The sequence below is a fragment of the Oncorhynchus mykiss genome, chromosome 9, assembly GCF_057628025.1.
Source record: "Oncorhynchus mykiss isolate SJ-2025 chromosome 9, ASM5762802v1, whole genome shotgun sequence".
Taxonomy (NCBI): Eukaryota; Metazoa; Chordata; class Actinopteri; order Salmoniformes; family Salmonidae; genus Oncorhynchus; species Oncorhynchus mykiss.
The window spans coordinates 53,490,608-53,605,900 of record NC_143030.1 but is presented as its reverse complement, the minus strand read 5'-3'; the positions used below and the strand labels follow the sequence as shown (position 1 = coordinate 53,605,900).

Below are 115,293 nucleotides of genomic sequence, written 5' to 3'. Positions count from 1 at the left end.
TATCAGGACTTTAAGGAGGAGATGATACGGGTTTTTGATCGATCTGTTTTTGGGGAGGAGGCTTCCAGGGCCCTGTCTTCCCTATGTCAAGGCAATCGATCCATAACAGACTACTCTATTGAGTTTCGCACTCTTGCTGCCTCCAGTGGCTGGAACGAGCCGGCTTTGCTCGCTCGTCTTCTGGAGGGTCTCCGCGCAGAGGTAAAGGATGAGATTCTCTCCCGGGAGGTTCCTTCCAGCGTGGATTCCTTGATTGAACTCGCTATTCGCATTGAGCGACGGGTTGATCTTCGTCACCGAGCTCGTGGAAAGGAGCTCGCGCTCTCCGTTGCCCCCCTCTCCGCATCACTACCATCTTCCTCTGCCGGCTCGGGAGCTGAGCCTATGCAGCTGGGAGGTATCCGCATCTCGACTAAGGAGAGGGAACGGAGAATCACCAACCGCCTCTGTCTCTATTGCGGTTCTGCTGGTCATTTTGTCACTTCATGTCCAGTAAAAGCCAGAGCTCATCAGTAAGCGGAGGGCTACTGGTGAGCGCTACTACTCCTGTCTCTCCTTCAAGATCCTGCACTACCTTGTCGGTCCATCTACGCTGGACCGGTTCGTCAGCTTCCTGCAGTGCCTTAATAGACTCTGGGGCGGAGGGCTGTTTTATGGACGAGACCTGGGCTCGGGAACATGACATTCCTCTCAGACAGTTAAGGGAGTCCACGGCCTTGTTCGCCCTGGATGGTAGTCCTCTCCCCAGGATTCAGCGTGAGACGCTACCTTTAACCCTCACTGTTTCTGGTAATCATAGCGAAACCATTTCTTTTTTAATTTTTCGTTCACCTTTTACTCCTGTTGTTTTGGGCCATCCCTGGCTAGTTTGTCATAATCCTTCCATTAATTGGTCTAGTAATTCTATCCTCTCCTGGAACGTCTCTTGTCATGTGAAATGTTTAATGTCTGCTATCCCTCCTGTTTCCTCTGTCTCTTCTTCACAGGAGGAGCCTGGTGATTTGACAGGGGTGCCGGAGGAATATCACGATCTGCGCACGGTGTTCAGTCGGTCCAGGGCCACCTCTCTTCCTCCACACCGGTCGTATGATTGTAGTATTGATCTCCTTCCGGGAACCACTCCCCCCCGGGGTAGACTATACTCTCTGTCGGCTCCCGAACGTAAGGCTCTCGAGGATTATTTGTCTGTAGCTCTTGACGCCGGTACCATAGTCCCCTCCTCCTCTCCCGCCGGAGCGGGGTTTTTTTTTGTCAAGAAGAAGGACGGGTCTCTGCGCCCCTGCATAGATTATCGAGGGCTGAATGACATAACAGTGAAGAATCGTTATCCGCTTCCTCTTATGTCTTCAGCCTTCGAGATCCTGCAGGGAGCCAGGTTTTTCACTAAGTTGGACCTTCGTAACGCTTACCATCTCGTGCGCATCAGGGAGGGGGACGAGTGGAAGACGGCGTTTAACACTCTGTTAGGGCACTTTGAATACCGGGTTCTTCCTTTCGGCCTCGCTAACGCTCCAGCTGTCTTTCAGGCATTAGTCAATGATGTCCTGAGAGACATGCTGAACATCTTTGTTTTCGTTTACCTTGACGATATCCTGATTTTTTTCACCGTCACTCCAGACTCATGTTCAGCACGTTCGACGTGTCCTCCAGCGCCTTTTAGAGAATTGTCTTTTTGTGAAGGCTGAGAAGTGCACTTTTCATGCCTCCTCCGTCACATTTCTCGGTTCTGTTATTTCCGCTGAAGGCATTAAGATGGATCCCGCTAAGGTCCAAGCTGTCATTGATTGGCCCGCCCCTAAGTCACGCATCGAGCTGCAGCGCTTTCTCGGCTTCGCGAACTTCTATCGTCGTTTCATCCGTAATTTCGGTCAGGTGGCAGCTCCTCTCACAGCCCTTACTTCTGTCAAGACGTGCTTTAAGTGGTCCGTTTCCGCCCAGGGAGCTTTTGATCTCCTCAAGAATCGTTTTACATCCGCTCCTATCCTTGTTACACCTGACGTCTCTAGACAGTTCGTTGTCGAGGTTGACGCGTCAGAGGTGGGTGTGGGTGCAATTCTTTCTCAGCGCTCCCTCTCTGACGACAAGGTCCACCCATGCGCGTATTTTTCTCATCGCCTGTCGCCGTCGGAACGTAACTATGATGTGGGAAACCGCGAACTGCTCGCCATCCGGTTAGCCCTAGGCGAATGGCGACAGTGGTTGGAGGGGGCGACCGTTCCTTTTGTCGTTTGGACTGACCATAGGAACCTTGAGTACATCCGTTCTGCCAAACGACTTAATGCGCGTCAGGCGCGTTGGGCGCTGTTTTTCGCTCGTTTCGAGTTCGTGATTTCTTATCGTCCGGGCTCTAAGAACACCAAGCCTGATGCTTTATCTCGTCTCTTCAGTTCTTCAGTAGCCTCCACTGACCCCGAGGGGATTCTCCCTGAGGGGCGTGTTGTCGGGTTGACTGTCTGGGGAATTGAGAGGCAGGTAAAGCAAGCGCTCACTCACACTCCGTCGCCGCGCGCTTGTCCTAGGAACCCTCTTTTCGTTCCCGTTCCTACTCGTCTGGCCGTTCTTCAGTGGGCTCACTCTGCCAAGTTAGCCGGCCACCCTGGCGTTCGGGGTACGCTTGCTTCCATTCGCCAGCGTTTTTGGTGGCCCACCCGGGAGCATGACACGCGTCGTTTCGTGGCTGCTTGTTCGGTCTGCGCGCAGACTAAGTCCGGTAACTCTCCTCCTGCCGGCCGTCTCAGGCCGCTTCCCATTCCCTCTCGACCGTGGTCTCACATCGCCTTAGATTTTGTCACCGGACTGCCTTCGTCAGCGGGGAAGACTGTTATTCTTACGGTTGTCGATAGGTTCTCTAAGGCGGCTCATTTCATTCCCCTTGCTAAGCTTCCTTCTGCTAAAGAGACGGCACAAATCATCATCGAGAATGTTTTCAGAATTCATGGCCTTCCGTCAGACGTCGTTTCGGACAGAGGTCCGCAATTCACGTCTCAATTTTGGAGGGAGTTTTGCCGTTTGATTGGGGCTTCCGTCAGTCTCTCTTCCGGCTTTCACCCCCAGTCTAACGGTCAAGCAGAACGGGCCAATCAGACTATTGGTCGCATCTTACGCAGTCTTTCTTTTCGCAACCCTGCGTCTTGGTCAGAACAGCTCCCCTGGGCAGAATACGCCCACAACTCGCTTCCTTCGTCTGCGACCGGGCTATCTCCTTTTCAGAGTAGCCTCGGGTACCAGCCTCCGCTGTTCTCATCTCAGTTCGCCGAGTCCAGCGTCCCCTCCGCTCAGGCTTTTGTCCAACGTTGCGAGCGCACCTGGAAGAGGGTCAGGTCTGCACTTTGCCGTTATAGGACGCAGACTGTGAGGGCTGCTAATAAGCGTAGAACTAAGAGTCCTAGATATTGTCGCGGTCAGAGAGTTTGGCTCTCCACTCAGAACCTTCCCCTTAAGACGGCTTCTCGCAAGTTGACCCCGCGGTTCATTGGTCCGTTCCGTATTTCTCGGGTCATTAATCCTGTCGCAGTTCGACTTCTTCTTCCGCGATACCTTCGTCGCGTCCACCCGGTCTTCCATGTCTCCTGTATCAAGCCCGTTCTTCGCGCCCCCGCTCGTCTTCCCCCCCCCCCCCCATCCTTGTCGAGGGCGCACCCATCTACAGGGTCCGCAGGATTTTGGACATGCGTCCTCGGGGCCGTGGTCACCAGTACCTCGTAGATTGGGAGGGGTACGGTCCTGAGGAGAGGAGTTGGGTTCCCTCTCGGGACGTGCTGGACCGTGCGCTGATCGAGGATTTCCTCCGTTGCCGCCAGGTTTCCTCCTCGAGTGCGCCAGGAGGCGCTCGGTGAGTGGGGGGGTACTGTCATGTATTGTCATGTTGTGTCTTTCTGTCCTTTCCTTTCACCCTGTCTCCCTCTGCTGGTCGTTGTTAGGTTACCTTTTCTCCCCCTCTTTTCCCCAGCTGTGCCTTGTCTCCTCCTAACTACCTCGTTCACCCCTTTTCCCACCTGTTCCCTTTTTCCCTCTGATTAGGTCCCTATATCTCTCTCTGTTTCTGCTCCTGTCTTTGTCGGATTCTTGTTTGTTGTGTTTCATGCCTGAACCAGACTATCGTCATGTTTGCTGTAACCTTGTCCTGTCCTGTCGGAATCTGCCGGTCTATCTGAGCCTACCTATGTTTGGTTATTAAAGAAGCTCTGTTTAAGTTAATTCGCTTTTGGGTCCTCATTCACTCACCGTAACAACATGAGTCACGCCGCATGAGGCAAATGGTGGTTACACCAAATACTGACTGGTGTTTTGATCCACGCCACTACATTAAAAAAAAGTTATCTGTATTCCCAGTCATTGGAAATCCATAGATTAGGACCTAATGAATTAATTTAAATTGATTAATTTCTTTATATGTACTGTACCTCACTAAAATATTTTAAATTGTTGCATGCCGCATTTATATTTTTGTAGAGTGTAGTTTTCCTTCCAAAAAATTGTTAAAATCCATGTTTTCATGTTGTATATCTTTTAGTTGTCATATTAAATGCTTTCTATATTTGTATATGCATTTCTGCAATTTAAAATTGGTTTGAGGTTTTTAAGTCATTGACATGTGGAACTATTGACATTTGTTCATATTGGCCCATACATATTGTGTAATTTAGGCTACTGATGGTCCCTAACTATATCAAATGTCAAACCAAATGACCAAGGGAATTACGATCTGGGTCGTGTGCAGCTGCGCTCAGAATTGCTGATTACTTGGGTGCTGCCTGCCAGCTGTGGGCAGAATTGAAATAATGCCACAACCGGGAACTCGGAAATCTCTGACTCCTTGAGTTCAGGACAACTGGGAACTCAAAAAAAAAAAAATAACTAGCTGCGACTGGGAAAAATATTTTTGAATGTCATCTACTCAGAATTCCAATTTGGGAAATCTGGCCTCTTTCTCGAGCTTGGACTTTCCGACATGAAGATCACTGACGTCATGACTTGTTTTTTCTAAATTCGCAACCCATTGCATGACATACCATTTTTTTCCTATCATCTGGCAAATCTCAGTTTTTGACGAGACTTACTTTATGACCAAAATGTTCCTATTTACACATTGTAGTACATTTTGACACTAAAATACATGTTTCTGACTCATATAATCAATGTTACAGGCTGTTTTCAAATGAAAAGGTTGCTTTTTAGGAGCAGTCACTCTTTAATGCTGTCATGGTTTTCCCATTTCTAACAAAGTTTAACATCTTCATAGGGGGTTCATATTGATGGCTCGATTGTCTCATCATGACAGTTGTCCAATTTCTTGTGAATCTTGGGACAGGGGCAGTGGAGCACACCATATTTGAAAGAGAATCCAATGAAATACTGTAACAGGGGTAAATGGAAACATATTGCAGTAAGTGGGTTGAATGGAACAATAAATACATTATGTTAGTTAGATGTGATATTATATGTCAAATCACAGTATTTGAAGACATCAAATAGATAAACCATACATATTATGTGATGCTTCATACTTTACGTAAATTTGAAATTGCTGAATTTAATATTTTGATGACAATTGTCTGCGCTAACACCAGATGACCACAAGATATCGCAATTTCATAAGACACAAACAGTTAGGAGTTTGGGAAAGGAGTGGAGCAAACTCACCTTGGCCAAGGTGAATTTGTGAATGTTTATCTTTGATTTACTTTATAGAAAGAAATATATCACCTGTAGTTCTTAGAGCTACTCTGTTTGTACTAAAAACACTTTACCATTATAAAATACACTGGAGGCATTTATTCACAATATAGGACATGCAGACAAACAGAAAAACAGTTAGACAAGATGATTTTATTATGTGGACAAGAGACAAACAGTGATTGACTTTTTGGTTACGTCATATAAGCTAATTCATTTTTTACAGGTAAAAAGTGATCAAGATATGTAGTACTTGATTCTTACTAGCGGGAACGCGCCTGTTGGGAACGAGTGCAGTTTCCTGGGTGCGTGAAAGCGTCACACAGGACAGACAATGAAGTGGTTAGCTGGCGGTGTGGCGAGTATGAGAAGATAAATTACAGCAGGTTGGTTGGCTGGCGTTGTCGCAAACGAGGGAATTAAAGTGTCTTATGAGGACACACAGATAACTGGAATACCTGTGTTGATATCATTTGGGATATAGGAGAGTGCGAAGGAGACGAGGGCAGCCCCGCGAGGGCAAGTGTGTGCTGCTGTGGCGGTCCTGCTAGCGAAAGATGAACAAGCACCACCGAGTGCCGAGCAACCGAACTCTGAGCTCCGTGGAGGTGAAGAGCAAGGTGCGTTGCTTGCAATATTAGCTAGCTAATTGCCAGTATAAAACAGCTACTATGTAACTATTGTATGAGTTATTGAAGGCTCATAGCTTGCTCCTTACAAATGATGGCAAAATTAGCCTGCTAAGTGGCTTGTCAGCAAGTTATGTTGTAATTCAATTGTCTCGTCTGCGCCAGCTAACGTTAGCTGTACCAGTTTGCTTGCTAGCTAACGCGTTAGTTGGCCAGCCAGTGATCTGTCCAGCGAACGAACAAGTGTCAAATGTGGATTGGTGTGAGGAAGATATGTGTTGTTATCTAATGCATGGATGGATGCTTTAACACATTGTCTTATTTGTACGAATTAAATTATTACGCCGTGGTCGGAACCCTGTCAAAAGCTTTGGAGATTAGGCAATGTTGTGACTATCCAGCCACCAACGTAATGAGCGAATACTTGTCAACGAACCACATATTGCTGTGGAGTGAGTTTGGACAATGTTACACACTTTTATATGATCTGATTGGGTGAATGTTTGTTTACAATGAACTAACTAAAATAAGCATATTGAACAAGCTTCAAAAGCATCTGAGACACATCTGTGATTGCACCGCCTACTGTCTGGTTGTTAATTAGGTTTGCTAATCGTTTATGAAGGTTGTTGGCCTAGAACGCTGACAAGTCATTCAGCTGTTTATAGTGCCGTGCGCAGGTGCCAAAGGCATAAGGGATCTTGGTTCCTTCCGCATAGGATTGATAATAGTAAACAAAGTAATTGCGCAGTTCAGGTATATATTTCATACTTCTAAATAGATACATTTTCCATTATTGGGATCATCCCAAAATGTAATATCCAGTGTCACTATTGGAATGTCAAATAGTAGTAGTAGTGGTAATAATAATGCAGGGGTCCCTTCAACCATTCAAAACACGAACTTTTTCATCAGCACATGTTAAGAGATGTTGTCAAGACTACAGACATTAGTCTCATGAAAAGGATCACGGTGATACCAATCCCCAGTATCCCAATGTGTTTGTAGTCTTCAGCCTGATTAGACAATGGGGTGCTAATCAACCGTACAAACTCAGTCCCCCGCACTGTGCAGCAGTAACCACAACACTGCTAGTCGCTGGGGGCACCTTCGTAATGCAAAAAAGGGACGGGAGGGTCCAACCCTTGTCTTTCAACTCCAATGTTACACTTAGGCAACAGGCATTGCTCCAACCATGTCGAACAAAACATGTTTTGTGGTAAACTGCTCTCACTAATAGAGTACCACCAACAAGAGTTACTGTGACCAGTGTAATTGATTTGGTAGATTTCAGATCAGTATTTTTCCTATTGATGTGACAGAGATGGGTGTGTGAGTCCCTATTTCTATAATTATAGACTGCTATGACGTACACAGGCACAATCACACCCACATCTGCATTTTGAACATTTTAATTGATGCACAGATTGTACTCATTTTCACACACACAAGCCAAAGACACATAATCAGAATTTGTACTAAATGAGTGATGCTCTGGTCTTCAAGACTCTACCTATCACATAGTGGTCATGAGTCAATTGGTTGAGATTTATTTGTTAAAAGGTTGAATTTTGTCTTTACTCTTATAAACCATAGAAACACGTTGAATAACACATTCATAAATGGCAAACAATAATACATCGTAAGGTCTTGAAGTGTCTGTCCTATATCAATGAGGTATAAGAGCTCAGGAAATATTGTAGTTTTTTTGGACACATATATTTAACCCCTTTGTTTGTTTGCACAAAACTACCTGTATACGGTGCATTCGGAAAGTATTCAGAGCCCTTGACTTTTTCCACGTTGTTACGTAACAGCTTTATTCTAAAATTGATTTAAAAAAATTCCCTCAATGTACACACAATACCCCATAATGACAAAGCTAAAACAGGTTTTTAGAAATGTATGCATAATTATTCAGACCCTTTACTCAGTACTTAGTTGAAGCACCTTAGGTAGCGATTACAACCTCGAGTCTTCTTGGGTATGACGCTACAATCTTGGCACACCTGTACTTGGGGAGTTAATCCCATTTCTTTCTACAGATTCTCTCAAGCTCTGTCAGGTTTGATGGGGAGCGTCTACACAGCTATTTTCAGGTCTCTCCAGAGATGTTTTGAACGGGTTCAAGTCTGGAAAATTCAGGAAATTTAGAGACTTGTCCCGAAGCCACTCCTGCAATGTCGTGGCTGTATACTTAGGGTCGTTGTCCTGATGAAGGTGAACCTTCACCCCAGTCTGAGGTCCTGAGCACTCTGGAGCAGGTTCATCTTTCCCTCGATCCTGACTGGTCTTCCAGTCCCTGCCGCTGAAAAACATCCCCACAGCATGATGCTGCAACCACCGTGATTCACTGTAGGATGGGTGCCAGGTTTTGTCCAGACGTGATGCTTGGCATTCAGACCAAAACGTTCAATCTTGGTATCATCAGACCAGAGAATCTGGTTTCTCATGGTGATGGTCTTTAGGTGACGTTTGGCCAACTCCAAGCGGGCTGGCATGTGCATTTTTACTGAGGAGTGGCTTCCGTCTGGTCACTACCATAGAGGAACTCTGGAGCTCTGTCAGTGACCATTGGGTTCTTGGTCACCTCCCTGACCAAGGCCCTTGTCCCCCGATTGCTCAGTTTGGCCGGGCAGCCAGCTCTAGGAAGAGCCTTGGTGGTTCCAAACTTATTCCATTTTAAGAATAATGGAGGCCACTTAGGGACCTTCAATGCTGCAGAAATGTTTTGGTACCCTTTCCCACATCTATGCCTCGACATAATCCTGTCTCGGAGCTCTACGGACAATTCCTTCGACCTCATGGCTTGGTTTTTGCTCTGACATGCACGGTCAACTGTGAGACCTTCTATAGACAGGTGTGTGCCTTTCCAAATCATGGACAATCAATTTAATTTATCACAGGTGGACTCCAATCAAGTTGAATAAACATCTCAAGGATGATCAATGGAAACAGGATGCATCTGAGCTCTATTTCGAGTCTCATAGCAAAGGGTCTGAATAGTTATGTAAGTAAAGTAATTCTGTGTTATTTTTATTACATTTGCTAAAATGTCTAAACCTGTTTTCGCTTTGTAATTCTCGGGTGTTGTGTGTAGTTTGACGAGGGAATAAAGAATATTAGAATAAGGCTGTAATGTGGAAGAACTGAAGTGGTCTGAATACTTTCTGAAGCACTGTACTACCATTTGTTTGTATAACTTACCTTTAGACGAGTCCTGTGACACTTGTAGTGGTCGTGGAGAGAACACCACCATTTTTTAGGGATGTCTCATGGTCTGACGAACACCTCTGTAGCTCGGCCACCTTCCACCGCAGATGCGAAAGGTCGATATAAGCGGATGCGGTGGATTGAGATGCAGCCGTGCTTATTAAACTGACCGATTTTGCTGGGGATTTTTTTATGTTACTGAAACAGAACAAAAATTGGAACTCAACATGTAAAGTGTTGGTCCCATGTTTCATGAGCTGAAATAAGATATTCCAGAAATGTTCCGTCCTCACAAATAGCTTATTTCTCAAATTCTGTGCACAAATTTGTGTACACCCCTAGTAGTGAGCGTTTCTCCTTTACCAAGATAATCCATCTACCTGACGGGTGTGGCATATGAAGAAGCCAATTTAAACTGCATAATCATTACACAGGTACATGTTGTGCGGGGACGAAAGGCCACTCTAAAATGTCCAGTTTTGTCACAACACAATGCCACAGATGTCTCAAGTTTTGAGGGAGAGTGTAATTGGCATGCTGACTGCAAGAATGTCCACCAGAGCTGTTGCCAGAATTTAATGTTAATTTCTCTACCATAAGCCGCCTCATGTCGTTTTAGATTTTTTTTAAATATATAATGCGTCCAACCGGCCTCACAACAGCAGACCACATGTAACCACGCCAGCCCAGGACCTCATATTTTTGTAAAGGGTAGATTTTACTTATTCCAACCACTGTGTAATGTTTTTCTGCTTTGTCAAAACTGTTTGCTGCAAAATTCTTTCTGCAAACACCAAGGTCATTATCCTAACTCCTATCCAATATTTTAACTGTGGTCTGTCTCTGTCTGTCTGTTCACATTCCTATATGTCCCAGTTTGGGGCCGAATTCCGTCGGTTCTCCCTGGACCGGTCGAAGCCGGGCAGATTTGATGAGTTCTATGGACTCCTGCAGCACGTGCACCGGATACCCAATGTGGACCTGCTGGTGGGTTACGCCGACGTCCACGGCGACCTGTTGCCAATAAACAACAATGACAACTACCACAAGGCCATCTCTGTGGCTAGCCCGCTGCTACGGCTCTTCCTGCAGAGGAAAGGTAAGAAAGGATCAATCAAATTTATTTTACATCCAAAAGCAAGCAATGCTGGGGCAGGAGCACAGTGTCTACGAAACACTGCCTTGAAGGTAGGAACATAGGAAGAAACCTAGAAAGGAACCAGGCTCCGAGGGGTGGCCATTCCTCTTCTGGCTATACCGTGTAGAGAAGGATCGCACAGAGCCAGGGGCAGGTCATCATGGGGCAGAGGGAAGGATTATTTTTCAATGTTTTTTTTTGTAACTTTTTACTGCTACTTGAACTTCTTCTATGGTGATTGTAGTGAATTGTTTACTTGATATAAAAAAAACAAGCTCTGTCATGTGAGATTCAAATCTAATTTTATTAGTCACATGTGCTGAATACAAGAGGTTACAGTGGAATGCTTACTTACGAGCCCCTAACCAACAATGCTGTTTAAAAAAATACGGATAAGAAATAAAAGTAATAAGTTATTAAAGAGCAGCAGTAAAGTAACATTAGCGAGACTATATACAGGGGGGTACAGTGTCAATGTGCGGGGGTATTGGTTAGTTGAGGTAATATGTATATATAGGTTGAGTTATTAAACTGACTATGCATAGCTGATAACCGAGAGTAGCAGCGGGCCGGGGGGGGGGCAGGCAATGCAAATATTCTGGGTAGCCATTTGATTACCTGTTCAGGAGTCTTGTGGCTTGGGGGTAGAGGCTGTTTAGAAGACTCTTGGACCAAGCAACTTGGATGGCAGGAAGCTTGGCCCCAGTGATGTACTGGGCCGTTCGCACTACCCTCTGTATAGTGCTTTGTGGTCGGAGGCCGAGCAGTTGCCATACCAGGCAGTGACGCAACCAGTGATGCAACCAGGATGCTCTCGATGGTGCAGCTATAGAACCTTTTGAGGATCTGAGGACCCATGCCAATCTTTTTAGTTTTCTGAGGGGGAATAGGCTTTGTTGTGCCCTCTTCACGACTGTCTTGGTGTGTTTGGACCATTCTAGTTTGTTGATGATGTGGACACCAAGGAACTTGAAGCTCTCAATCTGCTCCACTGCAGCCCCGTCGATGAGAATGGGGGTGTGCTCTGTCCTCTTTTTCCTATAGTCCACAAACATCTCCTTTGTCTTGATCACATTGAGGGAGAGGTTGTTGTCCTGGCACCACACTGCCAGGTCTCTGACCTCATCCCTATAGGCTGCCTTGTTGTTGTCGGTGATCAGGTCTACCACTATTGTCATTGGAGTGGGTCTAGGGGTTTCTGGGATAATGGTGCTGATGTGAGCCATGACCAGCCTTTCAAAGCACTTCATTGCTACAGTTGTGAGTGCTACGGGTTGGCAGTTATTTATGCAGGTTACCTTAGTGTTCTTGGGCACAGGCTGCTTAAAATTTGTTGGTATTACAGACAGGGAGAGGTTGAAAATGTCAGTGAAGACACTTTCCAGTTGGTCAGCGCATGCTCACAGTACACGTCCTGGTAATCTGTCTGGCCCTGAGGCCTTGTGAATGTTGACCTGTTCAAAGGTTTTACTCACATCTGCTGCGGAGAGCGGGATCACACAGTCTTCTGGAACAGCTGGTGCTCTCATGCATTTTTCAGTGTTATTTGCCTCACAGCGAGCATAGAAGTAGTTTAGGTTATCTGGTAGGCTCGTGTCACTAGGCAGCTCTCGGCTGTGCTTCCCTTTGTAGTCTGTAATAGTTTGCAACTACAAAGTAGTTTGTAGTACGATTCGATCTTAGTCCTGTATTGACGCTGTGCCTGTTTGATGGTTCGTTGGAGGGCATAGCGGGATTTCTTATAAGTGTCTGGTTTAGAGTCCCGAAAACGGAAGCTCTAGCCCTTAGCTCAGTGCGGATGTTGCCTGTAATCCATGGCTTCTGGTTGGGATATGTACATACGGTCACTGTGGGGACGACGTCATTGATGCACTTATTGATGAAGCCAATGACTGATGTGGTGTACTCCTCAGTGCCATCAGAGGAATCCCGGAACATATTCCGTCTGTGCTAGCGAAACAGTCCTGTAGCTTAGCATCTGCTTCATCTGACCACTTTTTTTTATTGATATAGTCACTGGTGCTTCCTACTTTAATTTTTGCTTGGAAGCAGGAATCAGGAGGATATAATAATGGTCAGATTTGCCAAATGGAGGGCAAGGGGGAGCTTTGTATGCATCTGTTTGTGGAGTAAAGGTGGTCCAGAGTATTTCCCCCCCCCCCCTTTGGTTGCACTTTTAACATGCTGATAGATATTTGGTATTAAGGATTTAAGTTTCCCTGCATTAAAGTCCCCGGCTACTAGGAGTGGCGCCTCTGGGTGAGCCTTTTCTTGTTTGCTTATGGCGGAATACAGCTCATTCAATGCTGTCTTAATGCCAGCCTCCGTCTGTGGTGGTATGTGAACAGCTATGAAAAATACAGATACTTTCTAGGTAGATAGTGTGCTCCACAGCTTATCTTGAGATACTCTACCTCAGGTGAGCAATAGCTCAATACTTCCTTAGATATCGTGCACCAGCTGTTAATTAACAAATACCAATTCCGCTGCCCCTTGTCTTACCAGCTGCCACTGTTCTATCCTGCCGGTTTAGCATAAAACCTGCCAGCTGTATGTTGATAGTGTCGTCGTTCAGCCACTACTCAGTGAAGCATAAGAGATATATATATATATATATATATATTACAGTTTTGAATGTCCCGTTGGTAGTTTAATCTTGCACGTAGGTCGATTTTATTCTCCAAAGATTGCTCGTTTGCTAGCAGAATGGAAGGAAGTGAGGGTTTAGTCGATCGCCTACGAATTTTCAGAAGGCTGCCCGCCCTCTGGCCCCTTTTTTCTCCGCCGACTCTTCATGCAAATCACGGGGATCTGGGCCTGTTCCCGAGAAAGCAGTATATAATTCGCGTTGAGCTCGTCAGACTCATTAAAGGGAAAACAAGGATTCTGACAGTCCGTGGTGAGTAGTTGCAGTCCTGTTGTCCAGAAGTTATTTTCGGTCATAAGAGACGGTAGAGGAAACATTATGTAAAAAATTTAATAAATAAGTTAAAAACAAACAAAAAAACACAATCGGTCAGCCTCCTTCTCCGACTCCATTGTTAGATTCCATGTGTGAAATGCCACAGTCTTACGTCCATCTCCTAAATCTCTGTGCTTTTTTTGTTGCATTTTAGCTAACCCTTTTTCTAACCTTAACTTAATTATCCTAACCTTCCATGTTAATTATCATAACCTGCTTAACTTTTCCTCAACCTGCTACAAAAAGTCAATTTTGACAAGCTGTACCCTTCTAGACAAAACAAATGTTTTCTCTTACTTCATGTAGCTAACACATTCATGCTTCGCTTATTCTTATTCCTCTCTGATACTGTTGCCCAAACAACATGCTGATTTAGACCTACACCAGCACTGGTATCAGGATGAATTAGCTAGCTACATTTGCTCGGACTCAGTACATTTATTAGCTAGCTGACTGGCTAGCAAGCTAACTACCGGTTAGCATTAGCCGTTGATATGATTTATTTTAGCCACAACTTGCTAAGAATATACAAACTAGCTGTTTGCAGACTGTAAGATACAAAAACTAATAGTGTAAATATAGAATGTGTGTGGATTTATATTAAGAAACGAAGTGGAAAGCAGCATCGTTGTCATCAAATCGAGCTTTATTTATACAGCACATATCAGACATGGAATGCAACGTAATGTGCTTCCCATGAAGAAACTGAAAATAAAAGCTGAAATATTTACTACACAACAAACATAAGATAAAAAAAATCTAAATGACACAAACTGAACAATTGAAAAATCACCGTAAGGAAAAGCAAAGCTAAAGATGTTTGAAGTTCTCTCTTTAATAATAAAAAAAAAAAGGTCAACAGTTTCAGCCCCCAAGTTCTCTGGCAGGCTTTTCCAGAGGCTGGGTGCATAGTAACTCAAAGGCTGCCTCTCCATGCTTCTTGGGCCTAGGCTTTGGGATGGTTAAAAGTCCAATGCCAGAGGAGCTGAGGGACTTACTTGAAAGCATGTCTGACATGTATAGGGGTGCACAATCCTGGATTGATTTAACAACCAATAGAAGAATCTTAAAATTAATTCTACAACTCCGTCAGCCAGTGCAGAGAACTTAAAACCGGTGTGATGTGATCTCCTGGTCTTGGTCAGTACCCTTGGTCCAGCATTCTGTATGGTTTGCAGTTGATCAATGGCTTTCTTGGGTAGACCAGACAGGAGAGCCTTACAGTAGTCAAGCCTGCTTGTAATAAAAGCATGGATGAGTCTCTCTGTATCAGCCTGAGAGAGAAACGGCCAAACCGTGGCAATGTTCCTCAGTTGGTAAGAAGTTATTTTGGTCACATTCCTAATGTGTGATCCCAAATTTTGTTCAGAATCTAAAATTACACCTAGGTTTTTTTTTTACCTCGTGTCTTGTTTTTATTGCCTGTGAATTCAGATGTGCGTCTAGATTCTCTCTCGGCTTTGGCTCCAACAATAAGTACCTTGGTCTCGTCTTGATTTAGCTGACGGAAGTTGTGAGCCATCCATGTATTTAAATCACTAGTATAAGAATTTATCTGTGGAGCTAAAATCCTCTGGTGACATAGAAATGTAAAGTTGTGTATCGTCTGCGTATCAGGGAAAGTCAATGCTGTGCTTTCCAATAATGCTGCCAAAGGGGTAACATATGTAAACTGAACTGTACCGGACCTGAAGTCGAACCTTGTGGAACACCTTATGTGATATGTATTTTCTGTGAATTATGTTCACCAAGGTTGACAAACTCTCACCCTGTTAAATAGGTCCTAAACCAATTTAGAACTCGACCGGAGAGGCCAACCCACCTCTCCAGTCTGTCCAGAAGAACATCATGGTCAACCGTGTCAAATGCAGCACTTAAATCTAAGAGTACGAGGACAAAGAGCTGTATGGCATCTGTGTTGGCTATAAGGTAATTTACCACTTTAACTAAGGCTGTCTCTGTGCTGTGGTGGGCACGAAAACCATATATATATATTTTTTTTAAATACACTTGGCACTTAAATATTTTAGCTATTTGAACATCAATTTTGCTTAAGAATGGAAGGTTGGAGATTGTCAAATTGCTAAGAGCTGAAGAATCTAAATTACTTTTCTTCAGAAGGGGTTTCACCATTTTTAGTGCAGTGGGGAAAGTGCCTGAGAACAGAGAGCGATTTAACAGTGGCTTGCACTTTTTCAGATATGCAATTAAAAACTTTTGAAGTAGGTGGAGGGGATAGGATCAATAAGGCAGGTAGAAAGAAGGCTTAAGTTGTGATATCTCTTTCCTGAGCATGTCTGTGTCAATCAGCGAAAATAAATCCATAGTGCCTTTGTGTGGTAGGCTCGGGCACATATCATCAAACTTCTCATCAGGTCTTGCTTGACTGATACCCAGCCTAATGTTGGTTATCTTATCTCTGAAATATGCCGCAAACTCATCACATTTAGATGTGGAGGAAAGTTCACACAGGTTTGCAGGGGTAGGATTTGATCAGGACATCAATGGTCGAGAAGAGCACTCAAATTATTAATAGTGATCAAGTTATAAAAAGGAGCCCGTCTGGCATTTTTAATTGCCTTCTTAATATGTGACAAGTTGCTCTCTCAGTATATCATAATAGACCTGCAACTTTGACTTTCTCCACTTCATCAACATATTGTTGCATCTGCTGCATTTATCATGCAGACTGAAAAGGGAACGATCAGCAAATGATCTCGTGGTCCAGCCACTGAGGTATAATAAGAACTGGAGACTGCGTCCAAAATATCTGACTGTTTAAGGTCATCTACTGATGTTCGCAAATACCGATTCATGGGCCGTCTACATCCGGGTTGCATCTGGTTTATACGGACCAACATTGCATGCTCACTAGCACTCGTTGCGCACAGGGAGCAGTGAGAGCAGCAACAACATCACGTCATCCAAAAACATGGCCGACATTAGATGAATATAACATTTTCATATCTTTGGCTGTGAAGGCTGGATTTGATAAGATCCTGGCCCCTTGGGGTCGAGCAAGAACAACAACTGTGCTCCTTGAATGATGGGGCAGGCTTGGTGAGAGCGAGACGACTCAAGTAGTGTTTAACAAGCCTAACATTTGAAATGGTTTATAGAAGATAAAGTAAAAACCCAAACTGGTATGTGCATCAACACCATTTATATAGTAAAATACGGAATACTGCCCAGCCCTAATTTAGCCTACTGTCTCACTATGGTACTATAGCATTTTGTACATTTTGATAGTCGTTGAACAATGAATTAGGCCTAGTTGTGTGTGTGTCCATTCAGTAAGTTTTTCAATGAGGTGATAATTGCTGTTTTTAGTATGGGTGTTGAACTCCGTCTTTAGTCCTTTTTGTCATAATTGAGTGTTCAGTGCAATCTGGTCAATCCAGAGAGACTGGGGCTGTGGGGGGTGAGTCTAAGCTGTCTCGATGTGCCATATGACCTATAGATGCTAAGCGTCTTTGTCAGGAGGGGATTACAGGGGTCGCTGTGTCACGCTGTGTGGGCCCTGTGTTTCAATTACATGCTAGACACTAACGTCTTTGGCTGCAGCAACTCACCCCTCAAACACACGCACACACACTCTTGAAATCTTTGCCCACCGCCTTTACCCAAGAGTGTAGGAAGCAGTTCATTCTGACTGCCTAGTAGTGCTGAGCGGTTAGTGCTTTTTATTATTTGAATGTTTTTACATTTAACGTGGGTTAAATGCTGTAACACAGAATAAAACAATTAATACAATTCCCAGCTTATCACTTATTAACCATTATTTATTCCTTTAATAAAATATTTTAGTCGTATTTGTTTTATTTGACCTGGAGTCATTATCTCATCTCTATAGATCTGCTGCCTATGCTGTCTGACAAAATCACTATTTTACTAGTTCTTCAAAGTAAATAAGGCATGACTGCTGAATACCTACTATGAATCGCTTAGATCGTGTATTTACAGGTAGAGATGCCTCGCGAAGCAACTGTTCTTCATCCCTGTCGATCACACATTCTTTTGTCTCTTCTCTCCCTTTCCATGTCTGCCCCACACTAACCTAACATAGCAGGAGTGAAAGAAACACAGACTGGATAAGTAGGCACACAATGGATTATGGCCGTTGTCGTTAATTATCAAATTTTCTGCCCTTAAACTACGTAGAATTTTGGCCTGTTGGCACGGTTACATCGCACAGTTTGGAATTGATCTGATGAATCTTTAGAGAAATTTGTCATTGAGCTGAACGAAATGGAATTCAAATAATTTAACTATATTGGTCAATTTGTTGTTTTAAAAATGTCACTTAATACTCAACACTACTGCATGGCCATCGGAAGTTGTATGGACGTGGGTCTATGTATTGTCTTCTTTTACTAATGGTTTCTGGACTGCTAGGCTAAATGATGGTAGGGTTCTTAATATCAAATGACGATGGCTGTATCAGCGTTGTCTCTTTCTCTGGGCTCAGTCTGTGTTAGGATGTAAAGAGCAGGTTGTGCTCTTTGGCTGCCTGTTGCTGTCTTTACTCCCCCTCTGCAGTTTGGGACTTCTTTCTAGGCTGTAAGTTTGTTTGAGAAGAACTCATGGGGGTTATACAAGAGCTGTATGTGTTTAGCCAGAATGTTTTCCCTCCAGCCATGGCTGACCTTGTCATTGTGGAAGTAAACTAGACTTTTTTAAGCAAGTGGCAGACTTTTTTTCTTTAAATCCAGATTAAGAATAAAGTTGTCGTTGTATTGATGTTTTGATGAGCTATGTGGAATATTGTACATGTTGATGGGGATTCTGTGGAATATGTGTGGAGTTAATGTATTGGCAACACACATTTTAAATTTGCAGGGTATTCAAATAATCTGAATGAAAGATGTTCTTTGTATGTCCACGTGCCGTTTGTGGGCTTCAGATGTGGGGGTTGTTAACTTTTTGGACATGATATATTCTTGGGCAGTGGTGGCTTGCCTTCTTTAGGCCTATTTGAGTTTGTGTCCAAATGATTGATTTCAGTATGTAAAGCTATTAATGATTAATTACCTAGTGATTCTCTCTCTCTCTTTCACTCACATGTTTTCCAATCAAAATCCTATTATTCCTAAACCTAAGTGTAACCCTTAACCTAAGTCTTTGTCCTTGTGGGAAACCTGGGAAATGTCCCCATGAAGGTGAACTTCTTGTTTTGCTGTCCTTTTGTGGATTTCTGGTACATAATGAGGATCCTAATATAAACACACGGAAGAAGAAAAAAACACTTACTAGAAACGGTGGAAAAAATGATCTATCGGGATTTAATTTCTGACAATGTATTGTTTTGACAATATAGCAATCATTTTTGTGCCTTTTGGTTGTACTTGCACCAAAACTACAGTTTTTCATTCATACTGTAGCTTGTTCTCCATCTTTTTATATGGTGAGCCAACATGTTTTTTTTTTCTTGTCCTTCTGCAGCAGACATATGGTGAGCAATATGTTGGAACATCAAATCACAGTATCAAATCGCAATACACATAGAATAGTGATAATCGCAATACATATCGTATCGGTACCTAAGTATCGTAATAATATTGTATCGTGAAGTCCCTGGCAAATCCCAGCCCTGAATCTTACACAATGTCTGGACGGCTGTAGTCATACAGGTACACTGTTTTTGCTAAGGTCAGTGTAACAGTGTTTTTATGGTGGTCAGCCAGAGAAAGAGAGCTGTACTCCTCTGTTCATCACTTAAACACTATTTAGATAATATGCTCTTTTTGGCTGGCGCTGGAGCGGCGCAAGTGTCAAACGTACGCCAGTTGCCGATTTCAGTCATGCAGAAACTAGCACTCTGGTATTTTCCACCCCTTTCGTAAGATTCTGCAATTTACCTGTCTAACATCAATTCACTTGTGCTGAGGTGGGAGGGGTGGCAATATTTGAGGTGTGTCCTTAAAAACGAGCACAAAAGTGACAACTTCATTCAGTGCGAATGGGGAAATTTAGCGGCAACGCTCTTGGTTATGGCATGGATTTTGACAGCGGAAGTGGTGCCTATCCAGTAGGAATGTGACAAATGAACAGTGTTGCATAACATTTAAAAGCATTGGTTTTCTGTTAAACAGACCTTCTCTGGAGATAGTTTTGAAGCGCCATTGAACAGGCATTTTACTTGTCTGTAAAGGAATGCCGCTTTTGAAGTGGTACTGATGACCAGAACAGTCAATCAAATAATCTCGAGCTGCCTGTGCACAGACCACTCTATCCTAAAAAAATAGTTTTTTAAAGTTTGTTGAATACTGACATACCAAGACATTTTAGTAGAAAGAAAACACATCTTCCACTATGAATCAATTCCTAAGAGTCAGTATTTTTTTTGAACGGAGGAGACTGATTAGTTGCCGTACTTCAGAGAACACAAACACTTGTATCTTTCATAGCGAGCGAGAGAGGGGAAGGGCACAGTTTAGGCATGTCTGCCACCAGGCAGATGGAGTCAGATCCATGCACTAGTCCTATGTGTTGCCAATCAAAAGCTGTATTTCGTAATGGAATGCTGCAGTTCACAATTCCTTGATTAAAAAAAAAACATGTATGTAATTTAATCCTTATTTTACCAGGTAAGTTGACTGAGAACACATTCATATTGATAGCTATGACCTGGGGAAAGGTTAGGGGGAGAGGAGGGGGGGGATGAATGATCCAATTGGAACCTGGGGATGATTATGTGGGGATGATGTTATGAAGGCCAGATTTGAGAATTATTCAGGACACTGGGGTTAACTTGTGACTCTCAAACCCGGATCCGGGAGCGTAATCATAGCCTCAAACGAATTAGCATAACGCAGCGGACATAAATACCCCTAGTAACTTTTCCTATTCATGAAAATCGCAAATGAAATGAAATAAATATATTTAAACACAAGCTTAGCCTTTTGTTAACAACACTGTCATCTCAGATTTTCAAAATATGCATTACAGCCAACGCTAGACAAGCATTTGTGTAAGTTTATCATGGCATAATGCTATGCTAGCTCTGCTGGCAGCAGGCAACATTTTCACGAAAATAAGAAAAGCAACCAAATTAAATAATTTACCTTTGAAGAACTTTGGATGCTTTCACTCAGGAGACTCCCAGTTAGATAGCAAATGTTCCTTTTTTCCAAAAATATTATTTTTGTAGGCGAAATAGCTCCCGTTTGTTCATCATGCTTGGCTGAGAATTCGACCGGAAAATGCTACCATTACAACGCCAAACTCTTTTCAAAATTAACTCCATAATATCGACAGAAACACGGCAAACGTTGTTTAGGATTTATCCTCAAGGTGTTTTTAACATATATATTCGATAATATATCCGTCGAGGCAATTGGTTTCTCATAAGAAGCGATTGGAAAAATGGCTACCTCAGTATTTTACGCAAGATCTTCTGCGGGAGACATCATGTGACCACTTGCTAAATGTGGTCCCTTACAGCTATTCTTCAACATAAATGCGTAAAAAGATGTCACAATGCTGTAGACACCTTGGGGAATACGTAGAAAACGTAAGCTCATTCGTAGCTCATTCACAGCCATATAAGGAGTCATTGGCATGAGGCGGTTTCAAAAAATGCGGCACTTCCTGATTGGATTTTTATCTGGGTTTCGCCTGTAACATCGGTTCTGTTGCACTCAGACAATATCTTTGCAGTTTTGGAAACGTCAGTGTTTTCTATCCAAAGCTGTCAATTATATGCATAGTCGAGCATCTTTTCGTGACAAAATATCTTGTTTAAAACGGGAACGTTTTTTATCAAAAAATGTAAATACTGCCCCCTAGTCGTAAAAGGTTTTAACACACCTACTCTTATAGTAAGTGCCACGTGATCTTTAGTGACCACAGACTCGGGATGCCCGTTTAACGTCCCGTCCGAAAGACGGCTTGCAAAGTCTCAACTTCAGTAAAGCAGTAACTTAACGTTAACGATCCCAATTGTGTTTAAACCTTCACAACTCTACCAACCAGCTGTGATGCATAGTGCCTGTGTACTCATGGAGCAACATTTTATTTTTTTTGCTTTTTGTTGTTGATTTAAAAACAAAGCATTGCGTTCCCTCCCCTCAAAGAAGGCTTTTTGTTTTTTTTGGTCTTGCCCGCAGGTTAGCGTTTTTCATCATTAATCTTGTTCTGGAGGAGGCTCTGCAGAGTGGTCACTAGCTTGCACAACTACTGTCATAAAATCTGATATCAAATCTACCCGTAACCATATTGCTAACCCTAATGCCTAACCCTAACTTTTTAAACCTTAAAATTAAGACCAAAAAAACCCCACTTGTTTTCATACATTTTTACAATATAGAGAATTTTGACTTTGCAGCTAAGCCCAGCTAGTAGAAGTCCTTGATGCAAAACATAGCGATAAGACTCATCCCAACAACTTGCAATGCATTTGCCATGTACCCAAGATTGTCAAGAAAAGGGTTGGCTCGTGAGACCGCTTTGAAATATATCTTAATCACCAAAGCTTTATGAAAAGATCAAGTTTGGGAGCAGCAAAACAGTGAGCAGACATCCCCTTTTTATCTATGTACATTATCTTAGCCAGTTCCTGTTATTTTGGATGTGTGTAAAACCCCCTTCATGCAGGCTACATGCACATCATGGAATGAGAGATGAGATGATGCAGGTGACCCTGGTATTTAGAAACATTGAAGTTATTTTCCTGTAGCAATTGCTTGTTTTCCGTTTCATTAGATTAAAAACCAAGCCCTTAGTAGGCTACCCTTACCCTACTATAACGGAAGCTGGTTCAACAGCAATGCGTCGGGTGTCTTGCTTATCCAGGCCATGTATTAGCCAAGTAGCCTATCCATAAAAGGTTTCTCAAATGTCTTCTTCTGAGGCTTATGCATTATTCACAATTCATAGGCCCTACCTGCATACTCTATTTTGCTTGTAGCTTATCCATACCAATTTCCAAAGCGCCTCTTGTCCAGTTAACAAAGGTCCTACAAACATATTCAAATGATTCAGTCCTATAATGCCATAGCCCATCCACCTTTGATATCTTGCTTACTGCGAACGTGCCTCGCACACCGCCTACAATACATATTAACATATACATACATATTAAGGGGAACCTAGTAGTATTTATTTATTTATTTCTGTAGAAATGCAATGCATAAAGCCATGTGAATGGTCAAGCCCTCATCCCACCTACAACTTATTTATTAGTCGAAACACATCACTATCACACCACCGCCAGCTATTGCACCCATAATTCCCACTGTAAAAAATTGCTAAAATATTGTAGTGTGACCTTTCGCGCTATTACCAGCACTAAAATGTACCATTGAGTTAAGTTTGTTAATATAGAGCCCAATGTGTGTCCACCAGTGACCACAACTGTTTGAACCTCCTGGCCTCAGTGTGGTTACCTCCACCATCATTATCATTAATAAATGCAGACCTCTGTAGGGGACACCACTCTCAAATACAGTAGGTAAGCTTTGGTATGACTTGTCACTGGAATGGGTTTGTCAGACAAGTGGAACACGGTTGTTGTGATAGAATTCATTGTTTATCTGTGTCTGTCATACAGAGCAGAACACTCCACCCTCGCTTCACCTTCTGTCCTGTCCTCACAGCATGAGACTGTCCAGGTTTCCATACTGATGGAACCCAGTTACTCAGGGAAGATGGGTGTGTTTTGTTCAACTGATGTCATCATCGCTATAGTTTCGATTATAAAAAGCACAAGGGTTTTTATGAGGGCGAGTGGAATTACTGTGCTGCTCGAGCAATGACTGGCAAAGTAATTAACTATGACTCAGAACAACACTACATAGTGTTTGCGTACATGATAGTCTACCCACACAGTAAAGCAATCAATGAAGCATGATAACTGAGTTTAAGGGTGACAGAGTAGGCAGAGCATGGAGACAGAGAAAAGTAATGAGAGATCAAAAAGAAGAGCAGTGAACAAGTGAGTGAAGAATGCAGTGTGGATGGAGGCAGAGTGAGGCCTTAGATGGGGGATGGGGAGCTGGAAGAGGAGGGGGCTTCATTGAGTGGAATGTGGCTAGCCTCTGATCACCACTGCTGGGCAGATTGAACAGGACAGCATACCGTACACAAGAGTGGAGCCATGGGACAAGAGTTAGCTGGACCACCCCGCTAGGGAGGGAGGGAACAAGTACTAACTACTGCGGGACAGTGGAGAGGGAGATGACGGGGGGAGAGAAAGATAAACAAAATGACGCAAGAGATGAGGGACTGAATTGGCGGGAAAGTACAGGTGGTATTGTTTGCCATGTTGGTCAAAGGACAGTGCTTTTATGTATTGTAGTACTGTACTAGCATTTAGAGAAGGTAGATTTCCTCCAAACGGACACTATCTGTTTGTAGGGCTGGGTGTTATCCTGATCACAATAGGCATATCTCCAACATTCATATCTTTGGATTTCATAATTCCTTGATATTTACACGGCTTCTCCACATACTACAGCCTCCCAGGGTAACACTCATTTGCCTGCTAATATCTCAAATGGAGCCTGTTGTTGTGCCACCCGAACATGTCCAATATAATTAAGGCTTATTCATATGCATAAATTCTAATTTACACGGTCCTATTGTTATCCATGATGTGACAGGGGAATTTGTCTCTATTGCCCAGCTCTAGTTACAGACAATGCCCTATACAATGTATATCTGACTATACACTAACATTTCCTCTTCAGAGCCTAGATTAAAGTGACAGCCGAGCTCCCTGTCTTTGATAAACCCAAGGAGGATCAGACCGAGAGATGTGGTGTGAGAGAGAGAAATGTGTTCTGAGCCACACTAGCCCATGTGCCTGCTCCTCCTTCCCCTCTGTCCTCACCCCTCTCGCCATGGAGGCTGCGTGTAGCAGGCTGCAGCAGGAAACTGAAATACAGCACAGGCATGGTCCAGCATCACCAGCAGAAGTCAGTCAGACAACCGAGAGAGGCAGGATAGAGAGAACCAAGCCAGTGTGGATGTAAGGGACGGAGGGAGAAGGAGAGACTGTGAGAGGCAGGGAGAGACTGGGAGAGGCTGAGTCAGAAGTATGCCCCAAGAAGAACTCTGCCACCACTACTGGAGAAATTCCTAGTGTAAACAGTTGATGAGTGATAAATTGCTTGAACTTTTGGCCAATATGCTGGGTGTGTTCTTGTTAGAGGTGTGCCGACTAGTCGGACAAAACTAGTATTGTAACGGATATGGGCAATATTCTGGATACGATTATGATCCTACTTTTTTTTTTCAAATCCGTGATCGAAATGCATATTTCTTGACTTGACAAGTTTATATAAAATAAAATTCACACGTCAGTCAAGTGAGGTGCTACGTGGTCTAAACTCAACTGGCTAGTTTGCCTGTCTGTAAAGAGATGGGCGGGCTGTATCTTGCTTCTCTGATTGGAAAGTGAAGCTGTATTTCTCTGTCCACTTATTTCATAAATTCACCCAATCACTTTCACTTCTCTTATTCGGTCTGATCAGTGACTGCTGCTGTCTCCTGTTAGCCTGCTACTAAGATGCAATCAAATGTCCAGGACGTTTGCTATCAAGCAATCAATGGGTCTTAATATCTAACAAACAGAGTGAGGGTAGGGAAAAAAATATAAAATGCGGACGTGCATTCTGACTCATAGCAACCACTGCAAGTTGAGGACACATAGACACAGGTCAGACCCCCCCCCCCCGCGGCTCCTAATCTGCAGCCTGTTTGGTCTGGAGACTTGCAGGGAGGTAGAGATTTTGGCAAAATCTACTTGGACATATTAAAACATTTCATTTTTTTCCCGATCACGAGTATCAACTGTCAATTTACAGATACGATTACGAATGGGGTTGCACATTTTGGGGAATATTCAGAGGTGGGAATATATGTGAATGAATATGAATTCCTTTTAAAATGTAGATGTTTTTTTGCGTTGGATATATTTACCATATCATATGGAGACAAACACAAACCTTTTACCTTATCATAAGTAGACAATTGCAAATGATTAAATCATTCCAATAGAAAAAAAAACGATTTAGTTACGAATTAAAATGTAATTAAATTAGTTGACTCTTCACGTGGGATGATTTCACTGAACAACAAAATAAAGGGAATATTGAATGATCCCCACTGATCCATCGCATCTCCCAACAACGTTTTCAACATACATGTGTAAAATGATAGTCTGGAAACTAAAGCTTTGGTTGTCTTCCTCTCAGACTTCCATGTCTTCTCCCTGGACCTCTTCAATGTCCACCACTTGAACATCAGACTGAGGCCTCATCTCCACTGTCACTTTCCAACCTTGTTGAGGATGGCTCGTTGTCAGGCTTAAAAACCTCAAATTTGCCCGGATGGCCACCAATTTTTCAACCCTTGTCTTGGTCAGCCTGTTGCATGCTTTGGTGTGTGTGTTCCCAAACAAGGACCAGTTGCGCTGAGGTGGCTGATGTTGGTGGGATTTGGAGGATGATGGAGGCAACAGGGGAATGAGCCTCAGCTCTACAAAGTTCCTTCCACCAGGTGGCTGATGAGATATGTTGGCACGACTGCCATATTGCATCTCCATCCCAAAGCCCTTGCTTGGAAGTGTACGTCGCCAGACTGCTAAGAACCTTGCCCTCATCCAGACCAAGGTGGCAAGACACGGTAGTGATGACACCATAGGCCTTGTTGATCTCTGCACTAGACAGGATGCTCTTGCCAGCATACTTTGGGTCCAACGTACGCTGCAGTATGTATGGGTCTTCACGCTTTTTGATGCATTTCAGAACTGCAGTTTCCTCTGCTTGGAGCAACAGTGAAGTGGGCAGGGCAGTACAGATTTCTTCTCTTACATCTGCAAGCAGAGTCTGAACATCAGACAGGATGGCATTGTCTCCCTCAATCCGTGCAATGGCTACTGCTAATAGGTTTCAGGAGTTTCCGGCTGCTTACCACACTCTCCCAAAATACATCATCCAGGAGGATCCTCTTGATGGGGCTGTCCATATCCAGAGACCGTGATATGGCCATTTCTTGGAAAGACTCCTTCCCCTCCAGGAGACGGTCAAACATGATGACAACACCACCCCGACAGGTGTTTCTGGGCAGCTTCAATGTGGTGCTCTTATTCTTCTCACTGCTTTGTGAGGTAGATTGCTGCTATAGCTTGATGACCCTTCACATACCTAACCATTTCCTTGGCTCTCTTATATTGTAACCATTATTTTCATTGCCAAGATGTCCTTGAGGAGCAGATTCAATACATGAGCGGCATAGCCAATAGACCAAGCAGCCTTCATGTTCGCAGTGTTGTCTGTCATCAGTGCAAATACCTTCTGTGGTCCAAGGTCATTGATGACTGCCTTCAGCTCATCTTCAGAGACTGGTGTGTCTGTTGTCCCTTGTGTCTGTGCTCTTGTCGAATACTGGTAGAAAGGTGGAGATGATTCCCACAAACATTCGACCACCCATCAGAGATGATTGCAATACAGTCTGCTTTCTCTATGATTTGCTTGTCCTTCACTTGAACTCTGCATCCAGCAAATGAGTAGATCAAGCATGTCTGGTTGGAGGGGTGTATGCTGTGCGAAGAACATTCAGAAATCTCTTCTAATAAACATTGCCTGTGAGCATCAGCATCATCAGCATCAGTTGCATACACAGCTTGAGCAAGACATTCATCAGCATTTATGACTACGTTCCTCCATTGAGTCAAAAATAATTTCTGATTCCAAGAGGACCATGAGCTGTTACCATCGATAAGGTGTCTGATAAATCATTTTCATCTCGAATAAAAGTAGAGGGACTTTTGTCACAGGTTGCTTGTTGTGAGCGCTGAGGGAACTTTATGCACTTGGCCAGATGATTCTGCATCTTTGTTGCATTCTTCACATATGATTTGTCACAGTATTTTCAAATGTACACAGCTTTTCCTTCTACATTAGCTGCAGTGAAATGTCTCCACACATCAGATAGTGCCTGTGACATTTTCCTGTAAAGATGGGGGAAAAAATGAGGAAAAAACAGCACAATTCCGTGTACAGATACAGTTGAAGTCAGAAGTTTACATACACTTAGGTTGGAGTCATTAACTTGTTTTCAACCACTCCACACATTTCTTGTTAAAAAACTATAGTTTTGGCAAGTCGGTTAGGACAACAGTTGTTGATAGACAGATTATTTCACTTATAATTCACTGTATCACAATTCCAGTGGGTCAGAAGTTTATATACACGAAGTTGATTGTGCCTTTAAACAGCTTGGAAAATTCCAGAAAATGTCATGGCTTTAGAAGCTTCTGATAGGCTAATTGACATCATTTGAGTCAATTGGAGGTGGACCTGTGGATTTATTTCAAGGCCTACCTTCAAACTCGGTGCCTCTTTGCTTGACATAGGAAAATCACAAGAAATCAGCCAAGACCTCAGAAAAAAATTATGTAGACCTTCACAAGTCTGGTTCATCCTTGGGAGCAATTTCTAAACGCCTGACGGTACCACGTTCATCTGTACAAACACCATGGGACCACGCAGCCGCCATACAGCCCAGGAAGGAGACCCGTTCTGTCTCCTAGAGATGAATGTACTTTGGTGCAAAAAGTGCATATCAATCCCAGAACAACAGCAAAGGACCTTGTGAAGATGCTAGAAGAAACAGTCACAAAAGTCTCTATCCACAGTAAAGTGAGTCATATATCGACATAACCTGAAAGGCCGCTCAGCAAGGAAGAAGCCACTGCTCCAAAACCGCCTTTTAAAAAAGCCAGACTACGGTTTTCAACTGCACATGGGGACAAAGATCGTACTTTTTGGAGAAATGTCCTCTGTTCTAATGAAACAGAAATAGAACTGTTTGGCCATAATGACCATTGTTATGTTTGGAGGAAAAAGCGGGAGGCTTGCAAGCCAAAGAACACCATCCCAACCGTGAAGCACTGGGGTGGCAGCAGCATGTTGTGGGGGTGCTTTGCTGCAGGAGGGACTGGTGCACTTCACAAAATAGATGGCATCTTGAGTAATGTAAATTATGTAGATGTATTGAAGCAATATTTCAATACAGCAGTCAGGAAGTTAAAGCTTGGTTGCAAATAAGTCTTCCAAATGGGCAATGACTCCAAGCATACTTCCAAAGTTGCGGCAAAATGGCTTACGGACAACAAAGTGGCCATCACAAAGCCCTGACCTCAATCCTATAGAAAATTTGTGGGCAGAACTGAAAAAGCGTGTGCGAGCAAGGAGGCCTACAAACCTGACTCAGTTACACCAGTTCTGTCAGGAGGAATGGGACAAAATTCACCCAACTTATTGTGGGAAGCTTGTGGAAGGCTACCTGAAACGTTTGACCCAAGTTAAACAATTTACAGGCAATGCTACCAAATACTAATTGAGTGTATGTAAACTTTTGAACCACAGGGAATGTGACGAAAGGAATAAAAGTTGAAATGAATCATTCTCGCTACTATTATTCTGACATTTCACATTCTTAAAATAAAGCGGTGATCCAAACTTACCTAAAACAGGGAATTTGTACTAGGATTAAATGTCAGGAATTGTGAAACTGAGTGCAAATGTATTTGGCCAAGGTGCATGCAAACTTCCGACTTCAACTGTAAATAGTTAAGCAGGTAGATGAATCAACTCCTTTGTAAGATAAATGTTTTAAATTGAAACATGTATGGAAACAGGTGAATTAACACTCAGTTAGCAGGCTCAGGCAAGCTAAAACCAACATGGTAGCAAAAACAAACTAGCAGAAATTAAGTTAAATTATTTATACACACTTTGCTGTATTTACTAGTTAACAAAAAATCATGTATTTACTAGTTAACAAAAAATCATGTATGTCATATTCACCCCACCCAGTATTGTAATCAATACTTACCAAAAAGCATGTAGTCCTTGGCTCAGACAGTATAGTGGTGTGGGCTCAATAGCTTCTCATTAGTGTGCAAGATCTTGAGTCAGCTGTTCATGTGATGGAAGAATGCACCGTGCATGCAGAGGGTTGCAATTCCATTCAATTGGGGATAGTGTAATAAAACTATGCCACAAGACCTAAAATTGCCTTGTGTACTCATTATGTATATACTGTATTCTATTCTCCATTAATTTTTTATTTTTTTTGTACAGTTTCAAGCAAACTTTTTTTGATGAATTTAAGCAAAATTCCCCAAATTCCCTGGCTTAACTTTTCATGGAAAATTCCTGAAATTTACAGGAAAGTTTTCGACCCTTTGTAACCCTAATTATGAATAGGAGTATGGCCATGTCGGCACAACCCCTAGTTATTGTATGACCATGATATAATGATAGCAATGCAGCTTAGTCAGGGTTTTATTTCGTCAAGCCTCCCTTCTACATCTCAAGTCTCTTTTCCCATCTACAGCTAAAAAAAGTTACACCTACACACTAGTCTCTGCTCCCCACTTCCCTTTACAAAAGGCCTGGCTTTACCCCTCTTGCTCTCTCCCCTTATTCTTCCCATTGCTTTTCTCCTTATCCTCCCCCCTCTCTGTCATGGTCTCCACTGCTGTTCTCTCCTATTCCTTCTCTCCAGTCTCTTATCAGCACACGGCTCTTTTTATCTCGGCTGTGCCAGGGAGGTATGTTAACTGTTAGCCTGAGGACTCGCACCAAATTATTTTGCTGCTCTGTCGTTTGCTACATACTTTAGTCTGAGACTGCCATCATTGAAATCGTCTGTGGTGACGAGGGCTGTTCAAAACAAAGTCATCAGCGATTTGGATCGTCTGTAACCAATCAGAGTATCAAAGCCAATAACACATTTTCAAACCTCCGCTTTACCCTTCACCCACGTGTGTTCTGGCCCTGGACCAACCCATCTGTTTCTGGACCAATCAGACGGACCCCGAATGTGTTCGCATTAGGTCAAGGGTCGGATGTTTTCGGATCCAGGCTCATTGCGGAGAAGAAACTAACTTTTGTGGGCGTAGCGTTTGGAGTCTGGGTAGCCAGGCAAGTTCACTGAACCCAGAATAGAAACACCACAGGATTGTTTTTTTCCGCCCCTCACCCCCCCCCCCCCAATTCTTTAATGATCATTCATTATCCCCTCCTGCACTCACCCCCTCAGTCACCCCCTCACGCACTCCCTCCCCGTTTTATCGCTCTGTGACTGGAACACCATGGTACTCACCATGTTGGGGATATCAGGGCCTGTCGTCAACATATGGCTGTTTCTTGAACAGTTCTTGTTGAGAAACATTCAGAACAGATGCAAAACAGTGTTCCCTAGAGTTCAACACCTAGTCATGTAATTTTGTAAATGTTCAGGTCACATGTACAGTTAAACTCAATTCAATATCTGTATTTAGATGACTGATGATTGTGTTTTCATCTTTAACTCACAGTACTCTCACGGTCATGGGTGATTGACAGTCCTGTTGCTCTGTGAAGGAAATTGTCACCTTGAGCATGGTGTCACATTACACTGACATGGCCCTCTGCTCTGTCTGTGACTAACAACAGACAGGATGTCCGGAGGCTCCGCCAGGGATCATGTCACCAGATATAGATATTGTGGCAGTAGCTTTTTGGAAATTTAAGTCATATTTTATTGGTCACATACACATATTTAGCAGATGTTATTGCGGGTCTACCAAAATTGTGTTCTTAGCTCCAACATTGCAGTAATATCTAACAATACATACAAGTCTAAAGTAAAATAATGGAGTTAAGAAATATATAAATATTAGGATGAGGAATGTCGGAGTGGCATTGACTAAAATACAGTAGAATAGAATACAGTATATACATAATGAGTGAGTAAAAAATTATTAAAGTGACTAGTGTTCTGTTCTTAAAGTGACCAGTGATTTCAAGTCTATGTATATAGGGCAGCAGCCTCTAAGGTGCAGGATTGAGTAACCGGGTGGAAGCCGGCTAGTGATGGCTATTAAACATTCTGGTGGCCTTGATAGAAGCTGTTTTTCAGTGTCTTGGTCCCAGCTTTGATGCACCTGTACTGACTTCGCCTTCTGGATGATAGTGGGGCGAACAGCCAGTGGCTCGGGTGGTCTATGTCCTTGATATTTTTGGCCTTCCTGTGACATCGGGTGCTGTAGGTGTCCACGATGACATCGGGGGCAGGCAGTGTGTCCCCAGTGATGCGTTGGGTAGACCGCACCACCTTCTGGAGAGCCTTATTGCGGGCAGTGCAGTTGCCGTACCAGGCGGTGAAGCAGCCTGACAGGATGCTCTCAATTGTGCATTTGTAAAGGTTTGTGAGGGTCTTAGGGGCCAAGCTGAATTTCTTCAGCCTCCTGAGGATGAAGTGAGAACTTGAAGCTTTTCACCTTCTCCACTACTGTCCCGTCGATGTGGATGGGGGCGTGCTCCCTCTGCTGTTTCCTGAAGTCCACGATCAGGTCCTTTGTTTTGTTGAGGGAGAGGTTATTTTCCTGTCACCACTCCGCCAGGGCCCTGACCTCTCTGTAGGCTGTCTTGTAATGGTTGGTAATCAGGCCTACAACTGTTGTCGTCTGCAACTGTTGTGTCGTCTGGGTGAACATTGAGTACAGGAGGGGACCCCTGTGTTGAGGATCAGTGAAGTGGAGGTGTTGTTTCCTACCTCCTACAACAGGGGGTGGCCCTTCAGGAAGTCAAGGACCCAGTTGCACAGGGCGGGGTTCAGACCCAGGGCCTCGAGCTTAATGATGAGCTTAGGGGGTATTATGGTGTTGAATGCTGAGCTATAGTCCATGAACAGCATTCTTACATAGGTATTCCTCTTGTCCAGATGGGATAGGGCGGTGTGATGGCGATTGCATCGTCTGTGGATATATTGGGGTGGTATGCAAATTGAAGTGAATCTAGGGTGTCTGGTAAGGTAGAGATGATATGGTCCGTAACTAGCCTCTCAAAGCACTTCATGATGAAAGAAGTGACTGCTACGGGGCGGGGCGATAATAATTTAGTTCAGTTACCTTTGCTTTCTTGGGTACATGAACAATGGTGGACATTGTGAAGCAAGTGGGGACATCAGACTGGGATAGGGAGAGATTGAATATGTCCGTAAACACACCGGCCAGCTGGTCTGCGCATGCTCTGAGGACGCGCCTAGGGATGCCGTCTGGGCCGGCAGCCTTGCGAGGGTTAACCCGTTTTGAATGTCTTATTCACGTCGGCCACTGAGAAGGAGAGACCACAGAACTTGGGAGCAGGTTGCGTCGGTGGCACTGTGTGGGCGAAGAAGGTGTTTATCTTGTCCGGGAGAAAGACATTTGTTTTCCCGTGGCTGGTTTTCCCTTTGTAATCCATGATTGTCTGTAGACCCTGCCACATACGTCTTGTTTGAGCCGTTCAATTGCCTCACTTTGTCTCTGTACTGAGGTTTTTCCTGTTTGATTGCCTTACGGAGGGAATCACTACACTGTTTGTATTTTACCATATTCCCAGTCACCTTGCCATGGTTTAATGTGGTGGTTCGCACTTTCAGTTTTGCGCAAATGCTGACATCTATCCACAGTTTCTGATTTGGGTAGGTTTTAATAGTCACAGTGGGAACAACATTCGCTATACAGTTCGTGATGAATTCAGTCACCGTGTCAATGTTATTCTCAGAGGCTACCCGGAACATATCCCAGTCCGCGAGATCAAAACCAGCTGCAAGCATGGATTCCAATTGGTCAGACCAGTGTTGAATAGACCTGAGCACGGGTACTTCCTGTTTGATTTTCTGCCTAATAGGAAGGGAAGAGCAAAATGGAGTCATGATCTGATTTGCCGAAGGGAGTGTGGGGGAGGGCCTTGTAGGCATCCTGGAAGTTGGAGTAGCACTGGTAGAGTGTTTTAGCAGTGCGTGTACTACAGTCAATGTGTTAATATAACTTCGGTATGATGTAGACAAAATATCTCAGACTATCCATGATGAGCCATCAGCCAGGAGCTGATGATGATACCTTTTTATAAGGATTAAACACTGTATTTATCAAGCGCCTCAGAGTGGGAGTGCTGGTCTATGACAAGGTCCCACCTGTCCATATAATGTTGTTTATTATGATCTAAAAGGCTAAACTGATTCTAGATCAGCACTTCTATCCTAAGACGGGCCTTGACCCCAAAGATCGATCGAGTGAGTTTATGTGACTATCGTTTAGGTATATTAGTGACTCGAGGTGGAACTCCTTAACTGAGAGGAGAGTCCCTACTTTAAACAGACCCTGTGGGGGTTGGAGATGCATTAGCACATTCCATTCACAGTACACACTTGTGTGCAAGAGAGAGAGTTTAAATATCATGTCTCCCTCTACTGCTCTGTTACTCTTTAATCTTGGCTTGTGTTTGCCATTCTCTCTCCAATGGCTCTATTTAAACGGTGTGTGGGAAATCATAATAATCATTGCATATTTTGAATAGCTTAGCGGTATAGACCCATGAAAAAGGTCTAGCTATTGGATTTTATCCAGTATGCCAGGGTTGGTTGCAGTCATTTCAAGTTTTTAAAAATGGGTGCCATTTTTTTTCAATTATCCATTTTTTCCCCCCGTTTTATTTCCAGAATTGATGACTGAAATTTAATTGACCCCGACTATGTCTCCTACACAGGTCTGGTGTTTAACAACTCTATTGATTCCACTAAATGACTCGCATTCAGACTTCAAAAACAAACAAATAAAACCAAATAGCTTTGTACCGAACCCTCACCTAACTCCTGAGTGTTTGTATTTACTTCCTACACAGTTACCACTGATGGGTTTGATTTAATTATTAACTCACACATATACAGTACCTTTTGACTGGTACTGTACGTTGATGCTACGAAGAAATTCACTTTCTATGGATGCTAAAAGAGGTCTTCGTTTTCTCCTGAAATGTTGTTAAATATTCATTTCACATTCAAACTACCAACATACAGCCTTCATTAAGTATTCACACACATTGACTTTCTCCACATTTTTTTGTGTTACAGCCTGAATTTAAAATGGATTAAATGTAGATTTTGTGTCACTGATTAACACTCAAAACCCAATAATGTCAAAGTGGAATTATGTTTTTTAATTGTTTACTAATTAATTTAAAATGAAAAGCTGTAATGTCTCGACTCAATAAGTATTCAACCCCTTTGTTATGGCAAGTCTAAATAGGTACAGGAGTTAAAATGTGCTTAACAAGTCACATCAATTCCATGGAATCACTTTGTGTGTAATACTAGTGTTTAATTATTTTTTGAATGACTACCTCATCTCTGTATCCCATACATAGTTATCACATGCAAAGGTCTCTGTCGAGCAATGAATTGTAAACACAGATTCAACCACAAAGACCCAGGACGTTTTCCGATGCCCCGCAAAAAAGGGCACCCATTGGTAGATGGGTAAAAAAAAAAAAGACATTGAATATCCCTTTGTGCATGGTGAAGTTTTTAATTGCACTTTGGATGGTGTATCAATTCACCCAGTCACTACAAAGATACAGCTGTCCTTTCTAACTCTGTTGCCAAAGAGGAAGGAAACTGCTCAGCGATTTCACCATGAGGCCAATGGTGACTTTAAAACCTTAAAGAATTTAATGGCTGTGATAGGAGAAAACTGAGGATGGATCAACATTGTAGTTACTCCACAATTGACAGAGCGAAAAGGAAGCCCATAGAGAATATAAAATATTCCTAAACATGCATCCTGTATGCAACAAGGTACTAAAGTAATAATGCAAATAATGTGGAAAAGCAATTCACTGTTTGTCCTGAAATATGAGATATTACGGTGTCTTCAGAAAGTATTCTGACCCCTTGTTACAACCTTATTCTAAAATGGATTACTTAAAAAAAAAAAAAAATCCTCAGCAGTCTACACACAATACCCCATAATGACATACAGTAACAAAAACAAGTTTTTAGAAATGTATGCAAATGTATTAGAAATAAAAAAAACGCATACCTTATTTACTTAAGTATTCAGACCCTTTGCTATGAAACACCAACATTGAGCTCCGGTGCATCCTGTTTCCATTGATCATCCTTGATGTGAATGTGTGAATTCAAATGTTAGGACATGATTTGGAAAGGCACAGGCCTGTCTATGTAAGGTCCTACAGTTGACAGTGCAGGTCAGAGCAAAAAAACAAGCCATGAGGTTGAAGGAATTGTCCGTAGAGCTCCGAGACAGGATTGTGTCGCGGCACAGATGGGGAAGGGTACCAAAACATTCCTGCAGTATTGACTGTCTGCAAGAACACCGTGGCCTCCATTATTCTTAAATGGAAGAAGTTTGGAACCACCACCAAGACTCTTCCTAGTGTTGGCCGCCTGGCCAAACTGAGCAATCAGGGGAGAAGGGCCTTGGTCAGGGAGGTGACCAAGAACCCGATGGTCACTCTGACAGAGCTACAGAGTTCCTCTGTGGCGATGGGAGAACCTTCTGGAAGGACAACCATCTCTGCAGCACTCCACCAAGCAGGCCTTTATGGTAGAGAAGCCAGACGGAAGCCACTCCTCAGTAAAAGGAACATGACAGCCCGCTTGGAGTTTGCCAAAAAGGTACCAAAAGACTCAGACCATGAGAAACAAGATTCTCTGGTCGATGAAACCAAGATTGAACTCTTTGGCCTGAATGCCAAGATAACCTGATACCATCCCTATGGTGATGAACAGAGAACAGTACAGAGATCCTTGATGAAAACCTGCTTCAGAGCGCAGGGTGGCTACTTTCAAAAATATAAAATCTAACACTTTTTGGTTACTACATGATTCCACATGTGTTATTTCATAGTTGTGATGTCTTCACTATTATTCTACAATGTATAAAATAGTAAAAATAAAGAAAAACCCTTGAATGAGTAGGTGTGTCCTAACTTTTGACTGGTATTGTATGTAAATTAGATTTTTCTCATTTTCAGTAAATTTGCCAACATTTATAAACATGTTTTCACTTTGTCATTATGGGATATTGTGTGTAGATGGGTGAAAAAAATCAATTGAGTCCATTTTGTATTCAGTCTGTAACACAACAAAATGTGGAATAAGTCATGGTATGAATTCTTCCTGAAGGAACTATGCTCACTACATTGCATTCCTGAAGTTTGAGTCACGTGTTTAAGGAGCATAAAGGTGAACTCATATCTACACTGCTGGTGTTATTTTTATTGTTTACGTAATTATTAGTCTGCTGACTTCCAACCATTGTACATAATGAGGATAACTCATAAACTGACTCAAGCCACTGAGTGTGACGGTGACCCCGGCAGCCCGGCCCTAGGGAAATGTGCTGGGACATATGACAGTGGGGGACCCCCAAAGGGACTCTCACCAAGCGCGTCACAGATGATTAGTGTGGGTCCATGTGGCTTTAGCGCCATAGTATTGACTATTTACACCCGCTTACTTTATCGACCATAGGAAAACAGAGGTGGCGGGTCGGAGAGAGAATTTAGGAGGGGTCAACTCTTGGATTAGGGTTGTGTGTGTGTAAAAGTCATGTTTGTTTGTCTAATTAGACTGAAAGCCGTGCTTGCTGCTTTAATGAGATACGAGAAGGGATTGGTTTTCACTGTCATCAGTTGAGTCAGAGAAACACTCAAGGGATGGAGCAATCAAATCTAACTTTATTTGCCACATACGCCGAATACAACGAGTGTGTACCTTACCTTGAAATGCTAACTTACAAGCCCTTAACCAACAGTACCAAATAAACTAAAGTAAGGATGAAGTGACTATGTATAGATGATAAACAGGGAGTAGCAGCAGTGTACAAAACAAATGGGGAGGGGTGTCAGTGTTTGTGTGTAAGCTCTGGTTTGTTGTGTGGCCTGTTATGCGGCAGTTGGTCTGCGTGGCTGTTTATGTGACTTATAGAACAGCTTGTCTTTGAGGCTGTATGAGTGGCCCTCATGGGCCTCCTATTCTACACTATATCCTTGACTATAACCTCATTGTTAGACTTTCCCTTTGATATTTGTGGGGGACTGTGTGAAAGAGGAGAAAAATGTAGACATTCACTGGTATGGCTGACTGCACTGTAGGGACCAGTCTGCCAGACCTGTGCGTGCCTGTCCTTTAGAAATGCCCTACTGTGTGTAGATGTAAACATACCTCTGTGTGAACATCACACACACACTATATATACAGAAGTATGTGGACACCCCTTCAAATTAGTTGATTTGGCTATTTCGGCCACACCCGTTGCTGACAGGTGTAAGCATAATAACTGTTCGTCGGAAGCTTCATGAAATGGTTTTCCATGGCAGAGCAGCCAAACACAAGCCTAAGATCACAATGCGTAATGCCAAGTTATTGCTGGAGTGGTGTGAAGCTCGCTACAGCGTAGCTAAAGCGTACAATTACATTCTATACGATTATGTGCTTCCAACTTTGCGGCAACAGTTTGTGGATGGCCCTTTCCTGTTTCAACATGACAATGACCCCGTCCACAAAGCGGCGTCCATACAGAAATGGTTTGTCGAGATCAGTGTGGAAGAACATGACTGGCCTGCACAGAGCCCTGACCTCAACCGTTGGAATGAATTGGAATGGCGACTGCGAGCCAGGCCTAATCGCCCAACAACAGTGCCCGACCTCACTAACGCTCTTGTGGCTGAATGGAAGCAAGTCCCCGCAGATATGTTCCAACATTTAGTGGAAAGCCTTCCCAGAAGAGTGCTCCACTCTTGAACATTGGAACATATCTGCTCTTATACAGTAGCAGCGAAGGGGGGACCCAAAAATAATACGTATGATTTTGGAATGAGATGTTCAACAAGCAGGTGTCCACATACTTCTGGTCATGTAGCGTATTAGCTGGATGCTTCAAAAACATTGAGTCTGGATTATTGTGTGTCTTCATGTATTTTAACTCAACATACCCAGTGTGTTTTTGTGAATATTTAAACCTATAATTTGTTTTGCAGTTATTCGTCCTGGTAATAAATATGTCTCATGGGAATTGAAATGGGATACCGTTTCTCTGTACAATTGATCCTTTGTTTTTCTTGTTGATATGGGGAGGGGAGGAAGGAGTACCTGTCAGAATCTGAGTTCTGGAATCCTTATCTACAACCTGCCTAGACCCTATCCCAGATCCACACAGTCTATAGTGACAACGCAACTATCCCTGGACCATTATAGATGATGCTTACAGTATATCCACATCACCTGAGCTAACTTCAGTGTACACTACGTTACAACACCATGGGGTACTGAAACAGGTCTTTCATTCTAGGATATACAGTACCAGTCAAACGTTTGGATACACCTACTTTTTTCTACATTGAGCTGGTCCTCGGAGTGAAGTAAAAGCAGCCAACAAGTGGTCAGCAAATGTGGGAACTCCTTCAAGACTGTTGGAAAAGCATTCCAGGTGATGCTGGTTGAGAGAATGCCAAGTGTGCAAAGCTGTCATCAAGGCAAACGGTGGCTATTTTGAAAAATCTCAAATATAAAATACATGTTGATTTGTTTAACACTTTTTTTTGGGGGGGGGGGGGGTTACTTCGTGATTCCATATGTTATTTCATAGTGGTGATTATTATTATTATTATTCTACAATGTAGAAAATAGTTACAATAAAGAAAAACCCTTGCATGAGTAGGTGTGTCCAAACTTTTGACTGGTACTGTGTGTGTATATATAGCCAGCAGGAGAGAGAAAAGACAGAGCGATGATAAAGAGTGACTGGGGCACACAACACAGGAGGGAGTTAATGTTTATGATAATGTTCAGCATCTGTGTGCTGGTAGTTAACCATTAGAGCCATTGCCTGATTCTCTCTGTCCTCCCAGACCTTTGATCTAGTATAGAGTCCTGTCCCTGCTCTGAGCCATGCTCAGGTATGTCCCACAGCAGCACGGTCGCCATGAGTAAGCCTTTGAGGAATTCAGAAAGCCCTTTCATGAAATAGAGACAGGAGTCTATGCTTCCGTTTACTCCACATGAGGAATAATACCAGGGAAGGGAGGGCAGAGGGAAGCACTGAAACAAGTCTAGTGAAAGGAGGGAGTGGCTCTAAGATAAGGGAAGCATTGGGCTTAGAAACACAATCGCTTTTCCATAACTACAGTAAAGTCTGCAGTAGAATGTCAGTAATGAATTATACTTCCACCATGATAATGATTGTCAGTAAGCATTTATGGGATGATATTGGATCCTGTCTGCACTGATGTGATATTGATATGGTTGGTTCTATTACATATTATGTTTTCCCCCTCTCTTTTTGCAGAGGAAGCAGACTACTCTGCGTTTGGTACGGACTCTCTGACCCGTCCTAAGAAGACTGTCCTAGCTGCCGTGTTACTGCGGCCTGATGCCAACCGGAAGAAGCCCCCTGTGATCATTAGCCTGCCCAGGGACTTCAGGCCTGTCTCCTCCATCATCGACGTGGACATCCTCCCTGAGACACACCGCCGGGTGCGCCTCTACAAGCATGGCCAGGAGAAACCATTGGGTTTCTACATCCGCGACGGCTCCAGCGTCCGGGTCACACCCCAGGGTCTGGAGAAGGTTCCTGGGATCTTCATCTCCCGCATGGTGCCTGGGGGCCTAGCTGAGAGCACTGGCCTGCTGGCCGTCAACGACGAGGTGCTCGAGGTCAACGGCATCGAGGTTCAAGGCAAGTCTCTGGACCAGGTGACTGACATGATGATCGCCAACAGCCACAACCTCATTGTGACGGTGAAGCCAGCCAACCAGCGCAACAACATCATACGGAGCAGTGGCGGAGGGGGTGGGGGTGGGGCGGCTTCCGGAAGTTCGGGTCGCTCTTCCGACAGCGGCGCAAGTTTCTACGGCTATTTCACCCCTGGTGCTGCCATAGCGACGACCCCGGCACACATCATCCAGAACTTCCACCCAGAGGAGCTAGAAAGTGATGAGGATGATGAGGACCTGGTGATCGAGGCAGACGGGGAGGCCTTGCCCATCCCACGGGCAGCCTCGGCCAGCTGCAGCATGCCCTCCCTGCCCCGCTACGAGCCCCACCTGAACCTCCGCTCCACAGCCAACGGAGCCCTGGCCTCCAGCACCGGTTCACTGAGCACGGTCAGCACGCCCGACAGGGGCCTAGAAGGAAGGAGCCTTGAGGAGGACGGCACACTCATCACACTGTAGACACATACACTCTTCATACTTGCACAATAATTACAGCACGCACACATTCATACTTAAATAGTTTTACTCTCGCTCTTATATGCAAAAACATAGTCTTGCACATACATTCAGATACCTTCATGCATACACAAAGAACACAAACGCCAAGACCTACGCATGCGTGCCATAGTATCGCCACAGCCCTCCCTACACTGTGACCGACAGACACATTGATTACACATGGTGTTTGTGTGGAAGGGGAAACTCCTGATTCAAAACCACAAAAAGCACTTGTTTCTATTTTGGGAGGGGGAGACCGTTTCTATATTCTTCCTCTTGATGGCAGGAATGAGATGGTATTCTCGGTTGTTTTTTTTTTCAATTTTGTGAACTGTATGAAAGGACTGATTTTAATGAAAGAAGTGGGCAAATGAATGCACACATGTATGCTCTGACCTCTCCCTAGCTATTCTACCCTGGCTTGTTAGATAGAGGAGACTGTCTTGAGCTCATTTGACAATCTGCTTTTGCCTGGTCACTTTGCAAATGACAACAACCCTCTCCTAGGTGATTACAGCATGTGGGAACTGAAGTAATGGCTTCCATCCTACCTGTTACCATAGTAACCAACAAAGAGCAGAGGTCTGCAATAATACTCTAATTTTAGTCTGATGGGGAAAAAACAAATATGGGCTTCTTTGTTTGGATCCGAACAGGTTTAACCACTATTCCTATGTTTTTCCCCACAAGCTTTTAATGTTGATAATCATTAAAAACCAACTAGAAGCAATTATGTGAAGCAACTGGACTTTCGAAAATCTCTAAGTTTTAATGCTGTTTTTTTTCTCTTTTATTTCAATCAAATAATTTACTGTATGATTTTTATTTAGTGGAAAATAAGTGTACCGCAACATACAATATTGGAATTCTAAGGACCCATGGGTAAGGACCATATCTCTACATTACTGTCGTCGGTAATAATCCAGGATGTCGTTGTGTGGGGTGAGGAAGATCCATCTTTCTTGTTTTTATTTTTTATTTAACTTTTCTTTCCTCATGACAAGGGCTATTTCCCCACTTTGTCTATAAAGCGTGACAGTATGTGATTGTATATGTGATTCTCTGATTTCTCTGACCATGACTCTTCACTCATCTCAGTATGTTCCTCATGTTCTCTCTTTTTTTCATCTGTCCATGTTTTGTATGGGTGGAAGTACATGTAACCGATAGGGTGGACTTTCTTACAGTTTTCCATCTCTAAGTTCACTTCGATGTGGCCTGAATCATTCGTGTTTGAACAGTGCCCTCACTTCATATACAGTATTTGTCCCTATTTCAAAGAATGTAATACTGGTATAGATTGCACATGAATAACTGGACTGTGACTGATGTTACATAACTTAGAGCTAGGACACTAATGCCCCAAGAGAGGAGGGATGGGACTGTTGAAGAACCAAGTCGGCAGGAAGAAGTTACTATTTTGATACTCTCTCACACATCCCGACCCAGTCTCTGTGTTTGCACCTTGTGTTTGAGTAAGGTGGAGTTTGTCTAGCGCTACGCATTGAATAACTTGGATCAGGTGAGGGGAGTGCGTATTCTCACCTGTTCCTGGTCACATGTCTGTCACCTGATGTCTGTACCTGTGGTTGTTCAGGAAGGTCAACACCAGCAAGGTGATTTTAGAATGCCGGTAGCATCGATCCAACAGATTTGCCCAAAACACGAGACAGTTTCTCACCGAACCATAGCTGTGGGAAGTTGGGGTGCTGAAGGTGCTGCAGCACCCCTGCCCACAAGCTACTTCCCGCGGCTATGCACCAAACTACAAATGCTTAACGTGAAACTGATCAGGCGAGTACTGCAGAACGTCTTCATTCCGATAGATTGTAGTTCTATTCTCTGTGTGATTAGTTGCCATTGAGCTGTTGTGAAGTATATTTGGGAATTAACACTAAGGCTGTACTCAACATGTAAACAGTAATAGAAGCTAACATACTCCTTTGAGAGCAGATGGGGCACTGATGTGCATCATTTCTCATTGATTTTGGCTTTTGCTAGGGGAAACTAAATGTACTGGGAACAGTTGCCTTACTCCCCTCTAACCCCCTCTATTGAGCTGGACTGCAGTCTTGTCTTACTTGTAGAAATACCTAATGAGAATCATAAACACTGGATCTGTGATCAAACATCTGCTCAGAGCAGGTTATGTGAACTGAACTTCCACTCCCTATCATACTGACTCATTGACACTGTGAGGTACTACTCCATTCTCTGTTATGGTACACACGGTGTTGACGAGTTGATTTGCTTTGTCTCTCATTCCAAACAGTTCTGTAACATTCAAAGCATGACGAGTGACATTTTGAATGGCCGAATTTTAGAAATCTGTTTAATTTATTTTTGTTTTAACTACACAGGGCATTGGGATTGTAACCACAGCTATTTATTTTGTAATCATGTTTCAGCATAGCAATGAAGTCATATGTTTTCATTTGTGTAACTGATCCACTATGTTAATTCATGTTTGAAGTTCATGATCTCATCTATTCCTGGTAGGTACTTCTTCTTGTCCTATTAAAAGTAGTTTGATTCAAATGTTTTTCTGTACACGCAGTGTATAGGGGGGTAGATTATAACTCACTATGACAGTCCCCCCCCCCCCAATACTGCGACTTCTTTTATTCCTGGAGAAACCCTCTATTTCAGAGAATACACAACAGGCTTCGGAATTATTGTTTTGTCAGTTACTTTTTTTTAAAGATAATGAGCAAGGATCTTTTCTTGCTAGATAAATCCTAAGGTATAGATTTGTACTGAATATTTTCAGTATTTTCTTATCAATGCTATATGATGTACATTTTTATCACATTTAATGAAAATGTTTTAAAGTAGTAAAGAAATGTATGAATAGATGCACATGTATAATTATTGATTCCATGAGCTGGAAAAATAAACTAATATGTAGCAATCATTGACTATATGTTTTGTTTATTTTCTTAATTTAAAATGCTGTTTTTTGTAATAATAAAAATGTAAATATTTAATGAGCCAAAAGTAACAAAATGCTGAGAATCATATCATGTGCAAGTGCTCCCATCATATCTTGTCATGTTCCAGACTTGGGACCATTGGCTTGGGCACAGTTGAAACATAGTAGCAAAGATGCTGGTAACGCATTCAGTTGTACCAAGGACGAGGTATCAGCCTTTCCCTTTCCATCATGTTTCTATAAAACAATACTTTTTTTTTTTTTTACCTAACTAGAAAACCCCAGATATTTTTGGGCCACACTGCTGCTTTCAGAAGAATCCAAATCAATTAAACTTAATACTAACGAGTCACGTCGGGGCTAAAATATTATCTATAAGAAATATGTATAAAACCCGTATCAGCATGACGCATATAAGGTTTTGTTGGGAAACTGAAGGGATCATTCGATCCAGTGGAGGGTGCCAAAGCGTCAAAATCAGTTTAGAATCACGTGACGTGTAAACAACATGGCGACTCAGTGCTGAGGTAGCAGCCCCAACAATCTCGGTGGATTGACACACCGATAGCCTGGTTTAGTTAGCATTTCTCTCGCCTGCGTCTACGCAGGGTCAGGCCAGAGATGCCGGCCTGAGAGAGCAGCAGTTTTATCAAAAGATGCAACAGCAACAACGTCTTGCTCAACAACAACACCAGAAGCAGACGGAAAGCACAAAAACCAAGAGCATGTTTCTGTCTAGGGCGCTGGAAAAAATCCTGTCGGATAAGGAGGTGAAGCGGAGCCAGCACAGCCAGCTGCGTAAAGCATGCCAAGTGGCTCTTGGTGCGTGAGTTAAACATTTTTATTGGTGGACGTTGCATCCTTAGTGTTGTTATTTCTTCAACGTAATATTTTAGCTACATAACGTTAGACCTTCCGTGCTAACTAGTTAATTTTGTTTGTTAGCGAGCTAGCTATGGCGTTCAATGGCCTCCTGTCAAGTTAGCAAGCTTGCTAGCCAGTTCGATTAGCCAGATTGGTGGCTAGATAGCTACCAACACAACGCAGCATAATGTTCAATGCTTCCTGTCTTTGAAAACTAGTTAATGATCGTGGAGCCTTGTCATATATCTGACTGCATGTGAACACTAGGCTATTATATTCAGTCATATGCTATGTCTTCAGATTGCAATATCATCCATGTCAACTTTGACAGCTAGCTAGTTGGCTAACGACTTAGCTTGCTACCTAGCCATTGGACCAATCATTGTACAGTACGTAGCACTGTCACCTTCAGTCAGCTGGCAATTTACTTCAATCAGGATATTCTGACGTCTATTTTCCACTGAGCAGTGGAGGGATAGTTTTACACTCCCACGCATTGCTCTTGTGCTGTGTTTTTTTTAATATATATCAATACTGCTAAATGGTAAACATGTTGGAGACATGGCAGCTGTACATTTTTACTGTTAATGAATACACATGTGTATTTTACTGTAGTTGAATGTTCATTTTTACTGCTAGTTCAGAACGGCATAGTTGCTGTTGTCCAAAAAAAACACGAGGTTCTTGAGCAGGGTCTAACCCAGTGATGTGTGTAAACCCTTCATTGGTCTAATCTAGAAGAATTTCTAGCTAGATGTTTTAAGCTACCAGAAATTCCAGTTCAGTGATGGCATACTTCCGGGAACTTTGAAGCCTATTGTCTAGTCTCTCCCTCACTTATTTTGAGATGGAAATAAGAGGCAAACAAGTTTGTGCTTTGACCCGGTCCTGCACTGTACATTATTTATGATTCATGGCAGGTAGACAAGCAATGGTTTCCTATTCACCACTTAGATTCCAGGTGAACCTGCCTGCCTATCACCGCTACACTTCATTGCTGAAGTTCTTTGTTATAATGAGCATTGTTAATCTGATAACATGCTATAATAAGAATGCCACAATGAATCCTTATCCTCCTCTGACAAATATTAGCCGCTCTTTTTCACAAACTAAGTGGCCAATGGACTGTGGTTTTCCCTAGTGTGTGTAAGCACACATGCCATTGAGCAATTAGGCTAAATGTCCTTGGGGGGGTTCCACTTCCAACAGACACTCTCTGTCACCATAGTTTGTTCATTTGCACTTTACTGCGCTGTAATGTGTCCTAGGTTGTGACATTTAGACTATTGCACAAGTTGTATATCCTGATTATACTTATTTTAAAGGGGAGATGAGCGACTGGAGGTGTCCAGTGGTGCAATAATTATAATGCTGCTTCCACGGATAATGGAATGTTTTTGGATCCCAGATGAGCCTTGAGAGATTCAGGGCATTCAACCCCCCCCCCAGAGAGAGCACACAGGCACACAGTTGAGAGGAGCACAGGGTCAAGCTGCAGTTGAGACTACAACTGCTGTAGGCTATTTCCAAAGTCCATAGTCTATGCTCCCTGTTCTGCTGTTATGTATGCCTTGCCTTGAGAACAACTTTGTGTGTCAGCAGTTGCCAAGAATATCAGTATGTGGAGTCCTTGGGTATAGCAGCAGTTGGTCGTCTGGATGTGTGTGATACAGCCCTTGATCACATCTGGCCTTGTATGCTAATGCGTAGGCCTAATACATAAGCAAAATCGTGACATTGAGTGGTGCATTTAGGCCTGTTTCGACAGAGCTGTTATGAGCACAGGCCCTTGTGTCACAACTTTGGACAGATCAATGTCAAGGGGATACGATTGTGTCTGGTCATTAGCTAGAGGTTTATGGGTTTTGCGGTGGAGTGTAGGCCTACTTTAATTTCAGGTCGCATAACACCATAATATCAATTGTTTGAAGTTCGTTTGATTTGATTTTGCTAATGTAACTGTATAAATGGGTATGTTGACACTCATTTCTATGCTACTGAAATGAATTGAGTCACAGAGGAGACACTTCTGAGGGGTATAGTACAAAGCAGGAACAATGAGTTGGCTAGCTAACTTTGACAAACAAGCAGAAAGAACTGTTGATTTTTCTGGTTCGTTAGGAAACCTAAACAGGTACGTGTTTTGGTTGTTGAGTCAATTATACCATGCCTATTTCAAGCTTATCTTTCTAAAAGTTAAAATGTATTTCAGAACATGTAGGCAAGTCAGCTGGGGGAAATTCCACCATAACAGAGTGACGCTGGGACCCACTTGTTCTTTTTTCAATGTATGCCAACCAAAAACCATTAATTGGAAAGTTTTTAACAAATCATGCTCAAGTCTACTTTTAACAATTTCCACTGGACATTTTACTAAAACACATTTGCTTGAGGAACAGTGCAGGTGGAAAGTTTGGTAACAGAATGACAGTAAATATCAATGTTTTTTATGTGACCATGTTCTCCAAAAACTCTTATTTGAATCTTAATTCGGAGTAGATATGTCTGCAGAAAGAATGTGGTGTCAGCTACGATATGATCTATTTTAGTTATTGAACTACAGTAACAGAAGTGGATCAAACCCCGGTAACAGAATGTCATCATGGGTCCTTGATCTGTACTATATAGAAATGCATTCTTATGAATGTCATTCTCTTCATGGTGATTTATCCTGAATAGGTAGAACAATGTAATATCTTCCTTTACATGTTTGGGTATTATTCTACACACTGGCTATTATTCTAATAAACTCCACCCCCAAACAAGATCTGTACCATTCATAGACATCAATGTTTCACAAGTTTGCACATCACAGTACAGTCAAGGAAAGTTGAGTACAGTCCAATAGAGTATATTACATTCCACTCTACTCTTGTACAGTATTGTACAGAATCTACTGAACTATACTACTTTTCTTTACTGTACTGTGCTCTACTGCAGTGGGGTCGCAAACTGTGGGGTGGCATGAGAGGGGGGGGGGGGGGGTGTGTATGTGTCAGTGCTGTGTATAAGTTGACTGCAAACTATTTGGAATTTCCAACACATTGTTACAAGAAGTGACGCAGTCAGTCTTTTCTCAACTCTTAACCAAGAGAGACTGGCAGGTAAGGTGGCAAAATTCTGGGAACTTTCAATAAATTCCTTGTTTTCCTGAAGTCCCAGTTGGAGATTTCCCAGAATTAAGCAGCAAATCTGTAATTCTCCAACCAGGATTTCTGGAAAACCAGTGAATTTATTGGTAGTTCCTGGAATTTTGCAACCCTACTGGCATGCATGGTATTAATATTAGACCTCTGATTACAATGAAGAGCAAAAGGTGCCACTCTGTTCTGGACCAGCTGCAGTTTAACTAGGTCTTTCTTTGCAGCACTTGACCATATGACTGAACAATAATTAAGATAAACTAGAGCCTGCTGGATTTGCTTTGTGGAGTGAGGTGTAAAAAAAAAAGCAGAGCATCTCTTTATTACTGACAGACCTCTCCCCATCTTTATAACCATTGAATCTATATATTTTGACCATGACAGTTAACAGACTTCGATAACACCAAGTAATTGTGTCTTCATCTTGTTCTTCAGCCACACCATTCATGACCAGATTCTGCTGAGGTCCAGAACTCAAGGAAGGATTTTTTCCAAATACAATGCTCTTAGGTTTAGATGTTCGGGACCAGTTTATTACTGGCCACCCATTCCAAAACAGACCAACTCTTTGTTAAGGGTTTCAGTGACTTCATAAGCAGTGGTTGCTGACGCGTGTATGGCTGAATCATCAGCATACATGGACACGCATGCTTTGTTTAATGCCAATGGCAAGTCATTGGTAAAAATAGAAAAGAGTGGAGGGCCTAGAGAGCTGCCCTACGGTACACCACACTGGGGCTCCTGAGCGGCGCAGCAGTTTAAGGCACTGCTTCTGAGTGCAAGAGGCGTCACTACAGTCCCTAGTTCGAATCCAGGCTGTATCACATCCGGCCGTGATTGGGAGTCCCATAGAGCGGCGCACAATTGCCCAACGTCGTCCAGGTTTGGCTGGGGTAGGCCGTCATTGTAAATAAGAATTTGTTCTTAACTGACCTGCCCAGTTAAATAAATAAATATATATATTCCTCCTTTAAAAGTTGTGAGTATACGCCGCGGGACTTAGAGGTACCCAGCATCACGGCTTCATTGCTCCAGACCACAGCAGAGTGGAGTTAGAGCACTCATTATGCTTTTGGGTCCCAAGGTTTTTATATAACCAATCATATTGAGTGGTTCCAATGACGAATTTGACGTTATGCCACCCGTCACTGGTGACTTCCCGTCAGTTGTAAATCATGCAGTGCAGATTTTAGAGAAACAACAAATGTCGGTACATATAAGTCTTATATTCTTGTTAATATAACTGCACTGTCCAATTTATAGTCGCTATTACTGTGAAAAAATGCCATGCTATTGTTTGAGGAGAGCACCCAACAAAAGTTTTCACCGCGATAGGTTTGATAAATTCACCTCTGAAGGTGATTGTGTACTTATACTCTGATTTCCACTCATCCATTTCACCCATCCAAGGGTCCTGGAGTTAACATGAATCGTTGTGTTAGAGAAAATCATTTCTCATATCCTAAAAAGGTCCATATAGCACGCATGATCGATTTTGTATTTCCACTCGTTCAATCTGCAAAGAAAAGAATCTGTGAAAATCTAATTCAACCAGTCAAATCGCATTCGTATGTATTTCTCAGAGATCCTAGAACGTAACGAGACTTCACTATATCATTATGGGTGTAGTATATCCTATAGGACACCATATTTGGTCAGAGAGCGACACCTTCATGGCATGCCGATGACGCGGGCGGTGTTCACTTGAACGACTCTACCTTTGTCAAATAAGCACAAACAAAGCTAGCTAGATAGCCAATGAGCTTGGCTTTACGAGAGTATCCGGAAAATATGTATCGGTCGTAAAATGTACCTACTAACCTTGTACGGCAGCATGCCTTTTCGTTTTGGACAAAAATTATACGAATATTCAATTATGAAGTTATGAAAACTGGTTGTTTTGCAATGTTGAACTTATAATATGGCTACGAATACTGGAAAAGCTCAAATCAAAGTCCAAGTATACAGATTTGATGATATTCTTGCAGAAAAATGTAATATGAATGCAACGGTCTCCTTCACGATTTGCCCAAATGTACCTGGGTGACTTCACACTAAATGTCATGGAGAACGCTCATACTTCAAGTTATCCGTCTGAAACTTTGCACATACACTGCTGCCATCTTGTGGACACCATCGGAATTACAACCAGAGCGATGGCTAGAACTGGGACTTTTCTCTTCCATTTCAAAGATGGTGGTATTTAAAAAAAAATAATAATAATTTGTATTTTCTTCTACCAGATCTATTGTGTTATATTCTCCTACATTTAAATCACATTTCCACAAACTTCAAAGGGTTTCCTTTCAAATGGTACCAAGAATATGCATATCCTTTCTTCAGGGCCTGAGCTACAAGCAGTTTGATTTGGTATGTCATTTTATGCAAAAATTGAAAAAGAGAGACAAGCCATTGTGCATATTTTTTTGTCATAAAGTTCATTTACAAAAATTGCTATTTAGCATGTTTCTTTTCAGTCATATACCAGGTGTATCAAACTCCATTCTTTGAATGATACTGTGTCTGCATGTATTTATTACAAACACTTCAAGTGTTTACCACTCCTGGGATATCAATGATTACACATTGTAACTATGCAATAGACTAGAAACATGATTTAAGTAAAGGCTGGATTTTAATTCATATGTACAAGGGAAAAACAGTACATTACACTTCCTATGCATATCTAACTCCCTTCATCTGAGGTTCTCCCAGCCTTGTGGACGATTGAAACCAGAGCAGCAAAGTTTTTCACCAGAGCGGTTTAGAGCATATTACTATTTGCCTTTGAATAACCAGACCTTTATTCAAACTTGCTAAGCTGAATTCTTGACACACAACCGAAGGTGCTGCCATATCCTGCCAGCACGCCCACAAGCGAGCCATTCAGGCTCAGAATGACGCGTGGAAGAGGGCGAGGAATGAGATGGGAGTAAGAATCCAGGCTATTTGCTCTGAGACCCGACATAATAATGTAATGAAACAAGTAGGGAGCAGGTTTCGAACCCTCAACATTCTGGCCTGAAGTCCATCGACTGTGCCCAAATGTATTAATTGGGGTTGGGACCGACTGTGGCTAAAAACATTAACATTTGGAATCGCTACAACTCCCGTACGGGCTCGGGAGAGACGAAGGTTGAAAGTCATGCGTCCTCCGATACACAACCCAACCAAGCCGCACTGCTTCTTAACACAGCACGCATCCAACCCGGAAGCCAGCCGCACCAATGCGCCGGAGGAAACACCGTGCACCTGGCCACCTTGGTTAGCGCACACTGCGCCCAGCCCGCCACAGGAGTCACTGGTGCGCGATGAGACAAGGACACCCCTACCGACCAAGCCCTCCCTAACCCGGGCGACGCTAGGCCAATTGTGCGTCGCCCCACGGACCTCCCGGTCGCGGCCGGTTACGACAGAGCCTGGGAGCGAACCCAGCGACTCTGATGGCACACCTAGCTCGGCTATTAGATAATTCTTCAGTAAAGGTCGTAAAGTCTTTTGTTCAGCTAACAGCCCATCCTAGAAACATTGTTAGCAGAATTCACAACCTGCTACGCTTGTGAAAAACTAATAATAGCCCTTAACCACTGCGCCACCCAGGAGGCCCCAATATTTGGAATCTTTAACAAGTGGAAAAGGGAAAAAGTTATTATTAGTTTTTCACAAGCGTAGCAGGTTGTGAATTCTGCTAACAATGTTTCTAGGATGGGCTGTTAGCTGAACAAAAGACTTTACAACCTTTACTAAAGAATTATCTAATAGCCGAGCTAGGTGTGAACCCCCCCTTTCATCACATTCCCAGTGGGTCAGAAGTTTACATACACTCAATTAGTATTTGGTAGCATTGCCTTTAAATTGTTTAACTTGGGTAAAATGTTTCAGGTAGCCTTCCACAAGCTTCCCACAATAAGTTGGGTGTATTTTGGCCCATTCCTTCTGACAGAGCTGGTGTAACTGAGTCAGGTTTGTAGGCCTCGCTTTTTCAGTTCTGCCCACACATTTTCTATGGGATTGAGGTCAGGGCTTTGTGATGGCCACTCCAAGACTTAGTTGTCTTTTAGCCATTTTGCCACAACTTTGGAAGTATTCTTGGTATGAGTTATCCATTTGGAAGACACATTTGCGACCAAGCTTAAACTTACTGACTGATGTCTTGAGATGTTGCTTCAATATATCTACGTAATTTTCCTTCTCATGATGACATTTATTTTGAAGTGCACCAGGCCCTCCTGCAGCAAAGCACCCCCACAACATGATGCTTCCACCCCAGTGCTTCACGGTTGGGATGGCGTTCTTCAGCTTACAAGCCTCCAAACATAACTATGGTCATTATGGCCAAACAGTTCTATTTTTGATTCATCAGACCAGAGGACATTGCTCCAAAAAGTACAATCTTTGTTCCCATGTGCAGTTGCAAACCATAGTCTGACTTTTTTATGGTGGTTTTGAAGCAGTAGATTCTTCCTTGCTGAGTGGCCTTTCAGGTTCTGTTGATATCGGACTCGTTTTACTGTGGATATAGATACTTTTGTACCTTTCTTCCAGCATCTTCACAAGGTCCTTTGCTGTTGTTCTGGGATTGATTTGCACTTTTCACACCAAAGTACGTTCATCAATAGGAGACAGAAGGCGTCTCCTTCCTGAGCGGTATAATGTCTGTGTGGTCCCATGGTGTTTATACTTGCGTACTATTGTTTGTACAGATGAACGTTGTACCTTCAGACATTTGGAAATTGCTTCCAATGATGATCCAGGCTTGTGGAGGTATGTAATTTGTTTTTCTGATGTCTGGCTGATTTCTTTAGATTTTCCCATGATGTCAAGCAAAGAGGCACCGAGTTTGAAGGTAGACCGTGAAATACATCCACAGGTACACCTCCAATTGACTCAAATGATGACAGTTAGCCTATCAGAAGCTTCTAAAGCCATGACATCATTTTCTGGAATTTCCCAAGCTGTTTAAAGGCACAGTCAACTTAGTGTATGTAAACTTCTGAACCACTGGAATTGTGATACAGTGAATTATAAGTGAAAGATGATGGAAATCAAATTTCAACCCATGGAGGTCTGGATTTGGAGTCACACTCAACATTAAAGTGGAAAACCACACTACAGGCTGATCCAACTTTGATGTAATGTCCTTAAAACAAGTCAATGAGGCTCAGTAGTGTGTGTGGCCTCCACGTGCCTGTATGACCTCCCTACAACGCCTGGGCATGCTCCTGATGAGGTGGCGGATGGTCTCCTGAGGGATCTCCTCCCAGACCTGGACGAAAGCATCAGCCAACTCCTGGACAGTCTGTGGTGCAACGTGGCGTTGGTGGATGGAGAGAGACATGATTTCCCAGATGTGCTCAATTGGATTCAGGTCTGGGGAACGGGCGGGCCAGTCCATAGCATCAATGCCTTCCTCTTGCAGGAACTGCTGACACACTCCAGCCACATGAGGTCTAGCATTGTCTTGCATTAGGAGGAACCCAGGGCCAACCGCACCAGAATATGGTCTCACAAGGGGTCTGAGGATCTCATCTCGGTACCTAATGGCAGTCAGGCTACCTCTGGCGAGCACATGGAGGGCTGTGCGGCCCCCCAAAGAAATGCCACCCCACACCATGACTGACCCACCGCCAAACCGGTCATGCTGGAGGATGTTGCAGGCAGCAGAACGTTCTCCACGGCGTCTCCAGACTCTGTCACGTCTGTCACATGTGCTCAGTGTGAACCTGCTTTCATCTGTGAAGAGCACAGGGCGCCAGTGGCGAATTTGCCAATCTTGGTGTTCTCTGGCAAATGCCAAACGTTCTGCACGGTGTTGGGCTGTAAGCACAACCCCCACCTGTGGACGTCGGGCCCTCATACCACCCTCATGGAGTCTGTTTCTGACCGTTTGAGCAGACATGCACATTTGTGGCCTGCTGGAGGTCATTTTGCAGGGCTCTGGCAGTGCTCCTCCTTGCACAAAGGCGGAGGTAGCGGTCCTGCTGCTGGGTTGTTGCCCTCCTACGGCCTCCTCCACGTCTCCTGATGTACTGGCCTGTCTCCTGGTAGCGCCTCCATGCTCTGGACACTACGCTGACAGACACAGCAAACCTTCTTGCCACAGCTCGCATTGATGTGCCATCCTGGATGAGCTGCACTACCTGAGCCACTTGTGTGGGTTGTAGACTCTGTCTCATGCTACCACTAGAGTGAAAGCACCGCCAGCATTCAAAAGTGACCAAAACATCAGCCAGGAAGCATAGGAACCGAGAAGTGGTCTGTGGTCACCACCTGCAGAACCACTCCTTTATTGGGGTTGTCTTGCTAATTGCCTATAATTTCCACCTGTTGTCTATTCTATTTGCACAACAGCATGTGAAATTTATTGTCAATCAGTGTTGCTTCCTAAGTGGACAGTTTGATTTCACAGAAGTGTGATTGACTTGGAATTACATTGTGTTGTTTAAGTGTTCCCTTTATTATTTTAAGTAGTGTATATATAAATAAATAAACATTTCTTACCGAGCCTTTCCATAAGTCAACGCAAGTTTCTTCAGCTGTCTTTTGACTGTAAATAGAGCGATGTTGATGTTGTGTCGTGATGCCAGCAGATTCCAGATGGCCTTTGCCGATCGCTCATCATCTTCATTCATCAGTGAGTCGATGGAAATGCAATGTAAAAATGTGCAGCGTACAGTAAAGACCAGCAGTCAATTTATTTAAGCATTATTTTTAGCATTATTAGGCCTACTTTACAGTATTGTCACCTACTGTACCTGTTCATTTTCCTCTGCTTTCAGGTTTGGCATAAAACAGGCATCTGATGATGGTGTTTGCGAAAAGCACTGTCCGTGACCAAAATCCCCAAGTCTACCAGTATTTTTGAAATGTCTCCAGTAGATTTTCCATTCCTCCTGAATGCACTAATCTGCTCACTTAATAAATGAATAGAGATCCTGGTCATGGTGCTACAGTACATTGTTACAGCATAATCAAAGTGAGGACAATCGGCCATCTGCTGTATGCTTATAGCCTATTGTAACCTGAAAGTCACAGCTTGCCTCACCTCGCCCAAAACTCCACCCTTAGCACAGTAACCATTCAAAAACGAGCTGTTTATCTAAAAACAAAAATGACATTGCGACCAGAGAACAGACGAAATGGACATCGTTTTCATCAAGCCAGCTATAAGCAAGTGATGTCTGCTAAATAATCAAGTTAGGTTTCTCCAGAAATAAAGAATTCTAAATAACAAACTGGCTTTATTTACAAATTAGTGAGTCTCACCCCATGTTCAAGAATTGCCTTTTTCTCGCACTCTAGGTTAAATGAAAACGAAATCTCCAAATCATTGTTACTTTTTAAACAAGAAATATTATTATTAATTAATTTAGAATTATAAAAAAAACTTAGATATAACAGCCTCTTAGATATTCTAAATTAATTAATAATAATCATAATCGCTTTGTTTAAAAAGTAACAATATTTGAGATTTCGTTTTCATTTAACCTAGAGTGAGCGTGAAAGGTAATTCTTGAACTTTGTAAATAAAGCCGCCAATCATTTTATTTAGAGGATTGGATGCCTCTTTTAGATATTAACTTAGAAACCTCCAATCCTCTAAATGTAATTATTGGCAGAGTTGAAAAAAATATTTGTAGATTTACTGTAGGCCTACCATAGGCGAAATGAGCCTCACTAGTGTTGAGTAATGTGCTGTTAAAAGTGGTGTAGGTCTTATTTATTTAAAAAGCATTTAAGTTAGAAGCAATAGAATTTGAAGCAATAAGATTTTGGCGTAATTTCGTTCTGCTCCGAGACAAGCATTGGGACTGGTCTTGATAAATCAATGAGATTTTTATTTTCACTGAATCTCCGTTTGGGTATTGGATAGACTAGAATTAGAAAATTAGGGTGCAGAAATGTTATGCTCTTAGTGTAACCTTTATTTAACTAGTCACCTGTGATAGACACCACTGTCCTCAACGGTACTCCCATCAGATTGTCTTTGTCATGGTAACAACGTAGGTTACGCTGTTACTCCTTGCAGTTCCAGACAGGGCAGGTCACGGGGAAGATTGAAACAACAAACAGCAGAAGTTTAGACAGCCACAAGCCCGGGACAATCCGCGGTCCCACGCGGTCCCAGACACAATGGCTAACTGAGTCGCGAGGTGTGTTCAAGCTAGTAACTTCTGGCATTGAATAGCCTTAATTTCTCAGAACAAGAATAGACTGAGTTTCAGGAGGAAGGTCTTTGTTTCTGGCCATTTTGAGCCTGTAATCGAACCCACAAATACTGGTGCTCCAGATACTCAACTAGTCTGAAGGCCAGTTTTATTGCTTCCTTAATCAGGACAACAGTTTTCAGCTGTGCTAACATAATTGCAAAAGGGTTTTCTAATGATCAATTAGCCTTTTTAAAATTATAAACTTGTATTAGCTAACAGAATGTGCCATTGGAACACAGGAGTGATAATGGGCCTCTGTACGCCTATGTAGATATTCCATAAAAAAATCTGCCGTTTCCAGCTACAATAGTCATTTACAACATTAACACTGTCTATACTGTATTTCTGATCAAGTTTGTTATTTTAATGAACAATTTTTAAAACATTTCTTTCAAAAACGGTGATATTTCTAAGTGACCCCAAACTTTTAAACGGTAGTGTATATACACTGGCGTACCCCACCAGAACCCAGAATATAAACCCGGTTTACGCCAATGTTTGTAAACATTGTAATTGTAAACAATAAAAACATCAAAATATGCCTTAAACTATCATTTTGATATCTTGGATGGTCCGTCCTTGCATCCAGAGCTCTGTCTATCAATTTGAGGGGTTACATTTCTCCAGGCCCATCCCTCAGCATTTTACTTCAACTGAAGCAGGGTGCACTTTGTCTAACGGCTGGTTGTCACTTTTTAAGGTAAATGTTCGGACAACACTAATCTTGTTCCTTTTGTCTTCACAGATGAAATTAAAATCGAGCTTGAGAAGCAAAAGTAAGTTCCAACCCCTTTTCCTCTTTTGTATTTGTATTTCAGGGGCAGGCGATTGGTTTGAAACACCTATTAAGCAGTCACCACTGTTATTAGTGCTTATTATGTTTGTAATGTCCTGAGGCCTGCATGATTTAATCTGTTTTACATTAACATTTTAGTCATTTTGCAGACTTTCTTATCCAGAGCAACTTAAAGTGCATAAATATTAAGGCTTTAGTTCCTGTTGTCATTTATCTTTCCTTTGGCCTACAGAGATGGCACAGTGGTCCCGCCCCGAGCAAACTACATTGAGGCTGACAAATATGTGCTTCCTTTTGAGCTTGCCTGTCAATCTAAGTCCCCACGCATTGTCAGCACCTCGTTGGACTGCTTACAGGTATGTAGTGATGGGGGAAGAAGTTACATTGGGGTATTCTTTTGGATGATACAGTACTTCGAAAAGTATTCAGATCCCTTGTTAGGCCTTATTCTAAAATTGATATTGATATTTCCCCCTCCCTCAATCTACACACAATACCCCATAATGACAAAGCAAAAACAGGTTTTCAGATGTTTTTTGCTAATTTATTTTTAAAAAATACTGAAATATCACACAGTATTCAGACTTTGTTGAAGCACCTTTGGCAGCGATTCCAGCCTCGAGTCTTTTTGGTTGTTACGCTACAAGCTTGGCACACCTGTCTTTTTTTAGTTTTGTTTTTTGAATTTTACCCCTTTTTCTCCCCAATTTCGTGGTAGCTACTATCTTGTCTCATCGCTACAACTCCCGTACGGGCTCGAGAGAGACTAAGGTTTAAAGTCATGCGTCCTCCGATACACAACCCAACCAAGCCACACTGCTTCTTAACACAGCGCGCATCCAACCCGGAAGCCAGCCGCACCAATGTGTCGGAGGAAACACCATGCAACTGGCAACCTTGGTTAGCGCGCACTGCCCGCTACAGGAGTCACTGGTGCGCGATGAGACAAGGACATCCCTTCCTGCCAAACCCTCCCTAACCCGGACGACGCTAGGCCAATTGTGCGTCGCCCCACGGACCTCCCGGTCGCGGCCGGTTATGACTAGAGCCTGGGCGCGAACCCAGAGTCTCTGATGGCACAGCGCCCTTAACCACTGCGCCACCCGGGAGTTCCAGGCACACCTGTCTTTGGGGAGTTTCTCCCATTCTTCTCTGCACATCCTCTCAAGCTATGTCAGGATGGATGGGGAGAGTTGCTGCACAGCTATTTTCAGGTCTCTCCAGAGATGTTCGATCGGGTTCAAATCAAATCAAATGTATTTATATAGCCCTTCGTACATCAGCTGATATCTCAAAGTGCTGTACAGAAACCCAGCCTAAAACCCCAAACAGCAAGCAATGCAGGTGTAGAAGCACGGTGGCTAGGAAAAACTCCCTAGAAAGGCCAAAACCTAGGAAGAAACCTAGAGAGGAACCAGGCTATGTGGGGTGGCCAGTCCTCTTCTGGCTGTGCTGGGTGGAGATTATAACAGAACATGGCCAAGATGTTCAAATGTTCATAAATGACCAGCATGGTCGAATAATAATAAGGCAGAACAGTTGAAACTGGAGCAGCAGCACGGTCAGGTGGACTGGGGACAGCAAGGAGTCATCATGTCAGGTAGTCCTGGGGCATGGTCCTAGGGCTCAGGTCCTCCGAGAGAGAGAAAGAAAGAGTGAAGGAGAGAATTAGAGAACGCACACTTAGATTCACACAGGACACCGAATAGGACAGGAGAAGTACTCCAGATATAACAAACTGACCCTAGCCCCCCGACACATAAACTACTGCAGCATAAATACTGGAGGCTGAGACAGGAGGGGTCAGGAGACACTGTGGCCCCATCCGAGGACACCCCCGGACAGGGCCAAACAGGAAGGATATAACCCCACCCACTTTGCCAAAGCACAGTTCAAGTCTGGTCTCTGGCTAGGTCTGAGGTCCTGAGTGCTTGAGCAGGTTTTCGTCAAGGATCTTTCTGTACTTTGCTCCGTTCATCTTTGCCTCGATCCTGACTAGTCTCCCGTCCCTGCCCACAGTATGATGCTGCGACATCCATGCCATAGGGATGGTGCCAGGTTTCCTCCAGACGTGACGCTTGGCATTCAGGCCAAAAAGTTCAATCTTGGTTTCATCAGACCAGAGAATCATGTTTCTCATGGTCTGAGAGTCCTTTAGGTGCCTTTTGGCAAACTCCAAGCGGGCTGTCATGTGCCTTTTACTTAGGAGTGGTTTCAGTCTGGCCACTCTACCATAAAGGCCTGATTGGTGTAGCGCTGCGGAGATGGTTGTCCTTCTGTAAGATTCTCCCATCTCCACAAAGGAACTCTAGCGCTCTGTCAGTGATCATTTGGGTTCTTGGTTACCCACCTGACCAAGGCCCTTCTCCCCCGATTGCTCAGTTTGGTCGGGCGGCCAGCACTAGGAAGAGTCTTTGTGTTTCCAAACTTCTTCCGTTTAAGAATGATGTGTTCTTGGGGACCTTCTGTGTCTCAGAGCTCTAGGGACAATTCCTTCAACCTCATGGCTTGGTTTTTACTCTGACATGCACTGTCAACTGTGGGACCTTATATAGACTGGTGTGTGCCTTTCCAAATCATGTCCAATCAATTGAATTTATCACAGGTGGACTCCAATCAAGTTGTAGAAACATCTCAATGATGATCAATGGAAACAGGATGCACCTGAGCTCAATTTCTAATCTGATAGCAAAGGGTCAGATTACTTATGTAAATAAGGTATTTCTGTTTTTTTTTTTTATACATTTGAAAACATTTCCAAAAACCTGTGTGGTATTATGTGTAGATTGCTGAGGATGTTTTTTTATTTAATCAATTTTAGAGTAAGGCTGTGACTTAACAATATGTAGGAAAAGTCAAGGGCTCTGAAGGCACTGTATATCGTATTGTATCGTTTTGACAATGTCACAATATTATTTTTGCACTAGTTGGCTGTACTTGCATCAAAATGGCAGTGTTTTCCCTTCACAGCTTGTTCCTTTTAAAATGTGGAGACACTTTGTTTTCAGCACTTTTATTTCCATGACTGATCAAATATGTTTTAACATGGTTTCGTAATAAAACTACAGTATCGAATCGCAATACATATATTTTGTTATTTAACTAGACAAGTCAGTTCAGAACAAATTCTTATTTTATAATGACGGCCAAACCCTCCCCTAACCCGGACGACACTGGGCCTGTGCGCCGCCCTATGTGACTCCTGATCACGGCCAGTTGTGATACAGCCTGGGATCGAACCAGGGTCTGTTGGGATGCCTTTAGCACTGAGATGCAGTGCCTTAGGCCACTGTGCCACTCGGGTCCCCAAATGTATATAGAACCGTGAGAATCGAAAATACATATCGTATTGGCACCTAAGTATCGTGATGATATTGTATCGTCCCTGGCCATTTCCAGCCCTACAGGTCCTCAAGTTGACATATTAAAGTACACACACATCTGTAATTGTGAGAGGGAGCTGGGACTCAATTGTGGGTGGAAGGTAATTGTAAGTCCCTACTTGTAAGTGCCACTGGGTGGAGAAGTTCAAATGTTGTTACCCCTGTTGTGCAATTCCTCGGAGTTGTGCCCCTAAATATCAGAGATGCATACATTCTCCACAATCTCTCGTCTCTCCTTTCCCCCTCGTTGCAGAAGCTCATTGCGTATGGCCACATCACAGGCAACGCCCCTGACAGTAGTGCTCCAGGGAAGAGGCTCATCGACCGGCTGGTGGAGACCATCTGTAACTGTTTCCAGGGCCCACAGACAGACGAGGGGGTGCAGCTGCAAATCATTAAGGTGAGTCTGTCAGGGACTCCATTCATCTTAAACCTCTGCTTTATTTATAGTTACATATTTATACCGATGTACCATATATAGCCTAGTTGCCTCTCAGGACAAATTGCTGCCCATTATTTCCCACCTCCATTCCCCACTGTGATACTACAGGTATATCCGGTGGCAAATCTGTCTTTTATGGCTGTACAGTAGGCGTGATGCATAACCAGAGTTTAAGTTTCCCATAGTGGAACTCCAAAGATGAGGGTCCAAAGTCTGTCTTGTTCATACAAGCCACCAGTATTGTCACTGTTGACAGCAGGTTTTATTGGACTGACCAGTCTTCCTATCGTATTTGAACGATCTAGAATGATCTAGAATTCACAAAGGTAGTGCAAGACATGATTTTCTTCTATTTCCCCTGACTGTTCTGACCCCTGCTGTTCTCCTCCAGGCTCTCCTAACTGCAGTGACCTCCCCTCACATTGAGATCCACGAGGGGACTGTTCTACTGACTGTGCGTACCTGTTACAACATCTACCTGGCCAGCCGCAACCTCATCAACCAGACCACCGCCAAGGCCACGCTCACACAGATGCTCAATGTGATCTTCACCCGCATGGAGACACAGGCGGTCAGTATACTGTCCAGACCAGCCCAGTTCACCCTCATATTTACTTGTTCATACATGCAGTCATCTAAACAAATCGATCGACTCCGTCTTAGACCCTGGTCTGTATCCTCTTAAAGCAAGCTGATTGAGTAATGGAGATGAAAATAAATCTTGATTGACTGGAAATGGAGACCTTCCTTGTGTCCCAATAATTTCTCCATAAGTGTATTTGTCAGTTTGTTAACTGTCTGATTGTCTCCTAGCTGACTTGTTCATTGGCTGTTATTCACATGCTGTTTGGTGTTCTGACTAGTTTTATTGATCATGACCTGCATCTATACAGGCTCTGGAGTCTCACGAGCAGGAGAAGGATAGACTGTGTTTGCCCCATCAGAACCCTTCCACTTCCCCTGGGCGTATATGCGGTTCTCCCCGGTCAGACCGCACCCAAGACTTAAGCGGGACGCCATCTCCTGCGGCCAGCACCCCAGACCTCCATACCACGCCCCTGGCCCCAGACACACCCTCCATCAATGGCCAACCAGAGGAGTGCAAGACTGAGGAGGATGTGGCTGTTACAGAGGAGAAAAGGGAGGAGACACCACCTCCAGGTATTGGCGTTGAGTATATTTATACATAACGTCGCTCATGTGCTATTATTGCATGACATTTCTGAAGCCTACATCATCATTTATTTGACACATGTTCTTTTCTCATCAATAGTTTTTGAAGATCCAGTTTCGGAGACCCCAACAACCGTAAAACAGCCAGTCGAGGAAGGGCATGAGGTGGGGCAGGGGGAGAAATCAGAAGTAGGAGGGGATGAGAAACCAGAAGTCGATTCAAAGCCAACAGAGCAACCAACGAGTGAGGAAGTGGCTCCAGCACCTGAACCAGAGCCACAGCCCCAGACCGCACCAGGTTAGGCATTGGTTGTAACCATAGGTGGTGTGATTGGACAGAGTTTGTTAATCAGGGCTTGTCTTGGTCTGTCATTTACACACCTGTATCTGACTGGACTTTTCCACCTCTCCACACAGAAAGGGATCATCTCCCTGAGCAGACAGAGGTGGTGCCCCCTAGACCCAGGACAAATACGAACCAAATGAACGGCATTATGGATGACCGTGGTTCAGTGTCTTCTACAGACATCCTGGTGAGTTAGCTCTTATCTGTGGAATGAGGATGGGTCACATCAAAGGTTTTATGGGAGAAAACAGTGATTTGTGATTATTTTTGCCCCTATGCATTATACATTAGTTTTGGTAGTTTAGTTATATATTGACAATTGCGTTGTATAGTTTAAGCCTGTTCTGTTTAGTTATTTGCTCTCTGTCTTTAGGATGCAGAGTCTATGCAGGGTGGCCAGAACACTGCTCGTTTCTCCCACATCCTGCAGAAAGATGCCTTCCTGGTCTTCCGCTCCCTCTGCAAGCTCTCCATGAAGCCCCTGGCAGACGGACCCCCTGACCCAAAGTGAGACATGATCCGCTAGTCCTTCAGCCCCAGTTTCCCCTCTGTTCAAACGCACAACTCCTCCCTTGTTCTCATCACCTAATCCAAGTCCAAGTTTCTCCTGGCTTTCTCTACACAATGCTATATACAGGGCCTTCAGAAAGTATTAACACCCCTGGACTTTTTTCACATTTTGTTATAAAGTGGGATTCAAATTCATTTGTCTTTTTTTTGTCAATGATTGATACAAAATACTCTCATGTCAAAGTGGAAGAAAAATATTTATAAAAAAATACAACACTATCTTGACTAGATAAGTATGTCAACCCTGCTAAAAGGTGAATTTGTCTCCCAGAATTAGTCTCCCACTGACTTAGGAAGAACGCCTGTATCTTTGTAGTGACTGTGTGTATTGATACACCATCTAAAGTGTAATTAATAACTTCACCATGCTCAGAGGGATATTCAATGTCTGCTTTTATTATTTTTACTGATCTACCAATAAGTGCCCTTCTTTGCGAGGCATTGGAAAACCTCCCTGGTCTTTGTGGTTGAATCTGTGTTTGAAATATACTGCTCAACTGAGGGACCTTACAGATAATTGTATGTTTGGGGTACAGAGATGAGGTAGTCATTCAAAAATCATGTTAACACTATTATTGCACACAGAATGAGTCCTTGCGACGTATTATGTGACTTGTTAAGCACATTTCTACTCCTGATTTTGTTTAGCCTTGCCACAACAAAGGGGTTGAATACTTATGACAATTTATTTTCTTTTTTTTTTCATTTGTAAACATTCTGAAAACATAATTCCACTTTGACATCGTGGGGTATTGTGTGTAGGCCAGTGACAAAACATTTAACTTGAATCCATTTTCAATTCAGGCTGTAACAACAAAATGTGGAACAAGTCAAAGGGTGTGAATACTTTCTCAAGGCACTGTAAATAGCTTCCACTTGGTATATAGACCGTTTTAAAGATCAGTATACCCAGGTTAGCTGGGGGTTTTACATTCGTGACTGGGCTTCTTCAGTTGCTGTAATCTAAAACCCTAAGGCTGGGAGTCTGAATAGGCAAGTGAAAGCTGAGCCTGATCACTGCATCCAAACATATTCGACAGTGACTTGCTATAATTTAAACCTAAATAACTATATTGTACTAAGGCTATAAACTGTACAAATCATTCATATACTAAACTGTTAAATATTTATTTACACTTCCCACAATCTCCCTTTCTTTGCCTCTTTCCCATGTCCTTGTCATCTCTCCTTTCTCCAACTCTCCTTTTCCCTCTTCATTGCCTTTTCCCGTCTTTCTCTTCTCCCCGTCGAACTCCTTCTCTGTCCCCTTACTCTCTCCCCCTCTCCTCAGGTCTCATGAGCTGCGCTCCAAAGTGGTGTCTCTGCAGCTGCTGCTGTCTGTGCTCCAGGGGGCAGGGCCCGTCTTCCGTACCCACGAGATGTTTGTCAATGCCATCAAGCAGTACCTGTGTGTGGCCCTCTCCAAAAACGGGGTGTCCTCTGTGCCCGAGGTGTTTGAGCTCTCCCTCGCCATCTTCCTCACCCTTCTCTCCCACTTTAAAGTCCACCTCAAGATGCAGATCGAGGTTCGTGATACAGGATTTATATATTTTATCTGTGATTTTGAGTCTTTATACTCAATTTAAAATAGGCAACATAGAATGGAAAATAAAAATGAATGATGAAACTACTTACCACTTTTAGTTCCCTCACTGTCTCTACCTCTCCCAGGTGTTTTTCAGGGAGATTTTCCTGACCATTCTGGAAACATCGTCCAGCTCCTTTGAACACAAGTGGATGGTCATTCAGACCCTCACACGGATATGTGCAGGTAAAACACACACAAGCCTGATGGACATTTAGTGTGCATTGCTGTTTATGTACAGCACCGTTCAAAAGTTTGGGGTCACTTAAAAATGTCCTTGTTTTTGAAAGAAAATCTATTTTTTTGTTCATTAAAATAACATCAAATTGATCAGAAGTACAGTGTAGACATTGTTAATGTTGTAAATGACTATTGTAGCTGGAAATGGCAGATTTGATATGGAATGTCTACATAGGCGTACAGAGGCCCATTATCAGCAACCATCACTCCTGTGTTTCAATGGCACGTTGTGTTAGCTAATCCAAGTTTATCATTTTAAAAGGCTAATTGATCATTAGAAAACCCTTTTGCAATTATGTTAGCACAGCTGAAAACTGTTGTCCTGATTAAGGAAGCAATAAAACTGGCCTTCTTTAGACTAGTTGAGTATCTGGAGCATACGCATTTGTGGGTTAGATTATAGGCTCAAAATGTACACCACTGTGTACTACTCCCTTCACAGAACAGAGCAAACTGGCTCTAACCAGAATAGAAAGAGGAGTGGGAGGCCCCGGTGCACAACTGAGCAAGAGGACAAGTACATTAGAGGGTCTAGTTGGAGAAACAGATGCCGCACAAGTCCTCAACTGGCAGCTTCATTAAATAGTACCTGCAAAACACCAGTCTCACTGTCAACAGTGAAGAGGCGACTCCGGGACGCTGGCCTTCTAGGCAGAGTTGCAAAGAAAAAGCCATATCTCAGACTGGCCAATAAAAATAAAATATTAAGATGGGCAAAAGAACACAGACACTGGACAGAGGAAGATTGGAGAAAAGTGTTTAAGTTTGAGATGTTCGGATCACAAAGAAGAACATTTAAGATGCTGGAGGAGTGCTTGACGCCATCTGTCAAGCATGGTGGAGGCAATGTGATGGTCTGGGGGTGCTTTGGTGGTGGTAAAGTGGGAGATTTGTACAGGGTAAAAGGGATCTTGAAGAAGGAAGGCTATCACTCCATTTTGCAACGCCATGTCATACCCTGTGGACGGCGCTTAATTGGAGCCAATTTCCTCCTACAACAGGACAATGACCCAAAGCACAACTCCAAACTATGCAATAACTATTTAGGGAAGAAGCAGTCAGCTGGTATTCTGTCTATAATGGAGTGGCCAGCACAGTCACCGGATCTCAACCTTATTGAGCTGTTGTGGGAGTAGCTTGACCATATGTTACGTAAGAAGTGCCCATCAAGCCAATCCAACTTGTGGGAGGTGCTTCAGGAAGCATGGGAGGAAATCTCTTCAGATTACCTCAACAAATTGACAACTAGAATGCCAAAGGTCTGCAGGGCTGTAATTTCTGCAAATGGAGGATTCTTTGACAAAAGCAAAGTTTGAAGGACACAATTATTATTTCAATTAAAAATTATGATTTATAACCTTGTCAACGTCTTGACTATATTTCCTATTCATTTTGCAACTCATTTCATGTATGTTTTCATGGAAAACAAGGACATTTCTAAGTGACTCCAAACTTTTGAACGGTAATGTACATATACCAAATGTTTATCTTCTATCCCCCATCTTCAAACCCTTCACCCCCAGATGCTCAGTGTGTGGTGGATATCTACGTAAACTACGACTGTGACCTCAACGCTGCAAACATCTTTGAGCGGCTGGTGAACGATCTATCTAAGATTGCCATGGGGAGGAGTGGCCAGGAGCTGGGGATGACCCCTCTACAGGTTACCTCAAATACATTGACATCATGCTTGGATTTTGTCTGTCGTTTAGCTGTTTCTCTGGGGTAGGAAGTATTTTTGAGCTCTGTAAATGATGTGACAGACCGGTTAACATGAGATATATTGCAGGAGCTGAGTCTGCGTAAGAAGGGTCTGGAGTGTTTAGTGTCCATTCTGAAATGCATGGTGGAGTGGAGCAGAGACATGTATGTCAACCCCAACCTGCAGGCCAACCTCGGTGAGTGTAATGAGCAGTGTGTGTGTGTGTCTGGCAGGGATACTGTTAGGAAAATGTTGTGCCGGACAAATGACTGGGAAGATTTAAATTTATCGGGCATTGCGTGCGTAACTCAGGACATCCGTCCGCACCATCAATAAACGAGGGATGTTGACCAAATGAGCCACATTTTACGTGTCCTTAAAAACAGCCTTTAACAAATAATAAAAACACTACCTTGTGTTTCGATGTGTAGCATATGCAAAAATGTATAGCCTATTGTAAAGGGCATTGCATGTATAGGCTATAAAGATAAGCATTATATTGTTAGATTATACGAGTTACTCTGGTAGGCTTAAAACATTCAACCTCAACTGTCGGAGTCAGTTCTTCATAGGCCTGCAGTACAAAAGGCTAATCGCCACATCACACCTTCACAAATGTTTCTAAACTTTATTAGATTCATATCAAAAGTAAGTCAAGCCGTTGTTTATAGGGAATACAAGCAGGATATTATATTGCGGCAAACGCAACATTACAGTATGAACTTAATTTGTTACAAGAAAAAGACTCAACAGAATGAAACAAAACACTTTCAAACTGGTTTAAACATTCACCAAAGTTTTCAACACGCTATATTACAGCAATTACCAAGAAAGCCTAGTGCCTACCGTACCCAACAAATGACTGCAATAAGCTAATGATATTTATATTACAACAGGCCTACTTATCTCAAATTAAATACGGAGGACACAGACAGTTCAAACTTAATTTAGCCAACGAAAATATATCAACTGAATGAAAAAATATCCCTCTTGCATATTTAAAGAAATAGTTTAGATTAATATTGGCATACTATCTTACACTATTGGCATACTATCTTACTTTCATTAGGCCTCCATCTTTAAAATCAACAGTACCCAAGGCTCCTCGCTCTCTCTTTCCTCAGCAGTGCGCAAGGAGGTAGACAACGGTGCTGAAGCGGGTGTGGGTGTGTGTGTGTGTCTAGCTGCACCTCTCAGCCTAAACAGTGTATATCTTGACCCTGCTGTGTGTGACCCAGGCCAGGAGCGGCCGTCAGATGGTGAGGGTCCGGAGCTGAAGCTTCCTGACCACCTGGCGTCTCGTAGAGACAGCGTCAGTTCTCTGGACTCCACCATGTCATCTAGTGTCCAGTCCTCCCAGCCTGACCACCCAGAACAGTATGAGGTCATCAAACAACAAAAGGACGTCATTGAGCACGGCATTGAGCTGTGAGTCTCACACTCTTTGTCCTTCCCTTTGTCTTTCTTTATTTTACTCTGTCTATATACAGTATCAGTCTGGGAGGTAGTGTTAATTTTGTCAACAATAACTGACGAAAAATATTCGTCAAGCACCTATTTTTCCTGACGAAAGCTAATGATGATACTGAGACGAGATGCCGTGAAAAAAACTGTCACAAATGAGTTTTCATTTCAGGTGACAAAAATGTAGTTGTGTAAAGATACCTTAATAGAAAATGACTCAAGTAAAAGTGAAAATCACCCGTTAAAAAACAACTTGAGTAAAAGTATTTGGTTTTAAATATACTTAAGTATCAAAAGTAAAAGTACAAGTATACATCATTTTTAATTGCTTATATTAAGCAAAGCAGACGGCCACATTTTTCTAGTTTTAATTTATTTACGGACAGCCAGGGGCACGCTCCAACATTCAGACATAATTTACAAACAAAACATGTTTTTAGTGAGTCTGCCAGATCAGAGGCAGCAGGGATGACCGGGGATGTTCTCTTGATAAGTGTGTGAATTAGATCATTTTCCTGTCCTGATAAGCATGGGTGTCTGGGAAAATGTGTGGAGTAAAAAGTACATTATTTTCTTTAGGAATATAGTGAAGTAAAAGTTGTCAAATATATACCCAAAAAAACTACTTAAGTAGTACTTTAAAGTATTTTTACTAAAGTACTTTATACCACTGTGAAAATGTGACTAGACGAGAATTCCACATGAGACTAATGCAAGTTCAATTTGACATGAAGCTCCTTTTCATCTGTATTGTCCAATTATATGCGGAATATTTAATGCAATCCTCTTATTGGCAGATTTAACGTGTTTAAGTTGCGCGGGCTTATTGAACTGATCTGCCTGACTCCCACACAGCTCCCGGGCGGTCACTTCAGTCACTCGCTCTCTTTTGAAGTTGATGCACAGCATGGACACTTCAATTGTAGCCTACCTCAACTAGAAACAATTATGTTTACTCTCTTACTTTCACATAGGTTATTTTTGCTTTGATCACATAAGCTCTATTTTTCCGTCTGTGCTGTTTTTCATCTGTTTTGCCACACTCGCCGTCGGCAAGTGCCAGTGCAGTATTTTCCCCCGTTTTGAAATGCTAGTGCTATTTGCTGAATATCAGTATCACATTAACAATTCTGACATTGTTGGAAAGTGTATATTCTCCCATTTTTAATGGAATCACTGTTATTTACCCTCATTGCAAAGGTTATGATTGGGGGGGAAAGCTCTGTATGCCTAAATTGTTTAATCTGTAGCCATGGCTTTGTTGTCCATATGGTAAATCATGGCTGGCATTGGTTACAATCTACTACAATAGCAGTGTGCCAGCTATATGAATGATAGTAGGCCTAGTTGAATGTGGACATGATGGAAGTTAAATATGAACTATTTCATGGGGAAAAATACACTGACTAGTCGACTGATATAACTAAAACTAAGGATGAAATGACTAACATATGACTAAGACTAAAAGGTACTATTACACTAAATCTAAAATGGCTGCCAAAATGAACACTGCCTATCTAGTTATACAGTATATCTGTAGTAGCTATAGATTATTTGTCTCCATCTCTCAAGTTTCAACAAAAAGCCCAAGCGAGGTGTCCAGTTCTTACAAGACCAAGGCATGCTGGGAAACACAGCAGAGGACATTGCCCAGTTTCTACACCAAGAGGAGCGCCTGGACACAGTGAGCACCTCATCACAACCTTGTATCACTGTACAAACATGAAGGAGTTTGATTTAGTAGCCTCTCTAGAGAGTATGCAACAACAAAAAGTTATTGTGATGTGTTCGGACTTGAGTTTGTACTAGAAAAGGTTGTCATTGTAGATGCCAGGTCTTCGTTGTAGATGCCAGGTCTTCGTTGTAGATGCCAGATCTTCGTTGTAGATGCCGGGTTGTCATTGTAGATGCCAGATCTTCATTGTAAATGCCAGATCTTCATTGTAAATGCCAGGACTTCATTGAAAATGCCAGATCTTCATTGTAGATGCCAGATCTTCATTGTAGATGCCAGATCTTCATTGTAGATGCCAGATCTTCATTGTAGATGCCAGATCTTCATTGTAAATGCCAGGTTGTCACTGTTGATGCCAGATCTTCATTGTAGATGCCAGGTTGTCATTGTAAATTAGAATTGGTTCTACCTTACATGGTTATATTTATATAAAATACATAGCTAAAAGGGTTTGTTAGAGCTTCCTATCTCTGGCACAGCTCTTCACCATTTCCCCATCTCTCCTTTCTCTTCTCTCTAGACCCAGGTGGGGGAGTACCTGGGGGAGAACGTGCGTTTCAACAAGGAGGTGATGTACAGCTACGTGGACCAGCTGGACTTCTGTGGCCGGGACTTTGTCTCTGCTCTGAGGGCTTTCCTGGAGGGCTTCCGGCTCCCCGGAGAGGCCCAGAAAATTGACAGGCTCATGGAGAAGTTCGCTGCCCGATATCTGGAGTGTAACCAGGGGTAAGGGAGACATGTCAGTGACTGTTTGCTACCAGCAGGGGGAGGAGTTGAGTTTGCATACACGCTCTGGAAACATGTCGTTGAGAACATCCTCAATTATAGATACTGCATGGACGTGTAGCCTCTTTGAATATTCAATATGTAATGCACAGTGGTTTACTGATGCACCACCTTGTTACCTCAACTGGCCTTAACCTCTTGCCCCTGCAGACAGACTGAGTTTGCCAGTGCAGACACGGCCTACGTATTGGCCTACTCCATCATCATGCTCACCACCGACCTGCACAGTCCACAGGTCAGAACACCAACCAATCGGTTTATTTAGCCTGTTCATCTATCCATACACCCACGTCCAGTTATTTGTATTCAGTGTTGTTCCCCACCGTTATTTGACCTGTTCAGGTGAAGAACAAAATGACCAAGGAGCAGTACATCAAAATGAACCGTGGTATCAACGACAGTAAGGACCTGCCTGAGGAGTACCTGTCCTCCATATACGATGAGATCGCTGGCAAGAAGATCGCCATGAAGGACAGGAAGGAGCACACGATCACACCCAAGACTAGCAAGCACAGTGAGTCGAGATAACAGGGGTAATACAAGCCAGAGACAGATATATTTAGAGTTGGGACAACTTTTAGAATTGGCAATATTGTTCTCACTCTTAGGCGTTCACTGATGAAGCATTGCTTAAATATTCCCAATGTTATTATCATTGAGCGTGGGAAATGCCCTTTACAAGTTAAGTATTATTAATGTGAGTGGTGAGCCCACATGTCTGCCGTAGAATGTGGTAGTGTCATGTAAATGCATCTGGATTCATAAACATCAATGTCCTAACGCTCTAAATATATGGCTCTGTGACAGACGATCTAAAACTGTATGTATTATGCATCAACTGAACCCCTACACCACCCAGCTTAGTGGGAATTGTAAAGCCTACAAGTTACCGTGAAGAGTGTGTTGGTCATGTGATAATCTAGGCACTCTCTTTCTTTTCAGGTGTAGCCACTGAAAAGCAGCGTCGTCTGCTGTATAACGTAGAGATGGAACAGATGGCCAAGACAGCCAAGGCCCTGATGGAGGCTGTGAGCCACGCCCAGGCTCCCTTCTTCAGCGCCACCCACCTGGAACACGTCCGGCCCATGTTTAAGGTACTGCAGAGCCACCCTCGCAATGACCATGTCCTTTGTAGCTCAGTTGGTAGAGCATGGTGCTTGCAACACCCGGATAGTGGGTTCGATTCCCGGGACCACCCATAAGTAAAATGTATGCATGCATGACTGCAAGTTTCTCACACATGACTGCAAGTTTCTTTGGATAAAAGAGTGGACTAAATGGCATATACTATTATAGTATCACCTCATTAGGACCACTGCACCACCATCTGCAGTGGCTGGGATGGGTAATGCTTTTGAATGTGTACAAGAAGGTGGCTTTATGACCAATGCTCTGCGTGTGTGTTGCAGTTGGCGTGGACCCCTCTCCTGGCAGCCTTCAGCGTGGGGCTGCAGGACTGTGATGACCAGGAGGTGGCCTCTCTGTGTCTGGAGGGGATCCGCTGTGCCATCAGGATCACCTGTATCTTCAGTATGCTGGTCAGAGGCCACAGCAAAATAATTCAATGTATCATCCTAACACCTTTACTATCCGTGGACTATGATTAATTTGGTTAACTCCCCCCCCCCCCCCATCAAACATGGTTCTATGCTCAACATGAAATTGAATCTCCTAGCCTGTTTTGTCTGTTTCCTTGAATGACTCATCTGTCTGTCTTTGCGGCGCTGTGCAGTTGGAGAGGGATGCGTATGTCCAAGCCTTGGCTCGGTTCACCCTGCTCACAGCCAGCTCCAGCATCACTGAGATGAAGCAGAAGAACATCGACACCATCAAGACCCTTATCACTGTGGCCCACACAGACGGAAACTACCTGGGCAACTCTTGGCACGAGGTAGGTCAGGGCTTCTCCCATGAAGCCAACTTGGCTTTCTCAACCCTGCCTCTCATCTCTTCTGTGAGTCAGAAATTCACCCCATCTATCCGTCTGTCTCTATGCAAACAAATCCAGTGGAAAGAGAGCATAGCACTTGACTTGGTAGAGACGTCATGAAAAGAACATGGAGGCTGACCTCTAACCCTTGGCCTGTGTTTCTCTGTGCAGATCCTGCGGTGTATCAGCCAGCTGGAGTTGGCCCAGCTGATTGGCACAGGGGTGAAGACACGCTACATCTCTGGAGTGGTCCGGGACAGTCAGGCTGGCATCAAGGGTTTCCCAATCGGGGGAGAGGAGTTCATGCCCCTGGGACTGGGTAGGTCACACAGGGCTTTGAAAATCAGGGACAGTTAGTGTGTAAATGGTGTGTGTGTGTGAAGATGTGGTCCTCTAAAGGGTGTCCACCAACTCTGCCCAGAGTGGGTGAAATTTGTCTTACTTATGTTATAGAAATACATTTTACCAAGACAAGTATGAATATTCATGTTCTGAATCGTTCAGTGGGGTCTTTCTCTAACATATCATTAAAGGAGAACTTTTTAAAGTATTGGAATTTCAAATGAAAATAAAGCTTATCTACTAAAATATGAAAATGCTATATTTCGTGTCTCAAAATCGATATCCTCCTTACCTCTATATTGTTTTATAGCCTGCGGATTCGAGAATAAAGATGACGAAAGTGAGCCAGTCAGTCAGCCAGTTGGCCTTAATTCTTGCACAGAATCCATTCTAGCTGGCGTGATGCAATTTGACTGATCTTTGAACAATTTATATTCTCTGGCCTCCATTGATTTAGTCACCCTAATTCTGTCCATCCTACAAGGGTTAAAAAGTCCAATAACTTTTGAACGGATTATGATGGAGACGTGAGGATTGGACCATTGGTTTTCTTAGAGGATCATCTACCCAACATGTCATTTTACCCATTGGTCAAAGATGCATTTTTGATTGGACACCATATCTTCTGTAGCTTAGTTGGTTTGAGCATGGAGCTTGCAATGACAGTATAGTGGGTTCGAATGCCGGGATCACCCGTGTGTAAAATATATGCACGCTTGACTGTAAGTCACTTTGGATTAAAGTGTTGGCTAAATGGCATAATATGTTAAATGTTGTGTCTGAAATGGGTTTCCTGTTGCAGGGACCCTGGTGGGAGGTCCAGACAGGAGGCAGATGGCTCATATCCAGGAGTCCGTGGGAGAGACCAGCTCTCAGAGCGTGGTGGTGGCTGTAGACAGGTGAGAGATACACGTTCAACGTACATCCATGGCTGCAGACATCTGTTCTTAATCATTTATGTCCATGTGACTGTATCTGGATGGTGCTTTCTGGAAGTACTTGTCTTGTAAATCTGACCTGTATTTGTTTGCAGGATCTTCACTGGTTCCACAAGGCTGGATGGAAATGCAGTTGGTAAGTGGATGTTTGTGTGTGTGTGTGTGTGTGTGTGTGTGTGTGTGTGTGTGTTTCTGATGTTGTCCTGTGTCCTTTTCCTAGTGGACTTTGTGCGGTGGTTGTGTGCTGTCTCCATGGATGAACTGGCCTCTGCTCACCAGCCGAGGATGTTCAGTCTGCAGAAGATAGTAGAGATCTCCTACTACAACATGAACCGTATCCGTCTGCAGTGGTCACGCATCTGGCAGGTCATCGGAGACCACTTCAACAAGGTGAGCTCCTATCTTCAGTAAGGAAGGTGTCCTGGAACCAGATTAAGCATATTCCTGGACTAAGAAACACTTTCAATTGAGATTGTCCATTGAGAATTGTTAGTCCAGCAGTTGTCCAAATCTATTAATCTAACCTGATTATGCAGAGACTTCGTCTATCAAGGGCTCCAGACTAACATTTTCCACTGGCTGTGATGGTGCTACTATCTTTTTCAGTTGGTATCACCAGCCAATGATTTGGTCTGGTCACGTCATTTCTTTTTTTCTGCAGCGTTACACATCATACATTTTTGTAAATCACCTTATAACGTAATTCACAGTGCTTTAGACTGTGTAATAGACTACTGAGATGGTAGGCTTTTCAAAAAACAAGTTGTTTCATCTAACATGTCCAAGCAGGAATGAATGATTCAAGATATTTTGATGTGCAACCTAATCCAGTGACTGTCATGAATTGTGGGTTGACAATAGGCGATTGTTTTATTTTACTGTTAAAATAGGCCTCCAGAATTTCCAGAATTTTGTTGATCAATAGAGATTCATCTTTATGTGCACTAATATCATATGCTAATTCACCACATGAGGAAGTGAAAACTCCAAGCACATTATCTAGATCAGGAACACTAAATATAATACCTACTGCTAGTAGTCATGTATTAGTCTATGTCCAATGAATGTCCTAAAAAGACTTTGCAGTTGTAGCTTGCTACCTTATGCACTCGCATTGGCCCACGCGCACTTCGAATCTTAAAGCCAAATCAGATAAAAGTTCTACAATCAGAAGCCTTTTTTCTCTATCCTGGAGCCCACATTGGGGGAGAGGGAGAGAGAGTGGCTCGCTCATCACAGCAGCAGGCCCCAGGGAAACGGGCCCAGGGGCAGGGCAGACACTTTCATTACAGGAATCATGAGGAGAATGCACTATACTGGTTTTCGACACCCCAAAAAATAGGACGTTTTGGAACTTGAGTGAGGTGACCATGCAATGAATGTTCAGCTCACACTGATGTGGCAAGTACGTTTTTACTTTCACAGCCAAGTCAAAAGGGTGGCAAAAACAAAAAGTATTGTGCCCTGCTATGTACCGACTGGATCTATGCCTATGTGTCTGCTCCTCCACCAGGTGGGCTGCAACCCCAACGAGGACGTGGCCATCTTTGCCGTGGACTCTCTGAGGCAGCTGTCCATGAAGTTCCTGGAGAAAGGAGAGCTGGCTAACTTCCGCTTCCAGAAGGACTTCCTGCGGCCATTTGAACACATCGTGAAGAAGAACAGGTAGAGAGAGACTGGACCAGGGGAAAGAGGGGGAAGGGAGATAGTAGGAGGTGGAACAATCTAGGGGATATGATGTGGAAAAACCCTGCCAGCACAGAACCAAATCCAGCCTACACACTCACCACAAATGCTTGACTCTTTGTCCCACTCTTTCTTTCCTCCACAGATCTCCCACTATCAGGGACATGGTGATCCGCTGTGTGGCCCAGATGGTCAACTCCCAGGCAGCCAACATCCGCTCCGGCTGGAAGAACATCTTCTCTGTGTTCCACCAGGCCGCCTCGGATCACGACGAGAACATTGTGGAGCTGGCCTTCCAGACTACTGGCCACATAGTCAGTGAGTACCGACACGTTAGGACTGGGGCTCAACCATCGTCAGCTCGGTAGAGAAATGGACTGCTGTGTAATAATTCTCCTTTCTCTTCTCCAGTGATCACGTTTCAGCAGCACTTTGCAGCAGCCATAGACTCCTTCCAAGATGCAGTGAAGTGTCTGTCTGAGTTTGTGTGCAACGCTGCCTTCCCTGACACCAGTATGGAGGCCATCCGGCTCATACGCCACTGTGCTAAATATGTGGCTGAACGGCCGCAGGTAGGCATCCCACAGAATTCCAAAGCACATCCCAAACCTAGATCACAAAGTACTAAAGTGCTTTCTAATCAAGCCTGCAACCGAACAGCATTTTGGAGTGGATTCTTTATTTGCATCATGGTTAAGTACATGATGGTGCCAGTCCATCATGATAATGTTCCTCTAATGGGTCTTCCCTGTCTGTCCCCAGGCTCTGCGGGAGTACACCAGTGATGACATGAACGTGGCCCCAGGGGACCGGGTGTGGGTGAGAGGCTGGTTCCCCATTCTCTTTGAGCTGTCCTGCATCATCAACCGCTGCAAGCTGGACATCAGGACGAGGTAAGGAATCTGACCCTTAGCTCACCCTACATGTGTAGAGGCACCACAAATGTAATGCTTTGAGCCCAATAGGCATTCATGTACGCTTGACGTGTGTGTCTTTCTGTCACAGGGGTCTGACTGTGATGTTTGAGATTATGAAGAGCTATGGACACACCTTTGAAAAGCACTGGTGGCACGACCTTTTCCGCATCGTCTTCCGCATCTTTGACAATATGAAGCTCCCTGAGCAACAGACGGAGGTGAGAGGCTGTAGGGATTGTCATTGGTTCCACTGAATGACTGTCTTGAGTAGGCATTTCTGTAATTAACACTGGCTTTTGCACCAGTCACTCACTCAACCTCGTGATTTGTTGTGTTGCTCGTCTGTGTGTATTTTGTGTGTTGTGATTTATCGTAGAAGCACGAGTGGATGACCACGACCTGTAACCACGCCCTGTACGCCATCTGTGATGTCTTCACCCAGTTCTATGAGCCTCTCAGTGAGGTCCTGCTGGCTGACATCTTCACTCAGCTGCAGTGGTGTGTCAGACAAGGTGGGTCCTATACTCCCCACAGAGAGAGGGGGGAAAAGAGAGCAGCTGACTCACACAGACACACCAGAGAGAGGGGGGGAAAGAGAGCATCTGACTCACACAGACACACACACCAGAGAGAGGGGGGGAAAGAGAGCATCTGACTCACACAGACACACACACCAGAGAGAGGGGAGAAAAGAGAGCAGCTGACTCACACAGACACACACACCAGAGAGAGGGGGGGAAAGAGAGCATCTGACTCACACAGACACATACACCAGAGAGAGGGGAGAAAAGAGAGCAGCTGACTCACACAGACACACACACCAGAGAGAGTGGGGGAAAAGAGAGCAGCTGACTCACACAGACACACACACCAAAGAGAGTGGGGGAAAAGAGAGCAGCTGACTCACACAGACACACACACACCAAAGAGAGGGGGGAAAAGAGTGCAGCTGACTCACACAGACACACACCAGAGAGAGGGGGGAAAAGAGAGCAGCTGACTCACACAGACACACCAGAGAGAGGGGGGGAAATAGAGCAGCTGACTCACACAGACACACCAGAGAGAGGGGGGAAAAGAGAGCAGCTGACTCATACAGACACACACACCAGAGAGAGGGGGGGAAATAGAGCAGCTGACTCATACAGACACACACCAGAGAGAGGGGGGGAAAGAGAGCAGCTGACTCTCACACACACCAGAGAGAGGGGGGAAAAGAGAGCATCTGACTCATACAGTCACACACCAGAGAGAGGGGGGAAAAGAGAGCAGCTGACTCATACATACACACCAGAGAGAGGGGGGAAAAGAGAGCAGCTGACTCACACAGACACACCAGAGAGAGGGGGGAAAAGAGAGCAGCTGACTCATAGTCACACACCAGAGAGAGGGGGGAAAAGAGAGCAGCTGACTCATAGTCACACACCAGAGAGAGGGGGGAAAAGAGAGCAGCTGACTCACACAGACACACCAGAGAGAGGGGGGAAAAGAGAGCAGCTGACTCACACAGACACACACCAGAGAGAGGGGAGAAACGGCAGCTGACTCACACACATACACACACCAGAGAGAGGGGAGAAACAGCAGCTGACACACACACCAGAGAGAGGGGAGAAACGGCAGCTGACTCATACAGACACACACACACCAGAGAGAGGGGAGAAACGGCAGCTGACTCATACAGACACACACACACACCAGAGAGAGGGGAGAAACGGCAGCTGACTCGCACACACACTTAACTAATTCAATTCAAGCAGTATTCACTGTAATATTCTTTGAAACATTTACCAGGAGTTTGAAGTTTGGTGACGTAATGGTGAATGACACCACTATTTTCTCTCCACTACCCCAGATAATGAGCAGTTGGCCCGGTCAGGGACTAACTGCCTAGAGAACCTGGTCATCCTGAATGGGGAGAAGTTTAGCCCAGAGGTGTGGAACGTCACCTGCTCCTGTATGCTGGACATCTTCCAGACCACCAGCCCACACGCGTGAGTTCTGCTGCCGGCCTGTCTGTCACCCTGTTTTCACTTTTGCAACCCATCACCATAAACAGGCATCCAACAGTAATTCTCAATGTGTTTTTAAATATTTATTTGCACACATAAACAGAAAACGCACTGTTATAGTAAGAAATGCTGATCTTGTATTTGCGTTGCATTGCAAGAACAAGTCTGATGTCAGATGTAGTCATGAGCAGAACTTTCAGCAGGCCATGGTAAGTCATGGACACAGGAAACACTTCCTCCAATAAACCACATGACTGATGATGTGCACATTCTTTTTTCTCCTCTCTACAGCCTGTTGACATGGCGACCAGCTGGTCAGGAAGAGGAGGCTGGTGATGGGAAACATATGGTGGGTAAACAATATTTATGAAGCTTCAGACAGTCAAATTAAAGCTTTTGAGCCTGACTATAGACATACATTAGTATATGGCAGTGATTTGACTTTTGAAAATAAATATCTTGCCGTTTGTTCGAATCATGAGTTGTTTTCTCTCAAACATACTACAGGATGTAGATTTTGACACCCAATCCCAGAGCAGCTATGACAGAGCCCTGTCAGAGAGAGGAGGTCAGAGCCAAATGTCCACTGCCAGCGATGAGACCTGGAAGGGTAAACCCCATGCCAGTATGCAACGAATTACAGAAACCTTTTGACTCTCTCACCTCAATTCACATTTCTATCTTTATACGTACCTCATCCTCCTTGTCGTGTTCCACTTTTCCACATTTGACCTCAGTCTCTCGTGGGTTCCTATCTGTCTTCCTGATGCCGCTGTGCTCTGTGTCTGTGGCAGGAGTGTCAGACCAGAAGCTGTTTGCTGGACTGCTCATCAAGTGTGTGGTGCAGCTGGAGCTGATCCAGACCATTGACAACATTGTCTTCTACCCGGCAACCAGCAAGAAGGAAGATGCCGAAAATATGGCTGCTGCACAGGTTTGTCATAATGGAGCTAAACTGAAGTCTTGACCCATATTCACATTTAATCAGGGCATTTATGCATCAACTTAGTAGGGTGTTTTGGGTGTACTGTATGTTGTTGGAGGATTGACCTAGACTCTGTGCTATGTCTCTCCCAGAGGGATGCTCTGGAGGAGGCTGCAGAGGAAGGGGACCCTGGGCAGGGGGAGCAAGGCATGTACAGACACCTCTCCTCCCAGCACCTTTTCAAGCTGCTGGACTGCCTGCTGGAGTCACACACCTTCGCCAGAGATTTCAACTCTAACAACGAGCAGAGGACTGCACTCTGGAGAGCAGGTGCGTTCAACTGTCTGTGTGTCTGGTGTGTTCAGATCTGTCATGTGAGATACAGGATTCTCTTGTCATCTCTGTGGTATGTCCATCTACATTCATATGGCTGTCTGTGTCTCAGGATTTAAGGGGAAGTCGAAGCCCAATCTGCTAAAGCAGGAGACCAGTAGCCTGGCCTGTAGCCTGCGTATTCTGTTCCGTATGTACTGTGACCGCCAGCTCCAGGACTCCTGGCCTGACATCCAGACACGACTGCTGCTGTGAGTGTCCTGGAGAGGGAAAGACAGGGGGAGGGATCATGTTGTGAAAGCTTTTTACAATTGTAAAGCGACTTTGGGTCTTTGAGAAGTGCTATATAAAGACCATGTATTATTATTATTGTTAAATACGTAAAAGTTACTTGTGCTACTTGAACAACAAGACTAGCTTGAATGTAAATTTGATTACATCATGTCATCCTTAGTCTTCCTGATTGGCCCATCTGTAATAGGTTCTTCATCAATGGTTTGTGGGGGTGTTCCCCCTCTGGCAGTGAGATATGTGGTAATGTTGGTCCTGTGTGTCCTGTCCTGTCCTCAGCGTGTGCAGCGAGGCCCTGGCCTACTTTATCAGCCTGACCTCTGAGAGCCACAGAGAGGCCTGGACAAGCCTGCTCCTCCTGCTGCTCACCAGGACTCTTCGACTGACCGACATCAAGGCACACACTCATTTATTCACAAGTTACACACACTACATACACATGGACTGAAATGTTTGCCCCACAAGATTGATCTGTTTTTTAAAATGGTAAAATTACCCTATGAAAACTGTTTGTGAGGGACTGTCTGCAAGCACCATTTCAACTATCTACCCCAAGTCAGTAAAAGCGATGAAAAGAAGACTGTCCATTTCCCCTGATGTCCAATTGGAGTAACCTAATAGTGGAAATGGTTTGATTATTGAGCTGTAGGACAGCCCTTCATTGGCCTCCTTTCCCCTTAGGCAATGAATTTGACTTCGATAGAGGAAGTAGACAGATTATTTGACAGTTTGTCTGTGTAATGACCTGGGTATGTAAAAGAGGACATCGGATGTGTGCAGGCAGACCAGGGACTGCCCCCGGGGCCTTGGGATACCTCGGCTACATTAAGGATCTCTGAATTAGACACTCGGGTTCAGTGCAGATTTCCTGTATATGGTGTCCAATCAGTTAACCTTAGCATTGTTCTTACTTCTTGAATTATATTCAAGTTGATTTAGGACAGCAAGTAGCCTTGCAGTTAAGAGCGTTGGACCAGTAACCGAAAGGTTGCTGGTTCAAATCCCCGAGACGACTAGGTGAAAAATCTCTGCCCTTGAGCAAGGCACTTAACCCTAATTGCTCCTGTAAGTGCTCTGGATAAGAGCGACTGCTAAATTACTAAAACGTCAATTTGAGTAACAAAAGGAAGGACACTAGCTTAGGTACCAACAAGTTTCTGTGTGTATATCAATCGGATACGAACAGGAAGAATGCAGCTTTAGGGGTCATTCTGACTTTGATTAACAAATGTTTCCCCTTTGCAAATCCCACCTACAGGTGTTTTACCTGGTCGTATTTAAACAAACAATGTTGACTTTCAACTTTGGCCATATTTCAAACAATTCACTCTTTGACATCACACTCCACTCGAAGCTTAATTAGCATATATCTGTTTGATGCTAAATAGCCTGCTCTTTCCCCCCCTCTTCAGTTCAAGCCTCATGCCTCCTGTTACTACCCGCACCTGTGTGAGATGATGCAGTTTGACCTGATCCCAGAGCTCCGCGCCGTCCTACGCCGTTTCTTCCTCCGCATCGGCTCCGTCTTCCACATCGCTGCTCCTGAGATGGGCCAGCCACAGCCCCCGGCACCCTAGGAGGGTCTGGAGATGGAACGGGGAGGCTGGTGGGACTCTGAGGTGTATGGGAGCTCCCCTATCAGAAGTAGGGGAGTGTGTAGTAATGCAAGAGATCGAAGCAATGATTGTTACCCTCAGGGGCAGATGCTTTGAAAGTCATCAGTTCCTGTTTATCTCCTGCAAAGGAAAGGCTTGGAGTGTTGGTGATAAGTTCCGGTGCCCTACTGACTCCCCCTAGAAGTTCTAGAGCCCCTGCTGGGAGAAAAGCACTGTGACTGGACAGAGCGCTCTACTAACTGTTTCTCAACACTCTGACGTTAAATGTCAAATGTAATGGAAAATGAACTACAATTTATTTATTGATGCTATTTTATATATATATACACACACACACACACAGTGCATTCAGATAGTATTCAGACCCCTTGACTTTTCCCACATTTTATGTTACATCGTTATTCTAAAATGGATTAAATCATTTTTCCCCCTCATCCATTGACACACAATAATACCCCATAATGACATAGCAAAAAGGTTTTTAGAAATTTTTGCATATGTATTAAAAATCTTTTTTTAAACAATCACATTTACATAAGTATTCAGACCCTTTACTCAGTACTTTGTTGAGTGTTGGGTATGATGCTACAAGCGTGGCATACCTGTATTTGGGGAGTTTCTCCCATTTTTCTCTGCAGATCCTCTCAAACTCAGTCAGGTTGGGTGAGGAGCGTTGCTGCACAGCTATTTTCAGTTCTCTCCAGAGATGTCGGCTTGGGTTCAAGTCTGGGCTGTGGCTAGGCCACTCAAGGACATTCAGAGACTTGTCCCGAAGCCACGCCTGCGTTGTCTTGGCTGTGTGCTAAGTGTTGTTGTCCAGTTGGAAGGTGAACATTTGCCCAAGTCTGAGGTCCTGAGCACTCTGGAGACGGTTTTCATCAAGAATCTCTCTGGACTTTGCTCCGTTCATCTTTCCCTCGAGCCTGACTAGTCTCCCAGGCCCTGCCTCTGAAAAACATCTCCACAGCAAGATGCTGCCACCACCATGCTTAGGGATGGTGCCAGGTTTCCTCCAGACGTGACAATTGTCATTCACGCCAAAGAGTTAAATCTGGGTTTCATCAGACCAGATAATCTTGTTTCTCATGGTGTGAGAGTCTTTAGGTGCCTTTTGGCAAACTCCAAACGGGCTGTCATGTGCCTTTTACTGAGAAATTGCTTCCGTCTGGCCACTCTACCATAAAGACCTGATTGGTGGACGGACTGCTACAGAGATGGTTATCCTTCTGGAAGGTTCTCCCATCTCCACAGAAGAACTCTGGAGCTCTGTCAGAGTGACCATCGGGTTCTTGATCACCTCCCTGACGAAGCCCCTTCTCCCCAGATTGCTCAGGCCGGCCAGCTCTAGGAAGAGTCTTGGTGGTTCCAAACTTCTTTCATTTAAGAATGATGGAGGCCACTGTGTTCTTGGGGACCTTCAATGCTGCAGAAATGTTTTTGTACCCTTCCAGATCTGTGCCTCGACACAATCCTGTCTCGGAGCTCTACGGACAATTCCTTCAACCTCCTGGCTTGGTTTTTGCTGACATGCACTGTCAACTTTGGAACTTTATGTAGACAGGTGTGTGCCTTTCTGAATAATGTCCAATCAATTGAATTTACCACAGGTGGACTCCAAGCTGTAGAAACTTCAAGGATGATCAATGGAAACAGGATGCACCTGAGCTCAATTTTTGTATTAAAAAAAATTATAAATGCAAAAATGCCTTAACCTGTTTTCACTTTGTCATTATGGGGTATTGTGTGTAGATTGATATCCATTATAGAATAAAGCTGTAATGTAACAAAATGTTGAAAAAGTCAAGGGGTCTGAATACTTTCTGAAGGCACTGTGTGTGTGTGTATATATATCTATCCTGTACCTGATTTTGTTTGTCCCATTTGTTGATTTGATTACTTTCTGTTTATAAGACTGAACAAACATGCATATTCAAATGCTAAAGCAAATAAAGAATAATTACTGAATATGCTGAAAAGTCCACTGGCAGAGAGGCTCATTGGAAACCTGTGTTGATAAGCAAATGATAATACAGCAAAGTATCCTCAGTGTCTCCCATTGTGATGCGCTTGTTGATCTGATCCAAAAATATTGTAACTGATAGGCCTGATACCAAGGCTCATCCCTATTACTGTCCCTTTTCGTTATGTAAAATGTCTTCTTCATTTGATGTTATTGGTGGTTGGTTTTTGGCCTCCTGTGTTATTTGTATTGTAGTACAACCTGTATTGAGTGTCCCACTCTGAGATGGGCATTGATGGGAATAGCTTGCTGTGTTTGGGGCTCCACTGGTTCCAGAGTGAGTCCTAATGGATAAGCCCTATGGCTGCACTTGTTGGGTTGTTCCCCTGCCACCATTCCCCATTAATCACATTGTGTGAATCACTATGGCCTGTTTTAACATTCCCTATTTTACTCATTTGTTCTTTTTTATAATTTTATCGTGATTATTACATGCCAGTTTATTTGAGGGGCTTGTTGAGGGGCTTGTTCTTTTTCAAATGTCCTATGTTTTCTCCCCAAACGGAGTCTTGGAGGGTTCCAATGTTCTGAGTGCAAAAATTAATTAATTGCTATTTTCTAGAATGAATCTATTGTCCTGTAAAGGTCTTCAAGGCAAAGCCCATGATATATAGCAAGGATGAGATTTTATTGTCCCATTAAACTGTTCTATTTTTCTATTTTCCCTGTTCTGTTTTACACCTATTGAGTCTGTTTGAACAGAGCCCTCTCATGTATTAACTTTCCAGTACTTTCTCAGCCTGTCAGTGAAAATACACCAGACAGGAGAAAGAATGAAGCAAAACCAAACGTTACTCCTAAACATGTCGGTGTATAGCTATCCACTTTACCATTTGTAGTTTAATACTGTCTACATTTTTTTTTTTTTAGGCAAGGATGTATGTAATTATTTGAAGTGCATTTAAATATTTTTAAGAAGCATTCCTCCCCCTTCCAACTATGGAATTCTACTTTTCCCTAAAGAATGGGGATCTATATATAAATATACAGTATATGGGAGAAATACAAACTGTAAAATAATTATACATATAAGTGCTATACATATTGTGATGTAATCTTCCAAGCATTTGGTGAAGTATTCAATAAACCTTGAATTCAGATCTATAGCAGCACTTTTGACTTGGGTTGCTTGTTTCAGTGGATGGAAAGTGTGAAATAATCTCAACTGTTGTAGGTTAGTGTAGCGATTTTTCTGGCTTTTTGACAATGCGTTTCTAAAGATGACCACCAGTGTGGCGCTGTAAACCCCCCAAACGTCCGAATGTGTCGAATGCAATTTGGGTGTAACAAAGGTTACCATGGAAATGTGTAACATCCTTTGTTTGGGGTGTAGCCACAGAAAAATTAACCAAATCTATACGTTTCATTTACTTATGTAAAGACTCAAACGTTTTTTAAGAAAGATGTGCATTCATTTATCATGTAAACCCCCAGTATGTTAGGAATCGGTGAGTTGTTTTTTGATTATGAAAATGTTAGGTCGAAGAGGATTGACCCTCTTTTGGTACGGTGGTAGCTAACTTAACATTAGCTAGCTAACATCAACTTCCTAAACTCCCTACATCTCTATAGCTCGCAAGCTGGCTAGTTTATTCCACACAGGCAGCTTTTCGTGGAGTTGGATGAAGTAGGCATCATTTCATGACTGTGTGCGGAACGGCTATCTAGTAAGGTCAGCTTTAGCCAGCTAACCTAGCCCAATACTTTTTACAGTAATGTTAGTTAACAAAAAATTGATAGCAAGCTTGCCAGAACAGCAGATCCGATCCGCTTGCTTATACAGCAGCACTAGAGTCAGTCTTCCTCAATGACAAAACGGTCTTAATCTAGAACAATCTTCTCGGGGTAACAGTTGGGATCATTTGGAGTACAGCGCATGTTTCATCCCTGGATTGAGGTACATTTTCCAAGCCATATCTCATGCCATGCAGTTCGGTGATGTCTGCATTGGCCGTGCAGTATTTACGGTGATATAACATCTGCACAAGTCAGGGCATTCATACTTCTTGCACTTCACAGAAGAGATGTTGTGAAAGAAGTTAAGGAAGTGAGTTTGTGTTTATACAGAACCTCCTGCCCCCATCTACCATCAAATTGCAGAGCTATACTGGAACCCTCCACATTGTTACAGAATTTGGGTGATGCAGTATGGTGCCCAATTTTGCCTCTGCATGCCTCAGGAGGCTCTGCAAGTGCTTCACACCATCCATACAGCGCCTCCAACCACATTTTTGGATCAAGCATAAATTGGCTCTTAATCTACATGGGAAGCCTGTCAGACCCTAGTGCAGTTGTAAGCAAGCGGGTCGGATCTGCTGGTTAGCTAGCCAGTCAGTCTGCGAGTGCTCCTCTTGCTCCAGCAGAAATGTCGGATATGATCCTATTTGCTGATGTTTGGATTTCGTGCCAACAATTCAAGTTTCTACAGTAAGCGTTTCGTATTGGTTAGCTAATCAGGTTGAATGTGCGGCTTTTAGTAGCTAACGTTACCTCCTAGCTAAATTGTATGAGAAAATGTTTACGTCAGCTAAAGAAGCACTGCACTACGAGCTAACCATCAAATTAAATGGGAAAGACGTTAGCTAGCTAGTCAGAGGAAATATGACATTTATGTTACAAGCTTAGCTAAGCGAGCTAAACTAGCTAGCTACATTTCCTTAGGTCTTATGCAAAGAAATTGTGAATTTAGACCCGTTTCAGTAGCAAAAATAGACATTTCAGGATAGGACAAGCCCAAGATAGTCATACAAGATGACTAGCGACGAATTATAGCTGGGACATTTAAAATTATTAGGTTGCCTCGGCATATTGCAAATGTAGCCAATTACCTTTTATGTTAAAATTGTAAAAACCATAGCCGATGTTACCCAACAAGCCATATTCCTGTGGGTGTGTGCAGTGGTTAAAGGTCTCCGACATAAGTGTTGATTGGTGGAAAATGGGGATTGGCTGCGTTTACATAATTATGATCTTTAAACCACACAATTGTTTGTTTGACCAATCACATCAGATATTTTCACAAAATATATTTTTCACAGATTAGATTGTTCAAAAGACCAATTAGTGAAAACAAAAGATCAGAATCGGGCTGCCTGTTTAAACGCAGCCTTAGTTACGTGTTGGATTGAGAAGTCTGGGCGCACACACGAGAGCAGGGGATTCACGACAGACAGATAGATACTCATACCACATCGAAATAGTTCATTTCCCTTCTCGGATTTTGACAGCAGGACTGGTACAATAGGATTTTTTTAAAGCAGCTCAGTAAAGTGTTGCCGTTGAAGACATTCCACTTTTGGTGTAGGTAGGTAAGATAACAATGTCCGTTGTAGACCGTCTGACTAGCTACGTGATGAAAACATTAGCTCGTTCTGTTGTTATATGTACTGTTAGCTGGCTTTTTATCAACACTTCCTAAATCAGACGAGAATAAAGTGACACTTTGATGAAACCTCAATACAAACGAATTACTGTAGTTATGTTTTGATAAAGTTGGAAGGTTACTTTGTCAGTCAATTTTTCAGTATTCTTTGCCCTCAATTATATGGACGGGCTGTCATTTGATAAAAGTTACATTAAAACGCTCCATGGAATTCGGAGAATTTAGCAACACGTGCTGGTTAGCGGTGGCTTATGTAAAGTTATTACGCTCAATAGTACAGCCAATGCAACAAAGTAACCTACTAACTAGTCATTTCTAGTGTTCTTATTTTCGATTATGAATTTTTGCTTGGAGTTCCAACTTATAAAATAGTCACTTAACGCTCCAGCCGTACTAGATAGTCCAAAATGTCACTATTATTACAATTAGAAAAGGTAAGGTGTGTATGAGGAAGATAGATGCACCTCGTTTCTCCCACGTGTTGTTTTGTGAAGGGTTATAACAGGGGTCCTTGCTATCCGGGATCCTTCTGGTGTCACTACTCCATTGAACATGACATTTTAAAATGGTTAAGGTTTTATGGTTAAAGGTTAGGGTTCCGGACCAACAGTGGTCTTACTGACACGAATGCGCAAAGTAATGACGAAATCACAAATGTTTTATGAAGAAATAGGGTATCTACAAACAGGTTTGGTTAGGTTACATTATACATGTAATCTGTTCTAGTCGCTAGTTAGTTACCTGTCCCAAAATGATCAGTAATGTAATTTTGAGATTACCCGAACTCGGTCAAATAATCGGATTGCTTTCAGTTACTTTTGCATTACTTTCCAGGCATTTTTCTGGATAAAAAATGGGTTTAGTTGGTGAATGTGGCTTGATTTTAGAGTCCCCCATTTTGGCGTGTAGAGACATTTCTTAGTATTTAAGACCATTTCCTGAAATTCTACACATTTTGCCATGGAGCTGAGAGAGAATTTAAATTTAAAACTAATTTTCTGCAATTCTATTCATTTTGGCTTGGCTAATGCTGTTTTTATTTTTTTGCAAAAAAAATAACAAAATCATTGTTTTGGGAATTTCCAATTCTCTGTCCAGCTTTTTATTTGGGTGATTGTTAATTCTGAAAGATTATATTATTTTTAAAAAATATATAGGTCCATTTATTTTTTCTACATACTTTGTATCAGGTTGTAGTCATTACGAGTTCGCACTTTCCAGCTTGAAAATTACACTATGGATTTAGGTGTTCATTGGCAGAAAAATCCCTGCTTTACCCATAAGAGGCATTAGAAGAAAACAAAAAGGCTCCATTGAACACATTTGGTGTGTCATCATAGTGGTCTCTGACTTGTGGTCAGATTCACTCAGGTGGAACAAACTTGAACGTGCACCTTTTTTCAGTACTGAATTTAATGTAATTGAGAGAATTCTCGCACATCTTTTCTGAATTTTAAAGTAATTCAAGACGTAATCTAGTTTTTCTGAAGTATCTTTTATCTGAATACAGTAGTTTTGCTGGTAATGTAGCTGTTTAGTTTGTTTGTTTAATTAGGTTATATGGACCTGATTACATGTAATTGGTTATTCTCCAACCCTGTCAACAAAAATGTTTTTAATTGTTTTTGTTCTTAGTTTGAGGTTTACTTGTGAAAATAAGTTAATGACTGTTAATACTTAACTTAGTAACCTGTAGTCAGAAACATTAGGTTAACTGTTATGTGTTCATACTAATATATATATATTTATTTATTACTGGCTATTCTTGCAAATAAGAATGTGTATTAACCTACCTGGTAAAATAAAGGTATAAATGCTGTTTAAAATAGTCTGTAGGAAGTCAGAGCACCATGCCCTGTCACGACTGTTCCAAAGCCATGGGGAAAAGGGAGGTTGTCTGTGGGGGCAGGCAGGTAATGACAAACATTGCCATCTGTTTCATCCCCAATTAAAGCGATGCACTTTGACCCCACCTGTCGAGGTCTAAATTTGCCCACTACAGCTTCCCTCCTCCCCAACCCACCTATGCTTATTGTGATGAATTATGTTCATTAAGATCTCCATTGTTCTCTTACCACAGGGTCTGAGCCATTACACCAGCCTTGTTTTTTTTTTGTCTTCAAGATATCCATTTTCTGAATACAAAGAATGACACTGATTTGAAAAAAAAATAGAGGCCTGATCTGAAGGGGCGTGTCATTAGCAAGTAAAACCAAGACCCGAGGGCAAAGAAGAAACCCAAGGAAACCAATTATGACTTACAACAACAGAGAACTGGTGGTATACTATATTACCTATAAACTATCACAGAGAGACTACCCCTTCAACCACATTGGGCTCACAGAAGCTCCCAGTCGGACTGAGGGGGATGAGGGGGGACAGGTGGAAGGGGGGGCGGCAGTCACGACACACCCCAACGGCACAGTGAACGGGACGAGTCCTGGGACTCCACCGCGACAGTCTCCCCCCTCGTCCCCTCAGCGGACAATGGGCCTGGACGCAGTGAAAGAGGCATTGCGGGACTCTGCCAACGAGTTTGAGCTGCGTTATGCCAGAGCGTTCAGTGACCTGTCCTCCCAGCTGCACATCACGCCGGCCACAGCCTACCAGAGCTTCGAGAACGTGATGGATGAGGTTTTCCGTGACGGTGTGAACTGGGGACGTGTGGTGGGCCTGTTTGCCTTCGGAGGGGCCCTCTGTGTAGAGTGTGTGGAGAAGGAGATGAGCCCACTAGTGGGACGGATTGCAGACTGGATGACTGTATACCTGGACAACCACATTCAGCCCTGGATCCAGAGCCAAGGAGGATGGGTGAGTCATGACTGAAAGATGTGTTTTGGGGATAGGGCAGGGGTTAATTTTTAGCTCTGGGTTTTTGAAGCATCAGTTTCAGAGGTCATTGATAACAGGATCAGATTGTGCACATTAGCACCCGTTGTCTCTGTGTGTTGCATCATGTCAGTTTGTGTGAGCTGTGTGTATCTGGTGCCTGACCTCTGATATGAGAGGCTGCTTTGTCAGCCAAGGAGAACCCAAGGAGAAAGAACCAGAGAGAAGATGGGGGGGGGGGGGGGGGGTGTGTTTGCCATTGATCAGCTTCATTGAGTTTGCAGCTGAATTGAAGTGAGCTCTTATGGCTGAGATCGAAGTCTTCATGGGTGGGATGAAGTATAGGCTTAGGCTAGGCTTTACAGATCGCCCTTTGTTTTCCCCTGGTTGTTTTTCACTTTCTCCTCTGTTCTGTGCCAGCTGCCTGCAGATGAAAGCAGTGTTTTCTCTTGGGTCAGCTAAGAGAGGGGTTGTCATGTTCCTGGTGGGTGGGTGTGTTATGGGATGGAAGGAGGACACTGTTAAGATCAGCTCTTTTCTCTTTGTGTGGGCTGACATATGATTGAGTGTGGAATGGGAAGAGAATGTTGAAACAGTCTCAAACGATAGGTCTTATGAAAACTGGCATTTGATTGGGTACATTGTGTTGGTAGGGGCCATTGCTTGCAGAGCTGAAATTGATTTTAAATCATTTTAAAACAGGCAGATGACTGACACACATCTCTGCATCTGTCATATTCTGCCATCACACCTACAAGCACCAGAATAAATACCTCAAACCACAAGAAGCTTTTAAAGTGAATAGTAACTCATCACTTTCAAGCTCTCTATTTAAACAAAGTCCAGGCTGTATGAATGTTTGTGAAATTAATGCTGATAAAACACCCAAGCACATGTCCCTTTCTACACCTGAGCTCTTTCCCCCAAGCACCTTAATTAATCTGAACATTGTTCTTGCTGTCATCAGGTGTTGAATGTTGCCCTGAGCTGAAGACATGAATGGCCAGAATATTGAATGGAATAGTGTGTTCAGTCAAGCAGATCCAGTCAAGTAGTTTGGTTTCACTTCTCCTTGTGATGTTGGAATAGCACCTCAGTCAGATGTAATTTCCTCAAAGTGTGTCGTTTGGTAGACACACACACGCATCCGAACTTCAGTTTGTTTTGCCTTCAAGCCATGCAATACTAAGTGATCACAACGTGCATTACTCAGACCCATACACCTATGTACATACACGCATACATTAACATACTGTTTATCTTCATGTGATCTCGCTTATACAGGGACAGTCACAATTCATCATTCCATACTGGTCACAAAATGCACACTACTCTAAAGTAGCTAAGAGAGATTTGAATTTGTCTGTGTTCTCTTCATGACATAGAAACCAATCTCACACGCACACACACACACACTCGTCTCTGTGAGTAGCACCTGGGACATCCCCGCACTACTGGGGGAGAAGGGAAAAAAATTACCCTGTATTTCCCGATAACAAATGCCCACTCATTTACTTATTTCTATCTTACTCTCTTATGTGGTTTTTCTCTTGTCACACTAACCTGTTGAACCACCTACACATTCTCTTTGTTCCTGTCCTCAGGAACAAAGACACACACACACACACGCAGCTGTAGGATGTATAGAGAAGCTATTACCTGATTGTGTCATAAGAGAGAGCGGGTACTCCAATACTATTTGAGAAGGTTGGTTACCACAAATGTCCCTGCTGACTCTCATTTAAAATTATTTGTGTAAATTAAGGGAACTAAGAGGAAAGAAAGAGGTTTTGAAAGTGAATGGAAGGAGTCAGTAGATTGAGAAATAAGGACAGGGAGTGAGGTGGAATCCTCATTGAGTGAAAGGGAAACGTGTTAAGCTTTAAACACACCAAGGATACTGACTGCAGTGAGGTACTTAGCACCTCTGCCCGGAGTGTCGGCAGTCAACTTTTTGTTCTATGATAGCACAGATCGTATGCCAATCAGCCTCGTTAAAATACTCCAGACCACAAGTTGGCAGTACCTTAGCTGTTTGGCTGGTGCCTGCTGTAGATGGCGAACTAGCAAGCTGCGCTAATGTTGTTGCTAGCTAGCTAGAATTTCTAGTAAGCCCATATTGAGACTAGCAGATGGCCACCACTAGATTACTAGTGTAGCTAGTAACATGATTTGTTTTTGAATGAAACCGCGGCCGAGAGTCAATGGAACAGCTAGTGATGTTCTGACTGGCAAATGGCGACGCAAACTGTTTAGCGAACGTTAGCTAGTAGGTTTGGGCGGTATTCAGTTTTAGTTCGAACAATTCTGATGAAAAGCAGGTGGGAAAATGCCCTCTTGTCACTCCTGTCGGCTCCCCCACGTGGAGGTTTGTGCGCTCTGATTAGCTCAGTCAAGTTGTCGGCCACTGACGAGGAGGGCGATTCAACAAATAGAACAGCATGCTCGGGTGAACGCAGCCGGTATGTCTTTTGTTCTAGCAAGAGAACAACAACAAGCTGGGACCGAGAGATTGAAAAACAGCTTCTATCAAGGCCATCGGACTGTTTACTAGCCATCACTAGCCGGCTTCCACCCGGTTACTCAATCCTGCACCTTAGAGGTTGCTGCCCTATATACATAGACTTGAAATCACTGGTCACTTTAATAACGGAACAATAGTCACTTTAATAATGTTACATATTTTGCATTAATCATCTCATATACTGTATTCTATTCTACTGTATCTTAGTCTATGCCGCTCTGACATTGCTCGTCCAAATATTTATATGTTCTTCATTCCTTTCCTTTACTTGAGATTGTGTGTTAGATATTACTGCACTGTTGGAGCTAGAAACACAATCATTTTGCTACACCTGCAATAACATCTGCTAAACACGTGTATGTAATGTAGCCTACTGCTATATTGCCTGTACAGGAGGGATGGAGAGGTGGTGGGGTAGGCAGGCAATGTAGGGAGGGAGGGAAGTGCGGGTTGTTGGGAGAGCGAATGCCAGAGGGGGTTTGGGCTATTACCAATTATGGGTAAATAGTATCTGGATGTGCTCGGTAAATGCTTTGTTCTGACCACACTAGCGTAGCACACCCCCCTGCAGGGGTACACCTGAAAGACAGGCCCCCATATAGCAAATGAACACGTTCTCTTTATTTTATTACAGGAAATGTATTATGACAATGTGTAGATTAGCTCTAAAATGTATCTGACTCATGGCAAAATGTGTAAAATAGCACAAGATTATCTATACTACTGCAAATTTCTCTGCCCCAAGGATTCAATAACAATAAAAATATTGTTTGGGGGGGGGCTATGCTCGGACCTTGCTCTGGCAGACTTGTAATGGATAACTCATTTGGAATGTCAGTGGGAGAGAGCAGCTCTGAGAATGATAGTTGGGACTGGGAAGAGGGGGAGGACGCAAATAGAGAAACTATTCAATTTCATGCGTTTCTCCTTTGTCTCGGAGGTCTTCATGAATCTCCTGTGAAAGTGCTTTACCTCAACCATAGCCTTTACCTAACACATGACATCATACAAGCCATATTTTACTCTTACATCAGACTGTATTCATATCCTATTTATATACTCTGGAACAGCTGAGCTCTTGCCATTGTCCTTCTGTTGGCATTTTATAGGCAGCACATATTTGCTCCAGTGGCATTTTAAAAATAACACACATGTGCTCATTACCAATGCACATAGGATACCCAGATACAGACAACACGCCTATTCCCTGCCAGTGTCTGACTGCCCGAAAGGACAAGGAGATCGTACCCCTGGGACCTATCAACCCTCCCTCCCTCCATCCCTTGTCTTCCTTTCCCAACCACCACACACTAGCAGACGTTTCAGGGAGGACAGGCGAGGGCAACAACACGCCAGGGTCCTGTGTTCTTATTTTCCCTCATCCATCCATTTCTTTCGATCCGTTTGACTTGATCACCAATCACAGCTGACTGTATCCTCCCCCACCTCTCCCCTGATAGATGAAGCCTCTGATAAAGCCTCCCCCCCACACACACACAGGTAAAGTGTGACGTGCAGTCATAATGACTGTCACTATGCTCTATGTAAACGCATAGTGACAGTCATTGTCATCAATAGATTGTAGATCTGGACTTTGTCTCTGTTTCTCTAACCACAGTGCACAGAATACTCACAGCCTTGTTTGTAGTTGTTCAATGGTAACAGTATTGTGTGCTCAAAAACAACAACCCCCATTATCTGTGTACACACTTATTTTTCCCAAGCCTGTGTGTTTTATGTTGAGTATAAATTGTTTCCTTGTGTGTTCAGTCTTCCATCCATGTATTTTGTGTTGATGTTCAGTGTGAGTGATGGTGTGTCAGTGACTGAGTGAAAATGGCAGTAAACAGATGGTGTGATTCCGTCTCCCTCAACCTTGTCACAGAACCATCAGTCTAAGGCAGTAGGTTTGATGCTGAGGGGAGGAGGAGAGACTGGGCCAATCCATTGCACCGGGATTGTAGGGGGAGCGGATGGGGGGGGGCTCCGCTCAACTCACCTTCATACAGAGGAGTGCCCAAGGTTGGGCACTCCTCCGGGGTTGGACGGGGATCCAGCCACCATCACCTGTATGCTACAGACTGGATGGGATTGCAGGATGCAGCCAGGGTACAAGACACTTATCAGTGTCTAGGGATCCAGTGCATTGGGAAAGTAATCAGACCCCTTGTTTTCTTTCACATTTTGTTACGTTACAGCCTTATTCTAAAATGTATTAAATTGTTTTTTTCCCTCATCAATCTACACAATAATGACAAAGCAAAGGCAGATTTTTATAAATGTGTAATAACTTTAACATTTACTCAGTACTTGTACTCAGTACTTTATTGAAGCACCTTTGACAGCGACTACAGCTTTGAGTATGACGCGACAAGCTTGGCACACCCAAGGGGGCGTTTTTTCCATTCTTCTCTGTAGAGCCTCTCAAGCTGTCAGGTTGGATGGGGAGCGTCGCTGCACAGCTGTTCAGCTCTCCAGAGATTTTCGATCGGTTTCAGGTCCGGGCTATGGCTGGCCCATTCAAGGTCATTCTGAGACTTGTCCTGAAGCCACTCTTGTGTTGTCTTGGCTGTGTGCATATAGTTGTTGTCCTGTTGGAAGGTCACCCCAGTCTGAGGTCCTTAGTGCTCTGGAGCAGGTTTTCATCAAGGATTTCTCTGTACTTTGCTCCGTATATCTTTCCCTCGACCCTGACTAGTCTCCCAGTCCCTGTCACTGAAAAACATCCCCATAACATGATGCTGTCACCGCCATTTATTTTTTTACCTTTATTTAACTAGGCAAGTCAGTTAAGAACAAATTCTTATTTTCAATGACGGCCTAGGAACAGTGGGTTAACTGCCTGTTCAGGGGCAGAACGACAGATTTGTACCTAGTCAGCTCGGGGATTTGAACTTGCAACCTTCCGGTTACTAGTCCAACGCTCTAACCACTAGGCTACCCTGCCGCCCCATGCTTCACTGTAGGGATGGTGCCAGGTTTCCTCCAGACATGACACTTGGCATTCAGGCCAAAGCGGTAAATCTGGGTTTCATCAGACCAGAGAATCTTGTTTCTCATGGTCTGAGAGTCGTTAGGTACCTTTTGGCAAATTCCAATATCATGTGCCTTTTTTTTACTGAGGAGTGGCTTCGGTCTGGCCACTACCATAAAGGCCTGATTGGAGTGCTGCAAAGATGGTTGTCCTTCTGGAAGGTTCTACCATCTCCACAGAGGAACTCTGGAGCTCTGTCAGTGACCATCGGGTTCTAGGTCACCTCCCTGACCATGGCCCTTCTCCCCCGATTGCTCAGTTTGGCCGGGCGGCCAGCTCTAGGAAAAGTCTTGGTGGTTCCAAACTTATTCCGTTTAAGAATGATGGAGGCCACTGTTCTTGAGGACCTTCAATGTTGCAGAAATGTTTTTGGTACCCTTCCCCAGATCTGTGTCTCTGAGCTCTAAGGACAATTCCTTCGACCTCGAGGCTTGGTTTTTACTCTGACATGCACTGTCAACTGTGGGACCTTTATATAGACAGGTATGTGCCTTTGCAAATCATGTCCAATCAATTGAATTTACTGCAGGTGGACTCCAATCAAGTTGTCGAAACATCAAGGATGATCAATGGAAACAGGCTGCACCTGAGGTCAATTTCGAGTCTAATAGCAAAGGGTCTGAATAGTTATGTAAATAAGGTATTTCTGTTTTTTATTTTGAACTCATTTGCAAATATTTTTAAAAACCTGTTTTTACTTTGTCATTGTGGGTAGATTGATGAGAAAAAAATAAAATTTTAGAACAAGGCTGTAATGTAATAATGTGGAAAATGTCAAAGGGTCAATACATTCCGTGCAGATGGTTGTGTTGACAACAGTGGATCTCTGGTCTGACTTCGTATGTGTTAGTTTGTGTCTGCGTAATGAGGTCTTGCCTAATTGTGCCGTCCATTTAGCGGCAACTCCCCTCGCTTTACAGTGCCTTTTAGAAAGAATGCACACCCCTTGACTTTTTACCACAATTATGTTACCCCTCCATATCTGCAGTGAAAGATGGTGGACCTAGATCGGTTTTTGACAAACCATGAGACAATACCTATAATCGGTCTTCTCACAAAAACATCTCTAGCTTCCGAACCGTTTGACCTACAAATTCATATGACCACTCTCTGCAATGAGGAGACCCTCACGAACACGGTGGTATTCTAAACAAGTGTCAGGAGACTCGTCTGAAGTCACAACCGTCTATGTGCCAAGTTCTGTTTGTAGAATCCAAAATCTTGGGCTACAAACTAATGTGACCCCACTTGTCGCAATGTTCTCCGTTTTGCCCGACGTTCCCAACAAGTGTCACGGGACTAATCTGAAGGTAACCTGTAGTAATTAAAATGATAGATTTTTTAACCAGGGACCTCTCGCAACCTAAGCCATAATCATACACCTAAACCGTGAAAGTGAATTATCACTTTCCACCAAAATGACGGTCAAATTATGAGTCGATGTCTCAATGTTGCTACTGAGCTGCACATAGCATTGGTGGTATAGTGGTGAGCATAGTTGCCTTCCAAGCAGTTGACCCAGGTTCGATTCCCGGCCAATGCAGAGCCTGAGGAATTCATTTGTTTTAGGGGCTGGATGTCATTTCAAGTGTATTACATTTGAATCATTATCGTTGTACTTGGAAGTCAAAATTGCTCCTACATTCTGCAGGTTATCTAAAATAATAAATGTTGTGCGACGTTGAACCAACAAGTGCATATCAAAATAGATTTGCAGTCCCATCGCCAAAACCATTCAGCCACCTTGTCCTGCGCCCAAGAGGTGATAGTCGGCGACCATGCTTCAGTTCAAATCTTCTGTAGTTCATCTGCTGTGTCTTTCACATTCTGTCTTCTTCAGTCGCGACAGCAAAATGATGACGAGTTTTTACAAATTAATAAAGTGCAAAATGAGATCAATTCATTTTTTAAAGAGCAAACAACTACCTCCACATCTCCATTTAGAGCAAAAAGGAGAACACTATGTTTGTGAGAATCTCCCATTTCCATTGTGGGGTCATATTAGTTTGTAGCTCAAACAGTTCGAATGCTACAGACAGTTGGCACATCAGTGATACCAACTTCCGATGCGACCTGTGACACTTTTGGGGGTCGTAGACCAAACGGAACAACCCATCGTGTTTGTGAGCATCTCATCTTTCCATAGTAGTCATATTAGTTTGTAGCCCCAAACGTTTGGACGCTACCTTTTTTTTTCTCAGGATTTATCATGGTCTGACAAACACCGCTGTAGCTCGGCCACCTTGGTGGATTTGAGATGCAGCCTTGCAACAAAAAAAAAGATTTCTAGCTAAAACTGGTGGATTTTGATGGTCATTTATTTTATTATGCAACTTAGATTGGCGCACAGGAGCATAGTGGTGGCTGCATCATGTTATGGGTATGCTTGTTTGTAATCGTGCCGGTCTGGAGAGTTTTTCAGGATAAATAAACTGAATAGAGCTAAGCACAGGCAAAATCCTAAACCTTGTTCAGTATGCTTTCCATAAGACAATGGGAGATTAATTCACCTGTCAGCAGGACAATAACCTAAAACAAGGCCAAATCTACACTGGGGTTGCTTAACAAGACAACATTGAATCTTCTTGGGTGGCTGAGTTAAAGTTTTTACTGAAATCTTTTTGAAAATCACTTTCAGGCAAGACCTGAAAGTGGTTGTCTATCAATGATCAACAACCAAATTGAAATAGCTTGAAGAATTTTGAAAAAAATTAGCAATTGTTGCACAATCCAGGTGTGGAAAGCTGTTAGACTTACCCAGAGACTCACAGCTGTAATCGCTGCCAAAGGTGCTTCTACAAAGTATTGACTCCGGGTGTAAATAAGTAATGTAAATAAGACTTCTGTATTTCATTTTCAATACATTTGCCGAACTTTCTAAAAACATGATTTATCTGTCATTATGCTTGTTGTAGAAATCAATTTTGAATTCAGGCTGTACCACAACATGTGGAATAAGTCAAGGGGTATAAATACTTTCTGGTGGCAATGTATAGCTTCTATCAGCCAGCGATGTGGAAGACTGACCTTAAGTACACCAAGTGAGCCAGTAGTGCTGCAACACAGCTCGCCATCAAGCTTAGCATCACCACACTGAGCAATGAGCCATCACTGTGCTCTAAATATGGCTGCATGCATCTGATTCTGCATGGCGCTCCAGACATCCAGCTGTGCTGATCTGGCTCAGTCTGTGTGCAGCAGGGTGGTGGTGGCTAGGTCTTCTGCGTTTGGCAGTCGGAGTCTGGGGCATCATGTAACCTACTGTACAACCGTCATGCTAATAGGGCTACAGGCAGCAGATGCATTACTGTTGCTACTGCTGGGCCCTGGAGACATACAACCAGGACTTTTTGAGTAGCGTTAGTTAGCTACCTGAGATGGGGCCAGAATGACTCAGCGACACCATGAATGTCTTCTGTGTGTTAGTTGTATAGAACTAGAGCAGCAGTAGTCTGTTTTTTGGTGCACTCTTGGTGGAAACATCGGGCCTGCTTGGCTGCTGCTCTCTCTGCTCCAGTTCTGAGCAGGCTTAGTGTGGAAAATCAGGTCATGAGCAATTCTTTTCCCCCCTCCCTCATTCTCTCTCCTTCCCTCATTTTCTCCCTTTCTCTGCCTCTCTGAATATCTGCCTCTCTGTCCCTCTGAGTATCTGTCTTTTGCTATTTCAATTATTTGCTGCTTTATTTGACTGTATAGGCTACATCTAACCCCTCTCTTTAGCATGTTCTTCTCTCGCTCTCTTCTCATAACTGATATCAGATTATGGGATTAGTGTGGTAGCTGTGATGTATGAAACTGACAGATGGTGATAATGGTGCCCAGCAACTATGACAGAATCTGATGGCACTGTAATGATGATAAAGCTGACTATTATCATCATGATCATTGCCAACCAGTCGAATAACAAGGTAATAACAACAAAGCCATATTGTAGAATGATTTATTTTCTTTTCTTTCCGCTCCTGCCCTTATTGCTCCCCTCACTGCTCCCCTCACTATCTCATTAATCTCTTCCTCTGGCATACACTCATGTTCTCTTCTTTTCTCCCCCTCTTTTTCTCTCTCAGACAGATGGTAGGTCTTTGCCGCTTTTTGTAAGGGGTGTTAGTGAGGGCAAATTTTTTTTTTGGGGGGGGGGTTCAAGTTTGTGGCACTGTTGGTGACAAATTTCTCTGTGTGGCGGCTGTGGTCCCTTTTTTTCCTAGACTGTACAGAGTGCAGTGGTGACAGAATGGGGGCTGCGCTGCTGGTGAGACCCAGTGAGAAGGGGAACAGATTGGTGTCTGAGCCTGAATGTCCTGACTCATTAATCTCCTCTTTAATTCATGGATTCACCTCCGGATGGATCAGCAGGGACATAGATACAGAAACCCATTAGAAGAAGAGAAAGGGGTCAGACCCTCAATGCCAGCTCCGTCATGTGTAGAACCTGCAGTAACTGTAACAGCCACCTGGGATGTCACCATAGGACCTCATCTGGGTTCAAGTTCCTTGATCCCTATTTACCTCCTTACCAGACCACATCCTAGCTAAAGTATTGTTGTCTCTAACTTCACCCTTGCGTGGGTGTTTTAATTAAAGGGGCATGAATGGCAGAGTTGCTTAGTGTGGACTCTTGTGTTTAATCAGACACCAGTCTTTATAGCTAGATGGTGTTCTCCTTGAGCAGGCAAAGTTAAAGGCAGAACAGAACCTAGCCCCGGGGACTTGCCTGGTTTATTAACCACCCCCCCCCCACTGCAGTGCCCCATGGTTTGGCACAAAGCCCGACTCTCACACTCTCTGGAGGATGACTGTCTGCCAGTCCTCATAGCTAATTATGATGATCTGCCGACAGCCATGGTGAGTTGTTTTCTGAGGATGGGAGCGGTGCCTCAACTCTAGTCTAGTTTAGCCCTGTATGCGTCAATGCAGCATCACATGATGGCAGATAAAGGGTCAAACTGTGGTCAATATGAGCATATTCCGTTCACCATATTTGGCCAGAAGCAAGATAACCTCAAATGTCCTAAAACGCCACGGTTACTCAAAAAACAACTCTGATGTGATATGGAATTGTACTTTTGCACCAGAAGCACAACATGTCCTGTGTGTTGCAATAAGCAGGAAGAGTTGAGCAGGAATCGCTTTGGACTAGACTATAGCCAGTCTAGTGACGGCTTCTTCTTTACACTGTCATCCTCTTATGTTAAAATCCCCCCTCAGCTCTTGATTGTAACCAGCACCCTGTCTACGGTCACACAACTGGGTCACAGAGAGACTTCGTTCGTTATGACTCGTCAAAGGTCAGAGGAAATTCAAAACATGTCCTTCTTATGAGGCGATGTACTCATTACTCAAGTAGTGGTTTCAATTCAGATCTCCAGCCCAATCACTGAAGAATGCAGCATTTGACAGGACATCCGGCCAGTGTGACCAATAGGTTTTGCAACCCTCCATGGTCTTTCGTTGGGCTGGTTTAAAGCTTTTTTTTTCTATTCAGAGGCCTCCCAGGGCCATGCCAGTATTCTGGAGTTCACAGAAGTAGTTGAACCTTCTGGGTTACTTTCTGCATTTGAATGGAACGCTCCCCTTTAGCATTGTTTTAATTCTTTAGCAACCATGTCCTGCTGCCGTTTATCCCTTCTGCTTGCCAGACTGACACTTCTATTGAAAGAGACCTGACCAGATCAGCTGCTGCTGAGTTGTTTGAGAGGCTCTGGCCAATTCAGCCTTTCTCTGGTGAATTTATTGCTCTATTATGGAGAGAAACACTTCGGTTTAGAGTCCAAATATTGCTTCAAGTCTCTAAAGTAACCAATTTCATTAAAACAATTTAAGTAGTCTGACTAATCTAGTGGACAGTGTTTCACCATGGAGACATGGTTACAGGTCATGATGGTGGTGCAACAGTGAAGTAACCGATTACAAACTCAGGGGCCGGTGTTGATTGCCTTAATGTTCTGTCCTCTCAGGAATCTAGTCTTGGGCAATCTATCAGATCTGAGCACACCGATCAGCTGCTCTCTGGTAACCATGGCAACATTCAAATGAAATCTTGCTTTTCCTCTGTCCCACAAACCCTTCTCAATCTTTCCCCCCCCCCCGCCCCCTTTTTCTTTCTTCAGCTAATGGTTGAAAAACACCGAGAGAACCTGAAGTTGGAAAACACATTTTAGAATGGCTGCTGCTTAGCACATAGCATCTCTGGGGAACAGGTGCTGCTTAGCACTTAACATCTCTGGGGAATAGGTGGAAAAGTCTTTATGGAGAGAGCAAGCACGTTTAGGCTTAGCTACCTTGCAGTAGTGACTGAGACTGAACCAGTCAAACACGTACACATAAATATTACAATGTGTCAGTGTGATTTACTGCTTGTAATTTAACATGTAGGCCTTTTCAAAACCCAGTTCACTAGGAAAGTGTTTATACAGTAGGCCTATATAGATTCAATTTTGTGTGTGTGTTACAGGCATCCCTGGGCAGGTACAATGCGCTTCAGAGATCGATAAGCACTGATGACTACAGGGTTGAGTATGTTGCTGCCATGATGATGGATGGCAGGGAGCAGTGTGGTACTATTGCTCCATTGTGCAAGACAAACAAAGATGCATAGATGGTATGGTAGAAAAATAGGGAGAAAGGGACAAGTAGCTATTCGGGAGAGGTGAAGTGAAATCTAGTATGTTTCATGAAAAAAATGACGTTCGATTCCACCTGTCACTAATAGTCTCTGTACTCTAACATGCCTTATCGTAATCACAAACTGCAATCTTTATTCTCTACACCCACAACATTCCTCCCATACCTCTTCAAGGAGTTCTCACAGGGAGCGATACTCTCCATGGCTTCACCTCTTGTTAAGTGCTGCTGGGTCCTGTGCTAGTTACATGTTGACATTCCTTTTAGAATCTAGTCGCACACAGACACACGACACGCCTACAGTAACTTAGTCTGGCCCTGGTTGTTTTTTTTCACAAGTGTTTCCACCGGAATCAATTAGTCAAGTGTGCAGTGATGAATGTGAACACTTTGGGTGTAATTGACAGTATTCATGGGAGTATGTTTGTATCTGTAGCCCTGCAGTATTGTCTGTCTGGCAGTGCTAGCTGAAGGTCCTCAAGACTGGTCATTTTTAGCGTTTGGTTAACTCTCTGTGCCTGATAAATGATTCTCCGTCTCTATTGCTCTGTTATCTGCCCCCGACATGTCACCGCACCCACTCCTTTTTCTCCGAAACGGCCTCTCCTAAGAAATCAATCTCTCGGTTCTTCAGAAGCCCTTTACCATACTCCCACACATGCGTGCATTCATTATAGTATACTTTTTTTCTAGAGCAACTTACAGGAGCCATTGGGTTTAAGTGCCATGCTCAAGGGCACATCAACAGTGTTTTCACCTTGTCGACTCGGGTTTCGAACCAGTGACCTTTCGCTTACTGGCCCAACATTCTTAATCGCTAGGCTACCTGCCACTACATATGTATACACACAAACATGGCCGTCTTGGCTCTCTCCTGCTGTTTCTGTGCTTCCCTCTTCCTATATTCCATTGTTAAGTTTTCTTCTTTATTGTTGAAGTCAGCAGGGAGGAGGAGTGATGTATCACCCTGTTAGAGCGGAAGGAAGCGGGGTGTCAGACGCACACCACACATCTTTAATCAAATCAGCATGTTTGGAATGTCTCCAATGATTGCGTTATTTGAGGCTGTGTCTGATTGGGCTCTTCTAAGTCCCCATATGCATGTTCAGTAATGTCAACTATTTGATTTATAGTAATCCGTTTTGTTTAAGAATGATTTAGTTTATTTTACTGCCCAGTCAAGACCGTCCACTATTCACTGCACTACAGCACCCACCCCAGCCAGCCATAACATCCGTGCCAGACACAAGCGGATGAATCATCCAATGTGCGCTTGTTCCCTCTTGTGGCTGTAGCCAGAACTGCAGAATGTTATGTCAGTGTTCTGGGTTGTTCTCGAATGAATTACTGGAAGGGGTGGGCTAAGGATGACACGATGGTGGTGAAATTGTCAACAAGGAAAGTTATTCACTTGGGGGTTACTGGAGTTCAAATTAATGACATGGGGAGGTTTTGTGATAGTGGAAGTGCCGGTGACATTTTATATTTTCGTCTGTCGTATCGAAGCGATGATGGATGAAAATGTCACCTGCTCATCAGCCCATTTGCTTCTTGCTAGTACCTTACTATTGTAGCTTGGAGGTGTAGGGACACTTGTGGGTGTGAGGGGTGGGGATTGATTTTGTGTGTGGTTGTAAAATGTCTCGACACACATTATTAAGCTTTGCCAACTAATTCTGATTACTTTCTAATCTGATTTGGCTCTGATTTTAAGATTACTGTATTGTAAAGGGTGTAATTTCACCTAATTCTGTTGATTTTAGGGAGGCTCTCATGTCTAATGCTGTTAGTGTTATGGTTGCAAGTTCACTTTCCTCATATAAAGCCTCTTATTTTGCTATAGGCTACCAAGTGCATGCCACCCTGCATACCACGGCTGGCTTGCTTCTGAAGCTAAGCAGGGTTGGTCCTGGTCAGTTCCTGGATGGGAGACCAGATGCTGCTGGAAGTGGTGTTGGAGGGCCAGTAGGAGGCACTCTTTCCTCTGGTCTAAAGGAATATCCCAATGCCCCAGGGCAGTGATTGGGGACGCTGCCCTGTGTAGGGTGCCATCTTTCGGATGGGACGTTAAACCGGTGTCCTGACTCTCTGAGGTCACTAAAGATCACATGGCACTTATCGTAAGAGTAGGGGTGTTAACCCTGGAGTCCTGGCTAAATTCCCAATCTGGCCCTCAAACCATCACGGTCACCTAATAATCCCCAGTTTACAATTGGCTCATTAATCCCCCTCTCTCCTGTAACTATTCCCCAGGTCGTTGCTGCAAATGAGAACGTGTTCTCAGTCAACTTACCTGGTAAAATAACGAATAAATAAATAAAATAAAAAGTGCTAACAGTCAATATCTGGATAATGTGTGCAATGCTTGATAGTGTATATGATGTTAACATGACCTGCATATAGACTGGTTTTCATCAAGCTGTCTGCTCAAGAGGAAGCTTCTCACTGATTGCCAGTGCCTGTAATCTGGTTCAGGTTATTAATCAACCTACCAGGGTGTTTACAAATACTACAGGAACTATATCCTCTACATGTATTGATCACATTTTTACTAATGCTGTAGAACTTTTTTATAGTGCTGTATCCAGACCCATAGTTGCTATATTTAGAAAAGCCAAAGTTCCAAAGGCTGTGTCTCAAAATAGTGTATGAGATCAAGAGGTTTTGTGGTGACTCCAATGTTGAAGATGTTTAAATGATTTGGTCTGATGTGTGTAATGAGCTTTCAGACGCTGCACTTGATGCATTAACAAGGTTTCTTCCAGTTCTTGACATGCACCTTATTAAAGCGACTCTCCGGTACTTTTGTAGTAGTTCTGGAAATGGCACTCAGGAGCCAGTGGTCCCTGAAAATTGCATACTACGTCACATATGGGCACCACATCATTGCGCATCTTGCTAGCTGTCACTCAAATTGATCATTTGACCAGATCCAATGCTTCAGTGCAGCCTTTGATCTTATTGAAAATAATCTGTTATTGGAAAAACGGATGTGTTATGGCTTTACATTCTCTGCAATATAATAGGTTGAGCGCTTTCTGTCCAATAGAACAGTGTCTTTAACCTCTCTGGGATATGTAGCGTCCCACCTGGCCAGAAGCCAGGGAAAATGCAGAGAGACAAATTCAAATAAGTCTGAATTTTATAGTAATTTAACTGAGGTGCTATCCTCAGATAATAGCATTGTTTGCTTTCGACAAAAAGCCTTTTTGAAATCTGACATGTTGGCTGGATTCACAACAAAGCTACACTTGTTGTGAATCCAGCCAACATGTCAGATTTCAAAAAGGCTTTTCGTCGAAAGCAAACGATGCTATTATCTGAGGATAGCACCTCAGTAAACAAAGAGAGGAACCATATTTCAACCCTACAGGCGCGACACAAAACGCCGAAATAAAAATATAATTCATGCCTTACCTTTGACGAGCTTCTTTTGTTGGCACTCCAATATGGTCTTTTTTTTGTTCGAATAATTCCGTCTATATATATATATATATATCTCCAAAATGACTTTTTTTTTTTTTTTTGGCGCGTTTGATCCAGAAAAACACCGGTTCCAACTTGCTCAACGTGACTACAAAATATCTCAAAAGTTACCTGTAAACTTTGCCAAAACATTTCAAACTACTTTTGTAATACAACTTTGGGTATTTTTTTTACGTAAATAATCAATAAAATTGAAGACTGGATGATCTGTGTTCAAAACAGGAAGAAAACAAACTGAAGCATGCTTTCTGGTCACGCGCCTCTATCTAACAGTACACTTCAAGTGACCCTCGTTCAAGATGGCCGTACTTCTTCATTACACAAAGGAATAACCTCAACCAATTTCTAAAGACTGTTGACATCCAGTGGAAGCGATAGGAACTGCAAGAAGGTCCCTTAGAAATCAGGATTCCCAATGAAACCCCATTTGAAGTGACCTCAAAGAGTGACCTCAACAAACAAAAAAATCTGAATGGTTTGTCCTCGGGGTTTTGCCTGCTAAATAAGTTCTGTTATACTCAGACATGATTCAAACAGTTTTTTTGAAACTTCAGAGTGTATTCTATCCAAATATATTAATAATATGCATATCTTATCTTCTGGGGATGAGTAGCAGGCAGTTGAATTTGGGCATGCATTTCATCCGGATGTCACCAAGAAGTAAACATTTTTTATTTAACCTTTTATTTAACCAGTAAGGGCTCATTGAGATTAAAATCTATTTTTCAAGAGCGCCCTGGCCAAGATGGGCAGCACCGAGTCATTACAAAAAAATTAGACAGACAACATGAAAAACTACAAGTAAAATCTAGTAAAAACCATTGAATTCACAAGAGTATAAAACAGCAAATTAAAAACATTGACAGGTCAGGGAATCAGCCTCAATCCTTCATCAGTGATTTAAAAACACCAATCGGGACAAGTTCTTCCAGTTTAAAAGTATTTTTGTAAGGTGTTCCAAGACGATGGCGCAGAGTACATAAAAGCCCTTTTACCAAATTCAGTTCAGACATTTGGAACAGTTATCAGAATAAAGTCCAGTGACTAATGGAAGCTTCTCTAATGTAAAATATAAAGTGTGGTAATCCGCAAGGCAGCGGTCTTGGCGCTTTATTGTTCTATTTTTACTAATGATCTACCACAAACTTTAAACGAAATTTGACGAATTGACTTTTTGGAAAGGTGGCATCCTATGACAGTGCCACATTGAAAGTCACAGCTCTTCTGTAAGGCCATTCTACTGCCAATGTTTGTCTATGGAGAGGACATGGCTGTATACTCAATTGTATACACCTGTCAGCAACGGGTGTGACTGAAATAGCAGAATCCACTAATTTGAAGGGTTACTTCCTTTTTTTATTTATTTTTGTGTGTGTGTGTGTGTGTGTACTTACCCCACCAGACTTGCCACTAGGGGACTCTTCACAGTCCCCAAATCCAGAATGAATTCAAGGCCATGCACAGTATTGTATTGAGCTATGATCACATGGAACCCATCTCAAATTACTCAAGCAAAACAAAGCACAACACTGCTACCCTGTTATATCTGACCTAGTTAAGGTAGATGTAGTAATGTAAGTCTGTTTTTTAAAATGTAAATTGTGAAGTATTTTTGTCTAATGTATTTTTTTATGTGTCAAATTAGCTAAAGCCATTGGCTGTTGGGGATCTAAAACTGAAAATCTAACACCCTCTCTCTTGTCTCCAGGACCGGTTTGCAGAGATCTTTGGGAAGGACGCTGCAGCTGAGAGCAGGAAGTCTCAGGAGAGCTTTAAGAAGTGGTTGCTTGCGGGGATGACACTGGTTACAGGAGTCATCGTAGGGTCACTCATTGCTCAGAAACGCCTGTGAGATCGACAAGCACAGACGCCATCTTGTAGGGGGGGGAATGAAGGAACTTTTTTACTTTCGTATTTCTCCTTTATTTGCCAAGAAAGGACATGTTTACGGTTTAACCTTATATCCCACAATGCACTGAGGTCTCTCTGACTGTTGACTGTTGAGATTAAAGAGTGATGGTCACTATAATGTTACCCTCATCAAACACCTCCCTGCAACACCCTAAAACACAAGAAAATGGAGGCGGATAGAACTGTCTTGGACCAAATGTTCCTCAGTTTCCTTTTTACTCTTTCCTGTGTCTTCTCCAATTTGCTGTATTCATTTGGTTTTACAAATTGACTTTCATTTTGCATGATGTGCTCCATCTATAGGCAAGTCTGTGCTGATGGGGATTTACTAGCCCCATCTCTGAGGTTAGTCTTGTTGATGGTCTCTAACCCCCAAAAAACTTGCCACCTGTAAAAGGGGGGGAAATGGCACTGAAAATCAACATCTGTCCACCTCAGTGTAGTTTTGACATGGCTGCTTTGTAGATGCAGTGCACTCCAAACAACCTAGCCAAAAGACAGCCAATATCACACTCACTAGCTCAATGTGTTAATTGTAAATATTATTTTTTTTCATCTCCAAGTTGTAAGTGTAACAAGTGATTGAGACAGTTTTCGATCTTGACTCTAGTGCGCCACGTCAGGCGCATTGGCCTGTAATGAATGAGGTGATAGTTTTCCATGTGTGTTCATTGGTTTGTGTATTGTTTTTTTTTTTAAACCATTAAAACCCATGTGATAATTTCCTGTCCTGATGGTGGTAAATGCGTACCTGACACACACACCGCCCTGGCTAGACAGAAAACACAAGGTGCACAACAAACCAAGAGCCAGTGATGAAGAGGAGTATTTATTCTAGCAGCTGTTGGTACAAAGGTTGTTTTCTTATTATAATGGAGGAAAAGATTGTTCAGTATTTACGACTTGCAACACCGCCTAATGATTTGTTTCACTAATAAGATCGTCGAATGAAGCAGAAAAGCTATTTAGTGGGTTAACAGAGCCGTTAGACTTCTAACGTGCATATAGCTCTTGAGACATGAGAAACTGTTGGCAGGCAAGCTTCAGGGCGGGACCCATTCAACCTGCCACCTCTGTCTCCGTGCCTTCGTTTCCACACAGTGGCACATTCATTTCTGTTCTCCCTGTCACCGCAGCTGAGGGCGTGCGTCACTCAACACAGGCCCACCTGCTGTTCAGAGCACATCTCCTGTCAAACCTAGTCAGAGACAGGGGAAAACCATTCCTTAGTTTCCAAACATCTTTAAACAGTCAGGAGGTGGTTGTCGTCTGCCGATTTTTATGGTGTCACGCTCCTGAGCTGACAGTTAGGTGAGGCGAGATGGGTGCAACCCATCTATACTCACATTCTAACCGATCTCTGCTTCAGGGAACGGAGCCCTAGGGACATAGGGGGTCCTCTTGTGTAGCAGGTACAGTTGTAAACACAGTCCAGACTCACACCAGCCAGGGGCTCCTGTTTGCAGCTGTTTCCTGTTTCAAAGCTGGATTGATGCTCTCACACTTGCAGTGTTTTTCCCACATTTCATTTAAAAAGTGTAGCAGAGCTATGTTTGGACTGAAGGCGCAACCATTTTTCCTATGCTGTGTTTTGTCAAAGTTCTGAGTTTATTCAGCCCATGTTTTCTATGCATTTCCTGCAAAATATTGGTGACAGAACATTTAAAAGTACATGTCACAGTTGTCTGCTTTTCTCTATTGGCAATGAATAACTGGTTTCATTAGGAAACATTTCTGCCTGCCATTAACCTCCATTATATCAGACAAAGCCTCTGACATAGTGCCCTACAGGGTATTTAGATGAGTCTGATGTGGAGCATGTGTTCAGGTATGCTATCCTGCTTAGGGTCTTGATGCTCGTCTGACTGAAAAATAATCAGGCTTTCACTTTACCTATGACTAAATGCTACTTTTAGATAAATGTTCCCCAACTGATGAACACACCATTTCATCACAGATCTGATTTGATACATTCCAATACAGTATATTTTTCTAGTGTGCCCCACAAGCTGCTCGCAGGCTTTCTCCAATGTTACCTTTTTGTTATGTGAAGAAGTTCCCTCCACTTATGTGAGATTGTGTGCATGCGTGTGGAATGGACAAGGAATCTAAACCGCATTGACACACTATGTATACTAGTTATTTAAAACAATGATTTAGAATAGTATCATAGCTTAGTAACATATTTAAGAAAAGTGACTTTGAAATGTTAAGATATTTAGGGGAAAGTATAGTGTCTCTTCCAATGGCCTGAAATTCCATCTTTGTATATGGCTGCATTTACACAAGCAGCCTAATTTATATTTTTTTCCAATCACATGTTCTGAATTGGGGCTGTCTGTTTAAATGTATCCTTTGTATTTGTGTTTTAACTGCTGAAATAGTTATTTCCCCATTTGATAGGTGTCAAGCTCATTCCATGGCGGGTCAATTGTCTGTAGGATTTTCCTTTCAATTATGCTCCAGGTGTGCAGAGTTCATTAATTAGTGAGCTTAATGCCTCAATCAAGGACAAGGGAAGTGCAAAAACTCAGACACTCAGCCCTCTGGAATGAATTTGATACCTATGGCTTAAAGGAGGGAACATGAATGGTCTGTCACAATTCCAATGTAATGTGTAGATTACATGAAACTAATAAAGACCCATCTGGAACATGGAGAACACTGACTTTATTTCTACAAAACTAACATTCTTTGCAATGTTAACTGATATTAGGAAAGGAAAACAAAGGCACAAGGATTTGATGTGTACACAGTGATACTTTGAACAGTTGACCATTTGAGTAGAAATTCCTCGAGTTTCAGCAAGGGGATAAAACAAATGTAGGCTGTTTTTTTGTTGTTGGTCCTGACACATTCACTTACGGCCAAAACAGACAGACGACCACAGGAACACTAAAGCATAAATTAGGTTGAGGACAAGCAGCCCATAATATACTGTTATTTTCTCAGATGGAGAGAGAAGGAAACTAGTTTAGTCATTTATTACTTAAACCGTAAGAGAATGGATGGATTGCCATTATGGCAGCTGAACAGAGGCTCAAGGTGTCAAGTTGAACCATTCCTCCTTCCAGCAGCGGTCTATTCCCTTCCTTTACTTCCATTGTTTGTTCTTGTAGTCCCACTGGGAAGAGAGGCCCTCGACTGGGTTGGTCCGCATATCCAGCATTCTCTGGAGCTGCTTAGCCTGCCACTCCTCATCAAAGGTAGGAGGTTGGGGTGGGTACACTGTGGGACGCACAAAGGAGAAAAAGAACAGCAAGTTTAAGGACTGAACAATTGCCCATCCATGTGATAATGGCTTGAGGAAGTTTCACAATCAACCATGAGAAATGCAGTAGCATAAAATAGTTTAGACATGGCATAAGGTTGAAGGAATGAGGCATCTGGAGAGCATGCGCCAAATGTTAATACCCTTTAATTAAGTCTTACCATAGTGGCACTGCCAAAAGACCACCAGACCAGTGATGCCAAAGACTATGAACATCCCACCAATCACAGTTTTCCACTCATGGGACGGCCTCTTCATCTCAGGATAGGTGAGGTTGAACTTCAGCCTGTACACTGGGATACAGAAGGAGAAATATTAAGAATAGCAGGATTAAAGGCTCTGACATAAGGAATGAGGGGCTTACAGGCAATTTTCTCCTCCTTGGACAGCGCAGTCCAGGGACCCTTCTCCTTCTGTTTCAGGTTCTTATCCGTAGAGTCGAGGACATCCTTCCATGGTCTGTCTGGCAGAGGGATATCCAGACGATCCGAGTACATTGGCTGGGACATGTCCAAGTTGTTGGAGACCTCTACAGTACAGGAGATGGGACACATCGTTGATATAAAGTACGTGTGGGAGAGTTTGCGGTGAAGACCACAGGTATTTGTGCTTGTAGCACCATTCAGTACTTGAAAGTCAACACCACCATCTGCTGATCGTAAATGCAATGGCACAGCAAGCCATGCCATTTCAAATGTGCCTAGCTTGAATTAAAAGGTCTACACAAAACCAAGGCTCACCAACCCTAATCGAGCACACCTGATTCTAATAATTAGCAGATTGATAAACTTTATCAAGTTTGTTACAACTGGGGTTGGAGTGAAAACTTACACCAGGGTAGCTCTCCAGGGACAGGTTTGGAGAGACCTGAACTGGGCTGTGTAATGACGTAATATATTTTTTCAAATGTATTCAATCAATTTTTCCAGCAGACAATTATGCATGCAGTTCAACGTCAATGATTACCGTGGTGGTCATGGCTTGACATCCTTGCACCACTGTTGGTCAGTGCCAAAACTGCTCGCCTGGAAAGCAAGCACCCCACACATCCTTTTGTCAGGTGAAGCATCTGAAAGACAGGTGAGGAAGAGACAGAATATTTATCCCTCAATAAAATATGTCTCCACGTAACTGATCAGTACAAAAGTGACCAGGTACTTTAACAATAACCCGGACCTTCCCTCTCTGCGTAATGCCGTAAAAACAAAGGTTGAGATGAAAAGGCCTAGTTTCTTTAGGGACTTCAAAGACTAACTTGCAATCACAGAACAAGTCAAATCCATGGGCTACTGAGTTACAGCCCACACACTCACCTTCAGAAAGTGATTAAGAATTTCTTCTGACACCTGTTTATAGAGTATGCACTGATTGACTAATCACTCTCACCTGTGCAAGGCTAACCCTTCTCAAATCAATTAAAATGAAATGTTATTGGTCACATACACCTATTTAGCAGATGTTATTGTGGGTTTCATGACTCCAACGGTAGATGTTGGGATCTGTCAGTGTGAGAGAGAACGGCAGAAGTGGATACTGACTTAGAATTTGATGGCGCTAGCAAAGATGACAATGAGGGTGCTGAAAATACTGGATGGACTACAGTCGCTAAAGCATGGATAAAGAGAGCTAAAATCCCAGTTAAAACGCTGTCTAGTTAGCATACTCCTCATGTCACAACTACTTACCAGTTTTGTAGTAGGAGTGCAGTTTGAGGATGGGAAGATGTACCTGGGAGATCTGCTTTGATGTTGCCAAGATGGTGAAGAAAGTGATGGGTTCTGTGGAATCTGTGAGGGGGACCAGGAGTTGAATTTTGTAGATTTCTTTGGTAAAACAAACAGAGCGTGTATTGCGCCTCACAGAATCAAGGAGAAAGACGTGACTGCTTTCGATTTTCAGAGCAGGGCACCGATCAAGGGTGTTATTTCTGGAGTATTTGTGGAAGTTCGGGCTGAGAAGAATGAACATTTCTGAAGTAGTTGGGGCTTGACGATTATGTTCAATGAAAAGAAGATAAAGAGCAGGTCTGTGTTACAGTTTTTGATGTGGAGCCGCTCCCTACACATGTCAAGATGGGATATGTAAGTTACCATGTGAGGGCATTTGTCCCCAGGTTACTGCAGTGTTCCAACTGCAAACCATTTGGGCATGACATTGTGTCAAGTGTTTGCAGAGAGCATGGCTTGACTGATTATTTTTCCTGCGGAAGATGATGACGTTGGATGTCGCAATTGTGGTGGGAAGCATGCACATGACTTCTCTGAATGTTCTGTAAGGGTGAAGGAGGCAGAGATGGCTAGGATAAGAGATGTTCTAGTGGTTTGGTTGTCCTGGAGACACCACAGTCTAGTGATATGGGTGCCGTTCACAAGATACAGGATCCAGATACCCGTGTTGTGAAGAAAGTAGATCGTTTGGCATTTATTGCTATGTCGATAACCCGCACTGCAGGAGTGGAAAGATCAATAATCATTGTATCTGCAGCTGAACGCTTCTTGGGAATGAAGGACGTATGGCTTGCTGACTGGAGCAGCAGTTCCGTCCTCTCATGTCACCAGATCTGAGTAGGGCTCTGAGTGTATTTTGAAGGACTGAGCGTTTTTTGTTTGTGTTTTGTATTACTGATGTTTGAGTGGATTAAAGGTCCCGCACAGTAAAATAAAATAAAATGTTATTTGTCACATAAATAAACAAAGTAAAAAATAAAAGAGCAACAATAAGATAACAATGCCGAGGCTATATAAAGGGGGTACCTGTACAGAGTCAATGTGCAGGGATAGAGGTTAGTCGAGGTAATATGTACATGTAGGTAGGGGTAAAGTGACTTTGCCTAGATAATAAACATCAAGTAGCAGCAGCGTAAACACCAAGGAACTTGAAGCTCTCAACCTGCTCCACTACAGCCCTGTCGATGAGAAAGGGGCGTGCTAATCCCTCCTTTTCCTTTAGTCCACGATCATCTCCTTTGTCTTGATCACGTTGAGGGAGAAGTTGTTGTCCTGGCACCACACTTCCAGGTCTCTGACTTCCTCCCTATAGGCTTATCGATGTCAGTGATTGCTGACAACACAACGGTAGTAGGCAAACTTAATGATGGTGTTTGGCCACGACTCCAACACAGGAGGAGGGGACTGAGCACGCACCCCAGAGGGGACCCCTGTGTTGAGGATTAGCGTGGCAGATGTGTTGTTGCCTACTCTTACCACCTGGGGGTGGCCTGTCAGGAAGTCCAGGATCCAGTTGCAGAGGGAGGTGTTTAGTCCCAGGGTCCTTAGCGTCGTGATGAGTTTTGAGGACACTATGTTGTTGAACACTGAGCTGTAGTCAATGAACAGCATTCTCACGTAGGTGTTCCTTTTGTCCAGGTGGGAAAGGGCAGTGTTGAGTGCAGTAGAGATTGTGTCATCTGTGGATCTGTTGGGGCAGTATGCAAATTGGAGTGGGTCTAGGGTTTCTGGGATGATGGTGTTGATGTGAGCCATGACCAGCCTTTCAAAGCACTTCATGGCTACAGACGTGAGTGCTACCGGTCTGTAGTCATTTAGGCAGGTTACCTTGGTGTTTTTGTGCACAATGACTATGGTGTTCTGCTTGAAACATGTAGGTATTACAGACACTTGCCAGTTGGTCAGCGCATGCTCGGTGTACACGTCCTGGTAATCCATCCGGCCCTGCGGCCTTGTGAATGTTGACCAGTTTATTGGCTATGGCGAGCATGATCACACAGTCGTCCGGAACAGCTGGTGCTCTCATGCATGCTTCAGTGTTGCTTGCATTGAAGCACGCATGGAAGTAATTTAGCTCGTCTGGTAGGCTTGTGTCACTGGCAGCTCGTGGCTGGGCTTCCCTTTGTAGTCCTTAATAGTTTGCAAGCCCTGCCACATCCGCCGGTGTAGTAGGATTCAATCTTAGACCTGTATTTACGCTTTGCCTGTTTGATGGTTTGTCTAAGGGCATAGCAGGATTTCTTATAAGCGTCTGGGTTAGAGTCCTGGTCCTTGAAAGCGGCAGCTGTACCCTTTTGCTCCGTGCGGATGTTGCCTGTAATCCATGGCTTCTGGTTGGGGTATGGTCACTGTGGGGACTTCGTCATCGATGCACTTATTGATGAAGCCGGTGACTGATGTGGTATACTCCTCAGTGCCATCAGATGAGTCCCAGAACTTATTCCAGTCTGTGGTAGCAAAACAGTCCTGTAGCTTAGCATCTGCGTCATCTGACCACTTACTTATTCAGCAAGTCACTGGTACTTCCTGCTTTAGATTTTGCTTGTAAGCAGGAATCAGGAAGATATAATTATGGTCAGATTTGCCAAATGGAGGGCAAGGGAGAGCTTTGTATGTGTCTCTGCGTGTGGAGTAAAGGTGGTCTAAAGTTTTTTTTCTCTCTTTTTCACATGTAACACACTGGTAAAAATGAGGTAAAACGGATTTAAGTTTCCCTGCATTAAAGTTCCTAGTCACTAGCATTTTCTTGTTTGCTTTTGGCTGTGGGTCTAGGGTGTGGTCTTAGTGCCAGCATATAGATGAAAATTATCTTGGTAAATAGTGTTGTCTACAGCTTATCATGAGATACTCTACCTCAGGTGAGCAAAACCTTGAGACTTCCTTAGTATTTGATTTTGCGCATCAGCTGTAATGGACAAATAGACACAGTCTGCCACCCCTTGTCTTACCGGAGGTAGCTGTTCTGTCTTGCCGATGCACAGAAAAACCAGCCAACTGTATATTATTGTAAAGAAACAGCAGGGAGCAGGTCTCGAACCCTCGACCTTCGAGCCCGAGGTCCGGCGCGCTATCGACTGTGCCGCAAAAGCATGCTCAAACAGCAGTCGATTTCCGCGCTTATAAACCCAGGGTCGTTACACTATCTATGTGGTCGATAAAATAGCACAATTGGTTAGGAGCCCGTCCTACTTTCCAATAAATAAAAAATGCATGACCAAAACATCACCCATCAAATTTTTATACTATTAAAATGCTCAGAATTGAATAAATCGTACATTTTCCACCATCGCACTATCAGGAAGCCTGAAAGAACAGGCTGAGTGGGCGGGGAGTTTATATTCATGAGCATTGTTTGACACACCATTGTGGTTATTGCCAGGTAACAAGGTAAATAATGGGCCACGTCCTTCCGAGGCTAAATACACTACTCAAAAAAATAAAGGGAACACTTA

General features: G+C 43.3%; 4 protein-coding genes across 7 annotated transcripts; 3 read left to right on the top strand and 1 right to left on the bottom strand.

Moving 5' to 3' along the window:
- Positions 1–5,928: 5,928 nt before the first annotated feature.
- LOC110532261 (partitioning defective 6 homolog beta) lies at positions 5,929–43,586 on the top strand. The gene is made up of 4 exons (XM_021615995.3): positions 5,929–6,062; positions 6,161–6,296; positions 10,395–10,617; positions 39,750–43,586. The coding sequence occupies exons 2-4, from the start codon at positions 6,234–6,236 to the stop codon at positions 40,634–40,636; spliced, it is 1,173 nt and encodes a 390-aa protein (XP_021471670.1). The 5' UTR covers positions 5,929–6,062; positions 6,161–6,233; the 3' UTR covers positions 40,637–43,586.
- Positions 43,587–44,044: 458 nt separating this feature from the next.
- Positions 44,045–84,168, top strand: arfgef2 (ADP-ribosylation factor guanine nucleotide-exchange factor 2 (brefeldin A-inhibited)). Of its 2 annotated transcripts, none has more exons than XM_090184471.1 (39): positions 44,045–44,429; positions 56,570–56,600; positions 56,853–56,976; positions 60,257–60,403; positions 60,837–61,016; positions 61,339–61,606; positions 61,719–61,916; positions 62,036–62,151; positions 62,338–62,471; positions 63,826–64,060; positions 64,206–64,305; positions 65,883–66,022; positions 66,149–66,257; positions 67,300–67,489; positions 69,098–69,209; positions 69,781–69,986; positions 70,197–70,281; positions 70,389–70,560; positions 70,989–71,140; positions 71,456–71,584; positions 71,779–71,937; positions 72,148–72,295; positions 73,121–73,217; positions 73,352–73,392; positions 73,477–73,646; positions 74,770–74,921; positions 75,088–75,260; positions 75,354–75,514; positions 75,705–75,835; positions 75,948–76,077; positions 76,236–76,371; positions 77,715–77,853; positions 78,163–78,220; positions 78,379–78,481; positions 78,666–78,805; positions 78,949–79,126; positions 79,242–79,380; positions 79,700–79,817; positions 80,833–84,168. In XM_090184471.1, the coding sequence occupies exons 1-39, from the start codon at positions 44,264–44,266 to the stop codon at positions 80,995–80,997; spliced, it is 5,532 nt and encodes a 1,843-aa protein (XP_090040597.1). In that variant the 5' UTR covers positions 44,045–44,263; the 3' UTR covers positions 80,998–84,168. The 2 variants fall into 2 exon arrangements, with proteins under 2 accessions (XP_090040597.1, XP_036844094.2); XM_036988199.2 differs by having other exon boundaries at positions 78,379–78,496.
- A 354-nt stretch (positions 84,169–84,522) lies between these two features.
- On the top strand, positions 84,523–109,496 carry LOC110532256 (bcl-2-like protein 1). 3 transcript variants are annotated; one of them, XM_021615989.3, is made up of 3 exons: positions 84,523–85,483; positions 88,519–89,249; positions 106,641–109,496. In XM_021615989.3, exons 2-3 carry the CDS (start codon positions 88,692–88,694, stop codon positions 106,782–106,784), a joined length of 702 nt encoding a protein of 233 aa, XP_021471664.1. In that variant the 5' UTR covers positions 84,523–85,483; positions 88,519–88,691; the 3' UTR covers positions 106,785–109,496. The 3 variants fall into 3 exon arrangements, with proteins under 3 accessions (XP_021471664.1, XP_021471665.1, XP_021471666.1); XM_021615990.3 differs by having other exon boundaries at positions 85,175–86,360; XM_021615991.3 differs by lacking the exon at positions 84,523–85,483 and adding an exon at positions 86,115–86,364.
- Position 109,497: 1 nt separating this feature from the next.
- Positions 109,498–111,419, bottom strand: LOC110532258 (cytochrome c oxidase subunit 4 isoform 2, mitochondrial). The gene is made up of 5 exons (XM_021615993.3): positions 111,291–111,419; positions 111,081–111,183; positions 110,479–110,643; positions 110,276–110,407; positions 109,498–110,071 (listed from the first exon to the last, which is right to left on the bottom strand). The coding sequence occupies exons 2-5, from the start codon at positions 111,181–111,183 to the stop codon at positions 109,938–109,940; spliced, it is 534 nt and encodes a 177-aa protein (XP_021471668.2). The 5' UTR covers positions 111,291–111,419; the 3' UTR covers positions 109,498–109,937.
- Positions 111,420–115,293: the final 3,874 nt, after the last annotated feature.

Excerpts from the sequence above, each read along its gene's own strand:
- LOC110532261 (XM_021615995.3), top strand. The coding sequence starts at position 6,234 with ATGAACAAGCACCACCGAGTGCCGAGCAACCGAACTCTGAGCTCCGTG. Across the intron at positions 6,297-10,394 it reads CCGTGGAGGTGAAGAGCAAG|TTTGGGGCCGAATTCCGTCG; the intron begins GTGCGTTGCTTG and ends TATATGTCCCAG. Across the intron at positions 10,618-39,749 it reads GCTCTTCCTGCAGAGGAAAG|AGGAAGCAGACTACTCTGCG; the intron begins GTAAGAAAGGAT and ends CTCTTTTTGCAG.
- arfgef2 (XM_036988199.2), top strand. The coding sequence starts at position 44,264 with ATGCAACAGCAACAACGTCTTGCTCAACAACAACACCAGAAGCAGACG. Across the intron at positions 66,023-66,148 it reads TGGGGATGACCCCTCTACAG|GAGCTGAGTCTGCGTAAGAA; the intron begins GTTACCTCAAAT and ends GATATATTGCAG. Across the intron at positions 67,490-69,097 it reads ATTGAGCACGGCATTGAGCT|TTTCAACAAAAAGCCCAAGC; the intron begins GTGAGTCTCACA and ends CCATCTCTCAAG.
- LOC110532256 (XM_021615989.3), top strand. The coding sequence starts at position 88,692 with ATGACTTACAACAACAGAGAACTGGTGGTATACTATATTACCTATAAA. Across the intron at positions 89,250-106,640 it reads TCCAGAGCCAAGGAGGATGG|GACCGGTTTGCAGAGATCTT; the intron begins GTGAGTCATGAC and ends TCTTGTCTCCAG.
- LOC110532258 (XM_021615993.3), bottom strand. The coding sequence starts at position 111,183 with ATGCTTCACCTGACAAAAGGATGTGTGGGGTGCTTGCTTTCCAGGCGA. Across the intron at positions 110,408-110,478 it reads CAAGGAGGAGAAAATTGCCT|TGTACAGGCTGAAGTTCAAC; the intron begins GTAAGCCCCTCA and ends TCTGTATCCCAG. Across the intron at positions 110,072-110,275 it reads CTTTTGGCAGTGCCACTATG|TGTACCCACCCCAACCTCCT; the intron begins GTAAGACTTAAT and ends TGCGTCCCACAG.